General features: G+C 39.0%; 4 protein-coding genes, 1 long non-coding RNA gene and 1 other non-coding gene across 15 annotated transcripts in view; 4 read left to right on the top strand and 2 right to left on the bottom strand.

The window, feature by feature from the left end:
* Positions 1-23,060: 23,060 nt before the first annotated feature.
* On the top strand, positions 23,061-75,938 carry LOC132140394 (testis-expressed protein 2-like). Of its 4 annotated transcripts, none has more exons than XM_059549201.1 (12): positions 23,061-23,239; positions 46,839-48,411; positions 65,281-65,481; positions 65,878-66,196; positions 66,559-66,767; positions 67,477-67,620; positions 67,704-67,803; positions 70,344-70,464; positions 71,095-71,199; positions 71,379-71,588; positions 71,841-71,961; positions 75,562-75,938. In XM_059549201.1, exons 2-12 carry the CDS (start codon positions 46,864-46,866, stop codon positions 75,694-75,696), a joined length of 3,213 nt encoding a protein of 1,070 aa, XP_059405184.1. In that variant the 5' UTR covers positions 23,061-23,239; positions 46,839-46,863; the 3' UTR covers positions 75,697-75,938. The 4 variants fall into 4 exon arrangements, with proteins under 4 accessions (XP_059405184.1, XP_059405167.1, XP_059405173.1 ...); XM_059549184.1 differs by having other exon boundaries at positions 71,089-71,199; XM_059549190.1 differs by lacking the exon at positions 23,061-23,239 and adding an exon at positions 39,852-39,991 and having other exon boundaries at positions 71,089-71,199.
* Positions 75,939-78,205: 2,267 nt separating this feature from the next.
* LOC132154153 (small nucleolar RNA SNORA50) lies at positions 78,206-78,339 on the bottom strand. The gene has a single exon (XR_009437088.1). It is a non-coding gene; the product is annotated as a small nucleolar RNA SNORA50 (small nucleolar RNA).
* A 50-nt stretch (positions 78,340-78,389) lies between these two features.
* LOC132140425 (uncharacterized) lies at positions 78,390-79,248 on the bottom strand. Its single transcript, XR_009433805.1, has 3 exons — positions 79,072-79,248; positions 78,750-78,783; positions 78,390-78,561 (listed from the first exon to the last, which is right to left on the bottom strand). It is a non-coding gene; the product is annotated as an uncharacterized LOC132140425 (long non-coding RNA).
* Positions 79,249-81,126: 1,878 nt separating this feature from the next.
* LOC132140385 (serine/threonine-protein kinase/endoribonuclease IRE1-like) lies at positions 81,127-113,356 on the top strand. Its single transcript, XM_059549176.1, has 22 exons — positions 81,127-81,341; positions 88,372-88,492; positions 90,775-90,808; positions 91,144-91,216; positions 91,432-91,504; positions 97,455-97,577; positions 98,928-99,029; positions 99,110-99,371; positions 100,295-100,373; positions 101,413-101,578; positions 102,073-102,188; positions 103,460-103,648; positions 104,385-104,643; positions 104,751-104,841; positions 105,546-105,735; positions 106,676-106,775; positions 106,909-107,108; positions 107,999-108,146; positions 108,250-108,377; positions 109,845-109,968; positions 110,141-110,208; positions 112,420-113,356. Exons 1-22 carry the CDS (start codon positions 81,261-81,263, stop codon positions 112,810-112,812), a joined length of 3,120 nt encoding a protein of 1,039 aa, XP_059405159.1. The 5' UTR covers positions 81,127-81,260; the 3' UTR covers positions 112,813-113,356.
* A 2,798-nt stretch (positions 113,357-116,154) lies between these two features.
* Positions 116,155-126,316, top strand: samd9l (sterile alpha motif domain containing 9 like). Of its 4 annotated transcripts, XM_059549149.1 has the most exons (5): positions 116,155-116,208; positions 116,332-116,392; positions 118,431-118,553; positions 121,173-121,237; positions 121,329-126,316. In XM_059549149.1, exons 4-5 carry the CDS (start codon positions 121,234-121,236, stop codon positions 125,891-125,893), a joined length of 4,569 nt encoding a protein of 1,522 aa, XP_059405132.1. In that variant the 5' UTR covers positions 116,155-116,208; positions 116,332-116,392; positions 118,431-118,553; positions 121,173-121,233; the 3' UTR covers positions 125,894-126,316. The 4 variants fall into 4 exon arrangements, with proteins under 4 accessions (XP_059405132.1, XP_059405151.1, XP_059405138.1 ...); XM_059549168.1 differs by lacking the exon at positions 118,431-118,553 and having other exon boundaries at positions 116,173-116,208; XM_059549155.1 differs by lacking the exon at positions 116,155-116,208 and having other exon boundaries at positions 116,215-116,392.
* A 15,987-nt stretch (positions 126,317-142,303) lies between these two features.
* The window catches only part of LOC132140332 (transcription factor MafG), a 21,142-nt gene continuing 19,266 nt past the window's right edge, over positions 142,304-144,179 (top strand). For 3 of the 4 annotated variants that reach the window (XR_009433779.1, XM_059549133.1, XM_059549126.1), the window contains exon 1: positions 142,769-142,898. Coding sequence is in view for 2 of the 4 variants with exons in the window: in XM_059549133.1 (XP_059405116.1) it covers positions 142,853-142,898 (46 nt within the window). In the remaining 2 variants the exon portion in view is untranslated. Of the gene's footprint in view, positions 142,448-142,768; positions 142,899-144,179 lie in introns of those variants that run through there. The other variant, XM_059549142.1, reaches the window with a different exon arrangement.

The following is a 144,179-nucleotide window of genomic DNA, read 5'->3' as shown; positions in this document are numbered from 1 at the left end:
AAACACAACAAACTATTCTCAATGTAATGGACAAATTCTAACAGGAATTAATATAATGGCAAAGACGTTTGCAAATGTTTGCTTTTAAGATGTGTTTGTGATATTTTGAATGCAGTGCTTTATTTGGCAAGAGATGTGAGGCATTTTGCAATTTGTGTGTGCAATTTTGGATTTGTGTGTTTTGAAAGTGTGTAAAAAGTAGATAAAATGTAAATGTTTAACTTGTTTGTGTTTGTGAAGTAAAAATGAATTTCAGTATGCTACAGGGGGGCAGTGGTGCCAAGATATTATTTTATGTTGTTTTAGTGTGTCCCTGTGGATGCAGTATGCAAATGAGGATGCAGACATAAATCTGAGTATGTCTCGTTTGCACTCTCATTTACACACTAAAGTACACATACTGCCTGCAAACTAGTGTTTAAGAGTCACATGAGCCCAAGTAAAGGCCACTGCAACACAGTCAACTTTGAACTGAAACAAGACTTTGTTGTGTCCTCAGTGCCTGAATAAAGGAGAACTTGGCTATTGAGCAGCTATTTTCTCAATTCCTCTGATGTTATTTTAGAAACCGCTGTCTCAAGGCTGAGTTGAGTCTCTTTTATTTTTTTCCTAAATGTTTCTTATAAGAGACAGAAAGCATCACTAGTTGAACAGATATGGAAGCCAAGGGTTTGTCATACTGAATGATTTAAAAACTTTAGTTAGCTAAATAGATAATGGAGCAGTTCTTCTATTTGTTGTGTACTTTTCATGTGGTGCTATTGATGTACAATATATGGATAGTTCACCTAAATAGAAAATTCATACATAATTGGACCCCTCAAAAATTACTCTGTATTGTTACAGCCAAGTTTTCATCACACTATATTTATAAATTGGTTCAAACCTTAAATTTTGATTTAATGTTAATCAAAAATATTTATTATTGCATAGACAAAAAAAAACATTCATACAAATAATAAAAAAAAATCATTTATTTTTTTATTCAAATAGCTTGCACTTTTAAAGAATTACATTAAACTAAAGCAAAGAAATTAAGTTTAGAAGAGAATCTTTTTTTTTCCAGTGGACATTGTTAATATACAAGCCAAAATGTTACTTAGTGTAGGTCAATATAATTTAATAACTTAAATTATTAATTTAACCATAAACAAAAGCCATATTAGTTGTAGTATGTATGAAGACTTTTTACTTAAAAAAAAAAATTGCCCTTTTAACTGTATGCTTTTTTAATTCTGTGGCAAATAACTGATGGACAACACTAAACATCTCCTTTTGTTTTGAGCAAAGTCATACTAGTTTGATCACTGTACAACACAGATTATTTCCTAGGGAGTGCAAGATGGCCTGCATCTGTTTCTCTTTCTCCTGAGAGGAATGGCTGTAGACCCGCCTTCTACTCTGGTTTTTGTTGTCAGAAATGAAGTACCTTCACACCAGCTCCCCTGCATCTGCTTTGATCACTTCTGCAGTGAAATTCCAGCAACGGATGAAAGAGAAACGTTATAGAAGAGAAAGAAAGGAGGTAAATCAAGTGAGTTAGAGGAGAGTGATCATTGTGAAAGTTGTCTGAGGGAATTCACAGGCAGTGCCGTAATGTGAACTCTTTTGCAGTAATTAGGATCAGCATTCATTATTTACATTGTTTGTGTCTGTGTCTTCTCGCATCACCTTAATGGCTCTTCAAACCCCTACGTCTGTGTGAAGGAGACAGACAGCTACACAAATCAGCTAAAGCAACAATCAGTGTCAGGCTTAATTTAAGCCCACACAGGTGATTGTCTCTTGTGACATCAGTCTGAAAGTGACAACAACAAACGCTGTCTTCATCTATGATACTGCGTTGGTGAGACGCTTAGTGAGGGGTATTTAACACTCAGACTGTCACAAAATAAAGCTTTGGGTTTGCTTCCTGCCATTATATCTTGTTCACAGTTGTGCTTTCTATATTTTTTACCTGTCCTGACTATAACTTCTAAAAGATTTATATGGTTGTGTTGTCTTCTAAGGAAGACTTTGAATAAATAAATACATTCTTACATACTTTTATGCTGTATAAAAGGGAGTACTAGATAGACAGAAGCCAGCTGTGATGTAATTTAGCTCCTGTGCTCCTACTCCCATTAGTTACCTTTAGTTCTGTTACTGTAAACCATACGCATGATGATTGTTTTAGAACTGGAGACACTGGATAGAGATGAGGAGAAGAGGTCAGAAACATTATAGTATGAGAAAAAGCTAGAAAGAGAGATTTAAAGGGTGGCCAAGATTTGAGCCCCCCGTGAAGGACAGTTAATCCTGCGCAGGTGTGCTTGCGTGTGTGCAACTGCAAGAAGAAAGAACAAGTATGCGTGTATGTGTGTTCATGTTTGATTGTGAGCATGTGCTGAACACATCTGTTTATCATTCCTGTGTGCTCTATATGTGAAGAACACCTCTTGCTAAGTGTCTGTTGTCAGTCCGCTCTGTCAGAGTCCACTGAAGACAGCAAGAGAATCAACATTACATTCATGCATTTAGCAGAAACCTTTATCTGAAGTGACTTACAGTGCATTCAGGCTATTAAATTTTTAGCAGTATGTGTGTTACCTGGGAATTTTACCCACAATCTTTTGCACTGCTAACGCAAAGCTCTACTGAGCCAACAGGAACACTAGGTAACACTTTAGAATACTGTTTCTTACTTACTACATAACTAATAAGGAATTAATGAAGAACTAACAGGTGATTATTCATTAAGACTTAACTCACTACTGTTAACTACTAATGAAGATATGTTAACTAATCAGTATGTAATATAATTTTATGATTGTGTTAAGTAACAGTTAGCTAATCAATAACTAATGAATTCTGTCATACCTCCTGAAGAACTACTATTAATTATCATCTAGTTAGAGTTCAAGAAAAATAACTATGAAGTAACTACTAATGAACAGTTATACGCAAATAATCACTATAATAATCAGGCTGTGGCCCACAAATCAAGTACTTGAGTAAAAGTTCAGATACCCCAATAAAATATTACTCCAATAAATTATAAGTAGGCCTGTTCATTTTCAAAGTTACTTGAGTAAAAGGACAAGTACAAAGTACTACTACAGTAGCAACTTTGTTAAAGTCCAATTATTAGCCTATAATGGAAATGAAATATTCATTTTGTTTGAATGTTTAAATGTTTAAGTTTTGATTATAAAATGTTTGTTAAATTAGTTTAAATGTGGGCAGTATGCATGTTAAAATTGAATAAAATATGAATTATCTGATAAATCGTTATTAATTACTAAAGGGTTCACTATAATTTCACTTTAGAATAGGCCTGCTGTTTCAGGTTCGAAATAAGTCTTGCAGAATTATTTGATAACTATTTATTAATTACTAATGGGTTCCCTATGTTTTCACTTTAGAATACTGTTTCAGGTTCTAAGTAATTCTTGAGGAATTATCTAATAATTATTTATTAATTACTAATGGGTTCCCAATATTTTCACTTTAGAATAGGCTTAATGTTTCAGGTTCAAAATAAGTCCTGCAGAATTATTTGACAATTCTTTATTAATTACTAATTGGTTACCTGTATTTTCACTTTTCCTCAGGCTTTGCCTTACATAAAGAAATTGAATTAATGGTAATGTGGTATACAGTATGCTGATGAGGCACACATACAGTACTATATATAAAATATAAAAACTAAGGTAATTATCGCAAGGCACTGGAGTCGTGGTAGGGTTCCTACTGGAAGCTGATTTCTTACAAAACACGCTCACAAAACAATTCACTACACAGGCAAAACCTCTGTAAAATGTATTGCATTTATTAATATTGCATTTTTATACTACTACAACTGCTAATAACAGTGATCCAACATTCTAATCAATCCAGTTACATACTGGTGCTTCTGAATAAATTTGAATGTTGTGAAAAAGTTTATTTATTTCAGTAATTCCACTCAAATTTGAAACTCAGGTTTTAAATAAATTCAATGCACACAGACTGAAGTAGTTTAAGTCTGGTTCTTTTAATTGTGATGATTTGACTCACATTTAACAAAAACCCACCAATTCACATCTCAACAAATTAGAATATGGTGACATGCCAATCAGCTAATCAACTCAAAACATCTGCAAAGGTTTCCTGAGCCCACAAAATGGTCTCTCAGTTTGGTTCAGAGGCTACACAATCGTGGGGGAAGATCTGCTGATCTGCGGTTGTCCAAAAGACAATCATTAACACCCTTCATACGGAGCCACAAACATTCATTGCCAAAGAAGCTGTATGTTCATAGAGTGCTGTATCTAAGCATGTTAACAGAAAGTTGAGTGGAAGGAAAACATTGTGAGAAAAAAAAAAGATGCACAACCAACCGAGAGAACCGCAGCCTTATGAGGATTGTCAAGCGAAATTGATTCAAGGCATCAAGAGCCACCACACACAGACGTGTCAAGGAATTTGGATACAGTTGTCGTATTCCTCTTGTTAAGCCACTCCTGAGGCGTCTTACCTGGGCTAAGGAGAAGATGAACTGGACTGTTGCCCAGTGGTCCAAAGTCCTCTTTTCAGATGAAAGCAAGTTTCATATTTCATTTGGAAACCAAGGCCCTAGAGTCTGGAGGAATGGTGGAGAAGCTCATAGCTCAAGTTGCTATAAGTCCAGTGTTAAGTTTCAACAGTCTGTGGTGATGTTGGGTGCAATGTCATCTGCTGATCTTGGTCCATTGTGTTTTTGGAAAACCAAAGTCACTGCACCCGTTTACCAATAAATTTTGGAGCACTTCATGCTTCATTCTGCTGACCAGCTTTTGTAGATGCTGATTTCATTTTCCAGCAGGATTTGGCATCTGCCCACACTGCCAAAAGCACCAAGGGTTGGTTAAATGATCATGGTGTTGATGTGCTTGACTGGCCAGCAAACTCTCCAGACCTGAACCCCATAGAGAATATATGGGGTATTCTGAAGAGGAAAATGAAAAACAAGAGACCAAACAATGCAGATGAGCTGAAGGCCACTGTCAAAGAAACCTTCCATACCTGGGCTTCCATACCACCTCAGCAGTGTCACAAACTGATCACCTCCATGCCGTGACTAACTGGGGCAGTAATTAAAGCAAAAGGAGCACCTACCAAATATTGAGTACATGTACAGTAAATGAACATGCTTTCCAGAAGGCCAACAATTCGCTAAACATGTTTTTTTATTGGTCTTATTAAGTTTTCTAATTTGTTGAGATTTGATTTGGTGGGTTTTTGTTAAATGTGAGCCAAAATTATCACAATTAAAAGAACCAAAGACTTAAACTACTTCAGTCTGTGTGCATTGTATTTATTTAATACACAAGTAACACAATTTTAATTGAATTACTGAAATAAATTAACTTTTTTACGTCATTCTAATTAATTGAGAAGCACCTGTATGTAAGAGGTGGTATTTGTTTTTTGTTTTTTTTGCAATTAGCGATTTTCAAATCTTTAGCAAAAAACTGATTTGTAGCAATGAAGGGAGGAGAATAGGAGTAATTATGTCCCTCTTTTTGGTGACTTTACACCTAAGCTTTGGAATTAACTTTATATGATAAAAAATACTTTTGCTTCTTATAGTTCAGCTCTTAATCAAAAACTATTTTTCTGCGTAGTTTCTTTTTGTGTAGTTGAAGTACATTTCTAAAGCGAGACCACAGATAGAAATTCAAGGAAAAGGTCTAAGAAGGCTGAAGACAACAATGGCAATTTTGCTCTCGTCTGCAGATCTGACTGGTCTTGAATTAATCTGATCATATAATCATATAATATAATTACCTGCCTTATAAATGAGCATGTATATGTTTATGTATGTTTATGTATAGGTACAGCATAAGCCACTGACAACATCTTGTTGTTTTAGTAGTAAAGTTTTTTTTATTGACTGCTAACTAACTAACTAAATATTTTTTAATGATTTTCTACATTTACAGTAAAACTAGCAAAAAAAAAAAAAACATATTGAGCGTCTTCTTTAGCATATTTCCATATTCGACTACAATCGCACACCAATGCCCATTTCATCAGGCAGTGGTGGTTCTTGTCATAATTCAAATCATTTTTACTAGGCCATGTATTATGTATCTAGGCAAGTATAAGCTAAAATAATTTTGTTATTTATTTATTTATTTATTTGTCAGGTAATGTGAAAATATGCAATAATATGATAACTTTTATCTATGCTCTTTTCTGCTTATAAAAACTTTTACATATTTAACATGAAACAGACTATGTTGTATAATCTTACTGAATTAACTCAATGCAATTTAAGAAATAATGATCTTCAACATGCATGCTTAATTAAAATGATACAAATATGTTCTGTTGTATACTGACTATTTGCAAAGTTTTGCATAGTCATTATTGTTTTATGAAATCACAATAATTCTTTACTATGTGAATACAACTGAAATTAAATATTTTTTCTTTTCTCTGTTATCTCTATGGTATGCTGAAGATGGAAAACACTCTCAAATAATGGTAGGTCACTCATAAACGATTTGTTCATCGCATCTGTCATCTGACAATGATAGGGAAGTTGAAGCATAATGGACTGATAGTTAAGCTAAAATTTTATATTTTTATTATTTTTATTCTTCAAACACATCCACAAATGTCCTCTTTAATCATATTCCGAATTAGGAAAGTGTTATCATGCAGCCAAAGGTAAATTATGAGAAAACATGAGGGGGGCAAGCTCGCTGAGTATGGATAATATGCAAATTAGGTTGTAACCATCCACTGAAGTCTTGGGAACAATGGTTAAAGTGGATTTCAGTGTAACTCTCAGAGAATTGTTGTAGGCAGGTTTAAAATAAAACGCAGAACATGTTCTCAACTTCCTTTCAAGGTTCCACGTCAATTGCGCAGATGAACATTATAATTTGGCTCTAACTAGTTCTCTTTTCATCCTAATGCTTTCATCTCATAGTCTAAAGGAAAACAGTTCGTTGTGTGGGCCCTGCGGGAGAGATGAATTTTAGACATAAATCTCAATACTCCTCAGGCAGAGTAATGAGATGCGGGTCAAAAAAGTCTTTCAGCTTGTGCCCCCTGTGGGTTCCTTTGAGATCCTCAGGGGTGCCAGTGCTCCGCGACCCAAGTTTTAATGAATCAATCACACTTGTTGATTGGACACTGGAATTGATCACCTGATCTAGAGCTGTCAATCAAGAGTTGTTTCAAAGGCCCCCTGGCAACTTGTTGACCCCCTGGGCTGCATACACTTTCCATTTGCTTCACTTTCTTTCCCACTACAACCTCCATATAATATATTTTCTTTTCTTCTCCCACTTGCTTTCTTTTGGTCTCAGTGTGAATAATGATTCAAAGCAGTATGACGTCAGATACAAAAACGTCTCTGATCTGGTTGTTAGATCATAATTGAGTCTTCAAAGGAAGATATAGCTTTGAAACCGATTACCTTACACTGATATAAGATATATATATTCAAACATCATCTCCACCTCTTCTTTAATCCCATGCTTTTCATCCTATGATTGTATCACAACGTGACTTATGTTTGTTTTGTCATAATAATTTTACTTGACTGTGCAACTAAGGACATTCTGATCTGATCAGAGCATTAAGGGGCGATTATTATTATTATTTTATTTTTTCTGCCCAAGTTTATTGACTATGCTCTTGGGCTTGTCCAGTCTCTCTGCACTTTGGAATTTAGCAGTGCCTCCATAGAGTTTTTGGAAGGCCTGCATGCCCAAAGCTTCGATGGCCACAGAGCTTGTCTCGATATTGACCACACCTTCCGTGACTGAACCAGCATTCCCAAGACAGATGGTCCCAAGTCTAGGGGTCTCAGTGCTGCCTAACCTGGTGGTCCCATGTCCACAGGTCCCAGTGCTCTCAAGACTAGTGTTCTCAGTGCTGCCTAGCTTAGTGGTCCCAGAGGTTCTTCCTCAGTTGTCGGTGGCTTCTTTGATGGCTACTGCCATTATGTGTACAGGCTACACATAACGCAGCCACGTCCATTGCAGCTCCCCCTGAGGCAGCAGTGACCATTACTAACTCTTTACCAAGATCAGGAAAGCCGCCCCAGAGACCACTCCTGCTGCAGAGCCACCACATCTTTCGGCTCATGCTGTCACATCCATGAAGGCTCCCTGTGGTCCTGCTTCTTTTCGCTTATTGTGTATTTAAGACATGGTTCCCCTGTGTTTCATCGTCAGTTGTTAGATGTGTTTGTGTTCCCCTGGATTCTGCTTCCCTATAATCGGTTCATGATTGGTTTTCTTTTATTAAATTGCTTCATTTAGATCCTTGTTTCCTCCTGCTTCCCTTGATCTACAATGTAACATATAAAAAAGTGTTTTAATGTGAAAAACATTCTAAGGCACAATGTGTATCTCTGAGTATATAAATATCTCTTTCTCTCTCACTGCATATATATTATTGTTGCATTTGATATGTATTTAATTTTTTTTATTGTAATATTTATTTTTTCAATCTTTGTTGCTATCTCTCTCCTTCTTTTTGCTAGATTTTTACTAAAACAGTAGATGAGAAAAGAGAAAGTTTGTTAGTGAATAGCTGCACTGTGCTGGGTAGCTCGTTTCATGTGGAGGAGCCATGCTGAGCACGCAGCTTTCTCCTGAGGCTGAACCAGTCAAACTCACACCACTCCCTCTCTAAAGACCTCTGGGGGTGTGGGAGGGAGTGCTGTAACCCAGAAACCCCTTCACTCTCCATTTGTTCCATGGGAACTTGCAATGTGCAATCTAATCCCACTTCAGTGGGAGAGCAGCTATTGAAATCAGCTTTTACATACTCCACTCCACAAGTGGCTTTTGGCTGCTTCAGTGACTTTGAGTCTGGTCTACTGAACACTGACTGACTCCTGCATGTGGTAATCAACATCGGAGAATGGAAGTAGTGTCTGAATGTACACAAAACTACAGGAGCTGTCATGTTGAGCTAGTAGTCCTAGGCAGCCAGACTTTTGAATTTCAGTATAAAATCTAGTCCTTATGCTATTCTGGCCTAGATACACCCAAAATAAATAAATGTTTTCATGTTTCAACTAGTTTAAACTGATATGGCCATGGACAGCAGGCAAAACTATGCTAAATGGAAAAAATATCCTAACCATAGATTAATTCGTAGTTAAGGTCATCGCTCAAAGTTAGATTCTACTCACCTACAGTAGTACCGGCAATTCAGTGCTATATATATATATATATATATATATATATTTTTTTTTTTTTTTTTTTTTTTTTTATTCTTACTCTCATAAACTAGCCAGAATGCTGGAAAATTAAACTATTGGTATCAGACCCTAGTAACATTACTCAGATCCAGATCTGGGAAATAACATTACACAGACCCAGATCTGGGAAGACATTTTTGTAATGAGAGCCAGAACCAATGGCATGCAATATGGTTGTATTAGGGATGTTCCAATCAGGTTTTTTGTGACCTTGATCCAATCCGATTCATTGAATAATGATTATCTGCTGATACCGAGTCCCAATCCAATACTTGTATTTTCCAACTGCCGGGTGTACACTTCAAGTACATAAAAGTTCTAATTTATTAAATGCCAGTCTGTTAGTCGCAAACCTTCTGGAAGGTGCATACTGCTGCTTAATGCACGACACCAGCATGACATCTAACAGAAAATACAAATCTGGCTTATGATGGCCGATACGGATCAGTTTAAAAAATGCTTATTCGGCCCCAATACTGATCCTTGAGATCGGCTCGGGACATTCCTAGTTTGTACAAGCAAAGATGCAAAACATATGAATAAATAAATAAATAACAGTAGCTGCCAATTGACACGATACCTAGATGTATTATGTACCAAGTTGATAAAAAAAAAAAACTCCTTCTGTTTGGCTTCCTTGGTTCTCTTTACCATGTACTATTGTTTAGCGCTTTGTCTAGTCCTCATTTTGTTAATTGTGTTCACCTGTTCCTTACATGCTTTTCTCCATATTTATTGTTCCACTCATTCTCTACTATAGGCGAGGAAGAATTGTATAAACCTGTTAAATCATCTAAACCAACAACATGTATGTTAGACCCTATACCATCTAAGCTCCTAAAAGAGGTGCTTCCAGAAGTCATAGATCCTCTTCTGACTATTATTAATTCCTCATTGTCATTAGGATATGTCCCCAAAACCTTCAAACTGGCTGTTATTAAGCCTCTCATCAAAAAACCACAGCTTGACCCCAAAGAACTAGTTAATTATAGACCAATCTCGAATCTCCCTTTTCTGTCCAAGATACTAGAAAAGGTGGTATCCTCACAATTATATTCCTTCTTAGAGAAAAATGGTATATGTGTCACGGCAGGGTTCCAATGAGGCACGGAGATAGAACCAATTGCGAGTAAGTCTTTTATTAAGGGGTAATCCAAACAGCATAAACAGTCCAGGCAGGGGTCAATAGGAAACATCCATCCAAAACATAAACTAAACAAGAAGACAAGCCAAGGGCACGAACTGACGGACATGAATAAACAACGACTCCGTGACACATACTAAGACAGACCGGGTTATATACACAAAAGGATAATGGGGAAACAGGAGACAGGTGGGGAACAATCAATTAACTAAACAAGGAGGAAGGTGACCAAATAAGGAGACAGGAAGTGATAATATGATAAACACCGTGGGAACTGAGGACACCTAGTGGAACCCCAGGGAACACAACCCAGACACTGTGACAGTACCCCCCTTCTACGGAGCGGCTCCCAGACGCTCCAAGACAGACACAAAAACAGAGACCAGGAGGGAGGTGGACAGGTGGAGGCTCAGGGGGAGGGACGGAGGGCCAGAAAAGAAAAACATGGGGAACAGGCACCAGAATGTAAACACAACACAGAAAGACCAGGAGGGAGGAGGACAGGAGGAGGTTCAGGGGGAGGGACGGAGGGCCAGACTAACAGAAAGGAACAGGGACAGACATTAACACAACAACCAAAGGAAAAAACAACATGAAGCCCCCCAGGGCGGAGCAGAAGACCACCACACCCTTGTGGTCAAGGCCAGAGTTCCCCAGGGCGGAGCAGAAGACCACCACAACCTTGTGGTCGAGGCCAGAGTTCCCCAGGGCGGAGCAGAAGACCACCACCACCATGTGGTCAGGGCGGAAGGCCCCCAGGACGGAGCTGAAGACCACCACCCCCCTGTGGTCAAAGCGGAAGCCCTCCAGGGCGGAGCAGAAGACCACCACATCCCTGTGGTCGTTGCACAAAGCCCCCAGGGCGGATCAGAAGCCCACCACTTCCGTGCGGCCGGATTAACGGGAGGACGAGACTCTGGTAATTCCATGGTGTCTCTACTGGACTCCAGAAGATCGGTGCTGGCCTGACACTGCTCATGAAGACCATTGGTGACTTGCATTTGCTCATGAAGATCAATGGTGACTTGACTCAGTCCTTGAAGATCACCAGTGACTTGACTCAGTCCTTGAAGATCACCGGTGACTTGACTCAGTCCTTGAAGATCACCGGTGACTTGACTCAGCTCTGAAAGGTCAAAGGTGACTTGACTTGACTCTGAAAGGTCAACGGTGACTAGCCCTAACTCTGGAGCATCAGCGGTGATTAGCCCTGACTCTGGAGGGTTAACAGGGACTAGCCTTGACTCTGGAGGGTCATCTGAAACCCGACTCGACTCTGGAGGGTCATCAATGACTAGCCCTGACTCTGGAAGGTCATCGGTGACTAGCCCTGACTCAGGAAGGTCATCGGTGGCTAGCCCTGGCTCTGGAAGGTCATCGGTGACTAGCCCTGACTCTGGAAGGTCATCGTTGACTAGCCCTGACTCTGGAGGGTCATCGGTGACTAGCCCTGACTCTGGAAGGTCACCGGTGATAAGCCCTGACTCTGGAAGGTCATCGGTGATAAGCCCTAACTCTGGAGAGTTCCCTGGCACCTGACTCGACTCTGGAGGATCAGCGGTGACTAGCCCTGACTCTGGAGGATCAGCGGTGACTAGCCCTGACTCTGGTGGATCAGCGGTGACTGGCACCTGACTCGACTCCGGAGGATCCACTGGCACCTGACTCCACTCCGGAGGGTCCACGGGCACCTGACTCCACTCCGGAGGGTCCACGGGCACCTGACTCGACTCCGGAGGGTCCACTGGCACCTGACTCGACTCCGGAGGGTCCACTGGCACCTGACTCGACTCCGGAGGGTCCACTGGCACCTGACTCGACTCCGAAGGGTCCACAGGCACCTGACTCGACTCCAGAGGGTCCACGGGCACCTGACTCGACTCCGGAGGGTCCACGGGCACCTGACTCGACTCCGGAGGGTCCACGGGCACCTGACTCGACTCCGGAGGGTCCACGGGCACCTGACTCGACTCCGGAGGGTCCACGGGCACCTGACTCGACTCTGGAGGGTCCACGGGCACCTGACTCGACTCTGGAGGGTCAGCTGAGACTCTCATCCTGTGCAGCGGCGCTGGGCAAGCAGCCATCTTGGGCCATGACTCTGGACAGGCGGCCATTTTGTACTGTGGTGCTGGTCTGGCGGCCATCTGGGGTTGTGGTGCTGGACTGGCGGCCATCTTGTACTGTGGCGCTGGACCGGTGGCCAATTTGGGCATTGGCGCTGGGTTAGCGGCCATCTTGTGCTGTGGCGCTAGGCTGACGGCCATCTTGGGCTGTGGCACTGAACTGTTGGCCAAAGTGGGCATTGGCGCTGGGCTGGCGGCCATCTTGTACTGTGGCGCTGGACTGGTGGCCAATTTGGGCATTGGCGCTGGGTTGGCGGCCATCTTGGGCTGTGGCGCTGGAACGGTGGCCAATTTGGGCATTGGCGCTGGGTTAGTGGCCATCTTGTGCTGTGGCGCTTGGCTGGTAGCCATCCTGGGCAGTGATGCTGGACTGGCGGCCATCTTGTACTGTGGCGCTGGACCGGTGGCCAATTTGGACATTGGCGCTGGGTTAGCGGCCATCTTGTGCTGTGGCGCTAGGCTGACGGCCATCTTGGGCTGTGGCACTGAACCGTTGGCCAAAGTGGGCATTGGCGCTGGGCTGGCGGCCATCTTGTACTGTGGCGCTGGACTGGTGGCCAATTTGGGCATTGGCGCTGGGTTGGCGGCCATCTTGGGCTGTGGCGCTGGAACGGTGGCCAATTTGGGCATTGGCGCTGGGTTAGCGGCCATCTTGTGCTGTGGCGCTTGGCTGGTAGCCATCCTGGGCAGTGATATTGGACTGGCGGCCATCTTGGATGGTGGCGCTTGGCTGGTAGCCATCCTGGGCAGTGGTGCTGGACTGGCGGCCATCTTGGGTTGTGGCGCTGGAACGGTGGCCAATTTGGGCATTGGCGCTGGGTTAGCGGCCATCTTGTGCTGTGGCGCTTGGCTGGTAGCCATCCTGGGCAGTGGTGCTGGACTGGCGGTCATCTTGGGTTGTGGCGCTTGGCTGGTTGCAATCCTGGGCAGTGGTGCTGGGCTGACGACCACCCCGCCGGAAGAGACAGAAGTGGCTGGGGCATCCCACCGAAGCCGATGCTGCAGGTAGCGCACGAATTCCCAGAATTCCAGTGTCTCTAACTGCGCCATCTCCTCCTGAGACACTGGATCATCCAGCCCGCCATTGAAATAGTCCTTGAGGGCCGCATCATTGTAGCCCATGCCCTCGGCCAGGGACCAGAACACCTGAGCCAGGGCACCCACTTCATTTCCCTCTTGGCGGAGGGCGATCAACCGAAGATACTTGGCTCGCCGCTCCGCCATCTTGGCTGGGGAACGGAAAGACGACATACCGCTGGTTCCTAGAAGGACGGAGTCGTTCTGTCACGGCAGGGTTCCAATGAGGCACGGAGATAGAACCAATTGCGAGTAAGTCTTTTATTAAGGGGTAATCCAAACAGCATAAACAGTCCAGGCAGGGGTCAATAGGAAACATCCATCCAAAACATAAACTAAACAAGAAGACAAGGCAAGGGCACGAACTGACGGACATGAATAAACAACGACTCCGTGACACATACTAAGACAGACCGGGTTATATACACAAAAGGATAATGGGGAAACAGGAGACAGGTGGGGAACAATCAATTAACTAAACAAGGAGGAAGGTGACCAAATAAGGAGACAGGAAGTGATAATATGATAAACACCGTGGGAACTGAGGACACCTAGTGGAACCCCAGGTAACACAACCCAGACACTGTGACAATATGTGAGGATTTCCAGTCAGGATTTAGACCGTATCATAGTCCTGAGACTGCTCTCCTTAGAGTTACAAATGATCTGCTCTTATCATCTGAACGTGGGTGTATCTCTCTATTAGTTTTATTGGATCTTAGTGCTGCGTTTGACACAATTGACCACAACATTCTTTTGCATAGACTTGAACACTTTGTTGGCATTACTGGAAGTGCATTAGCATGGTTTAAATCATACTTATATGACCGCCATCAGTTCGTAGCAGTGAATGAAGATGTATCCTATCGATCACAAGTGCAGTATGGAGTACCTCAAGGCTCAGTACTAGGGCCGCTACTCTTCACGCTTTATATGTTACCCTTGGGAGATATCATCAGGAAACATGGTGTTAGCTTTCACTGTTATGCTGATGATACTCAACTCTATATTTCTTCGCAGCCCGGTGAAACACACCAATTAGAAAAACTAATGGATTGCATAGTCGATATAAAAAACTGGATGACGAGTAATTTCTTACTGCTAAATTCTGAAAAAACAGAGGTGTTAATTATAGGACCTAAAAACTCCGCTTGTAATAACCTAGAACACTGTCTAAGACTTGATGGTTGCTCTGTCAATTCTTCATCATCAGTTAGGAACCTAGGTGTGCTATTTGATCGCAATCTTTCCTTAGAAAGCCACGTTTCTAGCATTTGTAAAACTGCATTTTTCCATCTCAAAAATATATCTAAATTACGGTCTATGCTCTCAATGTCAAATGCAGAAATGTTAATCCATGCTTTTATGACCTCAAGGTTAGATTATTGTAATGCTTTATTGGGTGGTTGTTCTGCACGCTTAGTAAACAAACTACAGCTAGTCCAAAATGCAGCAGCAAGAGTTCTTACTAGAACCAGGAAGTATGACCATATTAGCCCGGTCCTGTCAACACTGCACTGGCTCCCTATCAAGCATCGTATAGATTTTAAAATATTGCTTATTACCTATAAAGCCCTGAATGGTTTAGCACCTCAGTATTTGAATGAGCTCCTTTTACATTATAATCCTCTACGTCCGCTACGTTCTCAAAACTCAGGCAATTTGATAATACCTAGAATATCAAAATCAACTGCGGGCGGCAGATCCTTTTCCTATTTGGCGCCTAAACTCTGGAATAACTTACCTAACATTGTTCGGGAGGCAGACACACTCTTGCAGTTTAAATCTAGATTAAAGACCCATCTCTTTAACCTGGCATACACATAACATACTAATATGCTTTTATTATCCAAATCCGTTAAAGGATTTTTAGGCTGCATTAATTAGGTAAACCGGAACCGGAAACACTTCCCATAACACCCTATGTACTTGCTACATCATTAGAAGAATGGCATCTACGCTAATATATGTCTGTTTCTCTCTTGTTCCGAGGTCACCGTGGCCACCAGATCCAGTCTGTGTCCAGATCAGAGGGTCACTGCAGTCACCCGGATCCAGTACGTATCCAGACCAGATGCTGGATCAGCACCTAGAAAGGACCTCTACATCCCTTAAAGACAGCGGAGACCAGGACAACTAGAGCCCCAGATACAGATCCCCTGTAAAGACCTTGTCTCAAAGGAGCACCAGGACAAGACCACAGGAAACAGATGATTCTTCTGCACAATCTGACTTTGCTGCAGCCTGGAATTGAACTACTGGTTTCGTCTGGTCAGAGGAGAACTGGCCCCCCAACTGAGCCTGGTTTCTCCCAAGGTTTTTTTCTCCATTTTGTCACCGATGGAGTTTCGGTTCCTTGCCGCTGTCGCCTCTGGCTTGCTTAGTTGGGGACACTTCATCTACAGCGATATCGTTGACTTGATTGCAAATAAATGCACAGACACTATTTAATTGAACAGAGATGACATAACTGAATTCCATGATGAACTGCCTTTAACTATCATTTTTTCATTATTGACACTGTTTTCCTAATGAATGTTGTTCAGTTGCTTTGACGCAATGTATTTTGTTTAAAGCGCTATATAAATAAAGGTGACTTTGACTTTTGACTTTGTATTTCCTTTGCTCTTATGTTTGCTGGACTGTTTTGTGTCATAGGCATGTCCTACATGTGTTTGTGCAGTGCTCATTGTGCTGTAAAAGTGTTTGATGCTCTTTGCCTGCCAATATTGCTCCTGTATATTGATCTTACCCAAGTCGTACCTTGTCCAGTCAAGTCTTGTCCATTCTTGCCTTGCCTTGTCTTCTGTCTTTCTCCTGCCTTCCTAACAACTGACCTCCCTGATGTCTACCCTCTTTGCAAGTTCTCCATATTGTTTGCTATATTGTTCGCCCATCTGGACCAATTCTTGGTCTACCTGGCTGTGCCCTGCATCAGCAAGGGTGGAGGTGAGGAGGTTTGCTTCTAACTTTTTTATTTATTTATTTATTTTATCATAGCTGAGGTGCTTAGGTTGAACAAATCCTTGTGGGCAAGTTTGTTATACTATTTACTTGATGAGCCCCATGGTTGGAGGGCAAAGAAAGCTCTGAAGCATATATCCTTTAATGAGTCTGACCAGTGCATCATACTCTGGATAGAGTTGTCAGTTCCTCAGCAACAAGAGCCCATCAGCCCCTTCCTTAAGCATCAGTCTCTCTAACCATGTTTTGACTCCCTGTCACATAAGGAGACTGTCCCTGTCATAGACAAGGAGGCCACCCCGTCTGCCCAGCCACAGTTCAGGAGGCCAAGTCATCAGAGATTTCTCAGTTGACAGCACCCCCATCTTGACCAGCAAGACTGTTCTTCAGATCTCTTCCTCCAAGACCATTTCCTCAGAATGTATCGTAAATGCTACTCTCCCAAAGACAGCTGTCATCCTGTCCTTTTCCCAGCGGCAACCATCTACCCACTCCATCCCCCTGTGGCAGCTGTCAATCCTCTCCTACACCCCAAGATGGGCACTGCCCTTTCTCCTTCCTCCTTCCCTTGTGGTGACTATCCCACTCCAATCTCTAGTGGCCACCATCACCTTACTCCTTTCTGTCACAGCCCCAGAGCCTCCAGTGTCTGTTCCAGACCCAGAGCTATTGCTGGTAGCTATAGCTATCAGGCCTTTTTACCTCCCATTTATACCATTCATGGTCATGTGTAGGTGTTTCTTTGTGTATGGGCACATGGCTTTTTCTCTGTTAAGACTGGCTATGTCCTCCTCTCATCTTTCCTCCTTTACCTGTTCTGTGTATGCTTTCCTCTGTATTTATAATGTTTCATTTCCTCTGGTGTTTACCTATTCCTTATGTGCTTTCCTCTGTATTTATAATGTTTAATTTCCTCTGGTGTTTGCTGGATTGTTTTATGCTGTAGACCTTGTTCTAAATGCATTTGTGCCAGGCTGTTTGAGTTGAGTGTTTTGTGCCTCTTTGCCTAATACTCAAGCTCTTATATCTTGAACTAAAACCGGCCATACACTGCGATTTTGCAATGTTTGTTAAATGTGACCCTGGACCACAAAACCAGTATTAAGTCGCTGGGGTATATTTTTAGACATTGTATGGGTTAAAATTATCGATTATTCTTTTATGTCAAAAAATCAGCATTAGGATATTAAGTAAAGATCATGTTCCATGAAGCTGTTTTGTAAATGTATCAAAGATATTTCAAACCCTAATGTTTGTTTAGTAATATGCATTGCTAGGAACTTCATTTGCACAACTTTAAAGGTGATTTTTTTGCACCCTCAGATTCCAGATATTCAAATAGTTGTATCTCGGCCAAATATTGTCTGATCCTAACAAACCATTTTTTTAAGACACTTAAGTAATTTTTCAGTTTTGTGGTCCGGGGTCACAAATACCAACTCTCACTGTACGAGTAAGTTGCATGCAATATGAAGCCAAAGCTCACAATTTATGTGCCTGGAACTGTGTAGCTTCCATCGCTCCATTCATACCACACGCCATGTTGCCATGGTTTAATTTCTGTTTTCGCAATGTTAAGTGCAGGGAAAAGTTTAGGGCAGTCGATCCATAGCTCTGCTTCAATATCTACTGGGTAATAACCCCTTTACCAACCTGCAATCAGATGGTGGGATGAATTTCTAACGTGTTAGAACCAAATCCAAAACCTTCGTGCCTGACTCCAGGGAAAGCACAAAAATCATTTAGGAGTTTGCTGTTTGTTACCGAAAGCTCTTGCTGTTTTTGTGTGTAATAAACATCAAGCGGTCAATTAATGGTGTGCCTTCTGAAGCAGAGACCATATTAGCAAGTGTCTACTATATCCTCCCTCTATTTCTCTCTTTTTCATCTGGGGTCCATGACAAGACATTGGAAAGTGTCCCCTCTTTCTGAAAACACCAAAGTGCCTGTCAAGACATCAGCTCATTAGATAAACAGCAGACAGAAGCACATGATGTGTGGCACAGTGTTGTTGACTAGCATCCAAACTCCGAGCTGGTTTGGTCTTGCTTGGTGGGATACTGTTGAATGAGGGTGGTCCTTGACTGAAGACCCCACACTCTGACAGCATACTCTATTTGACCTCTGCAATGCACACAGCAACGCTCACACACTGTGAGCCTTCCAGTGTGGTTGTCACTTGAACCCACAACTGAAACAAAGAAAGATGCAGACTCTTGACAACCACAAACAGACGCTTCACTCTCACCTCTCTTTCTCACAATCATTCTCCTTTTTGTAGCTCCACATCCACCCACCTTCAATTTGAACTCAGCTAGCAAACAAAATAAATACAGAAATTGTATCTATGACTGACTTTTACAGCACTCAAAGACAGCTCATAGCATAAAAAATCAACTAAAATTAAGGAATATACGTAAAACCGTTTTTGTATGTAATTTTATTTATTATAATCATTTTTGGACCATGGTTGTCAAACACTTCATGTCCTGCTCTAAATTTATCCAGCTAAAACAGCTTAATGGTCTTAATAATTTCTACAGTATTTTATAACTGTATCTGTATTTTTTAAATAATAGTTTTTAAACACCTGGACAATAATAATTTATTTTTACTAAATATGTATCAGTCAACGTGCCCTGTCTTCGTCCCTCACAGCTTTTGCATAATGAAGTAATATCGAACTGTTTTGATGGTTTCTGTGGCCAGGATCCAAAATTAACTTTGTTTTGGAGAGTTCTGGTGAAAACTGTAGACATCATAAAAAAAAGTACTGATTGTGAAGCTTCTAACTAATCCATCTAAAAGTTGATAGGAGATGTGTATTTTCACATAGCCAGACTTCTGACTATAGACACATTGGAGCAAGCAAAGGTTTTCTTTAGTAGAGGGTTTGAATGTCTTTTATTTCAATAGTGCATGTTGTGTGCATCAGACTTTTGTTTTTGTAATTTAATTTAAACCACTTGCATACTTAATACCCTGAGATAATATTTGATCCACAATGCACACATGTCATAATTTGATTCCATCTCATGGTTTATGTGGCCTCCGAGGTTTGCAATATGCCACTTATTTAAACCATGTATTATGTTGCAGTAAGCAGCCAAGTGGCAAGTCTTTCAATTTTATATAGTGGTCATAGCTGAATTTATTTGAATTTGTGTTTGAGAAGTGTTTATTTTGGGTGAGCCATCGGAGGTTGGGAAGAATGAATATTTCACATTATTATTGTTTACTATGAGTGCATAAAACTACTTAGAAAACTAGATTTCATTATCTCAGTTCATTTAGAACTGAGAGCATAAAGCTTTCATCGCTAGAAAAACATAGTGTTATACATGCGCACGTTTTCATTTCCATCTGGAAAACATGAGGAAGAGGCAGAGAAAGAGAGTTAGAGAGAACGTGACCTCATCGGCTAGCAGTTTCTTTTCATATTCATCCTTGCTGTGCACATCAAAGACTTTCAAAGGCAACCAAGAAAAATATTCCTTCACAGCGCACCTGATCTGAGCAGGAAAGATTTGGATTATGATATGCAAATGGGGCTTTGTTATCTGAGCTGACATTCATTATGAAAGCAAGCTTTCTCTCGCACTGACTTTGTCTCTCTCTTTGCACGTCGGCCACCCCTGTGCTCTTATTTAAGATCAAAAGGTTACAAACAACAAAGCGAGGCCTTGTTGAAAAACCTTGAGCTCTGAAGCGTTCAGCCCCATGTGTGTGTTTTGCAGGGCCGGCAGTGTTGAGCATTCAGCTGACGACCCGGCCATAAAGGAAACACCTGTAACATCAACATACTAAGACTTGCATCCTAAATGCTGTTTTCAAATGTCATTAAGTTGGTAGGGCTTTTTAGGAGATTTTTACAAAACATGTTAGAATGCAAAATCAAAAGTAAAAAATAAGAAATATTTGATGTTATTAAGACCACTATAATTGTTTGCCATGTGAATTTATTTACATGACATATTTATACTATGTATATTTGCCTGCTAATTCTTATAACAAAAACAGTTTTTATGATTATTATTTAATTTTTTTTTATATGTTTAAATATGTCTTAGTTATAAGATCATGGTAAATTTTGTGGTATACATTTAAAATACAGATAGGTCCATATATATTTGATATACACTGACACAATTTTTCTAATTTCTTCTCTGTATGCCATCAGAATAGAATAAAAATAAAGCAGTCAAGACTAAATTGAAGCGCAGACTTTTAAGTTTTAATTCAAGGGGCTGAACAAAAATATAACATACAAAGCTTAGAAATTACAACCATTTTTATACAGCATCCCATTTTTTCGAGCTCAAATATAATTGGACAAATAAATATAATCATAATTAAAATGTTCATTTTTAATATTTTGTTGAGGATTCTTTGCAGGCAATGATTGCCTTAAGTCTGGAACTCATGGACATCACCAAAGACTGGGTTTCCTCCTTTGTGATGCTCTGCCAGGTCTTCACTGCAGCTGACTTCATTTGTTGTTTGTTTGTGGGTCTTTCTGCCTTTAGTTTTGTCTTCAGTGAGTGAAATGCATATTCAATCTGGTTGAGATCAGGAGACTGACTTGGCCATTGCAGAATATTCCACTTTTTTAACTTCAGAAACTCCTGGGTTGTTTGGCTCTATGTTTTGGGACATTTGTACTATGAAGCGCTGCCCAATCAACTGTGCTGCATTTGACTGAATCTGGACAGACAGTATATCCCTGTGAAATTCTCCCGGCTAATTCTGTCTTCTGTCATGTCACTAAACACTAGTAACCCTGTGCCACTGGGAGCCATGCGTTCTCATGCCATCACACTGCTCCACCATGTTTACATTTACACATATCACATTTTGTGTCCTCTATACACATAAAAAGTTGGTTGAGTTGGAAAGCAGGTAAACAAAGGTGGCATTCTACTTTTGAGTTATTAATTCACAAAGCCGTTTGTGCTGTGTACCACGAGTGAGGTGTGCAGTTTATTAACTTCATAAAAGGGCTGCTTTTAGGGCGAGAGGAAGGCGATCAGTAGTTCCTCCTTTCGGCACAGCAGCAAGGAGTCTTTGCAGCTTTGATCTCCATCACGGCTAAATGTCTTCTGTGAGACAGAGAGCTGCTGGGAACAGAACCACATCAATTATTAACTCTATTTCTCTCCTTCCATGCGAGCAAATGACAGCAGGTTTGTTTGCTCTCTCGTTTTTTTCTCTTTCCTCTGATCATTAATGAAAACTCCTATAGTAGAGTATACATGTTATAGGACTGGAAGAGATGTAGTGAAATATTAATTCTAAACATGTAGCTGAAGCCTGAAATATATATATATATATAGTTTGAAATAAACATCTGAATTAGGCAATATGCAGTGAGTTCTCTGTAACTTTAACTTATCTGTGCCACATCCTTTGACTGAAGATTGACTACATGTTAATGATTTACATTAGCATGAACTCTTTTTATTGTTGGGTTAAGTTTATCATTTTGATCTTTACTGTGTTCCTTTCAAGAATTTTCTTTCAGTATCAAAAACATTTCACTGTATCCTATTATCAGTGGCCACTAGATGGAGCTACTTTATTTCCAACCTCATGAGAGCATTTGATAATTAGAGTTCCCTCTTTCATAGAAGCAAATGGATACATGAACACCTCATCCCATCTTAATCTTATCATTTTAAACTTTGAAATAATACATGTATGCCTGTAAGATGTGTTCAGCATGTTTTAAAAAAATATAATCTTAGATATAATCCCAATTCTCTAAATACTGCATTCATGAAATGATGCAGATATTTGTTTAAAAGCAAAAGGCTTTTTGGGTTTATGTGTATGCTTTATTTTTTTTTTAGCTGTTAGATAACAACAGTGTTTCATGTCATAGCTATGCAAAGTTTTGTGGCAAAAAACAGCATCATAGCTATTAAACAATTTCTTATTATGATTTTAAACCTTTATTTAACCTCAGCACGAGCTCAAAGTGAAAAGAAGTGCTAATGTCATATTTTGAGGTGACTGTGCTTTGACAGTGTTAACCCTGCCATGTTTCAAAATGATTATCAGTTGAAAATATTTGTTAGAAATTTAGAAAAGTAATCAAATGTAATCATTAACATTACTTTAATAAAGTAATTTAAATAGATATTTACTTTTTACATTATAAATAGATTAACTTGTAGGTAATCTTGTAATAGGTTAACTTCCCAATAATATAATATAATATAATATAATATAATATAATATAATATAATATAATATAATATAATATAATATAATATAATATAATATAATATAATATAATATAATATAATATAATATAATATAATATAATATAATAATATAATATAATATAATATAATATAATTAATCCAGAAGGGGTCGCTTCTGTTCTGAAGGTTCGTCCAGCTCACCAAAACAAACACACGCCCTTGGATCAGACATTTAAATCCATCCCAGAGAGAGTGAACGTAGACGTGTATCATCATCTCTCTCGGATCGGGGTTTGATTGCTGCAGTCTCACGCGTCTGTTTGGGTTATTTTCGCTCTGCTTCCCCGATGTGTTGCTGTCACTGGATTATAAACACAGACATGATCACATCCACGGACGGGATCCATTGTGGACGCACACGTGAATATATAACGTGCTGGATGAGATTCTGCGTGTAGTTTCGGCGAGATAATGAAGATGTGTAATGGTAAGATCGCGCTCACGCCCATCATCATAATCATCATCATCATCATCATCATCTCTGTGTGTCGTTGCTTTAAGACAGACGAGTATCATAGCAACCGCAAATCTTCTGTGTCAGTGATGTCCGGTGGCTTTCATCATCCGTGGATGCTTTATAATGTCTCTTAATTCCTGATGCTGTGTCATGAGATTGAGATGCTGTTGATAGTTGATTGACAGCTGTTAAATGAGTTACGAAGAGGTGATGGCATCAGTAGGTAATATCATGGTTTTGGATAATTACCATATTCATATGTTACATGCCACGTTAACACTAGGAAGAACTGTAGGTACCCTGCTGTTACCATGTTATTTGCGCTTAAACCCTAGTATTATTAGCCTGTTACATGTCTAGAATGTTTGATCATCATGGTACCATGTCCAAAGCCACTTTTAGTACTTTTTTGTGATTTCGTTTAGATCCACTATATTTTTAATAATGCAATTTTCATCTAGAAACATATTTGGGATTTTAGATAATCAGATTTTGGACTGACCCATATGGTAACTAACTATAGGCTACTTTTCAAATTACTGTATAATCCACAGTGATTGTTACAGTAAAATTGTGGTAACTTTCTCTCAGCCACCTGTTATCATCAAAAACAGCAGTGAAAAATAATAGCAGAAAGATTTTGTGAATTTTTTACATAATATCCGAAGCAATAAGCAGCCCCTAATATAAAGCCTAAGAGATCGATACATTGTGTCTGTTTTGTGTGCATAGACCTTAGGCTTAGAGAATATGTTTGTGTCAGTTGTGTTGGATACATTTTCTAGGATTGTAATTGTCACTGTCAGTGCTCTAAAAATAGTAAAGATCTTGTTTGCATTGCAAACACAGATACAAGCCCAGGGTGATTGGTGATATACTAAAAACCTGCTTTCTATGTTTAAAACAATGCAAAGCATTGAATGGCAAGATATGCTTAGTTAAGTTTTAGATTATTTACAGTATATGCATTGAGTTTTCTTTGTCATACTCGGCTACTGTTGCCATTGCTGATGGAGTATCAAGAAGCATTTTAAACTATATAATATGTAGCATGAAGTGTGTTTGTTTGGTGATACATGAAATTATCTGTGATCTGCAGTTACGATGATATGAAACTGTAATGTAGTTTTGTGTGTCTGTGCCATCCACAGGCTTCTGAAGTGTGATTTATACTAAGACACTAAATTACATATTGGGCAAATTCCAAACTGAAGTGATCATCCCAATGCCCTACTCCCTTCGAAGGGCAGAGACCTTAAAGTGTGTTCTTTAACGGGTGTAGGGGCATTACTGTCTTGTATAAGAGTTTAGAGCTTCCTTTTCAAAGGGAAAGGCTGACAAAATGTTACCTTGACAGCGTTGTGCATGCGTGCAGCATTTAGCAGTCCACCAGTTAATTATTATTATTATTATTATTATTTTATTCAGATATTGTCTAATTGTGTCGTATTTACTATTAAGCTTTTTCAAACTAAACTTGCTTACACTACCATCTTAAATAATATTTCTGATTAAAAATATTTTCTATTTCATTAAAATAAAGACTAATTTATTTAGCCTATTCTCTCGAAATCAACCACAACTTTGCTTTAAAATGTGTCGCAAGATCTCCTAACAGAAGATCACATGATCACAAACGGAAATCCCTTTCGTAAAGTGACCATCGCATTATCCCTTCACTTTGTATTGATTCCAGTCATCTTTAGGGAATTGATCCACTAACCTGCTGTTGTCTTCACAGTCATGATTTTCAGCTCTGTGTGTTTTACTCTTGTCATTCAATGCAGTATAAGCAGCAGCAGCAGCAGCAGTTAATGGAATAGTTCATTCTTTTCATAAAGTATGATTTGAGGTTAAAAATAAATGCATAAAACCTTGGAAATGTTTCTAGGAATGCTATAAATCATCAGCTGGAACCAGCTCAAAATCACTTGCTTTCATACATGGTCTCTAAACCTGGCGATCACAGAAACAACATAATTTTTAGAAGTACAGTGAATAAGAAAAGTTCAGTGGTGACAGCAGTTTTGGTCTCCACTGGGCTAGATTAAAATAATAACAGGGTTTCAAAATATATTGCAAAGATATCGCAATTTACGTGAGTTCGGTTATGCGGAATGTGGTTGTCATATAACCGAACTGTGTGTGAACGAAACCGTATAAGGACTCAGAAACAGGACTGACAAGCGTATTCTGCTGCTGTGTGAATGTGGCCAAACTGACCCCAGGGAAATATTTTCAAAACATGTTGTTTAAAAAAAACTTAAAAAAAAATTATTAAGCAGACATGCCAAAACTGTACCAGTCGAACAAATATATATCTGACTACATTGGGACTACAGTTTCAAATTACAAAGGGCCACACATTTTTCAACTAAAACTAGTTTTAAGGTGCTTAAAATAAATTCAGAGCACATATTATTCTCATCTAGCCAAACAACTTCCAAAAACGTTTGAGGTTTTGTGTGTTGAAATCAGAACCTCATGAATTGCCTCAGTTGTGTTCCTGTTCCTGTTCATTTTAGTTTGCCTTTGTCTCATTACAGTGACAGAGGGATTTATGACAAAATAGCTGTAATGGAGAAACTAATGAGGAAATGATTTGACACAGGACAGAGAGCTCTTTATTCAACTGTGATATAAAGCATATCAATATTTTAATGCTCTTTATGTGTCAAGTCAAGTCAAGTCACCTTTATTTATATAGTGCTTTAAACAAAACAGATTGTGTCAAAGCAACTGAACAACATACATTAGGAAAACAGTGTGTCAATAATGCAGAATGACAGTTAAAGGCAGTTCATCATTGAATTCAGTGATGTCATCTCTGTTCAGTTAAATAGTGTCTGTGCATTTATTTGCAATCAAGTCAACGATATCGCTGTAGATGAAGTGTCCTCAACTAAGCAACCCAGAGGCGACAGCGGCAAGGAACCAAAACTCCATCGGTGAGATACTGGAGAAAAAACCTTGGGAAAAACCAGGCTCAGTCAGGGGGGCCAGTTCTCCTCTGACCAGACGAAACCAGTAGTTCAATTCCAGGCTGCAGCAAAGTCAGATTGTGCAAAAGAATCATCTGTATCCTGTGGTCTTGTCCCGGTGGTCGTCTTAGACAAGGTCTTTACAGGGGATCTGTATCTGGGGCTCTAGTTGTCCTGGTCTCCGCTGTCTTTCAGGGATGTAGAAGTCCTATCGAGGTGCCGATCCACCATCTGGTCAGGATACATACTGGATCCGGGTGACTGCAGTGACCCTCTGACTTGGATACAGACTTGATCTGGTGGCTACGGTGACCTCGGAATAAGAGAAAAAAAGACTAATATTAGCGTAGATGTCATTCTTTTAACGATGTAGCAAGTACATTGGGTGTTATGGGAAGTGTTCCCGGTTTCGATTTACATAATTAATGCAGCCTAAAAATCCTTTAATGAATTTGATATATAATGTTTGATATGGAGCCAGTGCAGTGTTGACAGGACCGGGCTAATATGGTCATACTTCTTCGTTCTAGTAAGAACTCTAGCTGCTGCATTTTGGACTAGCTGTAGTTTGTTTACTAAGCATGCAGAACAACCACCCAATAAAGCATTACAATAATCTAACCTTGAGATCATAAACACATGGATTAACATTTCAGCATTTGACATTGAGAGCATAGGTCATAGCTCAATATTTTTGAGATGGAAAAATGCAGTTATACAAATGCTAGAAACATGGCTTTCTAAGGAATGATTGCGATCAAATAGCACACCTAGGTTCCTAAATGATGACGAACAATTGACAGAGCAACCATCAAGTCTTAGACAGCATTCTAGATTATTACATGCAGAGTTTTTAGGTCCTATAAATAACACCTCTGTTTTATTTTCATAAACTACTCACCATCCAGTTTTTTATATCGACTATTTATTCTGTTAGTTTTTCAAATTGTTTTGCCGGGCCGCAAAGAAATATAGAGCTGAGTAACATCAGTATAACAGTGAAAGCTAACACCATTTTTCCTGATGATATCTCCCAAGGGAAACATGTAAAGCGTAAAGAGTAACGACCCTAGTACTGAGCCTTGAGGTACTCCATACTGCACTTCGATATGATACCTCTTCATTCACTGCTACGAATTTGTAACTCTAAGGAGAGCAGTCTCAGTACTATGAAGAGGATCTATGACTTCTGGAAGCACCACTTTTAGGTACTTAGATGGAATAGGGTCTAACATACATGTTGTTGATTTGGATGATTTAACAAGTACTGTATATACAATTCTTCCTGTCCTATAGTAGAGAATAAGTGTGAAAGAGAGCGAGCCATGTGTGTGTTAATGTGTTGTACAGTTAAAGAAAAATCCCAGATCACATGTATTGTTAAAGTAATTCTCACTGTAGGGCATTTCATTCAAGTCGGAGGGGAAAGACATTCTGTAAGATATGTAAGAAAAAATGTGAAGCTCTTATTTTTGCTTATATGAATTTTTCTGTATGTGTGTATTTTGAGCTGTCTAAAAATAAAGGCTATAGTGGTAGAACTAGTGCTCTAGGTGGAGGCTGTTTGTTCTGTGTAAACAGTGATTCACGGATATTGTAGTCACGTCATGTTTCTTTCTGGAAACACTTACATTATCAGAGCATGAGTGAGAAAAACTAACCAGCCATTACATGGTCATTACATGAGTTGAAATATTGGATATAACTGTAGATAACAGGGTTTGGGTGTGATTTAATTACATAAATATAATGTTAACAGGTGTTATGTTTAAGTGTTAGGGTTATGCTTTTAACACAGTTTTATAATTGCATATTTTTTTATTTACCATCCATTGTAAGTGTTTTTCCATAAACGTGTTTCCCGGTTCATGTGGCTGTACATGAATCAGGCTTCTTCTTTTAACTAACTGTTAAGGAGTGTTTAAACAAATTTTATAGCAGGTTAGCATGGGATCAGTCTGTAGTTAATTCCTCTTAACCCATGGCCTCATGAGGTTCATCAGGTCTCTAGACATGTACACTTAATGAGCTCATATAGAGCAGAGCCTGTGGGACACTGAACTAACTCATCTCTGTATCCATAGTTACTGCTGCTTTTTCCCATCCTCAATTCATAATTAACAAATATTCGTTGTCATTCAGGTCAGAATTTTTAGTTTTGCAATATATTTGCACAGTCCCCACTTCTTGTTTTAGTAAAGACATGAATGAAGCTGATAGGGCTGCAACTAACGATTATTTTGATAATCGATTAATCTGTCGAGTATTTTTACGATTAATCGGTTTATGTACTTATATTTTATTTTTTCCCATTTTTCCCCCAAAGTAAATTATTAATAAAGGGTCTTTATCATTCAGCATAGATTTTTAAGAGATTTTAATAATTTTGCATTGTCATATCCTCATCACAAATATACCTGGAGTTGTTTTATTATGTGTTAGTGATCCCTTGTCAAACTCTTCTGCAATCAAAACACTGACCCATACTCTATCAAATTTCACAAGGAGATTTCAAATAATGTTTTCACCATGGCAGTCCTTAGAGCTCCTAAAGTAGTTTAACATCCCGAACAAAGCTTATTAAGGAATCTTTCAGAACATATTTTCACGAAGAATAAGGATAAAACAGAATAAGATTGCAGTGCGTTGTATTTTATTATTTACTGGGAAACAGCTTTATAGCTTATGCTGTGAAATTGTAAACAATCCTTCGAATAAAGTGCCAATGGCATGAAACCTGAATGGAACTCACAATTTAAAGTAAAATCCATCAGAAGGTTGTCCAGAAAAAACGGACACACAAAAAACCTGCTGTGTGAAAAAGAGCAGTGAATACTTAGAAAAAAAAAAGTGCATTTCAAATATCTTTAAACATTTACCTCTCTCATTCAGTCATAATTAGGCTGCACGACTGAATTATGAACTGGTAAACGACAAACTGATCACAGAACATGTTTGTAAAGCTTTAAATGTTAACTGTTAAAAAGCAATGTTATCGGCTTTTACAACTAAACATTTGCAAACAACATTGTACTGGAGAATCTGCACAAATAAAAGGCTTAGGGGCCGTTCACATATCGCGCCTAAAACGCTAGGCGCACCCATAGACTGTGCGCACCGCTTTCTCCTCCTTTCCAAAGCGCTTGTGCAGAAGCGCCCCTGAGGCGTCTGCCTTTGCTAAGCAACCATGACGTGCTCTCTCCTTGAAGATGCGGAAATTTCAGCAAAGGATAAATGGATTTGCAGCTCTAAAAATCGCTTGCAGTAGCTCTGCTACTAAATTAATTTCAAAATGGGAATCCATATACAGCTATGATCAGCTGTTCCTTCATCTTGGCTGAGCTTTTAACGTTGTTACGGGAAAGGATGAAGCTGATTATTTAGTTCTTGTCACATGACCCGCGGTGCGCTTGCTGCATTCTGAAAAGTTGAAATGTTTTTAACTCGATGCGGTGTGCACGCGCCTGGAAAAACGGGTGCGTCGCGACCGCGTCGCTTCCATTATGAGCGCGCATACTGCGCGCCTACATTGGAAATAACGAACATGAGCGCGCAAAAGACGCGATATGTGAACGGTCCCTTAAACAGTTCAGTAGTGCAGAGTTTACAGGTTAATCTTCTTTTTTGAAGGCTCAAAATAAAGTACTCCCACATCCTGCTGAATGCTGCAGAGACGCCGTTCGGGAAGCACGTGACAAAACGAGGCCAGCTATTGGCTATTCGCTACTTCTCCTGTTGTACTGGCTGAGTAAATCCTCCGGTGGCTCATTACTGCCACACTTTGGTCACCGCAGATCTGAAATATGCACGAAATAAGCCGCTTACGGCAAATAAATTATTTACCAACGAATCGATGACTAAATTAGTTGACAACTATTTTAATAATCGATTTTAATCGATTATATCGATTCGTTGTTTCAGCTCTAGAAGCTGAACAGTATTATCATGCATCTTTATGAAATAAAGTCAAAATACAGAAAAATGTAAACTAATTATGGATAATTTATTCACAATATAGAGGAGTCAATATAAAATAAAAAATTATATTCTTTTCTGTATAAATAAATATCCCAGGTCTTTTATTGTGCATATTAATCTAGAGAAAATGAAATATTTTTGTTATATAATCTTTCATCAGAATATAATAATATTCTCTGCCTCTAAAACAACTGTTCTGTTCTGGAAATGTAGACACAGTGTTAGTACACTTTGAGCTGTTGCTTAATCAGGCATGCTGACTTTTTTGAGGTCAAACGTACTTTCCAGTCAACGTCTCATGACCTTTTCCCATAATATGTACACACTGTTTTTAGGAGCATTTTTCTCTTGTAACATTAATTTCATGACAACTATTTTTTTCCTAAAGCTTTCCAGTGCTTTTATTGTCATTACAGCATTTACAAGTAAATGATATGTGAAAATCTTGGGAGTGTGGTCCAGTCATCGTAGCTGTACAAAATTTAAGCTTAAATACACTTACAGTAACACAATGCAGTATAAAGAGGAACAGTATTTATACAATAAAAACTAAACTGACAGACAGTATAGAATCTATGAAGAGTTCAGATGCAAAAGCCTCTAAGTGCCATTTGAAATTTTCATCTAAAATTAGGATTTTTATCAGGCTCCAACATTTATGTTCAGTTATTTCACTTTAATAGCCTGGAAAAGGACCTGCACATTGCCATTAAAGTAAAATGACTCAACCTAAGCATAGGAGCTTAATAAAAATCCTAATTTTAGATGAAAATCTCAGATGGCATATATATATACCGTATATATGTATATATGTATATATGTATATATATACAGTATATATGTATATATATACAGTATATATGTATATATATACAGTATATATATATATATATATATATATACCGTATATATATATATATATATATATATATATATATATATATACACCGTATATATATATATATATATATATATATATATATATATATATATATATGGTCACAGATGAAAAGGAGTTTTCAAGCATCAAAACAATAAAAGTTTCATTAATATTTTGTTTAATTGTTACATTTTATCTGCTATTCTGTATGACGATGAAATATTATTACTTTCTATGTATATAAAAATCACTTTTGTAAATTTAATGTGATGCAGACATCACAATGGCACATCTCATCTTTGAAAAAACACTTCATTAACATTTGTCAAATATGTAATTCATATAATTTCTAGACCACAAAACCGACTGTTTATAACATTCCCTGTCTTGACTGAAACTTTCACTGTTTACGAATTTTACTTTACTAAGGGAAGTGGTGGGGATTTGGCTTTATAGACTAAACTCATTTGCATTTTAGGCCAGAGGACCGTTTCCGTTTGCAGATTTGAGACTGAAAATTTGAATATATACTATGCTGTGTTCTCAAAAATGCAAATGTAGGTGGTTTTGTCTGTAGCATACTGTTTTTCAGTACTTATGTATATGTGTTTTTGTGCATATTGTATGTATGTATTTCTGGCACTGTGAAGCAGAGCAGATGTGTTTTATAATGCAAAGTTATATCGGAGCTAAAGTGGACAGAAAGCGCTGCTGCACCTGGTCTGCCAACTCTGCACCTGTCTCACTCTCTCTTTGTTTCTGTTTCTGTTCTGCTCAGAATAGTCATCTGATTATGTTCACACTTCAAATCCATTTACAGGCATTTAGATCCGTGCATTTTGTGTTTGACTGTGTCATATTTAGTGTGATTTCATAGCAGTGATGTGTCTTTGTGATAATGCTGATAGCAGAGCAGTTAACCTCTAGCCAAACTTTGCTGATACAAGCCCTTATTTTAGATTTTATTTCTGAGAACCTAACCCAACCCCACCCAAGCACTGACAAATATTCCAAATCTTCTGAAGACAAACTATGGTTTTGTGTGTGGAACAGACCCAAAGTGATTACTGTTTCCATCTGCTGTAATTCTCAAATCACAATCACATTAGGTTTGTTGGATTTAACCGATTTGTGAGATTTGCTGCTTGGAAACACAAGAATCTCTGAGTTATGTGGTAAACAGTCTCGTTGGCAGAAACAATGGGCATAAGAATGTTTGGAAATGACCTTTCTGAATGGGCTTGTTAGGCCATTGCACAGCTAATGAGGCTAAAGTTAATGTTGTTGTATTCACACAGCCCAGAGTAATGTCGTCATCCTGAAACCATGTGACCCGGCCTGAACCTAAAACACTCAGTCTCTGTATAATTCATAACTGTGTAGCTTTATTATGCACAATACAATAAGATAATTGTTCTCCTGTTTTGTTGTTGCAGGAAAATCCAAAGTATAAGCTGAAAAGGCACCGCACCTTTTTTGGAAAGTTGGCTCATTTGAATTTAAAAAGACAAACATCAAAATAGCTTGTTTTTAACTTTATATGTGCAGCCACACATTTGGTTGTAAATTTATCCACGTGACTTGTAATTCTAAGTACTTTTTTTTTTTTACTTTATTTGCTTATTAGTAACATGTTATAAAAATATAGAAAAGGTTCCATAGTGCTTTTTCTCATGTTCTTGAACAAGTTCGCTAAAATGGTTAAAAGTAGTCCTAGTTGTTTCTTTGAAATTGGTTTTGATGTAACCAGCTCTCACAGTAACACGTACCACTGTTAGGTAATTTTACAATAATTGTGCTACCTGATCATGCTGATATCTTGCTGACCAAAAACTGAAATCCAGGAATATTGGATCCAGTTTCCTTAACAAAAGCACATCTAAAGATAAATTTTTTTGTCTGGTATCCAAAATATACAGCAAATTTTTGTCTGTTCCCTAAAACCAGTTAGCAAAACTATATTTTGTCTGGTTCGAAAAACTAAAAGTCTTCAGCCTGAGAGGTTTAAAACAAGCTGTGAAAAAGCAGGAAGCAGTTTACAAAGTCCTAATAAAAAAATTTACATTGTTGAGTAATCTTAGTTGCATGTTTCAGTGATTACTTCATCCCTACTTTGTCAGGATTTTGTCTTTACTTGACTTCGTCCTGTAGTCAGTCTGAGCAGCACAAATCAGTCAGTGTACTTGCTAATTCATGACATATCAAATACTGTTTCCAGGTCCAAGCATCTAGTCAATTTAAAGTCAGACTGAAATCTTTATCTCTATAATTATCTAGATTAGAAAACGTTTAGGATCATATATTTTTTAAAGGAATACTAACACACACTATTAGCACCATTTGTTTACTTTTGGGATTTTTTTAATTTGCTAATAAACAAACATATGGATTTTTTTTTTTGAAATATGTTCATGTCTTTTAGATTTTCTGTTTGTGTTGTCTGTGTTACATGTATGTAGCAGGTTTAGTTAGCCACCTGTCAGTTTTTCTATATTTACAATATTATTTATATCGGGTTACTCTAGTTCTCACTCTCATTTCTGCTTCTGAAGACCAATCATAAGAAAAAATGTAAGAACATTCCGAAGAAATGTTTTGGGGAATAAAAATGTTTCTTCTCTTTATTTTTAAGTTAGCAAATAAGAAGAAAATAGTAGTAGGAGGAATTTTATTCTTATGTTCTGTGAATCTGACGTGTGATTAACGGATCAATTAAGCTCAAGTTTCCATTATGAAGACTGCTTTCAAAATCCCTTACACTTCACATCCTGGGAAACACCAAGAGAAAAAAAGGTCTGTGAGCTTGTGATTAAAATCAGGGTGTTCCCTCTTTAGGGTTTAGAAACTTAATAAGATCCCAGTCTATTTCTAGGATAACAATGATATAATAATAATGGTAGTGATAACATGATAATAACCTCAGTCACATGTCATCACCATTCTAGCAAAGATCAGTGCCATTATATAGGGTCTGAACATCTACAGCTACTTGGTTTGAGTCTTTGAGGATCTGGTCTTGACTAACTCATTAAGTTCTAACTGGTTAGACAGGACATGCTGTTTTCATTTCCTGAACAGGTGGCTTTGTGTGGGCTCACAGGAAATGAATAAGTGATAAGCAGAAAATATTGAAATCAGTAACCGTAATATTAGATTCCCAAACACCTGAGCGACATGGCAGCCGAATGAGCTTATTTGCTTATTATTATTCATTGTCATTTTATTTACAAATTTATTGTATTTTTTATAACAATATGATTTTTCTGCTTGTGTGCTTCTCCCCAAATGATGTCTGAAGATCATTTTGTCGTTATTCTTGGATTAAAGGGGTGATGAACTGAGAAACCTTGATCATTTCACAGGGGTCAATGTACTATAAAAACATCCTGTAAGTTTCAGAACTCAAACCTTCTTGTTAGTCTAAAAACAGCTTATATTGAAGCTAGTCTGCAAAAACGACAGCTTTTGGATAGGGCTGGTCCGAATACCATTTTTTGAGCTTCGAAGCTTCGGTAGTAATCAACACAGAATATTCGAAGGTTTGGAGGGAAGTGGCTGAACATATTCTCCTCTCTAGCTGTGTCTACTCCAGATCCACAACAAAATACAATAGAACCTATTATGCTGTCTACACTGGATGCAGCGCAGCGTGCCGCGACAAATTCCCGACATTAAACTGCTCCAGCATTCTATTTATGACATACTGACACAAATTTCAACAACTGTACACAACAACTGTCGCGTCCAGTGTGGACACGGTGTGATAAATGCAGCAATCTCTATGTGTCTGTCTTTTTGCATTTTTATTATGTCGAGAACCATTCATCCAATCGACTTCATGCCAAAACAAAAAGACAAACATGGCACAATTTGGCACAGGCAGGATTTTCAGAAAGATTGAAAGTAAAAGATGATGCTGTGCCAACTATATTGGATCCAACATTAATGTCTGCTATTACAGATTGTTTGATACATATTAAGTTATATGTGCTTTTCACCTAAATCACAGCACTATTTAGCCAATCATAGAAGTGGGAGTATGGGTGTGCCAGTACTAGTATCGGTACCAAACGGTTCATGGGGCAAATTCCAAACAGAAGTGACCATCCCTATCCCCTTGTAGTGGGGTCTTTGGAGTGAGCAGGGCACATGCATGCCATTATTTAGCTGTTAGGAATGAACTTGGCAAAAGAAGTGACTGATTTCCTCATTAGGTGTTGTCACGGGAACATGCCAGCTGAAAATAATGAGCAAATTAGTCACTCCTTTTGCAAAGTGTATTCCTAACGACTACATAATGGTACGCACTTGCCCAGCTTACTTAAAAAGTCCCCACTCCATGGTGATTGGGATGATCACTTCCATCAGTACCAAAACAGGTAATAGCACACCTCTAGTGGCTGTTTACTTCAGTTGACAATCCGCCATGCTACAGAGCATTCTGATGAGGGGTGTTAAAAACAAGACGTATAAAATATCTTATTACTTAGAAATTATGTTGTTTTTTGATGTACAAATTTTGACAATATTATAAATGGACTTCAGTGAACAGTACAAAATAAAAAAATAAAGGCAGTTCATGATCCCTTTAAAGGTATTGTTCACCAAAAATGAAAATGTGATGTTTATCTGCTTACCCCCAGGGCGTCCAAGATGTAGATGACTTTGTTTCTTCAGTAGAATACAAATAAAGATTGAACTCAAAAAGTTGCAGTCTGTTAGTCAAATAATGTAAGTGAATGGGAAACATGGCTTTGAGAGTAAAAAAAAAAACATACAGAAGCAAAATCAAATTAAACCCTGCAGCTCGTGACAATACATTGATGTGTAAAGACACAAAACGATCAGTCTGTGCAAGGATCTGAACAGTATTTATATATATATATATATATATTTTTTACCTCGGATTCACCACAATGTCTGAACTGTCCTGAGTATGTTTGCGTCTTCTTCTTCAGCTGGCGCGTGACACATCTTCTTCTTGCTGTACGGAGGACCGCAGACTTATAAGTGCATTACCACCACCTATCTCTCAAATGGACCATTGACACTCTTTCTACAATCTCAGGGCCCTATTTTAATGATCTAAATGCAAAAGTGTAAAGCGCACGGCACACTCAGGTACACTCTGAAAGGTACACTCAGGGCGTGTCCAAATCCACTTTTGCTATTTTAACAATGGAAGAACCGTCCGTGCTGCGGGGCGCATTTTTGGAATGGGTTGTCCCTATTCTCTTGATGAGTAATGGGCGTAACGTTCAATTCACCAATCAGAGTGTTATCTCCCATTCCCTTTAAGAGCGAGATGTGCTTGTGCCAGGGCAGATCGGTATTTAAATGGCAAAATTTGTTGGCGGAAAAACTGAACGCTTCTCAAGCAAAGAAACCGATCTGCTCGTGCGCGAAGCTAAAGAGCGCGAGCAGATCATCTACGGGACAAGCAGGAATCCACCAAAGCTCAGCTCGATGAGTCAGTTAATATATATGTGTGTGTATTGGCACGATTGTTCAATAAGTTAGCCAATTTCATTCATCATTATAAGTAGTAATAGGCCGAATTGCAAATAGGTAGCCTAATTCTAATACACGCAATGACTATCCATCATTACATTTTTATATTTATGTAGCCTACACAATAATATTCTTTTACACTCTAATCCTTTTGTTTTTAATATTTGGCATGTTTGTGTGATGCGCATCCCTGTGTGTGTTATATATTTCCATACACTTCCATTATATGACTGACAGACTGCAATGGTTTGAGTTAAAAATCTTTATTGTGCTCTACTGAAGAAATAAAGGTTAAGAAGATAAACATCAAATTTTCATTTTTGGGTGAACTATTTTTTAAGGCATCCATGAACTAGTTGAATAAATACATAAATAGCTAAAAATAGATTTTGCAACAAATAACATCAGCCATTGATGTTGTGGTTAACAAGCACACATAGATTACTTATGACAAGTTAAAGCCAAAATATTTTTTTCATTCTTTCTTTCTTATTCATTATGCATCTTTCTTATCTCTAGAACTCCGTTTCTTCTGTTTTGTAGCATCTTGCTGATTGTATATTCTGTTCACATATTGTATGAACAGTGTATGTTCTGTATTAAGATGAATCTATTTTTGATCTGCTCTGTTTGGAGATTAAACGCTCCCTGCAGATCTCAGATATTCTTTTCAGCTCCTTCACAAGCACCTCCTGTGACCTGTGGGCTGAATATGGCCATCTCCCACTGTCCTGCATCCTGTTCTTTAATCCGCAGTGTACAGACTACATTAGTGCTTCCTGACTGCTCCATTAGACAGTCTCAGAAACCCCCTCACACACACAGTGAGTAACAGTGAGAAGTTGTACCAGCCTGGTGGGCTCCCATGAGGAGTCCCATCGTGCATTGTACGCGCCAGTAATTTATTTTATTATGGCATCGTGTCCTGACCAGACTGATAGGAATTTCACAGCAGAATCTTTACTGGTAGTGTTCAAATGGTATAATGTGACTGAAGCTTCTCTATCCAATGAATTAAAGTCAGCTTTATCTACAATTTACTGTTTTTAGTACACTTTCCTGGTGTAATTGTGTAAAATTGTGTGCTGTTTGCCATACTTTCTTGTGCAGGTTCATAATTAATAAAAGGTGAAATGTATGTTTAGGCTGTTATGGATAATGTAACTTGATGTTTAGCCTCTAATTTCCGGTCAGAAATCCTCCTCACAAGTGGTTGGCAGTATGCACTGCAAACTCGCATTCAGCACCGACTCCATTTTAATATGCACTTACCACCATCCAGTCAGATCCTGATAAATCAAGTTCAACCCTAAATTATTTCATTGCTGAATATCTTGTTTCACATAGAAATGCATCACAGATGTTAAATGGATTGAGTTGAATGCTTGGTATCATGTTGACTTTAAGTGCATGAATCTCAGATATCTTGGGTGGAGTTTTTTTTTTTTTTTTTTTAAGTTCTAGGGTCTCATTTATAAAACTTTATAAATCTACTCCGTAGATTTCATCCTAAAAGTGTATGTAGGCCCAAAAGCTAGATTTTTCGTATGCACAAAAGTTTTCTAGTTTTATAAAAATGTGTGCCAGAACCAGCAAAAATCCTCCCCAAAATCACCATATATGGAGCTTACAATGTTTTAATATGCTTAACCTCATCTGCATTTCATTTTCATGCAAATTCCCATGCACGTGACACCATGTTTAACACAGAGACATCAAGGAAATATGAGATACGGACTATAATACCATTTGTGCCAGTATCCTTGTTGTGTTTCATAATAAATGTATGAAAATATAATTAAAAACTAAATGGTTTAAAGTAGTTCTCAGATATATTTTAGTTGATCTCATTCTTTTACACTGGCCAAATAGTATTTCAATTGTTTTAAACAATTCAAATCAAATTAAATTTATGCAGTTTTTCTGATAAGATGAACATATTTTAGCTATTTTTAGTGGAAACAGATATTCAACATGCAAATCTCACCATTCTATCCTAGTTATATCCTTCAAGTATAGTGGTATTTTTCATAATGTTTTAGAGATAACTTCGCATGACATTAACACATCCGAGGAGCTGTGGTTGTACAGCAAGTTATTAACATTGCTCCTATTCAAAGATTTAGCATCCAAAAATAAAACATTTTATCAAACTTAGAATTGCCTTAATCTTTTAAACAACTAAGAAGTAGTGATCAAACTACTTTTTAAATTCATGAATCTATGTACCAACATAAAAGTTACATTTTCTTTTTAATCTCAGAAAGTGATGAAATAGTCAAATCATCCAGTGTCAGTTTTCTGCTGCATCCAGTAATGTCCTGCTCCATCATGTCAGTGTTTATAATGGTGAGTCTTTCTTGTGTCTGGCACTGTTCTGATGTTTCCTGAGATTGGCACTGGACGTTCACATTAATTGAATGTGAGTGCTGAATCTATGCCAGTACTGCAAATCAGCACTGTAATGCTGTAAAAGTGTCTTCTCTCTCTCTCTCTCTCTCTCTCTCTCTCTCTGTTCTTTTAAAATGTGCTTTGCCATCTGTCAGTAAATTGTACTTTAAATATGGAAAACTTTTTAAAAATGTAATACTCAAGTGGATCCTGCTTTGATTTTTTTTGACTAAACGAAGTGATAAGCCATTGCAAAAACAAACACACACCTTACACCTCATTACATCAGTATTATGGTAGCGCTGTCCACGTGTTGCTTGGCGAGAAACTAACCTACTGTATAAGAAATGTAATGTAAGACTAATGCTGTAAAACAATTTAAATTATTTTTAATTATTTTTAAAACTAGGTTACATAAAACAGCTCAAAACTTCTTAAAATGAACAGCATATAGTTTACTGAGAAGACAAGAGCATTATCTGTCATTAATGCCAATTAAAATAAAATCTAGCGTCTTGCACCATAAGTGGCATGTTTTGCAATTTCATTGAATTGAATTTTTTTTTTCTGTGTGTTTATATAGCAAATACCTAAAGCCATATACATTGTAGTGCACAGTATAAATTATGTTATTCATAATATTACATTACAACATGGTCAAAAAGAATACAGACTCTTTGTACTGTTACATACACTACTTGGGCTTAAAGGCCAAAGTACAAATTTGTCCTTGTTTGCTCCGTCTTGTGAACAGTGCATGTGACATACTTTTCGTCATAAGCACAGTCAGCTGACCACTTGGACTTTGAGTCTTTTGAGTGCTCAGAAGGTCTACTAGTTAGTGTGCACAATGAACACATCCATTGAAGCTCACCGTCAATGGAGTATGCAGTAATTTGAATGGCTTGCACACTCAATTGTGCGCTAGGCGGAGCGGAGAAAGAAATGAAGTATAGCCAGGCCTTAAATACTCAATTTTAAGTAAGTTTCATTAATTGCACTAGTGTCATTTTCTCATGTACCCACAGCTACACTTTAACTACACAACAGCTTTGACAAACTTTTTATTTTTTTTCAGTTAAATTAATTTTACTACTACAATATTTAGTAGAATGTATTCTGTATTAATCAGTGTGTGATTTCACATGACATTCTGTCTATGTTAACATAATCAGAATTCCTTTACAAATACAGTATGTTAGTAAGATATTTTTCATGAACCATTAGGGATATTTTGACCCATTAAATGATCAACCTGTTACTGTGTAATCCATCACCTCAGTGATCCTAATGGGATGCAATTTTGGTTCAAAATGTTTATCTGGTAATTTGTTATCAGTTGTTAAAAGCAATGTTTTGTGTTTTTTGTATAGTGTACTAATAGGGGCGTAATCGGTACGGGTCTTTCGGCACAGCATCGTTTTAACCACTGCACGAGTGGAACTTCATTGGAAAATTCCAGTTTTATATATTGTTACTTTTGATAAGAAACAGTCTCATCTTTTAAATTATGTAAATTTTTCAGGAAATTCAAACAATAAATTACATTTTGGCTCTCTTTGATGTGGTGCAACAAATCACCATATAAACACCTCAATTTAAATGCACAGCAGAGCCCGAGTGTATACTAGTTTTACTACTAGTTTTAACACGAAATAAACAGGAATGAACATCTGATGCCTCATGTAATTGCTCAATCTGTGTTTTAACCGTGGAAAGGTGTCAAAACAAAATGTCACGTAGCATTTAATTTACCTCAGGAAAGCCATAGGTATCCACAGCTCGTTAGTTGGTTTTTGAAAAAAAATTTACAAATGTTTTTGTAAATGTATATATTTCAACAACAAATTGAAATATTTTCAGAAGTTCATAAAAAAAACAGCATTATGTGCAATATTTTTTTGTGTTGATTATTATATTTAAAAATAAAGAGTTATTAAATTTAAGTTTGGACTCTCTTATAATCACAGGAGCGTTTTTACTGACGAGATGCGCATGAAAATCGCATTCGATTTTTCACACAGCCCTACCATCTAGTTAACAAATCTAAACAGCATTGCCCTTTGTGTAATAAGTTACAGAAACTGTTAAACGCACCAACTTAAATAATAAAATACTAGGGCTGCAACTAACGATTATTTTGATAATCGATTAATCTGTCGAATATTTTTACGATTAATCGATTAATCTTTATATACTTATATTTTAGTTTTGCCCATTTTTTCCAATGAAGTTATTAACAAAGGGTCTTTATCATTCAACATAGACTTTTAGAGATTTTAACCATTTTGCATTGTCATATCCTCATCAAAAATATACCTGGAGTTTTGTTTTAGTATGTGTTAGTAATCCTTTGTCAAACTCTTCTGCAATCAAAACACTGACCCATACTCTAGCAAATTTCACAAGATTTCAAATAATGTTTTCACCATGGCAGTCCTTAGGGCTCCTAAAGTAGTTTAACATCCCAAACAAAGCTTATTAAGGAATCTTTCAGAACATATTTTCACTAAGAATAAGAATAAAACAGAATAAATTTGCAGTACATTGCATTTTATTATTTTTTTCCTGTCAACACACAACTTATACCTGGGAAACAGCTTTATAGCTTATGCTGTGAAATTGTAAACAATCCTTCGAATAAAGTGCCAGTGGCATGAAACCTGAATGGAACTCACATTTTAAAGTAAAATCCATCAGAAGGTTGTCCAGAAAAAAAAAACAATTTGACACACACAAAAAAACCTGCTGTGTGAAAAAGAGCAGTGAAAAAAAGTGCATTTCAAATACATTTAAACATTTACCTCTCTCATTCAGTCATAATTAGGCTGCAAGACTGAATTATGAACTGGTAAATGACAAACTGATCACAGAACATGTTTGTAAATCTTTAAATGTTAACTGTTAAAAAGCAATGTTATTAGCTTTTATGATTAAACATTTGCAAACAACATTGTACTGGAGAATCTGCACAAATAAAAGTCTTAAACAGTTAAACAGTTCAGTAGTGCAGAGTTTACAGGTTACTCTTCTTTTTTGAAAGCTCAAAGTAAAGTACTCCCACACTTTGGATGACTTCGTTCGATTAGTTTTATCTTCCGCTTTTTTTCTTTTTCTTTCTCAAGCTTACATCACTGCCGTCTGTCTCCAACATCTCTCCATCTTTCAAGAATAATCTTTGTGCGAATCCGGCATTAAACTAATTGAGATTGAGGAAGCTGTCCTCAGCAAAATGTGCTGCACATAGTTTTACATGTGGATTATTATTTTCGGGAACCAAGTTAAACATAAATTGTAACCATTGATCTCCAAGTACAGCATCCCTTGGAAAGCCAAACAAAAGTGATTGGAGTCCGGAATGAAAATAACAGCATTTCGACGACATGGCGACAAGCACACTCTACAAACACAACTCTTGCTCTTCCCTGTGGGAACGCAACAAGACCATGCCCCTTTTTTGTGTATACCTGTGGGCGGAGGTTAGTCAAAAAACTTTTCTAGTGACGTCATTAAAGAAGGAAGTAGAGGGTTGTAGTCCAAACTGGCCGTTCGATGTAGGCAACTTCTGTTAAATAAATTATCTCGCTTGGCATTGAACTTTGAGCTTTAGAATTTTACAGATATTATTTATACTCTAACAACAACATTACACACTTAAGTGTAACTTAACTTAAGTTTGAAACATGGGATCACAAAGAACGGGACCTTTAAAGAAAGAGCAATTTGTTCAGTAAACAGTCAATTAATTCAATTTAAAAAAGCAATTTTATGTTTTGATTTTTTTCCCCCGCTGTACTGAAACCATACCAAACCGTGATGTCAAAACCGAGGTACGCTCCAAACTGTCATGTTTGTGTCATGTTACACCCCTATATATATATATATATATATATATATATATATATATATATATATATATATATATATATATATATATATATATATATATAGATAGATAGATAGATAGATAGATAGATAGATAATATGTAGGGGAGAACCGGGGCGAAAGTAAAAAAGCGATTTTCTCAGAGCCGATTACTGCATTTGCATTCCCAGCTATGACAGTATATTCAGCATTCAATCCTTGATGGAGCTGAGAAATATCACGTGATTTCCCCATCATTTCCCGCAGTTAGGTCTGTAAAACTGTTTTCGAGTACAAAAAGTAAATTATTGAAGCGGTAATTTTTTTTAATTAGTTGTGTTATTTTTTTTGTTTCATGTGTCACAGTAATGATCAATCTACAGGTTATTTAGTGGTTTAACACATCCTAAAGTTTGCATTATCAAAGTTTTTTAGTATAAAAGTAAATCAGGTTTAAATGCCAGTTTATGTCGGGACAAAACAGTTGTTACTTTTGTCCCGCTACAGTGACAAGAAGTATTTATTTTGTTCCGGTACATGCTATTCTGTGAATTTCTGTCTCTTGCATCATTATTAAAATGTTTATGTCATATTATACCAAAAGAATATGTCTGAGTGAGGGTCAGAAAGACAAACAGTGGTCTGGTTTTATCCAGATGTTTATGAGAGAGCGTTTCTGGACATAGAGGAACATCTGGGCAGCTCCTACCTCGCATATAGCTTAGTTATATTTAGGTTTTAGCCATACCTTAGCTTTTACACCTCCAGCTATGAATTTGCAGTGTTTCCAGATGTTTTAATGCACATTTTGAATTTATGCATAAAAACAACTGGATGGAAACATGAATAGGCCTACTGTTACATATGTTTAGAATTTATATTATGCCAATGTAATTTAATTATTATATTGTTCATTCTGTTGAAAAAATGTTTTATAAAAATACACTGAAATAAAAAAATCAAAAATCAAAAAATAAAGTTTGTACAGTCGGGTTTTGAGACATTTGATGAAACTTAAATTTAAAATAAAAATATAAATATGTAATTTAATAATTTTTTTTACAAAAATAAAAGACAGAATATGTTTGCAGTTACATATTTACAAGGTCATAGTCAGGTATACCTAATAAAAATAAGAGTAACAGAAAATAAATCTAGCTTATATTGTTGTGTTACTTTTAACCCACCTGTGTGTTACTTTCGTCCCAACCGATGGGGTCAAAAGTAACAATGTGCAACTTATGTTCAAATTGAAATTATACTGAAGCCTTTCTACATTTCTACAAAATACCACCTGGTATTGATAGACCAGACTTATGAGTTACTGACCACAGCAGAAAAATATCTCTGTCTACAACATTATCTTTTAAAATGATGTTTTTCTGAAAAATGGTACTTTCGCCCCTGCTCTCCCCTATTGTTAGAAGGTCATTTAAAGAGCCTACATAGAGTACATTTGAGTTCATTTGAAATCATAAAAAGTATAACTGGCTGTGTGCCCTAGTTGAGTACTCTGACTCTCAGTTGAGGAAATATATTTGATGTGATATCTCATCTCTTTGGTGTCATTGTTTTAGTGCTTTACCCTTGACTGCTTTGATCAGCTTTAAATTCTGCATTCTCTTTTGCTCCCATTCTTTTCCTTGTTGTGAGAAGCTTCAAACAGCTCTCGCCCAGCATTGACTCACTTCAAAGACTGCCTTTACTATATATTCTTAAGGCAGTTTTAGTCAGCTCATAGAGATCATTGCTATATGTAGAAAAACAGGTCAAATTGCCAAATGTAATCAGAGGAAATATGGGTAATTACTGAGGTTCTTAGATGTTGGGAGATAGACTATATAATTCTGATGCATTTCTTGTGTGTGGCCAGGCATGACCGCAGGACATGTTTTGGTTTAGAAGTTGCTTTATTTCCTTTCATAATCATTAAGCTCTCCTCCATGTGGACCAAAGACCAGCTGTCCTTTGGGAGAACTGTTAACAGCAATTTGCCTGCCACTGTTGACTTAGCAATAATCTTCTTCCCTTGTGTAGAGAGTAGAAAACCAGAGTTTGTCTGATGATGCATGAATCATATGAAATGAATGAGAAAATAAAGAGCGGGATGTGCACAATGCTAAAAGGGGTTAGTTTTGATTACTTACATGTTGTGGCATTATGGTAGTGTCCATATTACACAACTAAGAACTGTTTTTGTTTTAACAGGGAAGTTTGGAGTTCTGAAACTTACAGTATTATTGCACAATGACTCATGCGTCAAGGGCAAGGGAAAAAAATATTTCTCAATTCATGACCTCTTGTAGTGGTTTCAGATATGCGCTGTCACGTTTGATTTGGTTAAGTTTTGTTCTTGTTTTGATTCATGTCTTTTATTATGTCATGTCTTTTAGTTTGAAGCTTATTCATGCTCACATACCAGTCTTCTTCATTGTTTCCTGTCCCTCAAGTTTCCCTTTCCTTTCATGATTGTGCTCAGGTGATCCTTGTTTGTGTCATTAGTTCTATTGTGTGTGTGAATAGCGTACATGTTTCCTTTTCTCTGATGTCAAGATTGGGCTTTTAGTAACCTTCTTCTTTGGTGAGTGTCTTGTTTTTGGACTTGTCAAGTTAAAGTCAAATTTAGTTTGTGTCTAGACTTTGGTGTACTGGTTTTTGTATAATAAAATAAATAAATAAAATAAAGCTTTTTAATTCTCAACTTTGACTCACCACAAAGTGGATTGTGCACAAACTGGTTACACTGGTTGCAGGTACCTTGTGGACATTTTCCTTGTGTTTGTTACCAGTAATAGTTTTAAGTGATCTTTTAAATGAGTAGTTCCCCTAAAAAATGCATTGTAATCCTTTTCTTACATCCCAGATGTGTATGACTGACTTTCTTCAGAGGAGCACAAAGATTTTTAGACAGGAAAATAAATAAATATATATATATTCAAAATGAATGTTACCAAATATTGATGCTCCAAAAAGCACACACTGTTTATAATGCCAGTCAATGAATGTATTTTGAAGAAAAACAAGAATTGTACTTTTTGGGTAAACTATCCCTTTGTTTGTTACTGACTGTTTTGTCAGTCCTCAGACCCTTCACAAGGGAAAATTTGTACACTTAAAATTCATCAACCTGGTTCACTTTAAAAAAATCAAGAGCTCCATCCCCTTTTCAGTAACCATTTTGAACAGGGTTTACAAACAAACTTTGAGCTTACTTGTACCTGGCCTTTAAAGTGGAATTAGTTGAAAATTAGTAGAAAAGCTGATTAGTGTCTTAGTCCACATTAAGAAGAAAATCAAGATTGAAATGTTCAATTTATGTGGTTATTAACATTGATGTAAATGTGCCAGAATAAGCCAAAAGACTAAGTAAAAGAAAAGAGTCACCCTTGTTAACGTTAAGCGTCAAGTACTTTAGACCTGTAAGTTTCTGTGGCAACAGGTCAACAGTGTTTTCTCATTGTGAAATGCTATGAACTATGCAAATATGAAAGTAAAGTGAATGATACATGCTGCATCCAGATGCAGGCTGAACTCACAGCACATATAGAGATTACATTTTCCTGTACTGAGACACTAAGAACACTGCATCATGAGCTGCGTGTGTGTAAATAAAATCATTGCTTAGCTTCACTCAGAAACATGTTTCAGCTCAACAAACTGTTTACTTTTAAAATTAAATTGCAGCCTTTTGTGTTTTGATAATTGCACGAAGCCATATCACAGTTTTAATTCCATTAACATGATTGCCGAAGCAATGGCACCAAACACAATGTTAGAGAACTTTTATAATATTATTATGAGAATTATTTTCAGTTCATTGTGAAGGTGGGCCACCACAGTTTAGGAAACTAATGGGAAACACTGACCTGAACTAACTTTTTTTTTTTTTTCAGTTTTCAGTATGGGGATGAACTGATATGATGAGTGTATATTACGTAACCTTTCTCTTCTCTGCACCTACAGGCTCTGAGCTCTTTTGAGTGGTGCCATGACCAGTCAGGGTGGTGGCCATGCAGACACACCAAGCCCCTCTTCTTCATCCTCTTCCTCCTCCTCTCGATCCTCAGCAGCCCGTAAGGTGCAGGTGCAGCGCTCAATCTCCCGAGATACCATCACCATACACTTTTCTGCCAAGGGAAATGAGGAAGAGGAGGAGGAAGAGGAGCTCTGCAGGCTAGCTCTTTCCCCTTCTGGCCTTGAACCTGAAGATCAGACTGTAGTCACAGCTCAGGAGGCCAGTGAGGAGCTAATCTCTGAAGGACTGAAAGCAGACATGGTCACAGGACTGTCTTCCCAGACCCACAGTTCTGCCTTGGCTATACAGCACCCCTCCATCAGCTTGGGTTGCATGTCCACTTCTAGTCTAGCTAGTTTCTCATGGCCCTCTGAACAAAGGTCGACTGCCCTGGTACCTTCCACCCAATCAGCTTCCTCCTGCTCATCCCCAGCCAAGGTCTCTGGCCTTTCCTCAAAGCCCTTCCTCAGTCTAGGCAAGTCCCTTTCCACTGAGGTGGAATCTCGTGAGGTTGCTCCCCAGCCGATAAGGCACCGGCAATTGATGAAGACACTGGTTAAGTCTTTGTCTACAGACACGGCTCGATCCGAGCAAGAGGCTTCATCGACTCATCGGCCCCTGGAATCCCGGCTGAATCTGCACCTCTTCAAACCTTTCACCCAGTCTCGCGCTCCTGCAGCCAGTGGAGACTCCAAAACTGCTCCCTCATCCCCCCTCACCTCACCCGATAGCCGCTCCTTCTTCAAAGTTCAGGAGATGGAGGCACGTATTGAAGACACAAAGCGCCGTCTGTCAGAGGTCATGTATGAGCCCCTACAGCTGCTCAGCAAAATCATCGGCGAGGAACCTGTTGGCGTCAGCGCAAACACTTCCATGTCCACAAGTGCAGGTGTCTCTTACCGATCCAGAAACCTTTCCTCTAGCGCCTCTGAACTCTCCAACCTGTCAGCCCTCAATGGCCACTCAGAAAGCAACAATAACTACTGCATCAAGGAAGAGGAAGACCTGGAGGGCGAAAGTCCTCTTGAAGGGCCAACTGTTGAGCTGCCTTTGCACAAGTCACCTTCTCTGGGATTGGACAGGTGTTTTATGTCAACGCTTGCTCATCAAGAAGATGAAGAGTTTTGCGAGCTCTACCCCGAAGACTTTGAACTCTGTACTGACACAGAGTTAGATAGAGGAGAGCCTCATTCATCCCAGGTCCGACAAGGGAGCACAGGGGGATGCAGTGAGGAACCTACTGAAGGAGGGGAAGAGGAGGAGGAAGAAGATGAGCCTCCAGGAGTACCCCACAATGCACTGATTCTTCTTATATCTATAGTTTACGGTTGCTTTGTGTTGCCACTTCCTACATCTGTTTGTTGGGTGTTGATTGGAGTGGTGGCCGGTTTCATGCTAGCAATTTTGGTGGTGTGGCTGTCAGCAAAAGGCAGATCTTCATGTGGCCGTCATGGCAGCTGGAGCAGAAGAGAGAAATGGAACAGGGTTCCTCTGGATATCAAAGAACCAACAATTTACAAGGTGGGTTCCAACACTGCTGTCAAAGGTGATTCTTCTGCAGTTGTTAAGGGTGTAGTTTTAAAGAACTAGAAGTTATACAATATATTTTTATTATATATTTTACAATATATATTTTTATTCACTGTGCATTTCACCATGATTTTTTGGAGATAATTGATCATACCAGTTATATGGAGGCCTTGCTTGGAAAATTTGTCCTCATTGGCTCTGTTCTGAAAATGCTAAATTACCTAAAACAACAACAAATGCTGAATGATAGCAATGAAAAGTAAAAGAGTATTAAGTCAATGTTTATATGATGCCCTTTTGTACTCACAAATTGCCCAAAATTGCAGATTGTCTTTTTCAGAAAGTCCATATTCTTGCTTTTTAATTTGACACATAATTTAAGACCAGTCGTCCTTAGTTACTGTAGCTATTCCCAACGAACACTACACTCATGTTCTCACGCAGTGAAAAATACATCGCAGACCAAAGAGAAAACATACTCTGTTACTAAACGTAACCTCGGTTCTCTCTAGAAGAGCGAGCGAGTACTGCGTCTTAGCTAAGATGCTACGGGAAAAGTCTCTTTTCACGAAATACTGAAGCAAAAAATTATCCTTAATTTTGTATTTTTGTAAAGCGCATTTGCAGCAGTACACAGCCATAGGCGAGACGGCTCGTTCGCTCATTGGCTTGTTCTGTGGCAACTGCACAGCCTATCGAGCGCAGGCTGATGCAACATCAGACCAATAATGGGCTTCGCGCCCTTCTTGCCACTTCCCGCCGAAACGGGTGTGGCCCAACCTATAAAAGGAGCTCGAAAAGGCTGACTCACCTGATTTATTTAATCGCCGAAGCGAACCAGAGTGAATCGTACGCACGGCAGAGAACGCAGTACTCGTTCGCTCTTCTAGAGAGAACCGAGGTTACGTTTAGTAACCGAGTACGTTCTCTTACGAGAGCTCTCTCGTAGTGCGTCTTAGCTAAGACGCTACGGGAACCCAATGTAAAACGCCGTGCGCGCAGGGATCACACACCAATAAACCTGAAGCAACGCCCAGGATTTACAGTGCACAGTCACCTGAGGGACTTCACAGATAGTCCAGGACAGAAAAGGGGGAAAGCCCTCCGTCCCATATCTAGGAGCATCCGTAGATGCGGCAACATGACATCACACAGCCGAGGCAAGGCCTGACCAATGTGGCAATGCGGGTCTTACGCAATACTGCCCATAGAACAGTCGGCAGCGCATAGCGCTCGTGAACTCAGAATTCCCCTCAGGGCCCTGATTCGACTATACCGACAGCAGCCTTGCTTGCAAGGCAGGAACCTCCAGGTTATAGAACCTGATAAATGTAGACGGCGAGGCCCAACCTGCCGCCATACATATATCCTGCAAGGAGATCCCAGTAGACCACGCCCACGACGAGGCGACGCCTCTTGTGGAGTGTGCTCTGACGCCCAACGGGCACTGAAGGCCCCTGGAAGCGTAAGCTAACGCTATGGCGTCAACTATCCATCTGGATAGAGTCTGTCTCGAAACAGCCATTCCCTTGGAACGTTCACCGAACGAGACAAACAGCTGCTCCGTCTGCCGAAAAGCAGCAGAGCGAGACACATAAGCTCTTAAAACCCTGACAGGGCAAAGAAGACTCGAGTCTCTATCCTCCCCTGACACCGGCAGGGCAGACAGGGCAATAACCTGAGCCCGAAACGGTGTGTTGAGGGATTTCGGCACATAACCGTCCCTAGGTTTGAGTATGACCCTTGAGTCATTGGGCCCAAACTCCAAGCACGACTGGCTCACCGAGAGTGTGTGCAAATCACCCACACGCTTCACTGAAGCGAGAGCCAACAAGAATACTGTCTTGAACGACAGATGCTGAAGGCTAACCGATTGGATAGGCTCAAAAGGGGGACCCTTCAAGGCCTCCAAAACCGCCGCGAGGTCCCACATAGGGACTGATGGAGGTCTGGGAGGATTCAGCCTCCTAGCTCCTCTGAGGAACCGGATGACTAAATCATTCCTTCCTATTGACTGACCGAGTGCCGTTTCAGAAAACGCCGCGATGGCCGCCACATAAACTTTGAGCGTTGATGGGGCTCTGCCCTTATCCAACAGCTCCTGTAGGAAGGAGAGGACCTCCGTCACCTCACAACTAAGGGGTGAATAACCTCAAGCTGTGCACCAGCTGGAGAACACCGACCACTTCGAGGCATACACACGTCGTGTCGACGGAGCTCTAGCCTGAGTGATGGTATTTATCACACCCACTGCGAGATCAGCGGGTAACCGTTGAGCGCCCACACATGGAGGGACCACAACTCCGGTTGCGGGTGCCAAATCGAGCCCCTGGCCTGCGAGAGGAGGTCCCTCCTCAACGGTACCGGCCACGGGGCGACATCTGCTAACTGCATCAAATCTGGGAACCATGGTTGGTTCTTCCAAAGAGGTGCTACAAGCTGTAATGAACATCTCGTTTCTCTCACCCGTTCTATCACCTGCGGAAGGAGGGAGACAGGAGGGAAAGCATAAAGCGGGCAGCACGGCCATCTCCGTGACAGCGCGCTTTCGTTCTTGGAAAAGAACGCGGGGCAGTGAGCGTTTTCGTGGGACGCGAAGAGGTCCACCTCCGCCCTGCCAAATCTCTCCCACAACAGCCGGACTGTTTGCGGGTGTAGAGACCATTCGCCCGTAGGAACATTGCCTCTGGACAGCCTGTCTGGACCCAGATTCTGTAGCCCAGGCACATGCACTGCCCTCAGCGAACGCACGTTGGCGAGACCGGCCTGGCGATTTATGTAGGACACCACAGACATGTTGTCCGAACGGACTACGATGTGGTGATCCTTGATATGGGGACAAAAGCGCGTCAGCGCGTTCTCCACTGCCAGCATTTCCAGACAGTTGATATGATGGAGCTTTTCCCGTTCTGACCATAGGCCAAAGGACGGTCTGTCCTCGAGCAGCGCTCCCCATCCCGAAGTGGAGGCGTCCGTCGACACCATCTTCACATTCGGGGAAGTCCCCAGGCTTACACCTGATCGGTACCAGCCTTTCGCTGTCCAAGGTGCCAGAGCTGCAACACACCTTGACCTTGAAATGCAGCCGGCCAGACGCCCACGCTCTGCGCGGCACCCGAGCCTTCAGCCAGAACTGCAGGGGGCGCATGCGGAGCAGGCCCAGCTGCAGAGCCGGAGATGCTGAGGCCATGAGGCCCAGCATCTTTTGACAGTGTTTGAGCGACACGGTTGCGCCGCAGCGGAAAGAACTCGCTGCACGCTGAATGCCCATCACGCGCTGTGGTGACAGCCGCGCCGTAATGGAACACTAGTTCAGAACTATACCCAGAAACGGAATCGTCTGACTGGGGTTCAGCAAACTCTTCGCCCAATTGACACTGAGGCCGAGCTTCTCGAGGTGATCGATGAGCTCCGCTCGTGATCGGGCCAGAACCAGCCAGTCGTCCAAATAATTCAGCACTCGCATGCCTCTGAGTCTGAGAGGAGCGAGCGCTGCGTCCATGCACCTCGTAAACGTACGAGGAGCCACGGACAAGCCGAACGGCAGGACTGTAAACTGGTATGCCTGGCCCTCGAAGGCGAATCTCAAATATCGCCTGTGGTTTGACGCTATCTGTATTTGAAAATACACGTCCTTCAGATCTATTGACATGAACCAGTCCCCTCTGCGAATCTGCGCGAGGAGCTTCCTGGTCGTAAGCATTTTGAAACTGCGTTTCATCAATGCCTTGTTCAGCTGTCTTAGATCCAGTATGGGCCTGAGACCTCCGTCTCTCTTGGGCACCAGAAAGTATCTGCTGTACAGCCCCCCCCCCCTCGCTTTGAGCTTGAGACACAGGCTCTACAGCCCCATTGCTCAACAGTTTTGATATTTTGGCCCGAAGTATGTGTGATACTTCTGTTTTGACCGTAGTTTCGACGCGCGCTGAAAAGCGCGGTGGGCGTCGAGAAAACTGTAGCGAGTAGCCTCTCTTTATAATGCCTAACACCCAATCCGAAACCCCTGGAAGCGCTGACCATGCATCTGCATGAATGGCTAAGGGCTGGATGCGAAGCGCGCTCTGTTGACTGGGCAACGGCGGCGCTCGGGTGTGCTGCGCATTTGAGGCGTGGAGCGCGCTGATCACAGCGGGCAGATCGCTCCTCCTCGACCCCGTCCCGGCGCTTAACCGACTGGGGGGAGACTGAGCGGGTCCCGTGGGACTCGATATATCTGCGAGTAACTGTGGGCTGCATGTGTGCACATTTACCACTTTCAACTCGCTGTCTGCCTGTACAGAATGTACGTGCGCGGGCCTCGTTTTTACAGAAGCCCCGCGCCGTATGTGACATAGTGTATGTGGGCACTGGGAAGTGGGCACGTTTACTATGCGGCGCGCTCGACCGATCTGTGTCGATCTTATGTGCGCTAGCCCTGTGTGCAGGGCTGTGCTTACATGTGGAGATGGGCACTGAGGAGTGGGCATCGTCACTGCATTTATAGCACCATCGGCCGTGGCCAGACGAGCGTGCACGGGTTTCGTTTTTACAGAAACCACATGACGCGTGTGACATAGTAATTGTGGGCACTGAGGAGTGGGCATCGTCACTACATTTATAGCACCATCAGCCGTGGCCGGAACACCAGAAAAAAACACTGTTTTCGTGAAACATCTGGGTAGCCGTGATAACATCTGGGTAGCCGTGTGTGCGGGCAAGCGGGCACTCGTGCAGGCTTGCGCATTGCAGAGGACACTGAGGCAGTCACAACTCTTGGAACTGCAACAGCGGCGCGCTTGGGTGAGAGCTCGGCCGCAGCGGAACTCTTTCCCAGCAGTGCTAGGATGCTTTCGGGGCTTCTGGCTTCACCGCAATCCTCTGCCGCGGCTCCCGCGGCGCGACGGCTTGAAGAGCGAGAACGGGGTCCCGAGCTGCGTTGCTGACGCTGTCGCGATGACGCAGCAGGAGGCGGTGGGCGTGACTGAGAGCTCTGTGGGGCCGGTCTAGAGCGGCTATCTGCAGAACTGGAGCGCTTCGGCAAGAAGTGCTTGAACACCTGCGAAGCTTTCTGGTCCTCGGCGAATCTCTCCACAAACTCATTGACTGATGATCCGAAGAGGCCAGCAGGAGTTAGCGGCGCGTCAAGGAACGCAGCGCGCTCAGACTACTTGATGTCAGAAAGCGTCAGCCACAAATGCCTCTCAGCCACCGTTTCGGAAGCCATAACCCGTCCCATGGCCTGTGCAGCGGACTTCGTAGCATGGAGGGAGAGATCCGAAGCACTCCTCAGATCCGCGAGACAGATCGCTTCAGGTCCCATCTCATCCATCTTGCGGAGGAGATCGCCCTGGAAAATCTGCAGCGTAGCCATGGTGTGTAGTGCAGACGCAGCCTGCCCAGCAGCAGAGAATATCCGTGCGAGCAGCGATGATGTCATGCGGCAGGCTTTGGATGGCAACGTCCAGCAGAGGGCGGGCAAAGGTGCGCTGCTATAGCCTGAGGCCATGAGGCCCAGCATCTTTTGACAGTGTTTGAGCGACACGGTTGCGCCGCAGCGGAAAGAACTCGCTGCACGCTGAATGCCCATCACGCGCTGTGGTGACAGCCGCGCCGTAATGGAACACTAGTTCAGAACTATACCCAGAAACGGAATCGTCTGACTGGGGTTCAGCAAACTCTTCGCCCAATTGACACTGAGGCCGAGCTTCTCGAGGTGATCGATGAGCTCCGCTCGTGATCGGGCCAGAACCAGCCAGTCGTCCAAATAATTCAGCACTCGCATGCCTCTGAGTCTGAGAGGAGCGAGCGCTGCGTCCATGCACCTCGTAAACGTACGAGGAGCCACGGACAAGCCGAACGGCAGGACTGTAAACTGGTATGCCTGGCCCTCGAAGGCGAATCTCAAATATCGCCTGTGGTTTGACGCTATCTGTATTTGAAAATACACGTCCTTCAGATCTATTGACATGAACCAGTCCCCTCTGCGAATCTGCGCGAGGAGCTTCCTGGTCGTAAGCATTTTGAAACTGCGTTTCATCAATGCCTTGTTCAGCTGTCTTAGATCCAGTATGGGCCTGAGACCTCCGTCTCTCTTGGGCACCAGAAAGTATCTGCTGTACAGCCCCCCCCCCCTCGCTTTGAGCTTGAGACACAGGCTCTACAGCCCCATTGCTCAACAGTTTTGATATTTTGGCCCGAAGTATGTGTGATACTTCTGTTTTGACCGTAGTTTCGACGCGCGCTGAAAAGCGCGGTGGGCGTCGAGAAAACTGTAGCGAGTAGCCTCTCTTTATAATGCCTAACACCCAATCCGAAACCCCTGGAAGCGCTGACCATGCATCTGCATGAATGGCTAAGGGCTGGATGCGAAGCGCGCTCTGTTGACTGGGCAACGGCGGCGCTCGGGTGTGCTGCGCATTTGAGGCGTGGAGCGCGCTGATCACAGCGGGCAGATCGCTCCTCCTCGACCCCGTCCCGGCGCTTAACCGACTGGGGGGAGACTGAGCGGGTCCCGTGGGACTCGATATATCTGCGAGTAACTGTGGGCTGCATGTGTGCACATTTACCACTTTCAACTCGCTGTCTGCCTGTACAGAATGTACGTGCGCGGGCCTCGTTTTTACAGAAGCCCCGCGCCGTATGTGACATAGTGTATGTGGGCACTGGGAAGTGGGCACGTTTACTATGCGGCGCGCTCGACCGATCTGTGTCGATCTTATGTGCGCTAGCCCTGTGTGCAGGGCTGTGCTTACATGTGGAGATGGGCACTGAGGAGTGGGCATCGTCACTGCATTTATAGCACCATCGGCCGTGGCCAGACGAGCGTGCACGGGTTTCGTTTTTACAGAAACCACATGACGCGTGTGACATAGTAATTGTGGGCACTGAGGAGTGGGCATCGTCACTACATTTATAGCACCATCAGCCGTGGCCGGAACACCAGAAAAAAACACTGTTTTCGTGAAACATCTGGGTAGCCGTGATAACATCTGGGTAGCCGTGTGTGCGGGCAAGCGGGCACTCGTGCAGGCTTGCGCATTGCAGAGGACACTGAGGCAGTCACAACTCTTGGAACTGCAACAGCGGCGCGCTTGGGTGAGAGCTCGGCCGCAGCGGAACTCTTTCCCAGCAGTGCTAGGATGCTTTCGGGGCTTCTGGCTTCACCGCAATCCTCTGCCGCGGCTCCCGCGGCGCGACGGCTTGAAGAGCGAGAACGGGGTCCCGAGCTGCGTTGCTGACGCTGTCGCGATGACGCAGCAGGAGGCGGTGGGCGTGACTGAGAGCTCTGTGGGGCCGGTCTAGAGCGGCTATCTGCAGAACTGGAGCGCTTCGGCAAGAAGTGCTTGAACACCTGCGAAGCTTTCTGGTCCTCGGCGAATCTCTCCACAAACTCATTGACTGATGATCCGAAGAGGCCAGCAGGAGTTAGCGGCGCGTCAAGGAACGCAGCGCGCTCAGACTACTTGATGTCAGAAAGCGTCAGCCACAAATGCCTCTCAGCCACCGTTTCGGAAGCCATAACCCGTCCCATGGCCTGTGCAGCGGACTTCGTAGCATGGAGGGAGAGATCCGAAGCACTCCTCAGATCCGCGAGACAGATCGCTTCAGGTCCCATCTCATCCATCTTGCGGAGGAGATCGCCCTGGAAAATCTGCAGCGTAGCCATGGTGTGTAGTGCAGACGCAGCCTGCCCAGCAGCAGAGAATATCCGTGCGAGCAGCGATGATGTCATGCGGCAGGCTTTGGATGGCAACGTCCAGCAGAGGGCGGGCAAAGGTGCGCTGCTATAGCCTGTTCCACCGGCGGAAGTGACAGGTAGCCTCTATTCTTAGCACCGTCCAGTGTGGAGAATGCTGGCGAAACAGATGAACAGATTGTCGCCGAGAATGGAGCGTCCCAAGCTTTCGCCACTTCTTCGTGAAGCTCAGGAAGAAAAGGGGCGTGCTTTGAGCTTGAAGAAGAACGCTCATCCGGAAGATAGCTACCATCCAGCCTGGAACGTGAAGGGGGCGCTGGTGCAGACCACTCGGTGTTCGAGAGCGAGTACACGCATCAGCTCCTTATCGATATCCCCCCGTCTGCTGGGCCTCTGAGCAGAGGGCGCGAGATCCACGGAGCTCGCACAACCCTCACTGCCCGAAGCAAGCAGAGAGCACGTGTCCTCTTCCTCTGACGCGGGCCTGAGATCCACTTCCTCAGATGACGCGTCGGCAAGCAGCGGACGCTGAACATCGGGAAGCGATGCAGGGGAGGCCGGCGAAGCGGAGGGAACCGGCGAGCTCGGCCGAGCTGGAGGCGGTTCTGGTAGGTGCTGCAAGCGGCGCTTCTTACGGCGCTGCGGCGCAGCGGATGATGCAGGCTTCGAGAAGGATGCCAGGCGAGTCCTCAGAGTCACCATAGGCATTAGCTCGCAATGGGGGCAGCCGCCGTCAGCGAGCGCGAGCGCTGCATGGTCCTCACCCAGGCAGGAGACGCAGATGACGTGACGATCTCCTTCGCTGAGCGGGCTCTGCACGAGCCGCACGAGGGCATCTTTAAAAATACACAGCTCTTTTTGTGAGTGTGCGTCGCAGGGCGAACACACACACAGGATATAAATGGATACAAGGATATAAAGGATATGTGTGCCGGATAGCGCAGCAGGAACGGTAGTGGAAGGCGGCGATGCCAGCGGTTTCAGAATGGCTCGTCCTGCTGATATGCTTTCTCAGACAGCGCTCAGACAGATGCGTGAGCTTCGCTGAAGAGATGAAAAATCAGGTGAGTCAGCCTTTTCGAGCTCCTTTTATAGGTTGGGCCACACCCGTTTCGGCGGGAAGTGGCAAGAAGGGCGCGAAGCGCCCTTATTGGTCTGATGTTGCATCAGCCTGCGCTCGATAGGCTGTGCAGTTGCCGCAGAACAAGCCAATGAGCGAACGAGCCTTCTCGCCTATGGCTGTGTACTGCTGCAAATGCGCTTTAAAAAAATACAAAATTAAGGATAATATTTTGCTTCAGTATTTCATGAAAAGAGACTTTTCCCGTAGCGTCTTAGCTAAGACGCAGTACGAGAGAGCTCTCGTAAGAGAACTAACAATGCTTCGACAAAGAAGACAGAGCAGGTTACTTCTGGTATGAAACAATGTTGCAGGACTCTTGCAGGAATTTTTAAAGAAATTTAAACCGTAAATACCATTTTGTGGCTTTTTAATGTGTCATGACAGATCACTGTATTGCATCACTTCAAATATGTGAACCAATTGTCTTTTCATATTTACTTAAAGCACGAAATGAACATGAATTAACATCACAAAGTGTTTTATTTCAACCATGGAATACACCATTTTTCAAGTGTAAAGCCTCCTTTCCAATATCTCAGACAAGCGACAGACTGTAAGTAATTAATTTCAAATGGAGAGCAATGCGGGAGCTGTGCATAGTTCTGATCATATGCGTATGTGGAAAATTCTAAACCGATTTTAGCTATGGATTAATTGTAGATGTATTCTATTAAAACAATGAGCTTAAGGTTAGAATTACCAAGATTTTGTTCACTTTAACATTATTCTTTTAACACTATTTCTGTAAAATGGTGCTTTACACTAATTATGTCAGAAATCATTATTTTATAACTATTAAATTAACGATACATTCATACATTAATGCATGCATTAAAATCATTCATTTTACCATGGTGATTATGGAGAAGTAACAGTTGCTTCACGATCAACTTGAAAGTGCAACTCCCACTAGGGGGAGAAATGCAATTGTCGTGTCTGAATGTCGTGTGCAGTAAAAAGGCAGCTTATGTCCACTGAAGTTAATCTACTTTCCTTTCTGATTTGTGGTTAAGGCGCATATTTACGTATTTTTCCAAGCCAACAATATAATATAATACCTATGAAAATGGTTTAAGAAAGCACATGGCGCCGTGGTTTCATCACTTTAGAGCAGGGGTGCCCAACCCTGCTCCTGGCGATCGACTGTCCTGCAAAGTTTGGCTCCAACCCTAATCAAACACACCTGCCTTTAATTTTTAAGTGATCCTGAAGACCTTAATTTGTCGCTTCAGGTGTGTTTGATTAGGATTGGAGCTAAACTTTGCAGGACAGTCGATCGCCAGGAGCAGGGTTGGGCACCCCTGCTTTAGAGTGTCGCAGTGTCTTTTTGCAGTAAAGGACCTGTCATAATTTATTAAATGGGAAGATGACATAAAGTGATGCGAGGTTAGCTGCATCAAAGACTATAGAATACCCAAGATGTGTCACCCGTATAGTTTTGAATGGGGGAAAAATGCAATGCTCAATATGGCCACTCAATTGCAAGATGCCCCGCCTTCCGAATGAAGGAGCCAATTGCTAATGGTAAAGTCAGCGCGTCACTGCAGCTGCCGTTACAAGTCTTAGGTCTTAGTTATAGGCTGCTGTCACTTTAAGACCGACTGCACAAATCCAGTTTAATGTCATTATACAAGATGAGATGGCAAAGTAGGGGTGGGCGATATCTCTATTTAAAATATATCGAGATATTTTTTAAACATGATATGGATTTTGAAATATCGTATATATCGGTATATTGTTTTTTTAATTCTAATTCCGCCACTTTGCTCGCCCCCGCTCGCTCGCCCCACGCCTCCTTGCTTTTGTCTCCCCTCCCCTCGCGTGTACAGAACTAGTCTAAAAAAAAAATTCTCAAAAAAAGGACAACTGGCTCCATTATATGGAGATACTTCGGTTTTCAGACGTCGGGCGAACAGCAGGCAGATGTCTATTGTATGGCCCAATGATTTCCACGATGCAGAAAACGTGGAGGGAATCGCGGAAATCCAGACATAAAAACGGAATTTACAGTTTAACGCGGAATGGCACGGAATTTGTCAAATTTTGAATGAATTAATCAAAAGTAGGTCATTGCACTTACATCAAATCACGATATGGACTAATATCTGCAAATATTAAGCTGTAAAGCTCTATTTAAATATAAATCCTGCGTGTCTTTGTTAATGAATGGCGCAGAAGCACGTCTTCATTCATTAAACACAGCTTATGTGTTATATCAGCTTATGTCATCTCACTAAATCAGGACGTAAACACATGACCATCTCCAGAACTGCTCTGAGAGTCACTTCAAGAGCATCTGACCGTTTGATTTGAGTAAAACTAGCGTCATATATCCAGAGGTGGGTAGAGTACCCAAAAACTGTACTCAAGTAAAAGTAAAAGTACTTCTAGAAATATTTACTCAAGTAAAAGTACTAGTCTTGAATAGTTACTTGAGTAAGAGTAAAAGAGTATCGGATAAAAAATCTACTCAAGTAGTTAGTTACTAGTTACTTTGGGTCATATATACTGAGCCTATTTTTATTTAGATATATAGATAAAATGTATGTAATGTATGTGTGCGTGTATAAATGTATATATTTCATCAGCCTTTACTCCAATTTATGTAATTTATTATAAAACCCTGTCTGTTTACTTAAGTAACAGATATAGGTGTCATGCCATAACATATTTTTAATACAACTGACTTTATATTAAATGTGAATTTAACATTGAAAGTTAATGTGATATAAATATTGCTACTAATCTTTCATTGTTCAGAAAGAGAGCAAATAACATTTACACTATTAAAGATCATTTTCACTGACAGTCTAGATTTCAATCACTCTCAGAAACTCCCATTAAAATCACTGAAACTGTTAACACTGTGAAATCAATATCTTAATTATAGATTCGTACACAAATCTGCACTTTGTTGTCTCTGACGAGAGAATTCGCCAGAAAGAGGTCTCCAGTGAGCGAGCGAGTGAAGGAAGCACCGGCATTTTTGCGATGACTCATCGGAACACCTCTGATTGGCCAATGCTTTAATAAGCCCCAAAGAATCATGTGTGATTGGTTATAATGCGCAGCGCTGTATAAACGCATCTATCTCTGGCTCAGCGCCAGCAAGCGATCACAGATCAGAATTTAGCAGCTGATGATATGACTTGCTGAACGTACTCGTACAGTGTGGTTGTATTAAAATTAATAAAATCTTAATCGGCTATTTTTTGTCTTTTGGAAGCTGCATTCAATTTGACTCCCCTCTGTTATAAGCCACACACGTACAACAAACTAATGTCACAGTGGTATCGTGTACTGTAATCGAATGTAGCCCAAGTTATTACCTGTTAAACAGTAGACAGCACACGCGGTGTTCATCTAATAAGGATCTCCATCGCTAGCAAATAATAGCCTTTGCAGATTTGCTTTCAATTCAGTGCAGTTCCAGCCACGTTTTCAACGCTGCTGTTCTTAAATGTTACAACTCCGAGTGAACCACTTCAGACGCTCAGCACGTGCGGCAGGGAACTGAACGACTCATTCAAACTGATTCATGAACCAATTCACTCGTTTGCCAATTGGTTTGATCAAGCCTTTGAACAGAATTGACTCAAAAGAATGAATCATTCGCGAATGGGCATAGCTCATTGTCCAGAGAAAAGTAGACTGCGCGTTTGGAATAAACTGAAGCATTTATAACATTTATTGCATTAAGATAAAGTAACGAGAGGAGCGTCGCCCACAGTAACGAAGTAAAAGTACAGATTTTTCCCCAAAAATTTACTAAAGTAAGAGTATAAAGTACCCATCTTTAAATATACTCCGAAAAGTATTAGTTACCCCAAATAATTACTCAAGTAAATGTAACGAAGTAAATGTAACTCGTTACTACCCACCTCTGCATATATCACATCATAGACTGTAGTATCATATACACAGAACTGTAATGGTTCGTCAAAATAAAAGTATTTGCCAGAAATCTATTACTATTGTTCAGCAGAATGTACATAGCCCACTACTACTACTATTAAAAAGAAACAAACATAATTTTTAAAGGAATAATCACACAACATTTCTTCCATGTTTTATTTTTTATATTAAATCCCCATTATTTACCAAAAAATAAAGTTTGCTTAATTTTAAATAATTAAAAGATAAATTAAATGAATGTTTTATGCCTTCATTTGTTAACCAGAAAAATGTATTAACACAGAATTTCTGAAGGGAAAAAGCATTTCACATAAGGATATTGTAAGAATTTGTGTAGAATTTTTAAGAACTAATTTTGTTTTTATGCATTTAAATAATTACACATGCTAAAACACAGAATTAGGTAACGATAAAACATGGTGAAGAAAAAATAAAACGTTTCATAGGGCCCTAAATATGTAATATTTGGCATATTTGTTTTTGCAATAGTTTTTTGGGGGTTAATTTTCTTTTAAAGATAACGAGATATAGCAAACTATTTCAAGATATATTTTTTGCTCCATATCGCCCAGCCCTATGGCAAATGGTTGTTTTCTGCAACTTATTGCACTTAACTCTTTTTAACGTCAAGCTATTCTCTGCTATATGCATCTACCTAAAACTTCTGCAACGTTTTGATTTAAGTAGTCTAAATCAAAACATTAAATATTATTCAGATATCGCATGCCCTTGCGATATGCATATCACAATATTTACATTTGCGATATTTCAATAATTCCAATATATTGTGCAGCCCTTGCTGATAGCAAGACATGCAAACAAAAAAAACAAGCAAACCGAACGCAAGAACAGCTGTTACTTCTTACCCAATTGGTTAATAAAAACAAGCACACAATCAAAGGAAAATCTGGAGTTGGGATAACCTTCAAGACCAAAGGTGATACCTTTTTAAAAGCTCATTATCATCAAATTTTTCCTAAAATCTTTACGTTCAGAGGCAGATTGCCGGCACTCTTCACTATTCCTAACATTTTACAGATTTAGGAGCTAGTTTTAGTGCTAAAGCGCTTTGTGGAGTACTCTTAGAGCAAAAATTTAGGAGTCCTAAATTTAGGACTGACACACCAATTATTTTAAAGAGTTTTTACTAAACTGGTAAGCTGTGAGTTACTTTTAGCCTTAAAGTCCCCATGAAATGAGAATTAAAAAATGTTTGTTGTTAGTATCAATATGTTAGTCTTAATGTTATCTATAAGACATTGTGCTCCAGACAAGTGACAAAATTTGCATTCAAAGATTGCAGTTAGTCACTTCCCCCAAAATGGCTCAACATTTTTTTTTGACGTCACATCGTACTTCTTTTCATCAAATCTACTGACCAATCAAATGCTCTCTATAATCCGAAGCGCCTGTCCCCTGCAGTATAAATAAACACTGAAGCACAGGCTGAGATTGGTCACTTGTTCACAGTGTAGTATTTCCTGTACAGTGAATGCCTTGTAGTGCACAATGTAGGTAATAGGGAATGATTCAGGCAGTGTAAATAAGATTTCAATTGGTGCAAATGAGGTGTGGTTTCAGGCAAACCACGGTAGCTCACACAGTCTGATCCAGACTTTGGCTCCGGTCCAGAGACGCGATCGCACAGAGCGGATCATATGCACGAGTGCATATATAAAAACTTTTACAATTACACAGCCTTAGCATAATTATGACCACTATTTTGTTTTACTAAGAGTTTCAAATTGAATCTAGGGGGTAATCTATTAGACTGTGGCTGTCAAATGCAGCTTTACCAAGCTCAAAGTCTTTGGCACAACCAGATATAAACAAACCGCTATTGCCTATTTTAAAAGGGGGCAAGGCTGCTTGATATGTCCCGCCCTTTCTTCCTGTTTCAGTTGAAATTACGACACCACATAGAATAAGGCTGTGTGTTTCAAGCCACTTCAGGGGACCTTTAAGATGTTTTGTGAATACCGCCGCAGATCTCTAGTCTAGTGTCTCCTTTTTAATCCAATAAGCAGTGACCCTGAAGTAGATTCTCTGCCTTGCACTGCAAAAGTCTGTTGTTGTTGACACTTACTTCATTTTGCTATAACACTTACTTCATACCTACCTATTTATGGTGTGGGTAGACTGCTTCCTGAGTTGACAGTTGATTAAAGTCATACTGAGGTGAAGAGTAACCAGAGTCTTGAAAGGAGGTTGTTCCACTACTGGGAATGGCCGAAGGCCTTCACAAAAAAGCTGATGCACATCTTATCTAGTGTGGCCTTTTTTGGCTTCTCCTGATTATGAAATGATCTGGTCAGTTCTGCATTGCTTGTTTGAAATGGAAGATGATCACATTTGATAGTCATACTAGGTCATGGTGGATGTTGTTGATGTCATGTTTCTATGCAGGACAAGAGTGTTTTTGAGAAATTAACAATATAAACTAAGGTGTCTCCAGAGATGGTTGAGACTCTCTGATAATAACGTTTCTGGGTCCAAGCCTCCACTTTATTTCAAGCAACAATATTGCCTCGTCATCCATTTATGAGCACATTATAGCACACCTTTAAGCTAAGCTTTCATAAACCCACTGTGTACATTGCCATCTTCATGCTCACATTCTCCCAGACATAAATATATTCATGATTTAGTGAAGATAAATTGTTGTCTGGCCAACTGAGATTTCATTGTGGAAATAAAGGCACAGTGATGTTATGTCAGAATGAACTACTTGGTAGCAGCCAGGAATGCTCATAATCAGGCTCATTATCATCATCGTCACCACTTAGTCTGTTGGTCTCTGCTTACATAGCCATTTATCTAAACTCATCTGAAGCAAAGAGGCACCAGATCATGTTTTTTGGTAAAGCTGTTATCCTTATCATTGGCTAGGTCCTTGATTGAAGAAAAATCTTACAAATTAAGAGATTTAGAACATTCAGGGATGTTTTTAATAAAAGTACCACACATTCATTATACTGGTGATTTTTTTTTTTTTTTTTTTTTTTTTCCCAAGCTGAGGTGCGATGACAGTTAAAATACGTCCAATTTAAAAAAAAAAGCACATGCTGCAGTGATATTAATGCAGCACATAACTGCAGTCTGCAGCGCATGCTTAGAATAAACAAAGTTAAATGTTAAAATATTTCTAAATTATAATTTTTGTTCTTGGGGTGAATAAACTTAAATCATCGTATTAGCACAAATTAGTGAAAATTAAATTATTTTCATTTGCACTAGTGGTGGTATTCGTCTTATCAATATCAGTTTAACCTGACTGATTGAGTGGAAGAGAGTAATGTGTGATATGTCTTCATTTTGCCTGCCCTGAGCTGTATAATATTATCAGGCCTACCTTTGTTCATCTGACTGCCCATCCTTCAGCCAACAAAGGCAGTACAGTCCTTCCTCATACTTGTTTACTTAACAGTGCTGTAATTAGTTTCTTCATTTTGGCCTTGTAGTGTATAGAGTATTTTTTATGATTTATTTTTAGCATTTTTGCCTTTACTTTGATAGGACAGTTAATTGACAGAAAGTGAAGTGCCAGAAAGAGAGTGGGGCAGGATCAGGAGCTAAATATGTCAGCGCGCTGCCCACTAGGCTGTCATTACCAATTCCTTGTTATGTTTTTAATTACACGTCCTGGTCAGGCAATGCTTTTATTTTTTGCCACACTTTTTTTTTTTTTATTCTTTAAAACAACAACATACAAACACATCTAATCAACAGAACAGTCATTTGGTCACCTATACATTCCTACACAAACATACTGTATTGATGGAGGTATATCTCAGATGATACACCAGACAATAACTGTGTCACTGAACACAGTGGTACTTTAGTTTGAGAACAAAATAATCATGTATTATTGACTTTTATTGAAAAAGAAAATATTTAGAATCAATTGTTTTTTTTATTTTTTTATTATTCAGAATCATTTATAACTTTGAACACATTTGTTGAAAAACTGCATTCTCAACTTGTAATGTTTCTCAGAAGGTACAAGCTGTATTATGACATGACATAATGGTTTGGCTTGTAACCCAACAGTGTAGTTTGAGATTGGTCCCTTATATACTACTAATTAATTTTTCTTTTTTTGTGGGCCATTTGTTGCGTTGTAAAATGTCTATGCTTATGTTTTCAGGGTTGGATGAATGAGATCCACAGCTATGACCCTGAGACGTATCACGCCACATTCACTCACTCTGTGTATGTGCGTCTGGAGGGATCTGTCCTGCGACTGTCCAAACCTAACCGCAATATTCCCCGCCGGGCAACCTTCAACGAGCTCAAACCTGACGTCACCTATGTTAGCCAGAAGATCTATGATCTCACCAACAGTAAGGTGAGTGGTAGACACGATCCCTCAGTGCACAACCTGTTTTGTTGCATTGAATTACGGCAATTAATTTACCCCAGAGCACTTAATGTACAGGCCCTATTCAAACTTTGTTTTTTAGAGAATTTAGTATTTTGTTAATGTAAATTAAGGTTTGAAAATGTCTTTTTGACTTTAATAGATTCATAGAATATGACATAGAATTTTAATATTTCAAATGTTGCTGACAAACTGGGCACCATAGTAATATTACAATGAATAATTGTACATTCATTTGAGATGCTATATCAAATTGTTTGCAAATCTGAACTTTTTTTTATGTTTTGCAAAGCTTTTCAAAAATGAAACTTATTAAACCCTTTACATGCATACTATATGAGGATTTGAGTTCTTGGATTACAGATCTACCTGGTGCCTCATAGCCTGGCCAGGAAAAGGGTGTGGAATAAGAAGTATCCCATCTGCATTGAGCTGGCCAAGCAGGATGACTTCCTGGCCAAAGTGCAGGGAGATAAGTCTGACGTGTTGGAGGAGAAGGCCCCTGCAGCAGGAGACCGGCCAGAGGCTGTAGGCACTAGTGAGGAACCTAAGAGAGTGCACACAGAACCTGTGCTATACCTGTTTGGGAGAACAGGAAGAGACAAAGAGGAATGGTTCAGAAGGATGCTACTTGTGTCCAAGCCGAAATCAGAAGCCAAGAAGCCCTCTGGCCTGCCTACAAGTAAAACATTTACAAATGGTCCTTTATTCAAATCATTAGTACTTTCATTAAGTAAAAGTATATTTGCAATGATGGCACAATAGATACTTTTCAGAAGTTGAAGTCATCATGTTTGAGTAAACTTGTTGTGAATGGAAACTGCAACACAGAATGGTTTGCATTCCCATTTGCTCCAATTGCAATTTTTTCATGAAAAAAAAATAAGTAAATGTAGTTTTCTTTGAAAAAAAGTTCCATAGGAAATATTTTTTCTTATATAAGGACCATTGAATGGGCTACACTTTTATTCATACATTAATTCTCTTGTTTTATTTTTTTATTATTATTATTTATTAATGAAGTAGTATTATATCTCTCGGCAGGCTGTCTGTCTCATAGCCGCAGCAGCAGTCGTGGCAGTCTGGATGAAGTGCTCCAGTCTCATCCCAGACAAAAAGACCTTGATGCCAGTGTCAAACAGAAAGTTCTGGAATACAACGTCTACATGGCCAAATATGTCAGCCAGTCTGCAGGTAGCCCAACCACAAGCCCTGTTCAGAGTGCTGGAAGCAGCCCGGGAATTGTGAAAAAGGTACATAATATTTCACATTGTACATTTTCCTAAAAGCAATCTTTCATTTAAAAACAAAACATCAGCTTAACCATCCCTGCCTATCAAAAATACAGAGACTCATACATCCAGACTTTGACTTTGTTTCCATCCACACATTGTTATGTGAATTTTGGGATATTGCATTAAAAATGCAGGATGGAAATGCCAATATGGGCATAAAGTCTTAAAATGTGCATAAAAACTTGTACACTCGGTTGAGCCATTTTTTTTTTTATCCAATAAGACAACATGGATAAACAATAATTTAAACATTTACTGAATAATTTTGGTGTAACAAAAGACTTGTATGACTTTTCCTCAACAGATGATGTGACTGGATAAAATTTACTAGCCAGTGCATTTGTAAATCTTAATTATAAACCTATAACCAATATCTGAGATTGTACAAATTAATTTAATATTTCAAAATTGTATGTAACATATTACATTGTATGTGGCATTTACCAATAACTGTAAACAGTGAATTGTAATTAACCATGCTAACACTGTAACACATGGCCTTTTTTGGCATATTTTGGGTGATATTTGGGGGATCTTTTAAAATTTAAATTGCTCATCATTGCCAGTCAAAAAAGAAATAGTATAGTGCTATCTGCTCTCTGTAGTCTGAGACATTACCTTAGTGTCTTCCAATGAAGATCTATTTCTCGTTGTGTTTGTCACATAGTTTCCAGCCAGTCAAGAGCAGGAGTCTGAGTCTGAAGCCTGGGTCAATGCACTTTTAGGTCGCATTTTCTGGGACTTTCTTGGAGAGAAATACTGGGCAGATGTGGTTTCCAAAAAGATCCAGAAAAAGCTGAGTAAAATCAGGGTGAGTACAGATTTACATCTTACACCAGATTTTCTGACTGCGTGTTTGTTTAAAACAGTAACTTAGTGTCTTGATTATTACAGCTGCCATACTTCATGAATGAACTGACCCTCACCGAGCTGGACATGGGAATATCTATTCCCAAGATCCTTAGCTCATCCAAACCATCTGTGGATCACAGAGGTAAGGCCAGCTCTGTAATCCTGATTTATGTTTATTATTGCTATTAAAGGAAAAATGATTAGCTCAAAAGGGGAAATATTTATGAATACTTATGATTAAATAAAGATAAGAAGTGCTTGGTCTCAGACATCAGGTATGCAGAATTAATCAACATTGTTAGGGGCTCAAATTTATGAGTATAAACTACAAACAACAACGTTTGCATATTAGCAAGACTTTACCTAAACCCTAAAACCTCTAAACACTTAACCTACAATATACCAAAGAACAGGTTATAGAGTTTAGATTAAAACTAATTATAATAGGGAATAATTATAATTGCAAACATTAAAATTGCACACAATAAATTATAGGATTAAAAGGGTGTTTCAGTGTTATTTTAAATTATTTTGGGTCTTAAACGGTCTTATCTAGCTGGTGTGTCTTTGCTGCTAATTTCAGTTTAGGTAGTTCCACAGACACTCTGGCACCTAGTTTGCTTGTTGGGTGTGGGATATTGTGGATTATGTAAGGAATAATTGACGACGAGCCATTAAATTATTGAAAGATAAAGCACAATACTGCACATTAGGAAATTGTTCAGATTATGCATTTCTAACCCTTTATCATTTTTTGTCCATAAACTTTTCTTGTGCTCAGGACTAATTACTTTCTTACTAATTACTAATCTTATTTCAAGCCTCCATTGCTAGTTGTGGAGGCTTGAACCATTAATAATTCAGTTATTAATGCAGACTAAGGTGGTTACTACATAATTCGGTCATATAATATATTACTCACCCTGGTGTTGTGGTGGTATCCTTCAAGTTTCAAGAAAAAGGATGCAAATGTTGTTTTTATTCAGTTGAACAGGACTGAATACATCAGTTCCTAATCTTTTTCTATAAAGATCTGATTTGTCCATGACTTGAAAAAAACATCATTTATACTTTTATGTATGATAAAATATAAATTTATATATATAAATATATATATATATATATATATATATATATATATATATATATATATATATATATATATATATATATATATATATATATATATATATATATGTATGTGTGTGTGTGTGTGTGTGTGTGTGTATATATATATATATGTGTGTGTGTGTGTGTATATATATATATATGTATATGTATGTCGGTCCTGGAGAGCTGCAGCCCTCATAGTTTTGCTTCAACCCTAATCAAACACACATGAACAAGCTAATCGAGGTCTGAAGGGTTACTAGAAAGCTACAGGCAGGTGAGTTTTAATTAGGGTTGGAGCTGAACTCGGGCTGTGGCCCTAACCCTTCATACATATACATACTGTACACTCTAACATCCAACACACTTTTATCCAAAGCTCCTTGAATTGCATTCACGGTACACATTTCATTATGCTATAATGCTAGAAATCATTATAGAAGACTTTGGCAACCTACAATGGCCCATAGCAAGAATCATCAGGTTACATTTTCACACAGGGTGCCTAACATGGAGTTACACACATTGTGCCTAGCAAAATGTTACTTTAAATGGTTAGTTCACCTAAAAATGAAAATTAGGCTGCATTTTACTCATGTGACTTTGTATGTGACTTTCTTGTTTCAGACGAATCCAGTCTGAGTTATATTAAAAATTATCTTCCCCAGAGCCGTTGCAACACCCATGCAACACCCGTTGACTGCAATGATAGAGCTTGAAAGATCAAAGACCTTTTTTTAATATAACTCTGACTGGATTCGTCTGAAACAAGAAAGTCACATACATCTAGGATGCCTCTGGGGTGAGTAAAACGTAGCCTAATTTTCATTTTTGGGTGAACAAACGCTTTAAGTCTGGTTCTTTCAGCAGTGTCATGAGATCTTGTTCATCTCTTTATCTTACTGCTGATTTAAAAAAAAGAAATATTCTGTACATACTACAATCATTTACTGTGGACTCTGCTGCAAAACCATTAGATGTGCCTCAACCACAGTCGAGCTATATCTGCACTGTATTGCTGGAGCAGCACCCCTACAGTGAATCTGTGTGATTTGGTAAATCACAATTAAACTTCTCGTTCGTCATCGAGGAAGCAGCCCGCTGAGCTCAGAGGATCAGTGTGACTCTGAGCCAATCAGAGTGGAGCAAACTCAAGTACTGACCTTTCACTCACTCAGGAGGAAGTGTGCATCATGACAGCATGGCTTTTACGATTGCCGGGGGTTCACTGGCGACTCATGAATGAATTTAATCAGTGTAAACACATGCTGGGTGCAGAAGTCCAGACCGCTTGATTTGATGAACCAAAGAATCAGAGAAATATGAAGGAAAGTGGTGCTTTGCAGGTTTGAAATTATGAAAGAGTATCAGTAATATAATTTATTACTAAATTATAATTTATATAATAAATTATTATCCAGTAAGAGTTTTCTGTTTTATTAGTGGGACATCGCAAATAACACATTTTTGTTATGTAAATGCAATGACATTGAGGCATTCGTTTGGAAATGTGACCAAATAAATTTTGGGACCGCTGTATAACTACTGTTTGAATATCCGTTTGTACTTTAGGCCTTTGGTTTGATTTGGAGATCTCATACAACGGTTCCTTTCTTATGACTCTTGAAACCAAGATGAACCTGACCAGATTGGGAAAGGAGGGGGAAGGACTTGGAGAACAGGGAAAAGAAGGGTAAGAGTGATATTTCAGAAGTTCCTCGTTTCTTGTTCTAAATATTTGGGCTGCTGCCTTTTTTGTGTTTATTTGATGGGAGATTTTTTTTCTGTTGGATTTAATCATCATTTACTTTTTTTTTTTTTTTTTTACTCTTTCCTCTGGACTGATTTCTTTTTGGATGTGAACTCTTAATGGTGAGTTGAATCAGGGCTTTTCTGAAATCTCTCAATGTATTGTGCATTGCATCTGTTTAGAATTTTGCTCCATGCATTAAACTGACATACACTTCACCACTGAAACACCATCACATCCCCGCATGTGCTTGCAGAAGTTCTGTTCCAAGCCCTTGAATGAGCGTCACATTGCATTCTGGTTGTGACCACAACTTATACCTGTGGGTTTGTCTTTGTGTGTGAAACATACCTACAATATCTAAAAGTGTTATAGCTCACTGGGATTCAGAACAGACCTTTCATCTTTGTTTCGAAGAAATACTTTTTTTTTACTGTGTATCGGCTGTGGAGTTTGTCGACTAGTATAGCTGTGTTGCAGCTTTGCAAATTCCCTTGCTTTCAGAAAGCCAGTTATCATAGAAATATGCTGCCTAAAAGCCTTTGTTTGTCTTTGTGCATGGACCAGAACCAGACCACGCACTTACTTCCTGGCCGACAGTGATGAAGAGTCATCGAGTGCAGGATCTTCTGATGAGGAAGATACTGTGGAAGTGCCTGAAATTCCAGGAGTGGAAGGGTGAGATTGAGGAGCTTACCATTTCCTTTTCTGTTAAATTTGGGACATTGTTACCAGTTTAACAGCTTGGACACAGAATTAGTCTGTGGGTTAATAACGGCCACAAACCTGATGTACTAAGATGTACTCTGGCAGAACATGCTGTATAATAACTTACTTGTGGCTTCTTTTCTTCACAGATATGTTGGGGGACACCGACCCAGCAAAATCATGCGCTTTGTGGACAAGATTGCCAAGTCTAAGTATTTCCAGAAAGCCACGGAAACAGAGTTCATTAAGAAGAAGATCGAGGAGGTGTCCAATACGCCGCTGCTCCTGACAGTGGAGGTTCAGGAGTGTCGAGGAACACTTGCTGTAAACATTCCACCACCTCCAACAGACAGGATATGGTATAGCGCTTCCTTCAATATTCTCTTCACATTTCCACTGCACAGAAGTCTGATAATATCTCTGGACATTCTACAAGCTGCTAGTATGCCATCTGCTGGTCATTATTCAGTACACGTCAAGATATTTCATGCCAATGTCTGTTCAACTAAGTATATAAATTTTTAGACCTCAAAAGTAAAACATGTTCCTGAAATAAAGTGTTCAGAGTAAAGACTTGAATGTGGACATATGTGGATGTGTGTTTATTTCAGGTATGGTTTCAGAAGTCCCCCTCATCTGGAACTGAAAGCGCGGCCTAAACTGGGTGAGAGAAAGGTTACTTTTGCTCATGTGACTGACTGGATAGAAAATAAACTCAATCAGGAGTTTCAGGTAAGCATATGTGAACTTAACATGAACGCTAAAATGTTTTTCCACGGATTTCATTATGAATGCAAAAATAATTGCACTATAAGATCATTAATGCATAATTCATTTCATTATTTTAATGCACGTTTATTATTATAGATATTTCTGTAGTTCTTGCAATTTCAGGATTTTAAAGGAGTCATACCCTCGTATTACCTTGGATACCTACTGCTGTATTATAGTCTTTCAGGCCCTTCTAAAAAAGAAAAGTGGAAAAAAAATAAACACAGAGCTCCTCAGACCCTTATTTCTGTAGGCATTATTGTCTCGCGAGATCTGATGCGATATTTTGGCTGTTGTGGACAGTCATTATAATAATGCAAATGAGGGGCACGTTGATTGGTTGCAGGAAGGGGGGGGGGTTGACAACACAGGTAGCGCTTTAGCATATCATTACAAACTGACATCATGGCGCAAGTTGTGAATGAACGCGACCGGCTTCCCGGCCAGTGTATAAGTATGAGGCGCCGTTTAGGGCTTAAATCAAACTTCATTCACGCACACATATGACACACGCTTGCATATATACTAAGTGGTCACACATACATGTATATGAACTCACGCACATAACGTTACTCATATGAGACACGAGCACAGCACACACACACAAATATAAGACGAGCACAGCACACACACACAAACTAGACGGCGCCTCATATATAAGCGTTAGGCAACAAATAAACAATAACCGAATTCATGATGATCTCAGTCATTTGTTTTTTGCAAAGTACGTTAGCAGCCATTCCCCATACCTCGAAGCTAATACTCCTGCCAGTGTTGTGCCTGAACGCGTTCATTGAACGATAGTTCATGAACTCGTTCATATTTTGGGCGAACATGAACTGAACGTACCGCATTACTGCCTGATGAACGTTACTGTGAAGTCGTTCATTCTGGTGTCTGTGAACGCCACGCTCTCTCTCAGTTTAACTCGAGCGCCAACCTCCCGCTCTCTCTCGTGAGGCCAATAAGGAAGTGACTTAAACTGCAATTCATCGACTGGCCGCTTGAGGCTGGCTGCAAAAGGGAGTCAGTACCATAGACTCCCCATGTTAAAATGCCCAACTTTACAGCAGGAAAAAACATGTTTACAGCCTGGTTCAAAAAATGATTTTGGTCTAAATAGCTAATTTTGCCCTTCATGACAACTGTGAGGGGGGTGAATTTTTTTATAACTCATCCGTTTAAATTATATTAAGACTTAAAGTTCTGCATAATTAAGGGGGTGGCCACTTGAGTGACAGGGAGATTGCCGCTGCTGACACTGCCGGTGCGCTAGGTGGGCGTGGCTACAGCAACTAGCTCCCGCCTTTTTGCCCATTTTTGATTGTCCGGGAGAGTCGCGCGGTGACGCGCTGCCAAGATGGCGACGGCCCGCTCTACACACTTTAGCTGTGTCTCATTTAGAAGGCCACGTCCTCCGGAGGTCACATCCTCTGGAGGTCGACTCCTCTCTAGGATGCGTATACGGAGTGTCCTTAACCCTGGGATTAAACGAGACGGCCTTCGTAGGATAGAAGGAAAAGGATACAGGAAGTATCACGTTGCTATGCCAACACATAGCGTCGTTGCGCTCTCACACTTGTTAAAGAAAAAAATATTAGGAAAATAATTTCTAAATTTGGAAAGTAATTAGAAAAAAAAAAGTTTTTACTTGTTTTATTTTATTCAATGTTTGAGGAGCTAAACACTTGTAATCATGTTGACCACACTTGTAATTCAATTTTTAAAAAATGAAGAACTTTAAAATACTTACATTTAAACACCACATCTCCGCTTGTGTGTAGATCTGCCGCCGCCATTTTTTCAAATAAACAACGGTTATTTATGGCGACGCAAAGAATTGTGGGTTATCTGTAGCAGCGAAGGATACACCTCATGTATCCTTCGAATTCCTGTGAAAAAAGGTTGCATTCGAAGGTCTCATTCGGAGTGTGCTACTTGCTTTTCTGAAATGAGACAACCTCGATGACGTATGCAGCCTTCGAATGCAACCTTCGGAGGGCGCAGCCTTCTAAATGAGACACAGCTTTTAGGCTTCAAAAACTCTCTTCAGTAGTCTACGGGTGACGTCACGGACACTACGTCCATATTTTTATACAGTCTATGGTTTAACTTCGTTCAGTAGGATGCCAGATTTCTATAAAGCCTTCTAGGCGAAAACACACCGTAAACCGGCCTTAATATGTAGCGGAAAAAACACCCAATCTGGCAACGCCAGACTCTCTTGTTCAAGCTCGTTCATCAAAATGAACAAATCTTTTTTCGAGTCATTTCGTTCACTTAAGGGGCTTTAAATGTTACTATTAACTGGCAAATTCCCCAAACACATCAACCTACGCAATCTTGATCATATTCTGAATTAAGAAATCATTATAATGCAGTCAAAAGTCCGTTTTTGCAGTCAGTTTACAGGGAACATAAATAATTACTTCACCACGAGTCTTTCGTTTATTTGTCTAGTGACAGACGCAATAGCATAAAATAGCCGCATTAGCAGTTAGATGCTGTTTGTTACACAGTAGAGCAATAAAAACACAGTCTTACTGTTTCAATTGCATGCAATTTTGTTGGAATGGTGCTTCTCCCGAGCTTCGATGCCAACTTCGCCTGATATAGCCCCAAATCTGTAAAGGATTTCAGCGTACAATGTGTTTAGCACAAACACGTAACGATAAGCCAGTGGGAAGGGTTGAAGGAACCGCTTCATTAAAAATTAATTTAATCCACTGGTCTCTGATAGGTAGGTCCGTTCTTGGTAGAGAAAACACATTTACATGTTGATTCTGGCAGTCAACCACAGAGCAACTCACGTGTGCACTTTGTTCCAGCGTCTTTCTCGACTGTATATGAGGGGGAGAGGGGAAGGGCGAGCTTCCTGCTGCGGTGTCCATATATGGTATATTCTGCCCCGTCTTGACGTCAAGACGGGGAAGAAATCAAAATCTCGTATTTGAGTGCGCGTGCACGTGGGCTATTTTACAAACACTGAGGTAAACAAACGCTTCACTTTTAAATATCGGCTTCCCGGCCAGTGTATAATCGTTAGGCAATCATAACATACATTGATTCTTGTGAATCAATCAAGTGAAAATTGTGGGTCATGACTCCTTTAAAGAATTTGTTTGTGACTATATTACAAATGATACAATTGTAAAGTTCATAATTTTAATATCAGACTAAATTAATAAGCATTTTCAAAGGTGTGATTGCCATTCATTAGTGCAGGGGGTTCTCAAATTTGGCCCAGGAGGTTGACTTTCCCGCTGAGTTTAGTTCCACCTAATCAAACACTCCTAAAAAAATTAATCAAGGTCTTTGAAATTTAGTTTGATCAAGGTTAGAGCTAAACTCTGGTTAAAAAAGTAGACCTTAAGGACCAAAACTGAGTTTCCCAGTGGTTTTCTCTCGGTAATTAAAATCTGCACTCATTCCCAGTATTGAGCCAAATATTTTGTGTATACATACATAATGAGCTCACACTTGAGATCTCTGAAAGTATAATTTGAATAAGATTCATACTTCCTCTTCTTGATCCTCTAATGCTTCCATTACCTTACGCAGAAAATATTTGTAATGCCAAATATGGATGACGTCTGGCTGCCTATCATGCACTCTGCCATGGACACGCGTTCCAATGCCAATGCCTTGAAGAATGAAGAAACCTTGGACCCTGAGGAGTCCCTTGAGGACATGTGAAGATTATTTAATATATCAAAAGATAAACAATTCAGTCCCATGAGGGCAGGACTATACCCGAGTTGAAAATTACAGGCTCCATATTGCCCATTGAACAGAGCTGTGAAAAATCTGAACACATTAGTAACTAAAAGAAAGGATGATATTGCTTGCTTGCTTGCTTTTGATTTGTTTGGGACAGTACGAATGCACATGCTGCTGGCCCTTAAACAGAATACAGAGGTTTTGGTGACATACTAAAATGCACACAAGTGATGTTGAACAACTCGTGAAGAAACAGTATAGAAGACTAGGTAAAGTGTATACACTACCTCTGTTTGATGCACGCTGACTTACCAAACGTCCTAGTGTCGCATGAAAAGCCCTAAACTCTTTCCTTCAAAAGCCTAACGTCTGGTCAGCAGATATGGATTACAACCCGAGGGCTTTCACTGGACTTTTGGTATGACAGGGTGCCTGCAAACCACCTGGAGGGTTCGATATTGGGGGCCGTGCATCCTTGGGATGTACAGAACGTGCTACAAACCAGTAATAGATAAATCTTGTCATTTTAACAAACTCTAAGCCAAAAGGGGGCATTTCTGAGATTTGCCCCATTTGATTTTACCCATGATTGTCATATGCTTCTAGCAGCAAATAATTCATTCACCACCATTATCCTCTTCCATTCACCGCTGCCTGAGCCCTCTTTGTGGCATCCGATTATGCAATTAGATCAATTTCACTGTGCTCAAGAGGGACACCAGCCAATAACCTCTCATTCCTAAGCCATCCCTTCTCAAACAGACTATTCTAGAGGATAGGGTTCAAGAGCTTTCTATGTGAGATCTCTCCAATCATTGCCCCTCTGCAATGGCCGTAGATCAGTGGTTCTCATATGGTGAGTCGAAGGTCTATTCTCAGAGAAAAGCAGGGATTATGGTGCAAAGTTAGGACAGCAAGATAAATAGGCCAACCTTTTAGGAGAGGAAAGACTTTTCATATCTTTGTATAGTTTGAGTTTGTCATCTAATCAGCCCTGCCATGTTTAGTGCAAATCCATGTCACAGAACTCAAACCTATTTTTCTTGTTTGAAGAGCAACCAGAAAGGGCAAATTTGTTGAGGGATGTAATTTTTACAGTTTTTTTTTTAGAAGGGTGTTTTATGATCGTAAAGGTAAAATAAGATCTTTGATTAATAGTACTTAAGAGGCTTTCACATTATTACATAAATTACATAAATGTGAATTTTAAGCCATTGTGTTTTTCATAAATTTAGTCAGAACCAAAAAAATTTTTCTTCTGTGATTTTGAACTGAATATTGAACAGACTGATGCTAATGGACTGAATGTGTGGCCTGCCCTTGCCTTTAAAAACCATTAACAAAACTGCACAAGGCGTATAAAACACAACCCGACTACATATGATCTATATATTTGTGCCGAATACAATGTTTCTTATTCAGCCTATCTTGTAAATAACTTTGTATTTTTTTGGGTAGTTCATGGTAATATTAATATATTTCAGTGTTTGATTTGATTTATATTTTTGTTTACTTTACTTTGTGTTGGGATGTCCAGTCTTGAATCTGGGTCCGGAAGCAAAACCAGTTGAGAACCACTGGGCTACACCTCACATTGCATTTCAGATCAAGGCTCAAAATAAGTGCTATTCTATTTCCAGCTATTCTATTTCCGGATTAACTCAAGTCTTGTGTACATGTGAAGAAGCTTGTTGAATGTACAAGAGTTCATAATTTTGTCAAGTGTTGCTTTTAATGTGCTGTCAGGTAGACTTGTTTATTATTTACTGTGCTTGCAGGCCATTGGTGTATTAAATCATGTTGGTAGTTTCTGTTAAATAACAGTGACAAGTGATCTTTGTCATCGAAAACATTATGAATGAGTTTTGACATTCATCCATTATCGGATACTTAACAGGTATTGACAGGTCTGAAAAAGTGTTTTATATCCAACACCACACATTCTGTATCTTTGCTGCCGCTGAGATTTCAGAGAATGTAAATTATGGCTTTTTCCACCTCCATTTTGCATTCAAGTCTAAGTATCAATACTACGTGTAATTTGATTTCAATGTGTTTTTGTATCACTGTTTATGCTTCAATATTGCCATTCTCAATTAATCTTTTGTGTGCTCTCTGCCAATTGCTGTTTCCTTTGCGCAATATTTAATTTTAATATTGTGTTCTGCCATATTGACAACATGATTGTGTGTAGAAATTGATAAACTGCTTTTGCAAAAATAATTCCAGAGGCGTTTTTTCTCAAAGCTTCTGTTGAATGGTTTTAAAAGAGCTAATACCAAGAGGCTCCAGTTATAACAAGACCTTGCTTGAACCACTTGTGCCACGAAGGGGATCCAGTTTCAAAGACAGTGATTAAATACAACATTGCAACAAATAAAATATACCGTTGTGAGCCCCTTTCTCAGATCCACTATTACCCTCTATTTCAGTGCCCCTTTATATAGTAGAACACATGTGGAAAATATTGCATATACATACAAAAAGTTGTCGACTGCTTTTAAAAGAGCAACTTGGGGGGAAATCCAAGAGGCTCCAGTTATAACAAGCTTATACTATTGCACTGTTGCTTGACCCACTGAGCCATGAAGGGGCTCCAAAGGTTCAAATACAGTGCTTACATATTTTCACATAAAACACTGCAACAAAAGACACACCTGCAAATATGTTTATCTTGTTTATTGTTTACAGACACTCAAACAGGATTGTTCAATTTTGTTACATTCACAAAATATTACAGTACAGTATAAAGTTTAAGTACATCTGCAATACACACAGCCATTACAATGAACATGGTGAGGAACATACAAACCTCCGCCTCTTCCAAGTCACCTTCTCCCCCTGTTGCAAAAAGAAAACATCTTAAATATTCCAGCTTCAAAGTTAGATTTTAAGTTGAAATTCGACAGTCTTGTCAGTTATTTTGAATTGACATCACTGATATTCAGCAGTCTAACGCAGTAAACACATCATTCAAGACCACACAAATAGAAAAATGTATGAAGCAGTGAAGTCAGGCCTGGTTTTACCTGGCCAAAAAGTCCACTACAACAGCAAATAAGCCTAAAAGAGGGACAAAAACAAATAAGTCTCAGTTGTATTATAATTTAGTAAACATGAGATTTATGAAACACTATTAAAATGTAATTTCGTGCTGAATGAGCCAAGCCATGTCGCAAACGTGCTCAGGAGCAAAACCACCACGTGTTCACGTTTGTTAAGAGTCTACTTGCATACGAAATACACAAAATGTAAACTTACAATACCATTCTAGTTCATTTAAATGAATAAATACAATCAGATTTAATATTACGTACACTTTTTTCAGCAGATATGTTACATTATATTTACCTGAATAAGTCGACAAGGAGAGTTCACTTGTCCGTCTGATTTAAAAAAAAAAAACAAAGCTTTTCCTCAATCTTATCACTCTCAGGGGTTATCATTCTAAAGTGAGACAAACGAATACTTTGACCTAAACCACTTCTCTGAATATTAGCATCATCTGCGTACGAAATCCACTGGACTGAACTCCAGGCTCGTTCAGTTATATGGGGTGACACCAACCTCCCAAGTACTCCTCGCTCCGCTTGGCTCACGTGTGCCTTGGTAACCAATCACAGCATAGCCCTGACGTCATTGAATTGCTGTCAGAGCTGCATTGGCTAAAAGACAATCAGTCACGCAACACAGTGCTGTCAATGGAGGAAAATGTGGTTCCAGAAATTGTTTATACAATACAAATACATATACCTACAAACATGTTGTTGTGCCATGGGGTAGGCACAACACGTGTGTGTAACAGTTGACACGATGTGCAATAGTAGGCTGTGTACAGAAGGATGTGCTGCTTTACCACAGAGGAACTAATTGGGGACATTCACAAGATTGTCTGATTGTCCTCATCCCACCCCATAAATGATTTCTTGATGCATTGTCTTTATTTTGAAACATCAAATGACTAAAGAAATATTATTATGATGATTATTATTATTATTATATTAAATGACTAATTGTTAATGCATCAGTATCTACCTTCGATATGGAAGTTAAGCTATGTTCTTTGATTCCTAATTCAAGAGCATCCATAGATAAACAACTAGAAGAATAACAGTATTTGAATTTACCAAAAATGGTAAACCTATTTGTGCTAAAAAAAAACAGCATGTTTATGATTATGATAATAAAGTAAAATAATATGATAACAAATAACTACCAGTTTGAAACTTAAAGCAGCATCATTTTTCATACAGCAAAATATCTGCAAGTACCTGCGTACCTGCTCTTGCAATAAAAATAAGACTGATACTGAGATGCTTTAAAAAATATGCAGCTGGGGATTTTTTTTATCTGTATTTATCAATAAAATACACAAGCATTTTAAAACTTTTATTTTAAAAATCAATTAAAACAATTTAAAGCAGAGTTTATTTATCTTGAAAAACATGCCAAAAAGTGTAGTCAAGAACAAAAAGAAAGTCTAATAGCAAAAGGCTATATTGACACCTTCATATGTAATTTAGAACTGTACTTATTTATTATTACCAGTACATTAGGCTTCTTGTAAATTCTGACACAAATTTTATAAAATAAATAAACAAATGAATTACTTAATTTTTTTTGGGACAGAATGTATGAGTGGCTGAAAAAGAAAGGGTAATGCCTGCATTTGGCTATTACATTGTTCAATTTTGTGTCTTTCTGCAAAACAAAGAGATTGATTTTCTGGGCTATTGTAATATGTTTATTGTAGCCAAGTTTTATATTACACAAATGTAGATTTGTTCAAGTTTCTTCTTGTTTTAAGGCATTTTTTTTAATTATTTATTTAAATTATGGATTTTTGAACTTCACCATGAAACATTAGCATATTGCCCATCCACTTGTTAGTCTTTTCACGTTGGTCTGAATGAAAATGCTAATTAATTCTTTGCCACTAGATGCCGCTTTTGGAACGTAAAAACAAGCGAGTAAGGTAAAAAATAAATGCATATTAATAGAGAATGAAAGTGTTTTTTGACCTTGCATACCTTGTCAACCTGTTGTTAGGGACTCCCAAAACCAAAATATAAACCTTTCAGTACCCACAATAGGAGCACTTTTAAAACGAAGAATGCCTTAAAAATCCCTAAACTTCTGGCAGCATACACAGATTGACCTTATAAAATTTATTTTATTTTGTGTTGTATTTTGCTTTAGATATTATTTTAACTTTAATTTATTATATTTTATTATCATTGAATTTATTATATGCTGCATGGATTTATTGTTAATGGGTTTAACAATGGAAAGATGACAATGTCAGTTTGTTATTTGAAGGTTTAATAAATAAATTTAAGTTTCCTTTCCTAGATGAAGTGACGTCTTTGTCAGCCCCGCCTCCAGCGTGTTGTGCGCATGCGCAGGAGCAATAGCGGAAGAGCGCTGATAAACGCATTGAGCCTGTCTCTTTAGTAGTACACAGTACAATGAGACTGTAAACCACCGTTGGGAGAACGTATCTGGCGTGTATTCACAGGTCCGCGTGTTTATATGTGTGTATGATGGCGTGGGGAGTGTGCAGCAGGGCTCTGGTGTGGATTATAACTGCGATCATGTGCTGGAGTCACAGCAGCTTGATGGTGAGTTACTGATCGATTATCCTGCTTCTGATCTCTGATCATTACAACGCACTGCAGGTTACCACATTTATCCTGGAGTCAAAGGAGCCTTGTGATGACTCCAAACACTGCTGATCGATTATCGTCTCCTTGATCTCTAGTCATTTTGACGCGTGGCCCTGTATCATCTTTTTGCTATCAGTCTAGTTTGGGTGGCATTAAATTGTAGATATGAAGCTGATCTGTCTTGACCTGCCATCTGATCTGAGTGTATGGACAAAGACTTTTCAGAGATGCAAAAATAACAAAATACAGCATATGTGATCCTTAAGCTCTGATCAGTGTATGATCAATAGTGTCAGAGTTGTCTTAAAGTTACGTCTCCATTGCCCTGTTAGATGTGATAGATCATTTGCTGAACTTTTCTGTACTCTTCTGTAGTGTAGTGTCATTTTTTTTTTCAATTAACTTGTGCATCCCTGTCTACAGTGTCAAGAACAGGATTAATGTTACATCTCAGCCAGTATAAACCTTTCAAGACAAACCCTTTGCAAAACATACTTATTATATATAAGTATAAATAAATAAATATCAGCCTAGATTTACAGCAGTGTAACCTAGTCACAGACCTGGTGTAGTGATGCTTCACCTCAATCTGATAACTTTTTATAAGATCCACAGACATCCGATGCAAGATGCTGTAGAGTAGTTGATACAGATTTGGTAAATGAAAGTGGAAGTTTCACTCCCTAGCAGAGTTGATTTATGAAGTTTTACTGTTGCACCTTTGATCAAGATACTCCAGGAGTACAGAATATAAATACATGTCATCTTCTATATGGCCTACATTATCATTATCATATCTACTCACATATCCCATAAGTGAGAAACCATAAAGAATTTCTTAACACGTTTTCCTCTTTATAGATTTTAGTCAGGGTAGTGCAATATTACATTTTTGACAGTAAGTGAAAATGAGGCTGTGTGGAATAGATTCACTTTAATGGACTGTACTTTTGTTTAACAACATGGCAGTTGTTCAGCTGACAAAAACGCATGTACCTTGAATAAAGTCTGTTGACTTATTAATGCTCCATATTGCTCTTATATCTGTCTGGACTTGTAACACAGAGGAAGTGAATGACTCATGATTGCAACAGACCTCTGGTAGAGAGCACATGGCCGATGGCCGCTGGCCACTGCCAGACTCGGTTCAGTGTGTGTAGAGGGCTATGTTCATCTCTTATCACAGGTGTATGTAAGCAACTTGTGTGGAGAGCCATGGTAGGCCATAGCGGAGGGCACCCAGCTCTGTGTTACTGACATAATGTCGCTGAACAGAAAAAAAAATATTAAGTGCCATATGTGTATGTTTTTTTGTTTGTTTGTTGTGATTCTCTGATGTCTGAAGTGAAAGACTGTCCAGAAATAAACATATGTATAGCATTAAACTGAAAGAGCAAGTTATTAAACTTTTTTTTTACCAGTTGTTCTTCAAAAATGTGCCAACATAAATAAAAAAATAAATAATTGCATAGACGCATTTATCTATAGTGACTTGCAAATGTGAATAATTTTAATAGATGCAATTAATTTAATTTAATTGTGTTCCTGTAGCTCAAGTGGTAGAGCATTGTGTTAACAAGCGCAAGGTTGGGGGTTCGATTCCCCGGGAACACATGATAGGTAAAAATTGATAGCCTGAATGCACTGTAAGTCGCTTTGGATAAAAGTGTCTGCTAAATGATTTTTAATTTTAATTTAAGGCCATCCTTAAAAATATTCTTGTTTGCCGTAACCCGACCGACCCTGTCAATTTAGCACCGACTAAATTTATTTTATTTTTTTTGCTTTTAGTCCGACTGACTTGCCGATTGTAAATTTGCGTTAAGACCGACCAATTATTTTTTTTACTCTTCAAACAACTAATACAAACGCAATAAAATACTATTAATTATATTTAAGCAAGTATTGTAAATATATAAATTGCCTTGGCCTACGTACAAATGAAGGCTATCTTCTTTAATAAAAAAAAAACCCTTGATGTCATCTGTGTTTACACGGATGTCACACTGTGGCCTGTGCGTTCGCTTCGTCTCATACTCTCACTCACTGTCAGAGTCAACGGTTTGCGCTTGGTAATGATGGCTGCGGCTGCAGTAAACTAAATATTTGCGGTCACTGTTCAAAGTCATACGGGTTCGGGCACCATAATACATCTAAAAAAATTCATTAAAACAGCTCGACACCGCTTTAACTTGGCACAAAGTTCTGGAAAAACTGTGCCCAGATCTTTTCCCATCCCTTCTCATCTCTAGTCTAAAACCGTGACCGTGTCGACTGTCACTTTATGTTCGAAAATCTATTGCACGAATCAACCAACACAAGTTTCAAAAACGAAAATAAGAAAATGATTTTAACGACCTTTTCTCTGAGCACGTCCAGGTTTTTTTTTTTTTTTGAACAGGCGTCACACAGCAACTGCAGCTTCGGACAAACACGCATAACAGCAAATAATACTTCTGCACAATGTTTCTCTTTTTACAACAGAAATGTGAATTCAGCTGGTATTCTATTCGGTAGTCTCGGGCTTGAATCGCCTAGGGCTGTCAAAATAGCTGAAAACACTAAATTCGAATTATTTTACTTAAATATGATCAAAATTCGAATTGTATTAGAATTTTAAATGCATAATTTCAGTAAGGGTGAAGAAAAGCTTTTTGCTTCTCTTCTGAGGCTCAAGATATGCAGTAACATTTTGCTCGATGCGCTGTTTATTCAAAGCATTAGAATACATGACTGTGAAAAAAACATAATATTTAAAATAATGTTTATGAACCAATTATTATTAATTAAGTTCCTTAAAGAACTATAAACAAAACAGCATCATGTATGCATGCATTGTTAAATAAATAAAAAGGGCGGAAAACCAGTCACACAGGATACTTTTTTCATTTAAAAACATGAGATGCGCGAAATATGCGTTCTGTGTGAACGGCTTGGTTTCAGTTTTGATGTAAACAAGATCTTCTCAACATTGATTTTTTTTTTTAAGTGGCTTCAACTGAATAGGCTAACATAACCTTATAATGCAATGACACATATATTGTCATCATCTCATGCGCGTACACGAGGTGAAAGATGAGAAAGCAGATACTGCGTGTCGAGCTCGTCCGCCTTTGAAAGTTGTGTAGACACAGCTGTGCGCGCGGCGAGATGGAATGGAACACGTACCGGGGCTCATAAGGCAGCTTCCTTAATGCACACCTAAGATTCATATTCGCATTCGAATGTGGATTTTTATTTTAAATTCGACGAATATTCGAAAAAATATTTTTTTTGATAGCCTAAGAAAATCGCCTATGCGATTTTTTTTGTTGTTGTTGAAACTTAATCGTAAACACAGCCATGTTGAAGCGCGCAGTAAATGTTTTGCATTATGGCAGTCCACTCTGCTTATTGTTTTTCGAAAATGTTGCACTTTTACAATCGATTCAATGAACACTCGTCACTCAAATCAAACAGGATTTTTTTCACAAAAGTGACAACCCAGGAAAGCATAGTAAACGTTCTCTCATTTGTAGGTTGCATTGATACGTAGCGGTGGATGCAAGTATAACAGTACCTCATTTTTTTTCTCACCTGAAATTCATGCAATAAACATGTTTTTGACAAAGATTTAAATTTGTTTGTGGTCTATATAGCCTGCATCAAAATGAGGTTTGCAATGATGCGACTGAAGGCACGGGTTGAAGACCCAGTCAGTGACGTCACGATATGCTAATTTGTTTAAATTCATACCGACGTCATCACCATCACAAAAATTTACTTTTTTTTTTTTTTACATTGAAACTTGAAAAAAAAAAAAATAGACCGACCTACCGACCCTTTTTTTTTTTTTTAATTACTGTTACTGCAAACCAAAATATTTTTAAGGATGGCCTAAGGGAAAGAACAAAACAATTAGTGCTAAAAGTCCTCAAGGGACAGAGACAACATTATATATCCCAGCAATCTTATAATATTTAAGATAAAACATAATAATCATATATTATATCCACAGTTTTTATTGTCACTGATGATGGCAAATGTTACAGAATAATCAGTCATGACACGTTGTCAGTTATTTAGTTGTTGCAACTATAGTGTCCTAACCCTAATGTCCATAAATACGTTTTTTTGTAGGCCTATGTTACCAAAAGGTGTGAATGTGCTTTTATGTTATAGAGTTTTGTACCTTATGATCAGGTTACATCTCATGAATATCTATGGCTCAGTGAATAAACAATGATTTTGTGTGTGAGACTTTGATCTGGACCTAGCCTTCCTTAAATAAAAGTTTTAATTGCAGAGCATTCAAGCTATGTCTAGCAGTATGGCAGTAGTCTGTAATGGTTGCACATTGCAGTTGTCTATTAAAATAGTTTCTCATATTTCCCTTTTCTGGTATGCAGTAGGAGAATGAGGATGTGGAAGTCTAAGATAGGGTGGACCCACTAATCACATGTTTTATAAAGCTTCCAGCATCAGGCACTAGTTTATACATCTGTGGAAAAAATGACATGAGGGGAGCTGAACGTAATAAGACTCCTAATCTTTGCCGGAAATGTTTTGTACTACACTAGCTAGCTAGAGTGTGTATTGTGCAACAGACTGATGCAATGTCTACCTCGTTTTTAAGTTTTAAGTTTTAACAGCTGCTTTTTTTGATCATTTTACTATTCATTAAATAAATGAGTGCCTGTAGTTAACTTTTGTTATGCCATAATTTTAAATTAGGCTTAGTTAGAGTTTCAGTGCCTTCACAGTTAAGTCCTCTTCAATGGATCAAAAAATAAACCAAGTATGAAACAGTCTCATTACAGTCTCTATTCTTAAAATAGTGTTCATGTTTTGGAAAGGGAAAAAAGCTCTTGACATAATCATCATGTAACATTTTGGTACTTACTGTGACAATATTTTTATGGGTCAGTGGAATTTAAGAGTGTCTATGGTAACGAAAAATGTATTCAAGTTTAGTTGAAAAACTAAAATACCTCACATGATATCATGATTTGAATAACATAAACAATTATCAGCTAAAGATTGCAATTATTTACAATTGGGTGTAAAAATGAACTTAAACAGTATTTTCTTTAACCTTGAATACTTGTATACAATAGCGCCACATACGTTGTTAGTTGTATAAGATTTTGTCAGAAAAAGGTTTACAAAAAATCAGTGACGCAGTTTTGTTAAAATAAAACTCATCTAAGGAATAATAATAAAATGACAATGTCAGTGTTCTTTTAAAGAGGATTTTCTCATGAGTTGTATCACCCTGTGTAGCCTAAATATTTATTCTTGGAAAAAATGTTATCAATTCCATGTATGTCTGACATGCATTTGTATTTATTTGTTTATTTTAAATAAGTAGGACAAAAAAATTAGCAAACCATTAACCCATATGTTCGTAACAGCATCACACAAACATGAATGACCCTGCAGAATAAAGCTTGGGGGTGTTTGTTCAGTTGGAGCACAACATATACCTAAATCAATCTTTTAGGCCCCTTGAGCATTTGCAGTGTGTTGATATGAGCGTGGTGACAGTGCCGCAGCTGTGGTCCCAGCAGATGTTCTGGATGTTTTCTGTTCTCTCCTGAAACCAAGAGCGTGCAGCTACATTTTGATAGTGATTTGGTCCATGTGAGGCCGTGTGAGATCTCACAGGTGTGTAATGTTTGCACTGACTCAATGGCGTTAACTGTCAGATTAAAACAGCTAAACCTGCAAAAACAAAACGGATTATCACTTCAGCATGTGATCAAGAAAAATACATATTGTGTCTTTATTTTAACAAAGTCTCTTTGTTGAATGAACCTTCACCCAAACTAGAGTCAGACTAGTTTCTCTTGGTGAGCAGGGTTGGGTGTCTTTAAGAAAAGTGCTGTGAATTAATGTGGCTGAACAGCAGTCTGTCTAGAGTTCAGGTTTATATTTCAGACATGGTCTGGTGATTTTCTCCATTTTTCGATTCAGACCAACAGTATGTAAAGAGATGGACGAGCAGAATGAAATGCAAAATCACTCTTTGTTATGGAAGTGGGTGGAGCTTATGGAAATCAAGAAGCAGCACAACTTTTCGTTTCTGACACCAGTTCTGCGTGACATAATGAGCCATTTTAGGAGGCCATGGACAAGTCTTAACTTTTATAAAGAATATATCTTTGAATTCGAGACTTTTGCAACTTTACAGATCTTCTTTTCGCACCAAGAGCTTGAAAAACTCCTAAGAGAAAGAAAAAGTTTAAATCGCATCATATGACCCATTTAAATATTTCAAACAGCTTGTTAAATTTTTTTGTATGTTTTGGCTGTGGTGTTAATTAAACCGCACCAAATACACAAGTACGGACTTCTTCCTCTGGATTCTTCCCATTGTTTCTTAGTAAAATAAGTAGCCATATGTGTCAAATGCATATAGATTCACATAATAGCAGTGTGATGGAAAAGAGATTAGAACACTGTTCTAAAAATAAATGTAAAAAAAATATAAAAAAGTGGTATATTAAAAGATTTCATGTAAAAGACAGCAGGTTTTAGTACTTCCTTTTAAAATGAATTCAGCAGAATTATGTTTTCAACCACACAGTGTTTATTTTTGGTATATAAATACCAATATATATATATATATATATATATATATATATATATATATATATATACCATTATATTGCCAGGGCTTAATATAATATAATTATAATATAATATAATTACCAGAATGTTATTTGGCAAAAAAAAAAAAATTAGACAAACACCACTGGTTTAAAGTATCTTTAGAGTATTGTATCATGAGATCAGTATATTGTTACATCTGTTACTAGTAATAAATGCAATATATAAACATTTGCATTTCAAATATTTTTCTAGCAAGATATTAATAATAATCTCAAACAATCTGTAAAACCTTACAAATCTCATAATTTGTACAATTATTTTGTCTCAAAATCTTGCATCAGTGCGTGAGCAAGATAGAGAACATCTCCCCAGTAAAGCTATGTGTTTGCAGGGCTTTTGTGGCAGCAGTACGGTATCTGTCCCAGAGAGTCTGCTTTTTGTTTCCACACTGGACGGGAACCTTCACGCCGTCAGCAAGAGATCCGGAACAATCAAATGGACTTTAAAAGAAGGTATGTATATGTGCTGCTTTGAAGACCAGCCAGTTGTGTATCAAAATACTCCTAGCACAGTGCAAACTACAATGAAAACAGTGGACGCCCAGTGAGCCTGTGAAAGTGAATACCAGCACTATTGTTTGCTGGTGTGTAATATTGTTACAGTGGTTCTCAACTTATTTAATTATTTAGTTCATACAGGCTAAGATACTGCTTCTGGTATTTTTTCTGTAATTATGGCAAAGCTACTTGTTTGCATATGTTTTAGATTGTCAGAAATTGGTGTGGCAATATAGGAAATGAATGAACTGTGAATCACTTTGTGATTTTATAAGCTTCAAGAACTCTTTGTTCTACACTAAAAACTTAAACAATTCTTCATAGTACTCAAAACCCATAGTAGTACAGGAACAAGAAATAGAGACATTCAAATTTAAACTGAAAAGTGTCTAGGATTGTTTTATTTGAAGAAAAAAAAATTATTTATTAAATAAATTAAGGCAAGGATTTTAGTGCCTTATTAAAATAAATATAGATATTCTGCTTTAAAGGGATACTCTGCCTCAAAAAGAAAATTTTGTCATTAAATCACTCGCCCCCATGTCATTCCAAACGATCAGAGAATATGAGAGATTTGTGTTTTAAAGCTAAACACACTGAAATAATACACTGACTGGAAACTGGACATGAGTCACTATTTTCTCTGCCATCTCTGATGTGATCAGCTTGGATTTCTCTACGTTAGTGCAGTGTGTATTTTTGGACTGATTGTTTGAATCCATTTGCTTACTAGATCCTTGAACCAGGGCTGAGTCCAAAAATGTTTAAGCAGGTGGGCCTACATAAAACAAAGTGAATGGCCAAAGGAAAGTGCTTGAAAACTTCATGTCAGGTTGCCAACAGTTGTTCAAGTTGGCAAATAAACAACTCTGGCAAACAAATAAGAAAATGCCTATTTCTGGTCAAGTATATTGCCTAATCTTACCTTTAGAAGACTTTGCTTATATAGATTGGTTCTTATGGAATATATACATTTGTGTTAATTATAAAAATGAAACAGTTATCATGTAGACTTATGATAACATTTTTCATAACTATTGTTGGTCATATTAAAAAAATAAGTAACCAATTTGCACACAAACTGTGTCATCAATGCCAAGGACTTCTGTTCACCTCATTTTCTCTTGAGCATTCTCCCATAACAACACATGAATGAGGGATGGTTCCATTTAATGCATTTTAATGCATCCTCCACTTCTGGTGCATTAACATGCATTGAATGGAATCTTCCATTGTTGGCAAACTGGCCACACTGGCCTTATTTTTCAATATCCACACGGCCACAACAAGTTGATTTCATTCACCTGTGACTCTCAAAAACCAGATGTACAGGCTGAGCCAGACATACACGCTGTAGCTACAGGACTGCAACGGACGTTAGAGGCCGTTGTACAACACACCCACAGCAGCCTGTGCTTTGCTGTCTGACCTGATATTCTGTGTGTGTTTTTTTTAAGGGATAGTTCACCCAAAAATGAAAATTCTGTCATCATTTACTCACCCTCATGTTGTTCTTAACCTGTATGGGTTGGTTTCTTATGTTGGACATAAAAGAAGATATTTTGAATATTGCTGGTCATCAAACAGTTGGTGGTTGCCATTGACTTCCATAGTAGGAAAAAAAACATACTATGGAAGTCAGTGGCAACCACCAACTGTTTGATTGACATGAATGAATAAATGATCACAGAATTTTCATTTCAAGTGTGCTGTCGTTGTGGTAAGGCTCTCACACAATTGTCATGGATGGTAAATCTAAATTGTGTAAATTTTAAACTGCTTTCATTTCCAACAAACTTCTTAACGTGAAAAATATTTGAATTAACAAAAAGTTCAACAACTGAGACAAACTGTCATATGCGTCTTCCATTTCGGACATTAAATTTCTTTTTTGATGTGGCCACATCTGCAGGCTCATGCCTCCTGCAGCAGAACTATGGCGTGTTTACGCAGGTGATCAGGCATAATACTCATACTTCTGTTTGTTATTTCATAGGTTTGATGACTACTAATATTCTAGAATGACACAAAAATTGAATTGTTGTTTATATGAAGGTCTAATAGGTGATACTTGAGAGCGATAAGAACTGAATGAATTAATATCCATTAAGTTTACATCCTAGTTTTATGCAAAGTACTTTGTTTGATTTGTGTTGTCTTCATGTTTGCTCATCCCTTCATTTGCCTGTGATAAAGTTTATAACTACTAACTGACACCTTTCTCATTCCCAATGCAGATCCTGTTTTGCAAGTCCCGACGCATGTGTCAGAGTAAGCCTTCTTTCATTTATACTTGAGCGTTTGTGCATGAAAAGTGAAACAACAGGGACTGTGCAAGATGCTGAGCTAGCACAATTCTTCATAATGATATCATCTAAATGAAGCCACAGATAAAAATACCTACCCATAAGACTACATATTAAAGGACAAAAAAAATAATGATCTGTGTGCTGCTGTTTTTGTTAGCTTGTATATTGTCACAAAAGAATTGGCTGTTTTTTTTTGTTGTTGTTTTTTCTGTGAGAAAAAATACAGAATGCAGGTTCGGAGCAACATCAGTAATGCAACATGACAATCCTGAACAAATTGTTTTATTATTTTTACAGGCCTGCATTCCTCCCAGACCCCAATGATGGCAGTTTGTACACTCTCGGAGGGAAAAATAATGAGGGTTTGACGGTGAGAGTTAACTTCTTTTCATGTCAGAAGGACTTCCTCATTCTGTGGAATCTAAGGAAAGGGATATACTGTAATTCTCATTTTGTAGCTTTAGAAATGAGAAATGTCATTTTGAAGCGAAACATTTCAGGTGCTTTTACAAGAAGAAAAAAGTTTCCAAGTGTAATTTTGGATGGAGTAACAAATATTAAATCTGATATTTGGGGATGTTTCAGAAACTGCCGTTCACCATTCCTGAGCTGGTCCAGGCATCTCCCTGTCGCAGTTCTGATGGCATCTTATACATGGGTGAGAGACTTATTCTCATTCATTCTTTTCTAATTATTCATCTAAAGTTCCATTCAACTAAGCATCACTATTAAGTCAAGTCAAGTCACCTTTATTTATATAGTGTTTTAATAATACAAATTGTGTCAAAGCAACTGTAAAGCATTGATGTAATAAATATATATCATGTGATAAAATGTACTTTTATTACTGTCATTCATAATGTATAAATATAATTTAATGAATACATCTACTAGTCGTTTAATATCTTTTATTTTTAAATAAGCGTTTGCTTTCCTACAATATAAACTTTTAGTTTTATACATGAGGGAAACTTATTAAGGATGAATTAATATCGTCACATTAAAAATAACTTTCAAATTCGGTAATAATTAAAGCATTGAAGTGCTGGGAAAAGTTGTGTGAAGCATTTAAAATCACTCGAAAACATTAGACCATTTCTGCCCCAAGTTGTTCCTGTAGTTTACTGTAAAATTCATGGTCAATGGTGGACATTTGTGTTTATTGAACAATGTTTTTCCTGGTTTCCACATCAGTGGCATTTGTTCTGATATCTGTAGCTTTAACTGAATTCTTCGCTGAATTTGAATGATTCTCACAAGATTTCACAGAGATGTTATTGATTCTGTGGTGAATTCGACTGCTTTCTTCACTGTATCTCCCAGCGCTGTGTATAACGGTGTCGTGTGACTTAGATCAGCGCCCTGCTCCAGCTTGAGCAGATAAACAGTCTGCGCAGCCCGAACTAGTAGCATGGATTCATTCTGCTTTCGGTTTGTTTATCCAGTGTAGCTCTTGTAAATTCTGTTTTAAGTAATCTTAAAGATTCGTAAATGCATCTACTTTCGGAAGTCAAAATAAAATGCTTTTGCCTAGATACACACAGTATCTCCCTGAAATGGCTGCTTCAACATTTACTGAAACCACGTCTTCTTTCTTTCCGTGAATATTTGGGTGGCATTACACAAAGATTTCCACAGTGGCGTAGATGTGGGGGCTTTTTTGAATAAGCTGTTTTACAGCCGTTAACAGATCTTCTTTTTGCACCAAGAGCTTGTAACACTCCAAAGAGAAAGGAAAAATTTAAATCGCATCATATGACCCCTTTAAATAGTATATGTGCAATCAAGTCAACGATATCATTGTAAATGAAGTGTCCTCAACTAAGCAAGCCAGAGGCGACAGCGGCAAGGAACCAAAACTCCATCGGTGACAGAATGGAAAAAAAACTTGGGAGAAACCAGGCTCAGTTGGGGGCCAGTTCTCTTTTGACCAGAAAAACCAGCAGTTCAATTCCAGGCTGCAGCAAAGTCAGATTGTGCAGAGGACTCAACTGGTTCCTGTGGTCTTGTCACAGTGGCCGTCTGAGACAAGGTCTTTACACAGGATCTGGGGTCATCTAGTTTAAGTCCGCTGACTGCAGTGACCCACTGATCTGGATACAGACTGGATCTGGTGGCTACAGTGACCTCAGAATAAGAGAGGAACAGACTAATATTAGCGTAGATGCCATTCTAATGATGTAGCAAGTACATTGAGTGTTATGGGAAGTGTTCCCGGTTCCGGTTTACCTAATTAATGCAGCCTAAAAATCCTTTAACTGATTTGAAAATTAGAAATGTTTAGCTTATGTGTAAATCAGGTTAAAGAGATGGATCTTTAATCGAGATTTAAACTGCAAGAGTGTGTCTGCCTCCCAAACAATGTTAGGTAGGTTATTGCAGAGTTTGGGCGCTAAATAGGAAAAGGATCTGCTGCAGTTGATTTAGATATTCTAGGTACTAGGAGTTTTGAGAACGCAGCGGACGTGGAGGGCTATGACTATTACTATGATTTATGTATAGGGTAGAGATTTAAACAAACCCATAACCATAAATGAACATCGTTTTTCAGAATGATTAGAGTGAGTGTCAGGCAGCAGAGGTTGATGTTTGAGGAACTGGCCAGTTCCTAGCGACCCCACCTGTGGTTATAGTGGGTGGGCGCTGTGTGATTGTTTCATGATCTCACTGCAAACACCACAAGAAGATGTCTCTCTGTTACACCCTTTCTAAACTCTTAAAGGTGCCACTCACAAGGCACAGCTTACATCTATAATGACACCCAAAGGAAGAAGACAGCAAAAAGGCCTGAATGTTAAACAATGAAAATCCCATTTCTTAATCTTTTAAATGAGACTTATCAAGTATAAACATCAACGTTTAAGTTCCTCTCTGCATTTAAACTCATATGTTGATGAGTCACAGTGTAGCCCACAGGAAATAACCTTGTTTCACTCGAAGCCATTCTTGTTCCCAAACGTAAACATGTGGTGTGTTTGAACCACAGTGTTGATGCCTGTTTTTACACATCCTGGAGAGAACATTTACTCATGCTGCATCAGTTGTGTGGACTTTTGGTCTTTTAAATGATAAGGTGGAAATTGAAATGAGAAAACAAGAAGCACATGGGAAAACCCTGCAATGAATGTGTAAATGTTCTTTAAATCTAATGGAATTAATCTTGTATATTAGTGTTATATTTTTTTCTTAACATTATTGTATACAGTTCATTGTTCAAAGTTTTCCTAATAGAAAAATTAACTTTTGAACTAGCTGATGTCACCAAAACTTTACATTTTTCACCCCTCTTTATTTTATATGTACAGCCTCTGTGACATGCTATTGATTACCATAAAAGAATATTCAGGTACGGAATATGTTAACATGAGACTATTGTGGTACAAGGACACTATGTAAAGTGCTATGAAACTTTAACAAACATACAAGTGTAAGGGAAACAGGTCAATTTAGCTCAAAGGGAATCATTTAAGATTTTAAAGGGAATTTGAACAGAATCACTGTTTCACGGCTGATCACTGAGACGCCCTGCGATTCACTGAACGAGCCGTTTAACATCAAATCTGCGCTGAATATTAATATCCAAACTATAGTGAAAACACTATCATTTAGCACAGTAACAAGATCGTCAGTTTAAGACATTAACTTGAAAGCACAAAACACAAGATACTTCTCTTTTCAATATGAATAAGGCTTTATTAGATAAATCTAAGACATATAAACTAATCTAACACATAAACGCACACATTCACACAAGTTGTAGGAATATTGAAAGTGAAGTGACATTCAGCCAAGTATGGTGACCAGCCAATTATGCTGCGGCGCCCGGGGAGCAGTTGGGGGTTCGATGCCTTGCTCAAGGGCACCTAAGTCGTGGTATTGAAGGTGGAGAGAGAACTGTACATGTACTCCCCCCACCCACAATTCCTGCCGGCCCGGGACTCGAACTCACAACCTTTCGATTGGGAGTCCGACTCTCTAACCATTAGGCCACGACTTCCCTGTTAGGGAAAGATGAGGGAAAGATGAGTTTAAGAGAATGGAAATATGGAATCCCAAGTTTACAGCAATACGTTAAATTGCATAGACATGAACAACCATCAGCAATACGTTAAATTGCATAGACATGAACAACCATCAATCCCTTAATTAACCCTCGCATGGAGTTCCTCAATGAGGTTACAATTATATTAGATACACCAGTACAAATCAGAGTCTGGAGGTAAGTACTTACGTCTCCTGTGTAAAGGGAGTTCCCTTTGTTGTCTTTGAAAGGGGATTTTCCCGATGTCGCTGATTGGCTGGAAGTTCAGTAGTCGTTGAAGTGGCGTCTTGGGAAGCCCGTGGTTGGGCGTTGACTGAAGATGGAGTTGTGTGGCTGGTTGAAGTTGAACACCCGAGGTCAGACGTCGGAGACTCGACGTTACAAAACTTAACTCAGAACACGAAACTCTCTAACGGAAAAGAAAAGAAGTAAAGTTTGACGAGACTAGGTGGTGTTTCTTCTCATCGTGGCTAAGTAGTAGCAGGCGTGCAGGCTGAAGCACCTGGAACTGCGCTCAAAGAACAGTGATGACAAACAGCATGGCTAAAAGCTAAAGCTAAGAAGCAAAGCTAAAAGCAGGCATGACTAATAGCAGAAGCAAAGCTAAAAGCTAAAAGCAGGCATGACTAGTAGCAGAAGCAAAGCTAACAACTAAAAGCATATATGACTAATAGCAGAGCAAAGCTAGAAGCTAAAAGCAAGATTTTATGGTGTCCTGAGTATTTAAACTGGCCTGTTGGCCACACCTCAAATGTTGTCTTGACCAATCAGATATTGTCTTGGCTCGGGGGTAGGGCTGGGATAAACGATTATTTTTTAAATGATTAATCTAGCGATTATTTTTTTCGATGCATCGATTAATCTAACGATAAATTTTTCGGCATTACTTTGCAATTGTATAGAGCATAGCATTCAATAAAACCTTGAAGCCTTGAAAACACATAGCTTACTGAACACATAGGGCCTAGCTTACTGAAAAAAGTTCTTCTTTCAGATGAAAATAACAACAACTTGATGTCTAGCATTCAATAAAAAAGTTCACCCAAAATACTTGTTTAGAGCAATTGAAAGAATACAGTAACCAATGTAAACTTTAGGGCTTTAAGCTAATACAGAGAGTGCTTTTCCAAAATAAAAATAAAAAATTTAACAGTGGGAGCCAGCAGCCTGTCATGGAGAAAAAAAAATCTCTGATTGCTCCACGTGAAACTTTGGCGTTCCGCCCTTTTTCTATCGTGTCTAATGTTTTTGGTTAATATTCACGAGGGGTGGGGGAAGAGAGAGAGAGAGCGCTCGTGTAGTTTGAAGACTGTGAGTGAAACTGCGCGTGAAACTTTGGTGTTTCGCCCTTTTTCTATCATGTTTAATGATTTTGATTTTGCACAAGGGAGAGAGAGAGCAAGAAGCGCTTGTGTTGTTTGAAGACTGTGAGTGCGCGCGCAGCCGGGGCTCTCTCTCGTACGCGCCCTGTCACTGTCACTCACCGATCAAATAAGGCTTTGACACCCGCCAAAAAAAAAGATCAATGCAGAAAAACCCCTGGATTGGTTATATAACGTTGGACAGAATGTTGATCCGGCCATCGCGTATATTCAGTGCACATAAGGTAAACGTTTTGCAAACGTTTTTTAGAGAAATAAAAACAGGTCGACGAATCGATGCGCATATTTTGCGTCGACGTATTTTTTGCGTCGACGTCATCGATGACCTCGACGCGTTGTCCCAGCCCTACTCGGGGGTATCATAAATCATATGTTATCTTACCAAGCATGTGGTCCGAATTTTCCCGCTCTTGCAGGGTTTAATTTTGGACATGATTCCTATAACAAGAATATGATACATTTGACAAATAACTGATTGTCAGGACTATTTCAAGCAAGCAGATTCGATTACATAGATACTAGACATGAATATGTATCCTTAAGCTATCCCATAGTTATTAAAAGACATACACAGTAAGTTATTATAACATGATAGTCAAATGTGTGGGTTACACATAAATGAATATGGAGTGAAGCGATGGACTGATATTCATTTATAAGTCCTTTTGAGTTCATTTTGGTCCATATATATGTAGAAAAGACAGTTTCTTTGCCATTTTCTTGACAAAGATTTCTTTTGTCAAGAAATTGTCAATAATTGTTCTAGTGGTGTTAATGTTGAAAGCTGTTCAGTGAAAGGGTTGGTTGGTTGGTTATCTTGCTTGGGACTTGTGGCACAGAATGTGTTATGACTTCCTGTTGCCTTACTGAGGAATTTGGCTCATGTTTCAGCCACAGCCCTGATCGACTCTTTAATTTGTCTGGTTCGAGTCATTTCTGCAACACAAGCTTCACATTTCTTTTTATCTGTACAGAATATCTTGTCACGTACACTTCCATTTAAAGTGCAGGTCTGTACACACAGTTTTTGTTTTTGCAAACTGAATAATTATTTTCTGTAGTATAATCGCAGATGATGCACAAAGAGATGATATCGAATTCAACTTTCAATTGAATGCGAATTGAACATTCACAATTGTGTGCTGGCCTGTGCTTGAAGGTTGTTTTATGTTTGTTGGTTGTAGGTAAGAAGCAAGACGTGTGGTATGTTGTGGATCTGCTGACTGGTGAGAAGAAACAAACACTGACCTCTTCCTACGCTGAGATGTTATGTCCATCTTCATCTCTGCTCTACCTCGGCCGCACTGGTAAGGGCTAATACTTGTCCATAGTTCTGTCTTTAGGTGAGACCATCTCTGTTTGTGTGTAAATGAGCAGAAAAACCAAAGATCACTTTAAGAGTTGTAGTGCTTCTTATCAAAATTATGAATGCTATAATACTGTTACAGGAGAGTAGGCATTTGACTGTATTCATTTTATACAAATCAAAATAATTGATAAACTTTTATCAGGATAGTCTTTTAAAGCATTGAATCATACATTTTATTGTTGTACTAAATGAACATTTAAATCAATCCACAAATATATTATGATTTATAGACTGCTGAATATCTAAAGCATTGCATTTCACATCCCTGAACATTTATTGGTTAAAATATAAATGAAGACTGTTTTGAATAGGAGAGCAATCTTTAAATTATGTGGGATCGTTTTTTATATGGCTGTCTAAAATGCTGTCTATGGCAACACTGTATTTTTTGTTTAATTCAAAAGCAACTGGCCTGTTTGAAAATTGTAATAGGACTGTAAAAGGACCTTTTTATTAAGTAACGCTCACTTCGGGTTTTATTTAGTAAGAATTAGTTTTTAAGTTAATTTTAAGTTTTTTTTTAATCATATGTTAATTTAAAAAGTCTTGTATAGTTTTTTCGCTGTATCTTTGTGTTTTATTTTGTGTTTGTAACTCTTGTATTATTCTAACTCAGTTTTGCCATGAAGGTTAGATGCTGACATGGCAATAAAAATAAATAACTACGACTCAATATTGAATTAAAAAAGGATGCCAGAGAACTTAATTTGAGTATTTGTTACTGTAATATCGCTGCACCCTGAAATTATGTCTTGCACAACACAATCAAAGACATGTTCACGCTCATTCTTTCATTCTTATTCATATGTGTATAATATATGTGTATCACAATCGCATGGGTACAAAGATGAAAACAAAAGTTATTAAAACACTGACACACACATTTTTGTATAAAAATGCAGAAATTTCACCTTGGCACAAACTTGTGCATTTGTTTCCTTAGTCTCACATGTTCTGTGGCAACAACCTGTAACTTGAGACCCCCCTGTAAAACATTGGGGATTATTATTATTCATTATGTATTAAATTCTGAATTGCACAAATGCACATTCATTCTAAGATACACTTTTTACCCCATAGTAGTAAGCTTTTTCAAGCATCTTAAAGTAAGTTTAAAGTAGGTAATGTGCATTACAGAATTTAATACATAATCTCCATTGTTTTACAGAGGTGGTCTCAGGTTACAAAACCGTCGATTAGATGCTTGAGAAGGCTTACGACTGACAGGGGTGAAAAGTGTATCTTAAAATTAATTTATTGCTGAACTGTTGTTTGCGTTGTTCCTCAGAATACACGATCACTATGTATGACACCAAGAGCAGAGAGCTGCGCTGGAACGCTACGTATTCTGATTACGCTTTCACCCTTCCAGACGACGACACCAAACACAGTAAGGCAGCTTTATCAGTTTGAAAACCCTTTCAATCCTTTTTCATAGCACAACACGTTATTGTTTTCTGTGTTTGACAGATATGGCCCACTTTGTGTCCAATGGTGACGGCCTAGTGGTGACAGTGGACAGTGAGTCTGGAGATGTGCAGTGGGTTCAGAATTACAACTCCCCTGTGGTGGCGATCTACATCTGGCAGCGTGAGGGCCTGCGCAAAGTCATGCACACCAACGTCGCTGTGGAAACTTTGCGTTATCTCACTTTCATGTCAGGAGAGGTGGGCCGCATTACACAGTGGAAGTACCCCTTTCCTCAAGAGAAGAAAACCAAAGATAAACTGATGTAAGCAGCCCTACTAATAAGACATAGTACTTATAATGTTTGTTTGTTTGTTTTTTCCAATGGGGGTAAATTGAGAAAAATCACTGCACATGTTAATTTTTTACAGGTTGTGAAACTGTATTTTGCTTTATTTCCCTAAAAATAATTGTATCCTTATTAACAATGTTTTTAATCATGTCACTTCCAGCATCAAGTTTCTTGCTGAAATGCCACCTCTGGTTTTTCTAAATATTTATATGACAAAACTCTAATTTAGCACTAATATTGGACCATGCATAAATAATTTTACCTGCATGTTGCATCTCCAGTATCTAAGCCACATCCTGTTTGTGTTTGTGAAGTGTGGGAAAGAACTGATTCTAGAAATTCAAAGATGCATAGCCTGCATTTTCAGAATAGATTTGATACTTAAATGCTTTGAGTAGAGATGGAAATTGTTTATCTGCACTTAAAATGCTTATAAAGTAAAACTCTTAAGTGTATGTGGCAAGACATTCTGCAAGGTTTGAAAGAAATGTGAAGCTTGTATGTTTAAATTTTTTCATACAACTTTATATTCTAAACTGATCAAGAACAAGACACTTAATGGTACTGGATTGGTAGATTTTTTACCAGATAAAAAAAAAAGTAATATGTAGCCATCCCTAGCTTTTTGACACAATGTTTAGAGCAGCTCACTTTATATATTGCAGTAACAGGTAAAAATCAAACTCAACTGACTATAGATCTCTTTCTGGGATTGTTGTTGTGATTATCTAAAAGACTCAAATTACTCCGTATGCAGTATTATTTCCTGGATTTAAAAAAAGCCGTTGTATAAAACTTAGCAGTTCCTTGACAAGATGTTTACAGTCAAAGTACTGTGTGTGACTTTTGATAACAAAATATGAATAATTTGCTGTTTCTGGCTGGTTTTATGACAGGTCCACACTGTATGTGGGGAAACACTCTTCTGGTCTGTATGCTTCTCCCTCCCTGGTGCATGATGGAGTAACTGTTGTGGTGAGTGATGTTCAAGACCTTTAAATATGTTTCCTCATGCTTTTATAGAACTACATGGTTATGATTAACGATTATGTTCTGAAGTCATGCTTATAAACTGACTGACATAACCTGAACAAAACTTGAACTGAATTAAGCTGGATGATAATGTGGTGGTCTAGTGGAAAGTGTAGTCAGGTGTGGAAAGTTATCAGTTGCTTCAACCTTTGCGCAAAACAGATGCATGTAGCCCTCTCCAGTTACCCTTCCCCGAGTAAGTTACAGTGGCTATGGCAAACTCACAGTTAGCCAGATTCACTGTAAGACTGACCTCTACCAAACATGTGAGAAGAGCATTAATATGTCATAAATAACCTTTCCAAGTCATTATAATTAATCAAAACATCGATGCACAGCGCAATCCTTCCAGCCCCGCCACTTCCAGACAGAGTAAAAAATGCCAGAATCTTTCATGCACAGGGCATCAACTGAACCTGATAATATCCTGAAAGAGCATATGTAGTCATGTGATTTGTAACAATATTAAATTGCAATTAACAAATTCATTGACTTGAATTCATCTCTTCTATTATTAGTATGTTTTTTTTATATATATTAAAATTAGTCATTTTTATGTATATGTTTTTGGCTTTAAAGTTCTGAGTAAAAGAATGAAAAAAAAATGCTAAAAAGCAATGAATAAATTATAAATGAATTACTGACGGTATTAAAATGCTTTTTACCTTCAATTTTATTTTTCTTTGACAGTGACATAAATTTGACCCTCTTCTACATCATTAACTAATACCATTTTCAGTTTGTTACGCAGTGTCTTCATGCTTGGAAGTTGGAAATAAAATAGGAGTATCTCACATCTGACTTTGTACAAATATTTACAGTGATGTAGTAGAATGTTTTTTATTTTTCTTTCTTTTCTTGAATACAGATTTTGAGAATTTTAGGCCTGAAAAGGTCCCATTACAGTTTCAGAAGGGATAGAATGCTGTTGTAGTGCATGCATGCTCATGACCTAGTGTGTGTGTGCATGTGTGTATTTCAGCCTCGTGGCAGGACATTTCCCATGCTGGAGGGCCCCAGTAACCAGGATTCAAGCATGGAAGATGAGCAGGAGTGTGTGATCACTCCCAGTACCACAGTGAAGTTCAGTGCAGCTCTGAAAGAGAGAAACCGCATCAACTTCATGAGGAATTCGCTGCTGTTGATAGGTGCTGGTTACTGCACACTCAAAAATACCTGATCGCTGTGGGAATCATTAAAAAATGAGCCAATTTTGCCCACTAGTGGAGACATTTTATAGCACTTGTAAAATATCTCCACTCCATTCCCAGCCTGAAGACCATGGTTTCCAGGTTTTCACAACAAAACCCCTTAATTGTTACACAAAAATAACCCAATTGTGTTTTGAGGGGGGTCCCCGTAAAAAAATCGCATTCTGAATGGGAAAATACACTTTTCTTTTTGGTGGTGATGCCCCAGTAAAATTCACCTTTCAGGGCTTCATATCACGTTTTTGCAGGCACTTCAACCCGCGGACATTTATGCAGAAAAACTACACGTTTGCTGAAACTATTAAATTTATATTCTTAATTGGCGCATAATTGTCGTAAGTCTTGACCCACTTATTATGTGGTGTGCTATGTTGCCTCATGTTTATTAAGGTATGAACGTTTTGCTGAACAGTAATGTTTCTCTTCTGCAGGTCACCACGAGACACCGCCAGATGCTCATACTAAAATTCTGGAGAAATTTCCAGAGAGTCTCCCTCGCCAAAATATCAACGTCATTCCCCCTGCCACAGAGAAGCCCAATGAAGAGGTAAAAACATTATCCATACACCAGTGCTACTGAGTGTGTTTATTTATTGTATGTAATGGCTTTAACAATTTGCAATGCATATAACATGGAGAGTATGGTAAACAATTGCCATTTCTGAAGTCTGATTACCCAAATCAATGACTTTCACAGTGCGTTTTAAAAGAGGAAGGAGACTTTTAGACCACCTAATTAGAGAATTATTATTAATATTATTGTGCTGGTTTTATTGAAAAGAGCACCTGGTAGCATGATTCCTGAAAGTCAGGAACTGGCTGTTCACTTGCTGCCTGTTATCTGACAGGTGCCATTGTAATAAAATAATAAATGTTATTCAACTGTCAGTGGTATTAATGTTTTGTCAGATCATTGTAAATTATAGTGACTTATTGTGTTTTCAGACCTGTAGAATGTTTGCATTGTTGTGAAACAGGGACTTAGTGTTACACTGTTGCATTTTCATCTTTATTTGGTTTGTTTCCAAAAGTGCACCAAAATGTGTTGACGCAAGTCATATGTAAGTGAAACTGTCTTTTCATTGGTCAGAGCTGTGAAACTGGAAATATTTCATGTAGTGTCCTCAAAAAAAGAAATAAGCACCATGGCCTTGTTGGGAATGTAGCCATCATTCCCGCTCTAATTGAGATTAGAGCATGTTTTGAGATTGCTGTTTTTTTTTTTAATTAAGGGTGGTAGAAATGAGTACATCCTTGATCAAATTCAACTAACATGTTTAATGGGGAACATTGCTCAACTTGTCTATACAAAATCCACCACAGGTGCATAGGAGTGTTAAATTTGGGTGAAATACTTGTCCCCTGAAGGTTTTTTAGGGTTAGGATTAAAATTGTCCAACAATGTAGGGAATGATGAAAGGGCAGCAACTTCTGTTTCAAGGTTTTGCATTAAATCACACTGTGTGATGTAATGCATTCAGGACAGCATTGGTAAAGTATTCAACTGACCCTCAGATTTTTATTGCAAGACGAAAAACCACCAGATTTGTTTTATATGTAAGCACTATCTGCATCATTCAATCAATGCATCATTCATTCATTCCTTGACTGTGAAACACAAAAGGTACAAAGAAGGATCCAGAAAATAAAAATAAAAAAAGATTTTAAAAAGTACAGCAAACAAATCTGTAATACTGGTGTCATGCTGTACAGATTTTACTTTTTTTTTGCTGATTTTTATTGAATGCTTGATAAAAAAAATCTTTATTTGTGTTTGTGTCTATTGCAATATCGAAGCATGTTCTGCTTTTTTTCCAGAAGGTAAATGAGAGTGGAATGGAAGACAACAGTCCTCTGCCTCCACCGGTGTCATCCCTGCAGGAGAAACCCGGCCGTGTCCCACGTGTGGAGACTCCAGTGGACTCCATGCTGAAGGACATGGCCACCATCATCTTCTGCACTTTCCTTCTGGCCGGCTGGGTGGCCTTCATCATCACCTACCCCAAGGTAAACACTCTAAATTTGTTCATTGAGGTGAGTTTTACTTTCACCATCATTCTATGTCTGAATGATTTTCCAAACTGAATGTCTGGAATCTAGCCCCCTCTACAGTTAAGACAAACATACAGTAAGATAATGAAAGTCAAGCAGTTTATCAGAGACTTAGAATCCCAGCTGACATGTCTTAAATTTCATACAAACACAGTTCTTAGATGGATCATGTTCATGCACTTAATCTACTAGAGTTATTTATCTTAGTAAAAGTCAGAATAAAAACAAAGCTAACCAAAATGAAAATAACTTGTATGCACACAACATTGTGTGACTATTGTGAGTGAATTGAGTACTGTAAAGTGAAAGAAGTGGGGGAGAAGGAACAAATTTGAAGGAAGGACAAGACAGAAAAGATCTTTACAACACCCAATTCCAACATGTCCTAGTCTGAGAGGGTACATTCAGCTAATAAACACGAGGATGCAGGATAGGGCTGTCAGCAAAATGACAATCACAATAATTGGTTGGCTTTTAGGGAGGTTATGTGCTTACAAAATGCCCTCACCCATTCTACATCTTTGCCTAAAATGGCCTTTCTTTACTGTTCTGTCTACTAAATAGGCAAAAAGTAAGGTTATTAATTGAAAATAATGCAAAATTTATAAATCTGTGTTTTAAAAGTTTCTCTTCTGAACTTCTGTCAGCTCTGAGAGTATTGTGGTGTTTTTTTCTTTTTTTTTTATATCAGAGTGTCCACAAGCAGCAGCAGTTGCAACACCAGCAATTTCAGCAGCAGATGGAGGAAAAGCTGCAGCTCCTGCAGCGGCAGCAACTCATTTTCCAGCCACCCAGTGATCTGCCTCCTGACACTGACTTCCTGGAGGCAGCCCGAACCCGCTCGGAGAGCTCCACCCATAGCAGTCCCAACATCACCCCACGAGCGTCCAACCATTCCAATATGTCCCAGTCTGAGATGGGACATTCTGCTAATGAGCACGAGGATGCAGGTTAGGGCTGTCAGCAAAACGAGAATTACAATAATTGCCGTTACCATTTGATCTCTTTTTGAATTTGCCATTTGGTTGACTTCTGATTTCTTATCTTTTCATTTCAGAGGAAGAATCCAACATTGTCAGAATTGGAAACATCACTTTCAACCCCAGAGATGTACTTGGACATGGTGCTGAGGGAACTATTGTGTACAGGCAAGTTATATTTACATTTATTCATTTGGTAAATTATTTTGTCCAAGGTAACTTACAACTGTGGAATACAACAAGCGATTCGTCAAAAAGAGGTAAATAAACATGAGAAGTAGCTTTAATACAAAGTTTGAGGAATCATTCAGAATAGTACAAGCTAGAATAGGGAGGAGTTAAGAAAAAGTCAAAGCATAGAGGGGGGGGTTTTCTGTATGATGCTCCTTTTCGTGCTCTAAGAAGGAATGAGTTTTCAGATGTCTCCTGAATATTGTCAGGGATTTCCCATTCCAGATGTGAGTGGAAAGATAATTCCACCAGCAAGGAACAGTGAATGAAAATGTTTTGCAGTTTTGGATTTTGTTCCTCACTGTTATGGTACTATAAGGTGTTGCTCACTTACCAATCTCAGGGTTCTGGAGAGGATGTAGACTCTTAAGAGTGAGTGAAAGTAGGAGGGTGCAAAGTTTGTGGATGTCCTGTATAGAAGCAATATCTTGAATTTGATGTGAGCCGCAGCAAGTAACCAGTGGAGAGAAATAAGAGGCGTCATATGAACTAATTTAGGCTCGTTGAAGACCAACAGCTGTCTAGCCTAATAGTGATAAGGACCTGGACAAGAAATTGTGCTACTGTTAGAAAGGGCCTGATCTTCCAGAGAATGACCACTGTCATTCGAGTATTTTTTTCTGATTTGTGTATAATTTCAGGGGTCAGTTTGATAACCGTCCAGTGGCTGTGAAGAGGATTCTCCCAGAATGCTTCAGCTTTGCTGACCGTGAGGTTCAGCTGCTGCGTGAGTCAGATGAGCATCCGAACGTGATTCGTTACTTCTGCACTGAGAGAGACCGTCAGTTTCAGTACATTGCCATAGAGCTGTGTAGCTCCACACTGCAAGAGGTATAACAAACACCACAACATGATGTCATTGGTGTATCAGTTTAAAAACCCAAATTGAATATTCCAATAATTTATTTAAATGTGCATTTTAGGTTTTATTTAAAGTGTCAAACCACAAGAACAAAAACTTTTCCTTTCACTGACCATTTTTCATGTTTAACACATAAAAGGAATTTCTCAATGTAACCCTAATAATTTACAGGTTTTAAAGTTCTTCGGGACCATGCCGGATTTCCGGCGTGCAGCTTTTGGCTGCAGAAAAAAACACTACAACATAAAAAAAATAAACTGATTATCATTTTCGAGTCCATGAGTTTGCGTACTAATGGTATGAGAGGAGCAGCTTTCACTCTTAACCAAACTAACATTACTAGCCGATCAAAATGTTTTGTGCTTATAAACACGAGATGCTAGTGTAGTGCTAGTATAATAGTATCGAATTGCACAGTAGCAGCCTTGATGAATGGAGAAGCATGGCAGAAATCTGCGAGGCGCAATGCTCAAAGATGTCAATCTAGAGCATATTTACATAGAAAAGCCAGTTATAAAGTAGCAAAGCTTTGTATAGAACTGAGTAACCATGTCATCTCCGGGATATACCTTAAAATATGTCTAAATATGTTATGTTTTGTACATTCCGATCTCAAAATAAAAGTTCCTGCATGTGGCCACATATAAAAATGTAATGTATTAAAACATCGTTTAAAGGGTTAGTTCACCCAAAAATAAAAATTCGTCCATATTCTACTCACCCTCTAAGCATCCTAGGTGTATGTGACTTTCTTCTTTTAGAATAATCCAATCGGAATTATCCAATGAAATTTATTAGAGCAGAAAGACGGAAAAAAAAACAGTAATGTCTATTATACAATTATTATTTAGTTTCATTTTAATAATGATTTATTTATTTACCTGTTTATATTTTATTGTTTCCTTTTAGTATGTGGAACGAAAGGATTTTAACCGCCACGGTTTGGAGCCAGTGACACTGCTAGAGCAAACCATGTCTGGACTGGCTCATTTACATTCACTTAATATAGGTAACATTATCCGCAACATCATTAATATAGTCTGCATTTTAGGAGAATTAATCGGTATTCATGAAGTGTTTTTTTTTTTTTTTATCTGTTTGATACAAGTTTTTGTAACACTTAGTCTCTAATGGGTTGATAGTTCACAGAGATCTGAAGCCACACAACATCCTGGTATCAATGCCGAACACACATGGGCGTGTGAAGGCCATGATCTCAGATTTCGGCCTATGCAAGAAGCTGGCAGTGGGCAGACACAGCTTCAGCAGGAAATCTGGGGTCCCAGGCACTGAGGGCTGGATTGCTCCAGAAGTGCTCAGTGAGGATGCAAAGCATAACCCTGTAAGAGCTCAGAAAACAGTGTGTTTTAAATATTATAGTGATTATAATATATACAGATTATAAATGTTGATAGTTATTAAATATTTGCAAATTTTTATTGATATTAATCTGTGTACAATGTTTTATTTATAATTACTTTATAATTGTAGAAAATAATTTAGATTACTGTGTTGTAAATCTTCCTCATTATTAATTTCTGATAACATTGTTCACTATTTGTTCATTATTCGTTAACTGATTGAATCATGGTAAAGTGTTACCAATAATTTCATTTGACCAAATTCTCAATAATTCAGCAATCCAAATTCTTTTTGAAATAGCACAATTAAAACATGTATGTTTATTTCATCAATTTTTCATTCCTAAAGTAAGTCTCGTGTATGAAACTACTCTCTTACGCTAGTAATAGCATTTCTTGCTCTCTCTTCGTCTATTCATTCACAACATTACATGAAGGATGTTTGTAAGTTATATAACATTAATGCAGTCAACAAACCAGGAACTTATAGAAATAATACAAATAGCTTTGTAATTATAGACTATATATGGTGATCAGGACATGAAGTGGCAGGTGCCTTGGTTTTTCCTAAAATGATTTTTGTTCCTACAGTAATGACATTGAACATAACTGACTGAACTTTACATAGCTACTTACCAAACAAAAGATAGATAAACATAAAAAGTCGATTTGATGTTTATGTGAGAAAAAAATGAAAGTGTACAAGTCACAAGTGAGACATGTAACAGTTATGCAGTTTAACTGTGATTTATAGAAAGATAAGTTACTACAGAATCCTGCGTGGGTCATCAGTATTCCAGAAAGCCATGTCAGAAGCACTAAGAGTTTTGCCAATGGCTAGACAATCACAGTTTCACCTCTGATGTTTCAGACCTGCATGGTAGACATCTTCTCTGCAGGCTGTGTGTTTTACTACGTGGTATCTGAAGGCCGCCACCCCTTTGGAAAGTCCTTGCAGCGGCAAGCAAACATCCTGCTGGGTGCCTACTCGCTGGAATACTTAGACCCTAACAGACATGGTAGGACAGAAAGACATCTGAATGCATTCAAAAACACAAGAGCTCATTTTGGGTCAGTTTGTCAAATTTTTTATCATGTATTTGATCATTTGTGCTGTTGCAGAAGATATTGTGGCCCGAAACCTGATCGAGCAGATGTTGAGTATGGAACCAGAGAAGAGACCCTCAGCAGACAGAGTGCTAAAGCATCCCTTCTTCTGGAGTCTGGAAAAACAGCTGCAGTTCTTCCAGGTTAGTTGGTCAGACATCCTTCATTTAATCAGGTTTAAATGCGTCTTTTGCAACAAGTAGCCTGCCCAAGAAGATGGCAAAAGGCACAACAACAAAGGCTGCATGTACACTTGGTATTAACATGCGATCACCGTGATCCAATCAATCAGATCAGATCATCAGTCAATCATTACATGGCGATTTACCCTTGGCATCATCAGCTGACTTCTCTGTCTGGATAAGACTGTCTTTACTCTGCAATATTTAAATAATTCTGCAGAAAATACAGTGAAGTCAAGCTGGAGTGGTTGGGGGTTGAAGGGTTTTTTTTTTTGTAAAGCGTTTTCAGTCACGGGACATTTTACAAATTACAGATACAAGTCTACAAATCTCACTAGCGCTCAACAGCCTGTTGTTCTCCGTCTCTCTTTTAACAGTTTGCAAGAGAGGGGCAGTGTTTTGTGTGATGTCGAGCAGTGAATGCAGACACAATGGCTGGATTGCGTTTACATTACACTGAGATCCAATCACAATGCATCCTTTTTTATTTATTTTTTATTTTACATTTACACTTGTCTTTTCAATATGTATGTGGACAACACCTGGATTACAGGTCGCATGTTAATGGCATCTAAGATCAGTTCAATCTTTTCTGTAAATTGTTTAGCGTTATGTCTGAACAGACAGGTCAGTACAGTATTGTTTACATGACAGTAGTTAAAGGGGTTATGAATTGGTAAATCATAACTTTGTTGATCTTTTAACATATAGGAGGTCATTGTAATATAAATACATATTTTACTTTTCAGAACATCCTCGATCCAAAAACAGTTTTATTGATGCTGCCACTATGGCTCATTTTCTATTCATCATTTTCATTTCGTATGATTAATACAGCAGCTCTAGACTGCCTGCACTTTAACAGATCAGTGCTTCTTTATCTTTTATTGGATTCCACTGGCATATGTAAAGAGTGAGATACAAAAACAAAATAGCTGGTTAGAAATTAATGAAGATTTTGAATCCGTTTAGTTTTCCAGATGTGGTAGAGTTCTTACTTGTGGAAGAACATTGTTTCTAACATTAATGTTAGGATTCTGACTCGCGTAGTAGTCCTGTTGCAAAATTGATTTATTTTTATGCATCAATAAATCAAGTCATCAATTGAATGAATGTTCGATTTTAATTGTTTTTTTTTTCTTTTACTAGCATAAAAAAACAACTGATATTTAAACTGTGATTAATTTACATACAGACACGCACACCCCTTGAAACAGCGTTTTTAAACCAGAGGGTCAAAAACATGTCATAAAATGGCCATTTATTTCTAAAGTACGACAGCTTTATGTTAAAATCATACCAACATTACAAGTATTTATCACTGTTTTTCTGAGAATCTCTGCTAAAGCTGAAAGAAAACTAGCATCAGGTTCTTCTAGAATGCCCAGTATGTGGCAGAATTACATTTTTGTTTTGTTTTTTGGACAGGATGTGAGTGATAGAATTGAGAAGGAGCCGTTAGATGGACCAATCGTGAGACAGCTGGAGAGAGGAGGACGGGTGGTGGTCAAAGGCGATTGGAGGGAACATATCACAGTGCCTTTACAGACTGGTAAACACTAGTGCAATTTTGCTTACCGTTGGCCTTTTCTCTATTCTAAGAGTTTGTAATTAGTTAAACCACACACTGTTATGTCATGATTATCTAGTTTTATTCTTATTTGAATCTTTAATGTGAAATATTTGCTTTGCAAACCATTCAAATGCAAATTGTTGTTCTTCAGATCTTCGTAAATTTCGATCTTACAAAGGCGGATCGGTCAGAGATCTTTTACGTGCTATGAGAAACAAGGTATGTTTGCTAAAGAAAATCAGTTTATTAATACTCAGCATGAATAGCTAGTATTTACAGTAAATAATAGGCATCATATTAATGGAAAAGTAGCATAAGAGAGTTGAAGGAACCAGTGATGGGTCATAAACGATCTGTCCATTGCATCTGTCACGTGACAAATGAAGTCAAGTCAACTTTATTTATATAGCGCTTTAAACAAAAAAGATTGGGTCAAAGCAACTGAACAACATTAATTAGGAAAACAGTGTGTCAATAATGCAAAACAACAGTTTAGGAAGGTAAAGTATTTATTTATGATCCCTGTAAATTATCTTTTGCTGCATTATATTGATTTCATAATTCGGAATATGATCAAGATTGCATAGGTGGATGTGTTCGAGGAATTTGGCTGTTAAAATGATAAGATTTAAAGCCACTTACCGTATTTTTCCAACTATAAGTCGCAGGGAAAAAACATATATAAGTCGCACTGGACTATAAGTCGCATTTATTTAGAACCAAGAACCAAGAGAAAACATTACCGTCTACAGCCACGAGAGGGCGCTCTGTGCTGCTCAGTACAGGTCTTCACAGTGCACCCGAGACCCGTCGACCCGGGACCCGTACGGGTCCGGGTCTATATTTTAAATGATCAGCTGGGTCCGGGTCGGGTCCGAATCTATTACCTTGGGTCCCGGGTCTGTTTAACATTGTGTGTAATACCCGTGCGATCGGAGTCATCGGACTCGGAGAACACCTGGCGGTGATCAGACACTGCTTGTGTTTTTTGTAACTTGCAACTTGTAAAATTAGGAAAAGAACAGAGTGAGCAAAAAAAAAAAAACCAGCGATCTCTCTCTCTCTCTCTCTCTCTCTCTCTCTCTCTCTATCTTAAAGTTTTAGTGGTCAGATTCAGACTCAACGCAGAGCAGAGAGCACAGAGATGATAGCGTAAGCGGCCATGGCACTGAAGGAGCGTTCGTTATTCTAGTTCAAAAGGGCAAACAGTCGAAGTTATTATGCGAGTTAACTCGAGTCAGAATGTACATGTGCACAGTTGCATTTGTCATCCGTCACCGTGACATCAAGTGGAACTTTGAAGCTGAAATAATGAGTGGATTAAGCTTGGATTTGGAATAATGAGGATAACTTTCTTGTCTGAGGATTATAATGCATCACAGCCAGTCAGGTACTCCTTAATGTGATTATAATGCATCTCAAACTACGGCTCCTTAAATTAAGATATAGGGTTTTTATTTCGCAACATGTTTATTGACTTGTAATAGCAATTTAAAGTGGAATATGTGACAATCGGGTCCAGTCGGGTCTGTGTCTTCCCGACGGGTTCAGGTCCAGCTTTCAAATAATAGACGGGTCTGGGTCGGGTCCGGGTAGGCATTTCTCGGAACTACACGGGTCCAGGTCCAGCTTTTGAAATATTAGACTGGTCCGGGTCGGATCGGTGTAGTACATTACGGGTCTCTTTCGGGTTCGGGCACAAATTTTTGGACCCGTGAAGACCTCTACTGCTCAGTGTAGACTGCAGGAGCACTGAGCAGCATCTCTGGCAGCATAGAGCGCCCTCTCGCGGCTGTAGACGGTAATGTTTTCTCTTGGTTCATGTCTCTCGGTTCATTTCTCTTGATTCATATCAAATTAATTTTGATAAATAAGTCGCACCTGACTATAAGTCGCAGGACCAGCCAAACTATGAAAAAAAGTGTGACTTATAGTCTGGAAAATACGGTAAATAAACTAAATGAATTCATTAAAGGTTTTAAAGAAGAAGTTTTGATGAACGAGATTGAACGGAGCGAGTCAGTAAAATGATCTGAACTTCCCATCACTGGAGGGAACACTAAGTTATTCCTATTTGTCATGTTTTACATTTTTGATGACAGTTTGTGCAAGTAGAGCAAGCTGAATTCTTATGATTAAGAAAAATCTAAAATACTGTTAAACAAGCATTTGTAATAATTGAAAAACTATTGACAAAAGTTTTAATCCATCTTGAAAATATAACATTTCACATGATTAAACTTGTTTCTCTTAAAAGGGTAGTTCACACAAAAATGAAAATTCTGTCATTAATTACTCACCCTCATGTTGTCCCAAACCAGTAAGACCTCCATTCATCTTCAGAAAACAAATGAAGATTAATTACAAAAATGTAAACTAACCCTTTAAGCACAAGTTGTCTCATATTTATTTAATTATTGTTTCCTTTAGAAACACCATTACCGAGAGTTACCCGATGAAGTCCAGGAAACACTGGGATCCATTCCAGATGAATTTGTCTACTACTTTACCTCCCGTTTCCCTCTTCTTCTGCTGCACACACATCTGGCCATGTGTTTCTGTGCTGTGGAACGACCTTTCCTGCCTTATTACCACACTTCTGAACTGCTCACACACCACACAGTACCACAGTGTGTGCCACAGACTCCCCCCACACAGCAATGCAGTCCATCAGTGCCCTCAGGCCTGTCGTCGTCCAGTCAGATACCAGCAGCTCCACATGAACTGTCTGAAATGACAGTCTTACCTGAGGTCACCACAGAGCACATACAGACAGCCCCGGTGCTACCCACAGTGTCTACACAAGAGACTGTAGCACCATAATGTCAAGTAGATGGGCCCCTGGTGGATGGACCCTTTTCGGACACATTCCAGGGATGAGCCGTCTCTCTGTGTGGGTGCAGTCTGGGCCTGCAGTGTCCAGGCTGTGTCACCACAGAGGCTGCCATCCCATCTTTAGTGCCTTACAATGCTCATTTTAGACAACAGCTCTTGTCTGAGGGATTTACAGATTCCTGGTGTAGATTATTTGGAGGATGCTAAAAAGATGGTTTGGGTTGTCAGTGGTGTGCTCACAAAACTCTGCAGTCATTCCTTCTATTTGTCAAGTATAATGTGATTAGAAGGAGAGGGATTTTTGCTGAACACTTGAAGTGAACGCAAGAAATTCTACTGTGCAATGTTGAGTCATGCTTGGTGAGAGAGAACATGCTATCGAATATATATTTTTGTAAATATTTTGATCATAGATAATCAGTAGAAGTGGCCATTGTGCCTTTTTAAATGACACTGTGCAGTGTAACTTGGTCCTGAGGAGAAGCTGATGCTTGTGGTTTCGCCTTCTGTCTTTGCTGCTGAAAGTTAAAGGACTAGTAGAATGTTCACCGTTCTCTTCTGTACAGTGACCAGCTGCTGTGAAGCCCCAAAAAGCATCATAAAAGTAGTCAACTTGTGTGCCGAATCATCTAAAGAAACACATGCAAATTCAAGTTATTATTAACTGATAATCTCCCTCTGCACCGCATTTCTTAATTCTCATTTAAATATGTCCTGTGAAGACGTCAAACCATGTTTAACATCAATAAAGCCAAAGAGCATTGGTTATCACATATATGTGGAAGCGCAAATCACATTTGTGAGCAAAAGCTACTGTATGGCTTCGGGAGGTTAATCAGTGCACAGGCCGTATGGGCTACTTCTATGCATGCTGGTTTGAAACAAGACGTAAATGATGACAGAATTTAATTTTGGGTGAACTGTTCCTTCAAAGTCTCTAATATGGAACCAGCTGTATGGCATTAACGGTATTATGCTTTCAAAAGTTCTGGATATACTTTAATGACAAACTTAATATTATGTATTGTGCTCATAATTTCAGTCATGCACTTTTATATTTTGGTATTTTTCAGCAAAACATGCTAAACTGTATGAATTCCTTCCTTTGGATTTTGGATATTGTGGTTTAGTTGTAGCTTTCAGGTGATTCCCTGAAATTGTTATTATGTAGGGAAATAATTCAGCTATTTTTTTTTTTTTATGGATCCCTGATTCAGAAACTTTGAGCTGTTGTTAGGATATACCAGGAAAAATGTCTCTCCTAGGTCTGATGTTGGTCAGATGTTCAGTGCTTATACAGCATTGTAATGTGCATGGCATTTTGACCTGAAATATTCCAGGTGGAGCTTTTATAATGTTACATGTTTTTAATGTTCCATATTTTTAAATGGCACATTTTGAGGGAAAAATTTAAATGCAGTGATGCCTTTTTACATGTAGTGTTAATAAAAGCTGCTATTGTGCAATGCCAATTATGTTGTTTATGAGTGCAAATAGTCAAGGCTATTTTCATTAATTTCACCCACCATTGCTCAAATTATTTATATATTTATATATGTTACTTCTATTTAGTCTTTGTGAGAAAAGCATCTATCACTATTTGAACTTAATATAAATGCTTTTTTAATACTTGGTGCAAACAGTAACTACTAACTACCACCCTATTGTTTTTTTATCATCTAATCTCTGGGAAAATGCGTAAGCATACACTATCTCATCGCACTACTGTAAAATAGAATGTAAAACATGTGGAATGAAGATTAGATAAAGAAAAGGGTTAGGCCTACTTGTTTTGCCATAACATTTGTAACTAATAAGTCGATATTAATGGAGTGTGTATTTATATATATATATATATAGTCTGCTCCTTTAACCTGCACCTCAAAAAGTTGTACGTTTGTTTTGCCTTATTGTTAGACTGATGATTAGCACAAAACATGAAACCTGAAAAAGATTAAAGGTTTTTAAACTGATCAGATGCAGGTGGACCACAGCATTATTATTTTGGTGTGCTTTAATTCATAATTCATATGTTAGATGTTTTAACAGCAAAAATTGTGTTTGATGACCAATATGAATTTAGTCTAATACTGATAAAATGATTCTATGGCAAAGTAAATGCTACAAAAAAACTAATGGAATTTCTATATCAAAAAGTAAGTTTAGGCAAAAATATATATTTATTGATACTTAAAGTTAATACAACTTTTAGCTTTTAAAGTTAAAGCATAAATATAAATTTTATAAAATTCAGTACTATACTTTTTCAGAAACTGGTGCTCCCATCATGCACTGGTGCATAAAAAATGAATAAGCTTTTTTTTCTTTTTTTTCTGTTTTACAGCTCTATTTGCACTGTTTTGTCATTGCTTTTGTTGATGGGTTTAGTTACGTGTGATTTTGTTACATCTGGAGTTCATTTTCTACTCAATGACTCAAAATGACTGTGAAATGATTGTGATACTCAATGAGGGTAATTCTGTGGTTCAATTTGATGTATTCTGTATCTGTGTTCAGGTGAAGGCCACATTATTAATCATGTAGATATAGTATATACATTATATTTATCACATTAATTGCTTAGATGTTTTTAAATAACATACACTTTAAAAGCATTGTTTAGTTAGGTGGTATATTAAGTAAAATCAAAGTATAGCAAAGTTAGCTTTAACTAAGGAAACATTACTTTTATTGGCCAAGCTAAAATTACTTATTTTCTTTGTACTTAAGTAACATAGATTAAGTCTATATGTGAAATTATATATAATTATTAACACTTTTTTGTAAAATATAATTGTAAATGTAAATCCTACAAGTTATTTTTTAGTGTATATATCCTGGTATGAGGAGGACAATATTATCAATTTACTTTATTTTTTACTTCGAAAAAAATATTTTTGCCTTTGTTTAATCTCTAAAAATAGCCAAATCTCTTTCTCTTTTTTTTTTTATTACAGAAAAGATCAGGTAACTATGGGAACCAGGAACTAGTTTCTCCACACTGTATCTAAACTGGGCTCATGCACATTAATACAGTTATTCAATTAGATAATCTGTTAATATCAGCATTCATTAATATTCATGAACAATCTTATAACTGTAGGATATATCTCCAACCAAAATAATAATATCTCAGAGCCATGTTTCCCCTTCTCTTTTTCCATGCTTTGTTGTAACATGTCTCGACAAATAAAAGCAAAAATGGCAATAAAAGTCCATAATAACTATTTTTTACCGACTAGCTACAATAATATAATGTGGTATCAGTTATAATTTGTTCGTTGTCATTCGTTGTTTATATACACCGCGTTACTTTCATCTCCAGGAAATCGAAACTTAAGGCCGGATATCTGCTGCAGTGAGAAGAGAGAGAGGAGCATAGAGGTACGATACACTGCGACGCTGTATAAAGGGCTTGTGATACCCTTATAATCTAACAATTGTTCATGATATATTTGATTTACACTGGTTTTTACACATTGTTTTACTGTTTGGTCCCTTTGGAAGATTCTTCTTTTATGGATGGGCGGCTGAACCTGGTCATTGCTGGAAAAACCAACGTATCACGGTAAATTGTTTGTTTGTAAATCCGAGAATATCTTATAATAACCAAGCTTTATATTTTTTTACTGAAGAACGGGGGACGTTTTGTCCTTAGGGAGGGAAGCATCGGGAGTATTGTCTTTTTGTTTTATTGATTGGATAGCAATCCGGGTATGAAGTAACACTTTTTTTTTGAGCATCATTGCGCTTAATCTCTCAAATTTTGATAAACGGTAACCGCATTTGTCTACTAAGTTACAAGTAAAACCTACTTGAACGTACCTATTAGGACCTCGGTAAATTGTACGTTAAAAAATAATATTTGTTCTGATTTGTTTGAACTAATATATATACATATATATATATATATATATATATATATATATGTTTCCAATCTTATTGGCAAAATATTTGAAATATTTAATGTTTATTTATTTATTATTTGTTTGTTTGTATTTAGAGCAGGGGCGTAGATTACGCGACGTGTCCCCACCACTTTTAGTAGGCTATCACGGAAATTCGTCCCCCGCACTTTTTCGGGCATGTGTGTTCATATAGAGGTTTTCAAGAGCTAGTGTGAATAAATAAAGATTTAAACTAAAAAAGACAGGATAGACTGCGCATGACGTTTTTTTCGGACCTAGCAGGCGAAATGAACATTACGGAGCGCTAACTCTCCTGCGGTGTGTGTTTCATTCATATTCGAAGCCGGAGGGCGCTCTCGCGCAGAAAGTCATAACAGGAAATTCCTTATATGGGCAACAGCGTCCAGCTATCGCTGTATGAAGATAAATAAAGTGTAAGAACAATGCAGTGCTAATTGACATAGCATTTATTACAGTATAGAAACTATTCTGCCTTATTATGTGATAAACAGTGTTTGTAGTATATAAACAAATCATTATTATTTGTTATTGTCCAGCAGTTATAGATTTCTAAGCCAAAAAAAAAGGAAAAGAAAAGCTAGAAATTAGAAAAAATTTTGTTGCCTTTAGTATCCACTACCAGTCAAAAGTTTTTGAACAGTAAGCTTGTTAATGTTTTTTAATTCTCTTCTGTTCTCCAAGCCTGCATTTATTTGATCCAAGTACTGCAAATCAGTGAAATTTTGAAATATATTTACTAGCCTATTTAAAATAGCTGTTTTCTATTTGAATATATTTCAAAATGTAATTTATTGAGATTTCAAAGATGAAAATTTTTTTTTTGCATCATTACTCCAGTCACACGGTTCTTCATAAATAATTCTGATATACTGATTTGCTGCAAAAAAAAAAAAAAACACTCTTATTAAGATAATGTTGAAAACAGCTGAGTAGAATTTGTTCAGGTTTCTTTGATGAATAGACAGTTCAGAAGAGCAGCATTTATCTGAAATAGAAATCTCTTGTAAAATGATGTCTTTATCATCACTTTTGATTTATTTAAAGAATGCTTGCTAAATAAAAGTATTAATTTGTATAATTTATTTAACAAAAAAAAAAAAAAAAAATATATATATATATATATATATATATATATACTGACTAAGCTTTTGAATGATATAGTGTATAATGTTGCGAAAGCTTTTTAATTCACATAAATGCTGATCTGTGGATCCTTCTATTCATCAAAGAATGCTGAAGAAAATGTACTAATCTGTTTTAAATACTGATAATCAGCAAATCAGCATATTAAGAATAATTTCTGATTAATGTGACACTGAAGACTGGAGGAATGATGCTGAAAATTCACCTTTGATCACAGGAATACATTACATTTAAAATATACTAAGATAGAAAACAGTTATTTTAAATAGTATAAATATTTCACAATATTACTGCTTTTGCTGTACTTTGGATCAAATGAAGGCAGACTTGGTGAGCAGAAGAGACTTCTTTCAAAACATTAAAAATCTTACTGTTAAAAAAACTGTTGACTATTAGGTTATATAGAATATAGAAATGTTATATTGTAATGAAATTACACACACACAGACATATATGTGTGTGTGTGTGTGTGTGTGTGTGTGTGTGATTTCTGTCCCCCTCACTTCTGAAAAGATGGCTACGCCCCTGATTTAGAGCAATATCTGGTAACTCTGCATCGAATTCGGCACAACACTGGATAAAATGTCAGGACACCGGCACTGACAGAAGGGGTGATTCTAGGATTTTCAATTTAGGGGGGCTCAGCCCACAGTGAGGGTATAATAATAATAATAGCCTAATAATAATAATAGCATTTGAGTACTGAATAAGCCAGATATACTGGAATATGTATTATATTGAAAGTTATTTTCAGATGAAAATGGTAACATGATCATTTTATAAGGTATGCGTTCATATGTGCTTAATTTTTATTTATTTTTTTTGCTGGAGGAAACAGCTTTGGTAAAATATAATTTTATATTTTCATAGTAATAATAATTAAAATAAATTATTAAAGTTGTAGTTCACCCAACCAAAAATGACATTTCTGTCATAATTTACTCACATGGTCCAAAAGAGTAATACATTTTATTAAAAAAAATATTTCTTACTGAACCTACTTTTTGTAATGCCTGTTTGATGCTTTACACAACAATGACTTTGTGTTACACAACAATTGTGTTTTTGCCTTAGTGTATACTAAAATATATTTGTAGTAGTTATTATAGCACAATTCTTAACCCCACCCCAGACCTCACAAATTTTCAAACCCTGTCTACAGGCCATGTACTAAACAATCACAGATTATGTAAGTTAATGTCAAATACAAAAAGTTCTGTTGTTACAACCGAACTCACAACTGGGGTGAGTGAGTTTTAACACAGGCTGGAGATAGATGTAACTATCATGGAAGCGGAGTGGCCGCCCGGGCCTAGGCCTGGGTTACCTTTAAGGTGTGGTACCTTGTATGACATACAAAATGCATAGGCTATAGGCTCATATTATGCACAATTTATCATTAAAAGATCGCAATCTAGATTCAAATGCATGCAATCTTATTCATAGTTTTTGGGATAAAAGATTATAGTCCAGTTATGATGTTGTGGCAGCACAGCTGTGATAAAAAATGAATTGACCTTTGGAATTAAATAAAGACTGTTTGTTACATTATGATATTGGCCCAGTCAGTGACAATTAAAATTTATTTTATGTCTGATTCATTCATTTAAGAGATTAGTTCAAAAACTCTGGACAAAACAGGTCTTCATTTATTTCAAGCTATTTTTTTTTATAAATTAATTTAAACGAATACATATTTTTAAATAAACAAATTTATAACATTTTAAACATTTAGACTCATATATAACATTATTTAAAACATGTAATCAAAACATTATTTTGTTTGGTTGTCTAATGTTTTGTTTTCAGAATCGTGGGAGAACCACCATTATCTATCAAATCAGTTATCCGAAGTCATAGCTTAAAAAAAGGCTACAAAATATATCTAATATATCTAACTAATACATTTAGCTCTGTTTCTAATATTAAAATGTAGATTAGGATTTAAAATGTACAATCTTACAGACTTTTATGTACATTATTACATCACATATTATTAAGGATTTGGTACAATTATAATGCCGCTTATCATTCAGTGTGCGAAACCACACCCCAATCATCAATCACACATTTACCACATAAATCCTTTAATGCAGAACAAAAAACTTGCATCACTTTACATCGACAGAGAATGTGATAGGTAACTGGACTCATTGGAATCATCATAAGGGGTTTGTTTTAACATTTTTAATTAACTAACCCAACTGTCCCCACTCCAGTCAGTCATAGCATAGCTTGTTGGTTTTAAGTTTGCATTAATGCATACATTTACATTTATTCATTTAGCTGACGCTTTTATCCAAAGCGACTTACAATTGCTATATATGTCAGAGGTCACACACCTCTGGAGCAACTAGGGGTTAAGTGTCTTGCTCAGGGACAGATTGGTGTCTCACAGTGGTTTCGAACCCGGGTCTCTCACACCAAAGGCATGTGTCTTTTCCACTGCGCCAACACCACCTCTATATATTGATTGCATACAATCAAATTAAACTAAAGAAATTGCTATTTTAGGTTGTGTAAGTCAATAAACAATTATTTGTTTTTACAATGATTGCTAGTGGGGAAAAAAAAAGATTTTTCATTTTCTTTCCTGAAAATGAGCTTTTTGGTCATAAAATCCATATTGATGCTCACAGTCACATTCCACTTCTCCTGTAAGCTCAAAAATATGATAAGATGATACTGATGAAATCACCACAGCTCTTTTCTGACTTGTCAAACTGGCCCCATGTTACAGCACTCTCTGGTCTATCCTACCAGTTGTAAAAAAATATATATATATAATTTTCTTGAAAAAGCAAAATGAAGCAATTTCAATGAATGTGAATTGGGCCAGCTTTTCATTTTAATAGCATTCTAATATTTTTGACACAAGCGATTGTATATTTGGCTATGGATTGGAGATACGTTCACTGGTTTTAGACTCCTTTATTTAGACTTCTTTTTTTCAGTTTTTCTGAGCAGTTAACATATCTGAAAAGACATAATGAAAGGTGTTTACACATATTGTTTGTTTAATTGTTTGTTTACTACTCACTTGCACCAAACCTCTAAATTTTAAGAAAAATGTATCTGTTTTTACAAAAAAAAAAAGTATTGCGTTGCTTTGCAGATGTGATGCATTAACACTAAACAGTTAAATAAATAAAAACAAGATTCTGTGTTTACACCTTTTACTGTGCATTTCTTTAATTTAATTAATCCTATTTTTCTGTGCAAAATGCAGATTTTGTATTGTTGAAGGCCATAACGATGTAATTTCTCTTTTTCAAGGTCTGCAATGTTATGGGTGTCTGTCTTTGAACTGTGAATTATCACTAGAAGCCATTAAACAATGGGCAAGTATAATGTTTTTTTTTTTAAGTACAGTCTTTGTTTTAAAGTTGTTTAAATAAACTTATCTCACTTTAAACTATTTTTGGTTTGCAGAAAAGCCAGAGGATCCTCCACTGGAGACATGGACTGAGTCTATGGTGAGCAACTGGTTAACATCAATAGGAGTTAAAGAAACATACATCAAAAAACTTCATGAAGAGGAAGTAGATGGCCGGATTCTTTGTGAAATTTCAGAAGAATATCTGGAAAAAAAGATTGGACTAAAATCTGGGCCTGCACTTTTGATAATCAAAAAAAGAGATGAGTTCGTAAATTCACAGAAAGCCAGTGGCAAACATTTACACAAACAAACCACTGGAAAACATTACCATGAAGCAAGTGCAATTAAAAGTGTTGACACAAGAGCCGATATGAAGGAAGAGCACAAAGAAGATTCTGAGATAACAACAAAGAAAGATTCAAAACTACGACCTTTTGATACCAAAGGTGTTGATTTTACATATGTTAAAAACAGTGTATTCCTACCAGAATCGGGGGTTGTTGATTTTATTAGTCCATGTCATGAGTATAAGTCATTTGCCATTGCTTCAACACTTGACCACCAACGACTACAGGCCAAGTTCGCAAAGGAAGTGCTGAAATTTGCTACAGGATGTATGAATGTTCGTACAAATGGCACAATACATTTTGGTGTCATGGACAGTAGAGGTGACACTGGTTATGTACATGGTGAAATCATTGGTATTCCTGTTAAGGAAAAAGACGTATACTGTGATGCATTAGATTACATAGAGAGCAGTTTCTGCAGCTCTGATAGCGAACTAGTAAGATTATGTATTGGTGAACCTCAGTTTGTTCAAGTAGTCTGTTCAAACAGCACAGAGGAACTCTACGTTGTGGAGGTTGATATTAAGCCCACATTGAGCATAGTCAAGAATAAGGTGTTCTCTGTTAGATTGCCAAATTTCAATGAGAAGGCAAACAAAGTTCAGTTTGAGAAGAAAACTGCTTATCGCAGAGTGGGTTCTAAAACCGAACCAGTGGCAGACCTCAGTGAGTTCTACCAACGCATCAGTTTTAGGGATGCTCGGAGAGAAGAGGCAGAGAAAAAACATAATTTCACAGCACCAGAACTGTGCCAGAACCTGGGAAAAAAGCTCATCATGCTCATAACAGGCGGAAAGAAAATAATGGACAAGGAAAAATGGCACATACTGGTTACCAATCGATTTCCGGAGAAGGATCTGCAAAGCATAGATTTTTTGCTGAACATGAACATCTTCTGCATGTTTGACTTTGATCCAGATTCCAACGTGTCAGGGCTATGCCATGAATACAGTAAGCACCATGCAGTGAACCGGCATTTCATGCAGAACTACAAAATTCCTAGTGGCTTGAGCATCCGAGAATTTGAGAGTCATCTACGTTTGTTTGATCAAATCAGTTGGATATTTTGCAATGGCCGGAATGATTTCAAAGGCAACGAACCTCCCTGTGATGAGAAGACCTGGGTTAAAACAAAAAGAACCCTCCTAAAAGATTGTGTGTCACTGATTTGCAAAGATATCTTACCCAAAGGAACCTTTCAAGTGATTTTCCTCCTTACCTCCCCTGCTGACACACCATTCCTAAACACATTCTATGAGTTCATCACTGACATGGAAGGACATGAAGACATTATCTGCCTTGCAGAATCAGAGGAGAATTTCAAGGAATGGCAGCGCTTTGCTCTAGGATCCTGTGACAGGGAAACAGTTAATAGTTCAAGTGTTGTTGGGATGACAATAAGTCAAATAAATGCAACTCTCCAACAGGTCCAGCCTACCACTACACAGGTCACCAAACGATTACCAATTCATGTCAAAGGAGAGTGTTTTCTTGATACTCGAGATGAGGAAATGAGATGTTCCTTAGAGATTCTGAGTCTAAACCACTGTGAAGAAACCAGTCCCGATCTCATTGAATCTGAAAAGGAGACAATTGAGCAGCAGTTTTACCATGGGGGAAAAGTAACTTGGATGAATCTCTGGCTTGCAGATAAAAAAATTGTCGGGGAGGTTATTCAAAGAGATGCTTATAGTGAAGTCAACAGTCTGGTGAAGGACTGTCTTTGTTGGAGTTTGGATCGTGCACCCATCAGCTGCATCAACATATACCATCATCCGGGCAGTGGTGGTAGTACAGTGGCAAGGCAGATACTGTGGAACAACCGAAGAGATCTAAGGTGTGCAGTTGTAAAACCTTCATACTCAGCAACGGTTGTTTCAGAAGATGCCATCTGGCTGCGAGAATATGAAGAAAAAGATCCTCAAAAATGCCTCCCTGTGCTCCTACTGTTTGAAGACTGTGATAAAGAGTATTTAGAAGATGTCAAATATGAATTGGAAGTCGCCATCAATACAAAGAAAATAGCCCGTGGCACTCTCTGCTTCATCCTGCTGAGTTGTAGGAGATCTCACAATCCAGAGAAAATGTGCAAGGAATCTGTTCAACAGAATGTTTCTATTACTCATAAGCTGTCAGAGACAGAAAAAAAGCAGTTTTCCAAAAAACGACAAAGCCTTGAAAAACAGTTCAATCCAGAATTCATTCTAACATTTGTCCTGATGAGCGAGGAATTTGAGAGCCACAAAATTGCTGAATATGTGAAGCAGTTTGTCAAGCATTTACTGCAAGGCATTAATCCTGACTCTGTTGTTACTAAGCTTGTTCTGTATGTGTCATTGCTCAACACTTACGTGCAGAACTCATTCATCTCTCAGTCACATTGTGAAGCTCTCCTGGCTCTTTCCTTTCATTTGGATAGATTTAGACAACATGCTTTTGAGACTTCTCTAAGTGAGCAAGCTAGATTGGTCTTAATACACTTGAGAGATGAAAACACCTACATTAACTCGATCAGAATCATTCATCCACTGGTTGCCAAAGAGCTTCTTCAACAACTGGGTGATAAGCAACAACAAAGTGATCTTGCTTTAGATCTTCTCAACAATGACGTGTTGTTTGAGCACAGGTTTGGTAAAGATCAGTACATTAAATTCTTGCGGGATCTGTTCATGACACGCAGCAGGATCAGCAAAGGTGATAAACTGGACACCTTTTTCTCCCCGCTTATAGAGCATGTAAGAGAGAAAGAGTGTCCAGATAAAGCTATTGAGCTTCTCAAGGCAGCTTACAAGCGTTTTAATGAGGATGCATTTTTTGCTCAACAACTGGCTCGACTCAATTACAAACATGACAGATTTGAAGAAGCAGAACAGTGGGCAAAAACTGCAGTAGCAAAAAGGCCAAACAATTCCTACTTTCTTGATACCAAAGGTCAAGTGTACAGGGAGTGGTTTGCAGCAAAATGCAAAGCTATGGACCAGGATCAAAAAACACCCGAAAACACAGTAGATGCTTTGGAAATGGCACTAAAAGCCATTGAATGTTTTCAGGAATGTAAGAATGCAGCAATGCAGGACAATGAGACAATGAACAATGCTGGCCTTGTTGGAATAGTAGAAGTAGGATGTGCACTGCTAAAGCTAATGTCCACTCTTCACGTGTTCTCAAGAAAAAAGCATTCTGAATTCATTAGGTACCTCCTAGATACAGATTATATACCTGCTCAGATAGAAAAACCGTGGGAACATTTTCATTATACATTGAAAAACATCCAAAAAGTAATGCTGGAGGCACTGGAATGGATTTCAGAAGACTTGAGTTACTTCCAGACGGACCTGAACACAGATGAGGAGAAGACATCTGAGACTGTTGAGAGGACCATAAAGCACCCCATGCACTGGCTGGTGAATAAGTCTTCGGCTTATGGTAAATACTTTAGTGGTGCTTCTCAAAGTAAAGATCAAAACCTAGAGAAGTTAAGTCCTCTCATGAAACGCATGATGATTTATTATTATGGTGGGGGGAGCATTACAACTATTTTTTCCCTCCTAACTAACCAGAAAGATGGTAACCCTGTCATGGTTCTGGAGAATATTATTTCACTTTACCCAAGCAATCCAATGAGGGCGAAAATGCCACAAGTTGACCTTGTGAACTACATAGCATCACACTTTGCTCTAAGTTGCTTCTCAACTAATTCTCCCAAGCTGGCTGCATTTCAGGATCTACAAAGGCTGAGTAATCAATTTCCTAAAGAGAAACCAAGATGCTTACCTAGTGCTCTTTTCTTACTTATCTTACTTTTCTGGCCAGAAGAGCATGACACAGAAGCAGAGAAAGAACATAAGTATGAAACTGTGCTCCTTGCTGTTGAACACCTCCAGAGACTCTATGACAAGAAATTGAAAGACATCCCTCCAAGGAAAAAGAGGATCTACACTCATTTCTTCCTGAGCAATGGGACTGGGTTTGAAAAGTTTGTCCACAAGAGCAAGTTTGAAACAATAACAAAAGTGCTCTCTGTTTCAGAAAAACGCCTGAAATGGTTTAGTGGAGAAGTATGGAAAATGCCAGAAATGTCTAAATTGCTGAAATGTGTCACAGGCTGGACGGAGGATGAGAAGGTATTTCTGGAGGGTCCCAAAGGAATGAAATTTCATATCCCAGCTCTGAAGACATCCTCAGTACCACACAACAATGAAAATGTCACTTTTTACCTGGGCTTCACCCTGAAAGGACCTGTTGCATACAACATTACAGTACAAACATAGACAGATGTACATTTAGTGTAGATTAAGCAGAAAATACGTCTTGCTCATCCAAGAAGAAATGCATTTAGGGCTGAGGAAATACTCAATTTAGCATGGTTTGTAACTTGTATTTTTTGTATGTTATTTACAAAATTTTTACACCTGTCAGCTGTCAGTAAAACTTTAAATGGGAAAAATTTTTGAAATATTGGGAGATATGTATAATTCTTTTGTTGTTGTTGTTGTTTTCTGGACTTAACCAAAAACTGATACTGGGAAAATGAAAAACAAAGATGGAGGGCTATTGATTTTACTATATATTTTCTTCTGTGGACATACATTTCCACATTTTTAATGGTTTTATATTTTAACAATCTTATTATTTTAGTTTATAGTTTATTGCATGAATGATAATGCTTTGTAAAATAAATAAAAATGCATTTATATTTGAATATTCTGGAAGTGCTTATTTCCATGTCTTACTAAGCATTGTTTTTCTTAAAAATATAACTTCACATCCTCATAATTGAAGTTTTCAAAATTATTTTAAAAATGAAAATTAAATATCTTCTGTGGAAGACATAAAATGTTCATCCAGTCATTGCAGTCTGAATGCATTGTTAGTTTGTGTCTTATGTATATGCATACCTTCATGCACATTACAACGCCATTTTCCTTGAGGCTATGCAGAGTTGCAGACATTTTGCTGAAGTCATTGAGCAGGAATGACAAGAGTAACTAAACCCTAAACCAACTTTTTTTAGTTAATGATCTATAAGAATGGGGCTTTATTAGTGCTGTTCATTGTTCCAGGTAACTTTTTTGACATTTGAGTATAAAGTGTTTTAATTTTATAATATATGGTGTAAAAACGTCTGAGTGCTGCCCTCTTCAGGTTGAACGGTGGCTACTGCAGTTGATTTTTCCTATTGGATGTTGCGGTGGCAAGTGACGTAAGCGGTGGCAGGTGACGTAAGCAGTTTCCAGCTCACCACGCCCCTTGGTACGAGCTACCACGCCCTTGGCAGTATAAAACCATCTTGTTCCGTCAAAATCACTGTAGTGAGTCACAGACATCCCAAGTCTCCCGGAAGTTCCGGGAGTCTCCCGCATATTGAAAGCGGCTCCCTGAGACCCGCAAATTAGTTAAAATCTCCTGGAATCTAGACCGAGCGAGCAAAAGCGCGCATGCGAAACAGATACTGTGTTTCAAACCGTGTAGCGCACGCACGGCAGAGAGGGAGAAGGAGCGAGAGACCTTGCGTGTGTGTGCTAATGTGCGTGTGTGCGAAGCGCATGTAAGACAAAGAGCATCCTGATTGGCCTGTTTCTGCAAATCAACCAATCAATTGTCAGTGTGGGCGGGCTTTTATCTCTTCTCCCGAACAAAATTAATCAGTTATGTCTATCTAGAAACAGGAGCACCATTGCAGAGGGAGAGTGCCACAAAACAAAAAAAGTATAAGACACATTTTACGGCAGACTACACGAAAGTGTACTCCTGTCTTATAGGTGTCAAACATAATGACAGTCTTGCTCAAGCATTGCCCATGGAGGGTTATATGATTGCAAAAGGCATATTGAGATGAGTTGACAAGTTTAATTTCATCTGCATATTATTCAGGTTAGTTGCCAAGGCTACATGAAAACAACCAACTCCTTAGACCTGTTTAAAGTTGCAATGGAAAATAAATAAAAGCAGTTTACATAAATTGTATAAGCAGATTCTATAAATAGTAAAAGTAATCTACATATTTAAACATAATTATCGAATAATTACAGCCTATAGCTTATAGAAATAATATTTTATGCTTTTATATCTGTTAGGGACCACAACATGTTAGGGAGGCTAAGCACAGGGAAGGCTGCTCCAATATATCTCCGTTCTCCCATTCAGATAGGCAAAGTCTCACTAAGAAGGTGACTACAGCTGAGATGTATTTCCCTCCTTTTTGGGGGGGGGAAATGACTGCAAAAAGTCATTTTCACCTCCCTGAAATGACTTTTTGCAGGTTGGGATGTCTGGAGTCAGGAGCTGGAATTGCGAGTATTGAAACATCAGGATAGACTATTATAGCATCTATTTAGCATATAAATTATATAGTTATTTAGATCTTCAAGTTAGCGTAGATTTATCTGTATTTAGTTCAGTGGTCAGGATGGTACGTAGGTGTGTTGCTGGTTGTGACAGCACTGCTGGACTGCATAGTTTTCCAGCAGACTTTAAAATTAGGCGCCAGTGGTTGCATGCACTTGGCCTGGAAGACCGTGAGTTCCAGCCTAGAGCTGGAGTGTGCAAACTGCATTTTACACGGGATTGCTTCTCCAACGCAATGGAGGTGGAAATGGGCTTCTCCACACAGCTCGCGCTGAAAAGCGATGTGATGCGGGAGTTAAGACCGCAGTTTGAGCCAGTTGTTCGAATTGATATGAACAGACACCTCGACATCCTCCACTTCAGGTGAAGGTAGGTGAGAAAAGTCCTCTACTTCAAATGATTGCTCTGTTGCAAAGCTACTTGCGTCATTACAGTCACTCTCCATTTTAGCGTCTCTGACAGCAGCTGTCAATCAATCCGTCACTGCGGGTCTCATGTTCACGCCTCTCTCGCTCAGCCCCGCCCTAGGTTCATCTCCTCTATCTCCGCTGTGATCTGCCCACTTTTCAGCATTTTTCAAATATTGTCAGTGGGTGGAGTCAGGCTCTGGTGACTAGGTGAACTATTCAAAAAATGTTCCACCACTTCTTGTGGGTGGGTTCCAAACTGCTAGAATCCATGCCCTTTATCAATGACATCATATCAGTAACCATATTCACAAAACATACGATATTGGAGAATATATCCATATAGCTATTTAAACTATTTAAACTATTTGCAATGGATGCAATAGTTCAGTTAAATTGTCAACACGTGCAAGTGGTATTTGAGATTAATTAATGTATAAGCAGGGTAATACTTTGTCTTTATTTTTGTTTCTATTAGTTAGACAATGTGCTATAAAGAAATGCTGCATTCATCTAAAGTAATTATTAATATATAGGTAAATCTACTTTAAAAAGCATGACATGTTCGAACGTGTACATGTTGAGACACAAGTTTAAATTCATTGTCTTGTTCAAATTGTTTGTCTTACATGCAAAATGTTACATGCTTACATGTACATCTTTGCAGTTAGAATGTGCTTGTCGTACGAAAGGAAGGCATTTAAAATTGTCGTCAGACAAACATGCTTCACACATTCTAAAAAGTGAAGCCAACATCATTTCCATCTTGTGGCTGGCTGCAGTCAGAGACATAGAGAGAGAGAGAGAGTTGCGACAACGGAAGTTCGAAATGTTTGGTTGTCACGTGATTCATGTAGACTTCAGATAGTTCCAGGAAGTGCGTTGGCGGCCATTCAATAGAGTAGAGTGACAAAACATCTCGGTTACGTATGTAACCTTGGTTCCCTGAATAGGGAACGAGATGCTGCGGTGACGTCACCACGTATGGGAACACCTTCGGTGTGACGAATGTCTGAAGCCCTATACCATCCCGCCAATCTTATTGGCCAAATAGCGTGTGGCACCGCCCAGCATGCGTAAGCATATATATACCTGGTGCCGCACGCCATTTACCTCAGATTTCATGACGAAGAAGAAGAAGAAAGCTATCAAGGTATGGCACGGCCAGAACCGCAGCATCGAAGTGACCTATGAAAGGGAACATCTCGGTTACGTATGTAACCTTGGTTCTCTGAATAGGGAATGAGATGCTGCGTCACCACATATGGGAACGCTATTCCATCACGCCTGACGTACCTGATAGCTTGGATCCAAGGAAGCATCTGCTCAAGCGGAGAGAACCCGGGAGCCAGGAGCCATCCTCACATCCAGACTGTAAGACCTGATAAAAGTGCTCGGTGAGGACAAGCCTGCCGCAGCACAGATATCATCCATAGAAGATCCACTGAGAAAGGCTTGAGAAGAAGCCACTGCTCTCGTGGAATGACCTTTTACTCCTAAGGGCGAAGCGAGCCCGCGCGCCTCATAGGCCAAGGAAATAGCTTCCACCAGCCAATGGGACATGCGCTGTTTCGTAACTGCATGGCCTTATTCTTATGTCCAAAACAGACAAACAGCTGGTCAGACTCACGCCATGGGGCAGTACGATCCACATAAGTCTTTAATGCTCTCACAGGGCAAACACTTAGATCCCCAGACTCCGCCGCAGCAGGAGAAAAAGCCTCCAGGACCACCTGCTGAAAGCGAAAGGGATAGATGCGACCTAGGGACATAATTAGGCCTTGGTCGCAACAACACTTCCACAGAGTCTGTGCTATAAAAGTCAGGATTTATCCGGAACAATTCCAAGGGCTCAACAGATGCCCTGATAAACCATGCAACACAATGGAAAAACCATGAAGGAACCCGCACAGGGCGGAAAGGCCTCAGCCGTCGCGCACGCTGTATGAACGAGAAACAGTGGATGACGGCCCACTGAGGCACCATTTATATATTCGTGGTAAGCTGAATGGCTGCCACGTAAACCTTAGGGTAGCTGGTGTCACTCCATCAGAATAACGTTCCTGAAGGAACTCCAGTACTGACGCCACTGGGCAGTAAACTGGATCCATATTATGAGTTTCACACCAGGCCGTAAACAGTCTCCACTTGAAAGCATATAAGCTTCTCGTAGAAGCTGCTCTAGAATTCAGTATAGTCTCGGTAGTTTCAGCAGAAAGACCGGGACATATGAACTCACTCCGCTCAGAGGCCACGCCCACAGATTCCATAGATCTGGCCTCGGGTGCCAAATCAGTCCCTGTGCTTGTGATAATAAATCCTGTCTGAGGGGAATCTCCCATGGAGAGCCCGCTAACAGATTGATCAGATCCACAAACCACGGCTGTGTGTGTGCCACCGCGGAGCCACCAGCAGCAGCTGTTCCACCCTGTCCACCCATATTCTGCATAATACCGCCGAAATCAGACAGATTGGGGGGAAACGCATACAAACTGGTCCTGGGCCAGTTGTGGGCTAATGCATCCAAGCCCAGGGGTGCTGGAGGGCATAGGGAGAACCAAAGCGGGTAATGCGTAGTCGTGTTTGACGCAAACAGTTCCACTTCCCCTCACCGAAAATCTGCCATAGGAGACTCATCGTTTGGGGGTGCAATCCCCACTCCGCTTGCTCCAGAGTCTGCCTGGATAGCAAATTCGCTCCAAAGTCCAACGTCCGGGGACATGAACAGCTCGGATCGATAGAATTTAGTTCTGAAATCAAAGAACATGTTTCGCCAGCCTGCACAGGGGGCGAGAGCATAATCCTCTCTGATGATTCAGGTATGACACAACCGCTGTGTTGTCTGATCTGAGCAGCACATGACGGCCGATCAGCAGATTCGAGAAATACTCGAGAGCCAGAAAAACAGCCAGTATTTCCAACCTGTTTATGTGCCAACTCCCTTGACAAACAGCTCCCCAGTCGGTCAAAGACGCATCCGTCGTGACAGATCCGAAGCGCAAATCCCCAGCCGGACTCCGGTCAGGAGAATTCGGTTGACATACATAGTTTTAGCGACATCACACATCGCCGTGTCACCGGAATCGTCCGATGCGGAGACAACGGGGTGAAACATTCCATGCGTAAGCCCAGGCTGTTAAATGATTCAGCACAAGATCCCCATGAAAGTGTGCTTGAGTCTGCGATTGCGCTAAACACCAGCCAATCGCCTAAATAGTTCAAACACGAACGCCCTGGGGCCGCAACGGGGCCAGAGATCCATCCATGCACTTTGAGAAGTACTGATACGCTTTGGTCTCTAAAGCGAATCTGAGGAACTTCCTGAGTCTCCTGATGATCATTAAAATCTTGAATTTCCTCAGCCTGAGTGCAAAATTCAGATGGTGTAAATCCAGAATGGGTCGTAATCTGCCGTGTTTTTTTTTTTTTTTTACCACAAAATGACGGCTGTAAAAAAAACCCGCCTCCATCTGAGAGGGGTGTACTTCCTCTATAGCCCCTTTGCTCAGCAGAGTTGACATCTCCTGTCGCAGCACCGCTATTTCCATCGGCTTCGCCACCGTGGAAAGAATTCTGCGGAAAGGAAGGCGGGCCTTATTGAAACTGAATTGTGTATCCGTGACAAATCGTGCGTAAAACCCATAGAGAAATGTCGGGCAAGCGTTCACACACGGCCCGAGACCATACTAGCGGTCTCAAAATTTCCGCTTCCTGCAACGCTGTCATACATGTTAAAATGTCCGGGCACGAAAAGCTCGTGGCGTTCGTGCACAGGGCAAGTGTATGTATAAGAGCCGTTGCGTCTCGTTGTGTATAATCCTGAAACGTGTCCACGGCAGGAATTAGGCCAACAGATTGAACATCGGGCTTTGCCGCTAGCGAAAAACGGCGGCTGTGCGAGCCGTCATAAATGGGTCGTCTGTGCAGGACCCTTGAATTCCGAAAGCTGGATTGCGCAGAGTGTCTGAGGGAACGTTTGGCATTACAGCTCAATCCAATGCTGCTCGAAGCACCGTTTGCTGCAAGGCAGACAATGTAGAGTGTGGGGACTGCAGTGAGAGGGTTAGATGTGCATAGCAATCCAACAGCACTCTCTGGTGGAGGGCACAGTCCCTGGCAAACATTAAGGAAAACGCATGCGTCAAACTCGCTGCGTTTCGTTGTGTATAATCCTGAAGCGTATCCACGGCAGGATTTAATCCAATAAGATAAACATTGGGCCACGCTGCTAGCGAGAACGCGCCAGCTGTGTGAGCCGTCATACACTGGCCATCTTTGCCAGCCTCCGCGCCGTCCCTCAAACTCTGAAGGCTGAAATGTGCAGAGTGTCTGAGGGGGCGCGCGAATGAGAGCTCAGTTCAATGACGCTCGAGGTGCCTTTGCTGCGAGACAGTCAATGTTAGAGAACATGAAGGAAAACGCATGCATCAAACTCGCTGCGTTTCGTTGTGTATAATCCCGAAGCGTATCCACGGCAGGATATAATCCAACAAGATAAACATCGGGCCACGCCGCTAGCGAGAACGCGGCGGCTGTGTGAACCGTCATACCCTGGCCATCTTTGCCAGCCTCCGCGCCGTCCCTCAAACTCTGAAGGCTGGATTATGCAGAGTGTCTGAGGGGGCGCGCGAATGAGAGCTTAGTTCAATGACGCTCAAGGTGCCTTTGCTGCGAGACAGTCAATGTTAGAGAACATGAAGGAAACGCATGCATCAAACTCGCTGCGTTTCGTTGTGTATAATCCTGAAGCGTATCCACGGCAGGATTTAATCCAACAAGATAAACATAGGGCCACGCCGCTAGCGAGAACGCGGCGGCTGTGTGAACCGTCATCCGCTGGCCATCTTTGCCAGCCTCCGCGCCGTCCCTCAAACTCTGAAGGCTGGATTGTGAGTGTCTGAGGGGGCGCGCGAATGATAGCTCAGTTCAATGCTGCTCGAAGCACCGTTTGCTGCGAGACAGTCAAATGTTAGAGTGTGGAAACTGCAGTGAGAGGCTTAGATGTGCATTAGCAGTCCAACAGCGCTCTCTGGAGGCGGGCACAGTCCTAGGCAAACATGAAGGAAAAACGCATGCGTCACATTCGCTGCGTTTCTTTGTGTATAATCCTGAAGCGTATCCACGGCAGGATTTAATCCAACAAGATAAACATCGGGCCACGCCGCTAGCGAGAACGCGGCGGCTGTGTGAACCGTCATACGCTGGACATATTTGCCAGCCTCCGCGCCGTCCCTCAAACTCTGAAGGCTGGATTGTGCAGAGTGTCTGAGGGGGCGCGCGAATGATAGCTCAGTTCAATGACGCTCGAGGTGCCTTTGCTGCGAGACAGTCAATGTTAGAGTATGGGGACTGCAGTGAGAGGGTAGATGTGCATTAGCCGTCTAACAGCACTCTCAGTGAAGGGCATAGTCCCTGGCATATTAACATGAAGAAAAGCGTGTGCGTCAAACTCGCTGCGTTTCGTTGTATATAATCCTGAAGCGTATCCACGGCAGGATTCAATCCAACAAGATAACATCGGGCCAAGCCGCTAGCGAAAACGCGGCGGCTGTGTGAGCCGTAATCCACCATTTGAAGAGCAAAACTGTTGATTAACGCGCTCGAGTGGGGGAGAGCGAGCACATGGAACTCCAGTGCATCACTGTATTCATAGTCAAGCCGCACATATCGCCCCTAACCAACACCTCGTGCGGGGCCTCAGCGACCGCAGAAGCGAAACGGTGGGGGTTAGAAGTGAGGCGACTTAAGAAATACACTCCAGAGCGCGGATACTTCCTATTGGCGAAGTGTATGCATATTTTACTGTAGCCATAGGCTATCAAGGAGAGAACCTGTAGAGAGGCTGCAATGAACCTCTCATAAGTGCCTCCTCGTGATAACCCATCATACGGTTCCTACCTTTCGTTGACTCATCGCGTCCGCGGAGAGAAGTATACTGCTCGTAGATGATCGCTGAGAACGCGAGATAATAGGACACAGAAAATTCGTTTCGTACTGAAGGAATGAAATCTGAGGTAAATGGCGTGCGGCACCAGGTATATATATGCTTACGCATGCTGGGCGGTGCCACGCGCTATTTGGCCAATAAGATTGGCGGGATGGTATAGGGCTTCAGACATTCGTCACACCGAAGGTGTTCCCATACGTGGTGACGTCACCGCAGCATCGAAGTGACCTATGAAAGGGAACTGCGATTTCTGGTAATGAGTCAATAAATGCATTTATTTTATATATTTATACAACACACCGACATATGTATGTAGCGTAAATATGTAGTTATAGCGATGTTGTTTTTAAAATATTAAATCAGGTAATTTTTGAGGATTAGTGTTCAATTAATTTACCGTTATTTTAAAAACTTATTTCAGGCTAACGTTAAGTTGTATAAACACGGGTTGCGGTTGCCTTTTTACGTTACATGTTGTTCTTTTTTTCCACTGATCTCATGTTAACTAATGTCATATTGATGACTTTCAGATAGTACAGAGACAGGCTGGTGACAGTTGATTTTCAGCTTGCACTGCACTATACTGTTAGCAGCAGTAATTAGCATTTTAAGTAAATGTAAAATGAAGCTTATTGTTTACAATTCTTACAATTACATATATTAATATAATTATGTACTTATTCATATACACAATATATTCAGGCATACTCGTATACAAACATGTACACTGCCATTCAAAAGTAATGATGCTGAAAATTCAGCTTGGCATCACATGAGTATATTACATTTTAAAATAGAAAACAGTTATTTTAAATTGTAATTATATATTACGAGATGACTTTTTCTTTGTATTTTTATTGAAATAAATGCAATTAACTATTTACAGCAATTCATGAATACATTTTTTATAAATTTAATAGCATTCCAAGCATTTTGTATGTGTCCTTTCTTTCATGTAGTCCTTGCATAGTCTCCACCATGGTTTGCTGTGCTGCATGGGGATGCTCCACTCGGTCAGAGGAAGTGTGCAAATGTATGGCTTCCCCGCTGACATGGAGAGGAGAAAATAATGGTTGGATCAAGTCAGCAGCAGCAATCTAAATATAAATAAAAATTACAACAACAACAAAAAATTGTTAGGTAATTATACTTAAATTTATTTAAACCCAGGGAGCTGAGACATTGCAGGGAGTCATCAGTGTTACCTATAACTGTGCTTTTAATATGTGGGTAGACAAAAAAAAAAAAAAAAAAGTTGTGTGTGGAAACTAAACTCAAGTCACTCTGCAGGCACATTTTGAGGAAAACCAATTTGTCATGACCAAAAAATTAAAAAGTAGGCTGAGACCAGGTGCAACCTTTGTGGTCATAAAGAGGAGTGCCCCTGCTCCACGATGCACCCCTAGACCTGTAAACATACAGCAAATCGCTGCTGATTACAGCTATATTATTTCAGGTGATACATATATAATAAGTACAAACTCGTACTAGTTGAAGTACTGTAATATTTCTAATTTTGAAGTGATGTGATATTTTCAATATTTAAAATGAGCAATTCCATGTATTCTGCCTCTATCAGTTTCAAAGGTTGTGGAAAAAATGAATGGGGACACTTAGAGAAGGGAAAGTGACAGTAAAGAAATAGAGGACATGGCTAGAGAGGAGAGACAGGGACAGCTGACACTACTCAGTCAGCCAGCAGCCAGTCAGCATTCCAGTGAACCATCAGCCAGTTACCTGGGTCTATTAAAAAAATTAAAGAGACAAGAAAAAAAATATCAAACAATGCAAAGGCAGCACTAAGAAAAATAAAGAATGAAAATGCAGCTTTAAAAAAAAAAATGGTCCCCTCAGCACTCCTGAACTGCATCCTCACTGATGCTCCATCACAGAACAGTCCAGTGGCACCACTAATCCTCCACCTACCAGCACCCACAGAATGTTACAGTATGTTACTTTTATACACTAACAAGTTTAAGTATATAATACAGTAGTATTATAATATAGATAGGTTATATAATATAGACAGGCAATAGTCAATGAATCACAATGACTAAAAACACTCCACCCATGTTTTTGCAAACTCAATTCACTCTAAATTTATATCAATAGGGTGCATTTTATTATTAAGGAATTAAATGATTTAATATGTGTAATAAGGAACAAACTTTATAACCTCATTTTACCACTTCCAAACGTTAATATTGAACTAATAGGCTATGTAACGTTAGCTAACTTTCCCCACCCAGCAAAAAAAATGTTTATAGACTCCTTTTCTCTAATTCCAAACACAATGGATGAAACTGAATTAAGAGAACAGATTTTACAATTAATAGGGTGTTCGTTACTAACTTTATTCAGCTACAATCCTAGCCTAATCTGTTAGTTATCTGATAACTTCCCTTAAATCTACTCATTTAATGAGTTATAATCTACTAGAAGGTTTTAACTTACAGTTTATTGTTATTAAGATGTACTAATAATTTACAATCGTATTATTTAAACGTCTTACCTTTTAAAAGTGCGTTGCAAACGGTTTGTTCTGCTGCATCTCTACGGCGCGGCATCGGTTTGCTGCTACTTCCGGGAACTATTGAGAGGCTCCACGAGCCGCCATTGCTGTAAAAAAAGCGTTCCATTGGAGTCAATGGAGTTGTCGCAACTCTCTCTCTTTATATGGCTCTGGCTGCAGTATGATCAATAACCCCACCCTCTCAGTCTTAAGAACAATGTTTGAAGGACTTGGTTTTCTGTCTCAACCACATTTGTACTCATTCTTAACTCAGTCTCACTAAAAGCACTCTGGATTTTTTTTTACAAGAATTGTCAATTTATGGTCATATGGACAATGGTCTTAATATTAAAGTATTTATTGATTCAATATAAGGCCGTTTTCATGCAGTAAATGTGTTGTTGGTCATGACTCCTGTCTCTTCGTGCACTTGGTCTTGTTTTGGTCTTGGTCTCATCTGGGTCTTGGTTTAGGTGGTCTTGACTACAACTATAGTTTGGGCCTCACTTTTCTTTAGTGGAAGGTAGTAGAGAAGCATTGTCCATTTTTTTTTACAGACTATGGTTTAAAACAAATGATTCATAGGTTTCAAAGCTTCATGAAGCAGTGTTTTGAAAGTGTCCATCCCAGTGATGAGGTATTTAGATTTTTCTTTTTAAATTGTTTTATTCATTTATAATATATTATTGTGTATATAAAATGTAATCTATGGCTACAATGTTAGATGACTGGCTGTAATTTATGAGTGAGTTTAAACATCTTCAGTTCAGTATTCATAAAAACTCTTAACGCACACTAAATCCACACTACTTCATAGTGTTATTTGAAGCTGTCCCATCAGAATCAGAATCAGAAAGAGCTTTACTGCCAAGTATGCTTGCACATACAAGGAATTTGTTTTAGTGACCTAAGCTTCCAGTACACAGAGACAACAACACACAGACCAAAAAAAAAAAAAAAATTAGGCTAATAAATAAGTGCATAAACAATTGTGCTATAAATGATAATGGAATAGGATTGAGTAAGATGCAGGGATGTACTAGGATGGAGGGGTAACAAATAAATATGAAGTGAAGTGACATTCAGCCAAGTATGGTGACCCATACTCAGAATTTGTGCTCTGCATTTAACCCATCCGAAATGCACACACACAGAGCAGTGAACACACACACACACACTGTGAGCACACACCCGGAGCAGTGGGCAGCCATTTATGCTGCGGCGCCCGGGGAGCAGTTGGGGGTTCGATGCCTTGCTCAAGGGCACCTAAGTTGTGGTATTGAGGGTGGAGAGAGAACTGTACATGCACTCCCCCCACCCACAATTCCTGCCGGACCGGGACTCGAACTCACAACCTTTCGATTGGGAGTCCGACTCTCTAACCATTAGGCCACGACTTCCCCAAATTAGGATATTCACATTCATAGGATATTCAAATATAAGGATATTGCACATTTTTATTGCATAAGCATAAGTAGGGAACATTTAACTGTTCACGAGGTAGAATGCCCGGGGGAAGAAACTGTTCTTGTGCCTGACTGTTCTGGTATTTGCGGCTCTGAGGTGCCGGCCAGATGGCAAAAGTTCAAAGATGGGGTAACTTGGATGTGAGGGATCCAGAGTGATTTTCTGAGCCCTTTTCCTCACTCTGGATGTATAGAGTTCTTGAAGGGTGGGCAGGGGAGCACCAATAATCCTTTCAGCAGTCCGAACAGTTCTCTGTAGTCTTCTGATGTCTGATTTTGTTGCTGAACCAAACCAGACAGTTATTGAAGTACACAGTACAGACTCAATGACGGCTGAGTAGAACTGCTTAGCAGCTCCTGTGGCAGGTTTAACTTCCTCAGCTGGCGAAGGAAGTACAACCTTTGTTGGGCCTTTTTCACAATGGAGTCAATGGGATTGTCCCACTTCAGGTCCTGGGAGATGGTGGTTCCCAGGAATCTGAATGACTCCACTGCAGCCACAGTGCTGTTCATGATGGTGAGTGGGGAAAGTGCAGGGGGGTTTCTCCTAAAGTCCACGATCATCTCCACTTTTTTGAACGTGTTCAGCTCCAGGTTGTTAAGACTGCACAAGACAGCTCAACCTCTTGTCTGTAAGCAGACTCATCACCGTCGTGGATGAGGCCGATGACTGTAGTGTCGTCTGCAAACTTCAGGAGCTTGACAGAGGGGTCTTAAGAGATGCAGTCGTTGGTGTACAGGGAGAAGAGCAGAGGGGAGAGAACACATCCCTGAGGGGCACCAGTGTTGGTGGAGCAGCTGTTTGACGTGAATTTCCCCAGTCTCACTAACTGTTGCCTATCTGTCAGAAAGCTGCGATCCACTGATAGATAGAGCTAGGAACGGAGAGCTGGGTCAGTTTGGTCTGAAGGGCTGTCATACATCATGTTCTGATTATGTTTTTGTTGGTTTGGAAACAACAATCAGTGTAACCCATTGGCCAAAGACCAGAGCCCAGGAATATTCTGCACACATTAAAACAAGAAGAAAATTGGTAATAAATGCACAAGGCCCTGCAACTCTATAGTGCAGATGATGACTGAAAGAGGTTGTTTTTTAAGTCTATACTTTATATTCGTTTTTTATATCTGCAAAGTGAATTAAACGTTAATGGGATAGTTTGCACAAAAATGTATATTCTGTTGTAATTTTTCTGTTGTAAAATCATATGAAAATCATATGAGAGAGCCAACTCTACTGGCAGCGCTTGCTTGAAGGAGTTAATGAAGATGTGAAGCCACTGGCAAACTACCAGGAACAATGTTAACCACATCAACTCTGAGGACCCACCGGTGGGTCCAATATTGCATATGCCTAATTCTCAAAAAAATCAAAATAACAGCTGAAGTGGTTAATTTCATTTTAAGAGTCCCACTTGATATAAAGGCAACAGCTTGTGCGTGCGTGTGTGTAATTGCACAAACAGTGCAGAGAGTTTTGAGATTCTTTAAGAACACAAAAGGAAGCTACGCCAACTACACCTTTGATCAAATATTTGTTTTACGTTTTTGTGTGTTTTACAATGAGTAAGCTCATCTAAAATGTCATTTTTGACAAACACTGATTGTATTTCTTTTTTTCTTTTTTTATTCACATTTGGCGTGGCACTTTAAAATAAAATAAAACCTCTATGAAATGGGACGTAAATAGCCTGAAAGAAAATATGAACAGAAAACACAAAATTAGACAATGAACAGAGATTCTTGTGAAACAACTTTATTTTTAAGTTTAAAAAAAAAAAAGATTAATAAAATCTAAAAAGAATGTCCATTTCCACCTAATGTAAAATGTTATATGTAATTCGTACTGGTGTTCAACATTTATTTATACATTATATTGTATAATTAATTTAATAATTTACAACGTTTGGTTTGCCTTTATCAAATAAAATAAAGGTTTTGCTATGCTGAGATGTTACGTAAAATCATACTGTAACTAGCATAAAGGAGGAATTATGTAACAACAAAATATCACATTGGACAAAGATCTGTGTGTAAACGGTACCCCCCCCCCCCTCCAAAAAGGGTGTAAATTTCCATCTAGTGCTAAATATTACCCTATTACATGTACTCGTACGTACTGATGAGGACTATAATTTTTTATAAGGGATACATTATGATGTAGGTTTTATATACATATATATATATACAACCCGAATTCCGGAAAAGTTGGGACGTTTTTTAAATTTTAATAAAATGAAAACTAAAGGAATTTCAAATCACATGACCCAATATTTTATTCACAATAGAACATAGATAACGTAGCAAATGTTTAAACTGAGAAATTTTACACTTTTATCCACTTAATTAGCTCATTTAAAATTTAATGCCTGCTACAGGTCTCAAAAAAGTTGGCACGGGGGCAACAAATGGCTAAAAAAGCAAGCAGTTTTGAAAAGATTCAGCTGGGAGAACATCTAGTGATTAATTAAGTTAATTGATATCAGGTCTGTAACATGATTAGCTATAAAAGCTTTGTCTTAGAGAAGCAGAGTCTCTCAGAAGTAAAGATGGGCAGAGGCTCTCCAATCTGTGAAAGACTGCGTGAAAAAATGTGGAAAACTTTAAAAACAATGTTCCTCAACGTCAAATTGCAAAGGCTTTGCAAATCTCATCATCTACAGTGCATAACATCATCAAAAGATTCAGAGAAACTGGAGAAATCTCTGTGCGTAGGGGACAAGGCCGGAGACCTTTATTGGATGCCCGTGGTCTTCGGGCTCTCAGACGACACTGCATCACTCATCGGCATGATTGTGTCAATGACATTACTAAATGGGCCCAGGAATACTTTCAGAAACCACTGTCGGTAAACACAATCCGCCGTGCCATCAGCAGATGCCAACTAAAGCTCTATCATGCAAAAAGGAAGCCATATGTGAACATGGTCCAGAAACGCCGTCGTGTCCTGTGGGCCAAGGCTCATTTAAAATGGACTATTTCAAAGTGGAATAGTGTTTTATGGTCAGATGAGTCCAAATTTGACATTCTTGTTGGAAATCACGGACGCCGTGTCCTCCGGGCTAAAGAGGAGGGAGACCTTCCAGCATGTTATCAGCATTCAGTTCAAAAGCCAGCATCTCTGATGGTATTGGGGTGCATAAGTGCATACGGTATGGGCAGCTTGCATGTTTTGGAAGGCTCTGTGAATGCTGAAAGGTATATAAAGGTTTTAGAGCAACATATGCTTCCCTCCAAACAACGTCTATTTCAGGGAAGGCCTTGTTTATTTCAGCAGGACAATGCAAAACCACATACTGCAGCTATAACAACAGCATGGCTTCGTCGTAGAAGAGACCGGGTGCTAACCTGGCCTGCCTGCAGTCCAGATCTTTCACCTATAGAGAACATTTGGCGCATCATTAAACGAAAAATACGTCAAAGACGACCACAAACTCTTCAGCAGCTGGAAATCTATATAAGGCAAGAATGGGACCAAATTCCAACAGCAAAACTCCAGCAACTCATAGCCTCAATGCCCAGACGTCTTCAAACTGTTTTGAAAAGAAAAGGAGATGCTACACCATGGTAAACATGCCCCGTCCCAACTATTTTGAGACCTGTAGCAGAAATCAAAATTGAAATGAGCTCATTTTGTGCATAAAATTGTAAACTTTCTCAGTTTAAACATTTGCTATGTTATCTATGTTCTATTGTGAATAAAATATTGGCTCATGTGATTTGAAAGTCTTTTAGTTTTCATTTTATTAAAATTTAAAAAACGTCCCAACTTTTCCGGAATTCGGGTTGTATATATATTCTTAATTAAAATGATTAGTTTACCTATATTAAGGCTTTTTGGTACGTTGATAAGTTACTTAAAACAATCCATATAGCATAAAAGAGTAATTAACTAAAAAACAAAGATATATCACACAAAAAATGATGATTAAAATTTGCATTCCAGACGGCTCCTTTAAATAAGCGGTGTCGTAGATCCTTCATGAATGAAGCCACGTGATCAAACATCATATGACGTCTGATGATTTCAGTACAAGAGAAAGCGAATCCGAGCAACAATAACACATCTACACATCGGATTTCGCTCAAGCACACTTCCTCTACACACATATACACGCTCACACAGAAAGGCTTCTGTTATAACAGGTGAGTCGACTCGATTAATTTTTACACCAATTGTGTAAGGCAGTGTTGTTGTTGTGCTGAGTGTGCATGCACGCCTCCACTCACTCTCTTCACATACATATACCTGAAGCAGCTGTAAAAACGCACGTGCATTTATTATTAAAATGCAAACGAGTTGCTGTGTATCATAAACACATTTAATAAGCGTGACCGGAGTCAGAGACGTACAACCTATGGGGATTCCCTGTGTGAATTAGAAGCATTATAGTGACAGCTAGGCGGATGTGCAGAAATGTACATACATACACATCAGCACAAAGCTGCTGTTTCATCATAGGGCGCTGTGCGCTTCAGCACCAGGTAGGGCGCGTGTGCGTGTCAGTATCAAATGAGGCTGTATTCATATATTCATATCTAAATGGGCGAATGGAGTCCTTTATTATCCAGTCTTTCCTTCACAGATCTATAACAGGTAAAAATCGGAATGAAAAAGGGTTTCATTTGTTCGAACGATATTCAGATGTCTTTCCTGTATGCATGGGGAAAAAAGTGTATCGCTTTGTTTGTTTGAATCGGATCGTGGATGCTGCTGATTTATCATAATGCTGCTCGGTTCGTGCATGCCTCTAGCTGAGGAATCAGTTCCCGGGTCTGTGTATTTGTCTGTGTGATTAGTGTCTGTTTTATAGTATGACATTCAGAGGCAGATTACGTTTACTGTGATCTCATTTGCGATATGTTTATTAATAAACGTGTGTATTATTAAACGCTGTTTGTTAATGTGCATTGACCTGTTAGCATGCTTGAGTATTTGTCAGTTTTAATTCTGCCAAATGTACATTTCTGATAAACTTTGATCACTGTCTTAAGATTGATCTAAGGCTCCTTTTCTGAATTTGCTTGCTTTTATGTTACAATACGCATAAAACAGGAGCAGGTTTTTGTTGACCACAATTCCAAGCATCAAGAGCTCTCCTGAGTCCTGACTGCCATGAGAACATATGTGATCCATATTGAGGTGAAGGTTAGAGTGACACTGTACAATCTCTTTTAATATAGTGCATTACCCTTTATACCCTTTGATCTGGCATTGGACTCATTGTACAGTCGTGGCCAAAAGTTTTGAGAATTAGATAAATATTAGTTTTCAAAACGTTTGCTGCTAAACTGCTTTTAGATCTTTGTTTCAGTTGTTTCTGTGATGTACTGAAATATAATTACAAACACTTCATACGTTTCAAAGGCTTTTATCGACAATTACATGACATTTATGCAAAGAGTCAGTATTTGCAGTGTTGGGCCTTCTTTTTCAGGACCTCTGCAATTTGACTGGGCATGCTCTCAATCAACTTCTGGGCCAAATCCTGACTGATAGCAACCCATTCTTTCATAATCACTTCTTGGAGTTTGTCAGAATTAGTGGGTTTTTGTTTGTCCACCCGCCTCTTGAGGATTGACCACAAGTTCTCAATGGGATTAAGATCTGGGGAGTTTCCAGGCCATGGACCCAAAATTTCAACATTCTGGTCCCCGAACCACTTAGTTATCACTTTTGCCTTATGGCACGGTGCTCCATCGTGCTGGAAAATGCATTGTTCTTCACAAAACTGTTGTTGGATTGTTGGAAGAAGTTGCTGTTGGAGGGTGTTTTGATACCATTCTTTATTCATGGCTGTGTTTTTGGGCAGAATTGTGAGGGAGCCCACTCCCTTGGATGAGAAGCAACCCCACACATGAATGGTGTCAGGATGCT

This window comes from Carassius carassius, chromosome 1 (genome assembly GCF_963082965.1).
Source record: "Carassius carassius chromosome 1, fCarCar2.1, whole genome shotgun sequence".
NCBI lineage: Eukaryota > Metazoa > Chordata > Actinopteri > Cypriniformes > Cyprinidae > Carassius > Carassius carassius.
Note: the sequence above shows the minus strand (reverse complement) of the source record. Positions and strands in the feature narration are given on the sequence as shown.

Coding starts and splice junctions, on each gene's coding strand:
- LOC132140394 (XM_059549184.1), top strand. CDS start 46,864: ATGACCAGTCAGGGTGGTGGCCATGCAGACACACCAAGCCCCTCTTCT. Junction 71,589..71,840: donor CCTCCAACAGACAGGATATG/GTATAGCGCTTC, acceptor TGTTTATTTCAG/GTATGGTTTCAGAAGTCCCC. Junction 71,962..75,561: donor AACTCAATCAGGAGTTTCAG/GTAAGCATATGT, acceptor TACCTTACGCAG/AAAATATTTGTAATGCCAAA.
- LOC132140385 (XM_059549176.1), top strand. CDS start 81,261: ATGATGGCGTGGGGAGTGTGCAGCAGGGCTCTGGTGTGGATTATAACT. Junction 81,342..88,371: donor GGAGTCACAGCAGCTTGATG/GTGAGTTACTGA, acceptor ATGTGTTTGCAG/GGCTTTTGTGGCAGCAGTAC. Junction 104,842..105,545: donor GAGGGAACTATTGTGTACAG/GCAAGTTATATT, acceptor GTATAATTTCAG/GGGTCAGTTTGATAACCGTC.